Below are 144,179 nucleotides of genomic sequence, written 5' to 3' on the forward strand. Positions count from 1 at the left end.
ACCTTGCTATCAATCCCATCCACAAAGACATTAATAAAGAGATTAAAAAGAATTGTGCCTTTCACTGATCATTTTGGTACCCCGCTGCTGACTACAGCCCATTTTGAGTGTGAACTATTTATAACGACTCTTTGTTTTCTGTCCCTTAACCAATTATTTACCCACGTGAATATATTGTTTCCTAGTTCCTGCTTCTGTAGCTTCAGTACATAGCTGTTGTGTGGTACAGTATCAAAAGCTTTTGCAAAATCCAGATATATTACGTCAGACGGACGACCGTCATCCAGATTTGCACTTACCTCCTCATAAAAACCGAGCATTCTGGTTAGGCACAACTTGTTTTATGAATCCATGCTGGTTATCAGTTATTAGATTATTCCAGGGATGGGATATACAGGGAGGCACAGTGTGTGTGACACATACTACAGGGGGTAGAGTAGTGTATGTGTGCTTTGTTTTCAGTGGACATGGTATGTGGCACTATTTTGAGTGTATGGCGCTTTAGTTTCAGGGGGAACAATGTGTGACACAATTGTATTCAGGGCACAGTGTATGGCGCTATTATATTCAGTGGCGCAATGTGTGGCACTATGAGGATTTTTGTCTTAGTATAGGAGTTGCGGATGTGCTACAATAGTGAGGAGCCAAATAAATCTGGGCAACAGACTCTTTAGAGGCGAGATGTAGCTGGAAGAAGTCATCAGGTAGGGGCCGAATGGAGAAAAAAAAAAGGAATGAAAACTACTCCTGTCAGAGAAGAAGTTCATCACTGGTAACTAAGCAAAATATCAGGGCAGGCAGCAGGCACAGATGATCAAGGTACAGGCTGAGATAAAATATACAGGAAATTAAATAAACAAGATAGCTGAGACTCTAACAACACTGGGAACACTAGAAGAAGTAAATTTCTCTGGGAAAGAGCGATAAAAGAAGAGGAACTTAAATACCCAGGGAAGCTGGGTGAAAATAATTTTGGTGCACACTGGCCCTTTAAGAAAGCAAGGGTCAGCACGAACACTATGAGCCAGCATAGAGCGTCAGCAGCGAGAGCGGCTGCCAGATGCTGAGCAGGAAAGAGCAAAGTGGCGTGTACCAGGATGCGGGGGGACACAACAGCACGCCTATAGTACTGAATGTAAACATATAGGTCTATATGTAAAGGGTCAGTTTAATATAATAACTGTGGGTACTGTAGGTAGGTAGATGTGATAATGTCATTATACACATAGTGTGTCAAGCAAGTTAAACAATCTGGACGAGGAGCCACGCAAGTTTGGAAAGTTTACAGGATATTACTGATAAATACACAGAGATTTATTTATGATTTTACATTAATATACATTGTATTTGAAATATTAACCCTTTAACGACCGGGCCTGAAAAGACCTTAATGACCTGCTACATTTTTCTGTTTTTGCCTCTCAGCAGCCATAACTTTTTTATTTTTTCATTGACGTGGCTGTATGAGGCCTTGTTTTATGAGGGAGAAATAGTATTTTTTTTTCCCCATAGTTTCGGGTTAAAAAATATTATTTTTTCGGCGTGAATATAGGAAAAAACGATTCTTGGCATTGTTTTTTTTGTTTCGTTTTTATCCTGTTCACGTTTCACGCTAAATAACCCATTAGATTAATTCTTCAGGTTATTACGGTCATATAAATACCTAATCGGTGTAGGTTTTTTGTTTTTATTTAGTGTATAGGCAATAAAATATCTTTTATGTAAAATAATGTTTTTTTTTGGGACTTTAAAAAATAAATAAAAAAAAAAATATATATATTTTTTTTAATCCCATTAAGGGATAACTTTATTTTTTAATTAATAATGTATTAGCATACTACTGTATGCGAAAAATTACACTGTCACTATGAAACAGGCTTCTGATCGGGCAGCACATGGTGTGCTCGAACAGCAGGCAAACGGGGTCCTTATTGGGTCCCCTGGGGTCCTTATTGGGTCCCCAGGGCTGACTGCAGAGGGATTCCCCGGTGTTTGATCGCATCACCGGAACGCCGGTGATGCGATCAAAGAGGGGAATTCCCATTGTTCATGCCGTGGTCACGGCCCGTGGCAATCAAAGGGTTAAACAGCTGGGGTCGGAATGTTTTCCAACCCCAGCTGTGTTCAGGAGGCTTCTCTGAGATCAGGAGCCATTTGTTACAGCTCCTGCTTAGAGGATGAGCACTCATAGGAGCGCCCATCAGCTTGACCTACAGCGACGCCAAAAGACGTCGTTGTAGGCTGGGGACCTGCACCGTCTGCCGTCAAAAGACAGTGGGCGGTCAGGAAGGAGTTAAATAAGTCACACAAAAAATAAGCCCTCACACCGCTCAAACGATGAAAAAATATAAGTTATGGCTCTCAAAATGTGGTGAAACTGAACAAATTATTTTTTTTAACCAATAGTTTTTTCTTTGTAAAATAAGTAAAATCTGAATTTTTTTCCTATTTTCTGTTGTCTAAAACCTGGGTGCGTCTTATAGTCCGAAAAATACGGTACTTATGCAGTTCATCTCTTAGAAAACCACGGATGTCAAACTTACTGGACAGTAGTTACTCAGTTCCATCTTCATAAATATTGGTACAACATCAGCCAAGCTCCAATCCTGTGGCACTGATCCTGTTACAAGAGAGTGTAAGAAAATGAGATACAATGGTCTGACTATTAGGTTGGGTTCACATGTTGCAGTGAAAAAAAAAATTTTTAAGCGATTCACGGAACAAAAAAAACCCACCATTTTGCGGCGATTTTCTGAAAATGGCGGCAAAATGTCATAGTTTTGCCAAGGCACAGAGATGCATTTTGACCGCGACATATGAACCCAGCCTTACCAAGCCTAAATCCTTCAATATTCGTGGATGAATGTGGTCTGGCCAGGGCCTTTATCAATACGGAATTTCTCAGATGCAGTTGTACTTTTCTCTGTGTTACGCGGGTAATATTGGGTGAATATCTGGCACTTCATCAGTGAACACTGAGGAAAAGTACATGTTTAATATACAATTTTATTCCCATGGTGGTCTTTTAGAGGGCCAATTATATAGCTGTTTGAGGCCTTTTTTTAAAAAAAAATTATGGGGGGGGGGTGGGAGTTGTAGATATTTTAGACAAAATGTAAACCTTTGAAAGTAATTTTTATTTATTTTATTTTTTTTAAATGACAGTCAGTGTGATTGGTGCAACTTTCAAATTAGTTTTTATTTAAAATTATTTTAACCGTTTGCGATACAGCTGCTTTGTATCCTGTATACAGAGCAGCTGTGTCATGCGCTAAGACCTGAATCCATCAGTTCCGGGGGACTGACGGGTTCAGTGAAAGCTGGTGCTACGTGTCTCTGACACGCAGGATCCACCTGTGTGGGGGCATGTGCACTGGTGATCTTCCGGACACCGACTGACCACTCGGGCAAGTCACTCCCTCAGCACATACAGTCCTCAGGACCCAGGTAGATTGAACTATATTTTTGTTTCCACTTAGGACAGATGCAAACTATTTTGTTCTAATTATTATTCTAATTACTAAATGCTTAAATACACATGCCACTGCCCACTTGCTCACTCTACTTTCCCTTGAAGAAGCTGCACGGAGAGGCAGCGATACGCGTGGGGTAGACTATCACACCACAGCCTTCCCGGGTTATGTCATTCTAACTTATTTTCTAAACCTTTACGCTGAGTTCACATGTTATCTCGAGAACAGCAGGGACCGCGTCGTATACCCGGAAAAGAATTGAAGATCAACACAGCGGCCAGACAGTGACGTCACCCGTCAAGTACCCCACGGCAGCATCTGGAAACGGGCCAATTTTGAAAATTGTACATTAATAAATTACAAGCATTACCACAAAGTCATTTTAACTCGGAAACCCCCTTTAAGCGCAGTGGTATACTCTTTCATACCCGGGGTCTGGTTTCTGGTTCACATTGTATCAACATACATTGATTGATATACCGTGGCTGTCTCCTTGCCACCATGTATGATATACATGGGTTTGTCTGTATGGTTTTAATTGTTTTTAGCTGGTGTGCTATTTTCATTAACCCCTTCCTGACATTTGTCGTAAGTATACATCATGGAAAGCCATACTTATGACAAATGGATGGCACCGGCTCAGAAGCGGAGTCGGTGCCATCACCCCCTGGATGTCAGCTGTATCTTACAGCTGACACCCTGCTGTAATGGCGGAGACCGAAGTTAGCTTCGATCTCCGCCATTACCCCTTAAATCCAACTGTCAAAAGCGATCGCTGAATTTACAGTGTCTGCAGCTAATCGTCACCCTAGTAATTAAATTGACAGGGTGTCGGTGGCTGCAATGGCAACCGGTCTGCCTAGTACGGAAACCTTCCAGCCCCCGCACAGTGGCGGGGCCTAAAAGGCTTCCGTAGCCGTCAGCAAAATGGCACCGGCTCATGAGCTGAGCCGGCGTCATCAGTGGTGGATGTCAGCTGTATGTTACAGCTGACATCCTCCTGTAACGGCAGGAATCGGAGCTAGCTCCGATCCCTGTCATTAACCCCTTAGATGCAGCGATTGCTGCATCTTAGTGGTTTGCAGCATATCGGCCGGTCTACCCTGCAATCGCAGGGCTGCCGACTGGTGCTATGGCAACAGGAGGCCTAACAATGGCCTTTTGGTCTGCCATAGAGACGAAGCCTAATCGGCTTGCTGTCAGTGAATGACTGACAGATCTAATACATTGCACTGCATAGGTAGTGCAAAGTATTAGAAATTGGTTTTTTTACAGTTGGACCTTCAAGTCCCCTAGTCGGACTAAAAAAAGTGTGAAAAGAAACTTGTACAACATAATAAAATTTTCAAGTACTAAGATAAAACACAATTGCCCTTTTTCCCTTATCAAGTCCTTTATTATTGGAAAAAATAAATCATAAATTTTTGGTATCGCCACGACTGTAACGGCCTGAACTATAAAAATGTTATGTTATTTATTCCACGCAGTGAACGGCGTAAAAAAAAATGAATAAAACAATGCCAGAATTTCTGCCCTACAAAAATTGAAATAAAAAGTGATCAAAAAGTCGTATGTATCCAAAAATGGTACGTATAAAAACCACAGCTCGTCGCGCAAAAAACAAGCCCTCATACAGCTCCGTCGACAAATTTTTTTTAAAGTTATGGTGGCTCTTACAACTTGGCGATACAAAAAATACATTCTTTTTACAAAAGTAATTTTATTGTGCAAAAAGTTGTAAAACATTAAAAAGTGCTATAAAATTTGGTATCGCCGGAATCGTACTGACCGGCAGAATAAAGTTAACATGTTATTTATAACGCGTGGTGAATGCTGTATAAAAAAAACGAAAAAAACTATGCCAGAATTGCGGTTTTTTAGTCACCTTGCCTCCCGAAAAATAGAATAAAAAGTGATCAAAAGTCGCATGTACCCCAAAATGGTACCAATAAAACCTACAGCTCGTCCCACAAAACAACAGCCCTCATGCCACTTCGTCTATGAAGAAATAAAATTCGTTAAGGCTCCAATAAGTCAGGAAATAAAAAATAACATTTCTTCTGTTTCAAGAGGCGATTTATCAAGGCCCTAAAATTAGGGAACCAGGAAGGGGGGGCCAAACATATCTGCTGGAAGTGAGGGCGCCCATATAATACCAGGACAACACTTTCCAGCAAAATTCCCCAAACTGAAAAGGTGCGGAGCGTGGACCAAAAGGCGGATAAGAAAGGACACCATTTATCAGTGCAACACTGGTCTGTGCGGAAAGGATTGCTTCACAGCGTAACACACATGTATGGATTATTTTATTTCTTTTTTACCCCATTATTATACCACCTGACTATGGCCCTGATTACATGTACTCCCACATTATAAACTCATTTACCAGTAATACCCCAAGCAAAACTTCTACCAAGCAAAATCCACACTCTAAGGCCTCATTTACACGAGCGTAATATACGCGCGTGCGACGTGCGTGCTTTTCACGCGTGTCGTACGCACCTATATTACTCTATGGGGCAGTTTAGACGATGCGTGAATTTTGCGCAGCGTGAGTGCGTTGCGTAAAACTCACGACATGTTCCATAATCGTGCGTTTTTCACGCATCACGCACCCATTGAAGTCAATGGGTGCGTGAAAACCACGCATGCCGCACGGAAGCACTTCCGTGCGAACTGCGTGATTCGCGCAAGAGCTGTCAAAAGGATGAATGTAAACAGAAAAGCACCACGTGCTTTTCTGTTTACAAACATCCAAATGGAGTGTCAAATTAGAGATGAGCGCACCGAACTTCACCGGGTTCGGTCGAACTCGTTTTGACCGAACCCGGCAAAAAATGTTCGGGTACGCGACGGCAGGAGACAGTCACTGTCCACGGTGCTGAAAGACTTAAACTGGTTCAGGACCATGGACAGTGACTTCCGATCACAATATACATGAACGTGTAAAAAAAAAAAAGAAGTTCTGACTTACCGAGAACTCCCGGCTTCTTCCTCCAGTCTGACCTCCCGGGATGACAATTCTGTCCAAGTGACAGCTGCAGCCAATCACAGGCCAAGCACAGCCTGCAGCCAATCACAGGCTGCAGCGGTCTCATGGACTGCTGCGTCATCCTGGGAGGTTGGGCCGGATGACAAGAGAGGGACGCGTCACCAAGGCAACGGCCGGGAGACCGGACTGGAGGAAGCAGGAAGTTCATAGTAAGTATGAACGTCTTTTTTTGATTCACAGGTTGGTGTATATTGTGATCGGAACTCACTGTCGAGGGTGCTGAAAGAGTTACTGCCGATCAGTTAGCTCTTTCAGCACCTTGGACAGTGACGGGCGTCGACTAGCCTCATCTCTATGATGGAGGCTGCGCGAAAATCACGCAGCCGCGCATCATACACGGATGACACACGCAGCTGTCAAATGCCTTTTGCGCGCACAAAATGCACACGCTCGTGTAAATCAGGCCTAAAAGCCAAATGGCGCTCCCTCCCTTCTGAGCCCCACAGTGTGCCGAAACAGCTGTTTACTTCCACATATATGACATTGCAATACCCAGTAAAACCCTTTTAACAATTTTTGGGGGGTGTGTCCCCAGTGGCACAAGCTGGGTGCGACATATTTGCCACTGAAATGGCATATCTAGGGAAAAATGTTAATTTTTACTTTTCACCATCCGCAGCGCAATCTTTTATGGAAAAGGACTGTAGGGTGAAAATGCTCACTATACCCCTTAATAAATGTCTTGAGGGGTGTAGTTTCCAAAATGGGGTCACTTCTCATGGGTTTCTTTTATTATTTCACATCAGAGGTCTGCAAATGTGAACCAATACTTTATAAATCACCAAATTAGGCCTCAATTTTACATGGTGCTCTTTCACTCCTGAGCCCTGTCGATCGTCCAGGCAAAAGATTAGGGCCACATGTAGGGTATTTCTAAAAACGGGAAACCCAGCATAATAATTTGAGCGCTGCCTTTTCATGGTGGCACAAGCTGGGCACCACATATTTGCATATCTATGGAAAAATTCCCATTTTCACTCTGCAACATCGGGTGCACACTAATTTCTACAAAACACCTGCAGGATTAACATGCTCACTAACTACACCCCTAGGTGAATACCTTGAGTGGTGTAGTTTCCAAAATGGGGTCATTTCTGGGGGCCTTTTCACTGTTTTGGTTCCACAGGGGCTTTTATGCGACATAGCGACAAGAAAGCAATCTAGCAAAATCTGCACTCTAAAAGCAAATGGCGCTCCTTCCCTTCTGAGCCCTACTGTGTGCCCAAACAGCCGTTTATGACCACATATGGAGTATAATTTGTTAGCTAAAGCTACGTCTTATTGAAGAAAAAATTTTTTTTTTCCAATTTTCACTGCCCAATTCTAATAAAATCTATGAAACACCTATGGGGTCAAAACGCTCACTACAACCCTAGATGATACCTCAAGTGGTGTGTTTTCGTAAATTAAGTCACTTTTGAGGAGTTTCCACTGTACTGGTACCTCGGGGGCTTTGCAAAAACGACATGGTGCCAAATAAACCAATCCAGCAAAATCTGTACTCCAAAAGCAAAATGGCGCTCCTTCTCTTCTGAGCCTTGCCGTGTGCCCAAACAGAAGTTTATGCCCACATATGGGGTATTTCCGTATTTTGTATTAGTTTCTTTACAAATGTTAGGGGGATTTTTTTTCTTTATTCCTTGTGAACATTATTTTTTTAGCTTAAAGGGAATGTGTCACTAGAAATTTTTTTTTTTAGTTAAACGGTTAGTGTATAAATGATTAAACATTGTTCTTATTTTTTCACGAGTCAGGAAATATTATAAATTAGATTCTAATTTATAACATTTCCCTGTGCTGGTCACTAGAGGGAGCAATTCCAAAAATTGCAGCATTAGCATGTGGTAAAGCAACCACATTGCTTTATGCTGCAAAATTTGGGAAGACACACTCGCTCTAGCATCCTCAAAAAATCCCCCCTCCTTTATCCCGGCTAGTGCCAGGAGAAAGGAGGGGATTGAATGTTCAAACCTCCTACACTGTGTGTCGCCATTTTTTGAGCGAATACACAGTGTAGTAGGCTTACATACAGTGGTAATCACACAGTAAAACACGAACACACACAGACATAACTTAGCTGCTCCTACCGCCGCCGCTCCCTCTGGTCCGTCCGCTCCCTCCGCTCCTAGTGCTTGCTTCAGAACACATATCCGGAAGCCGCGACCGGAAGTAGTAATCTTACTGTCCGGCCGCGGCTTCCGGTCCACAAGAAAATGGCGCCGGATGTCGCTCGGCCGAAGACTTTCCATTTGGACAGTGTGGGAGCGGTGCATGCGCCGTTCCCACATTGACGGCGTACACCATAGTGAATGGAACGGCTCCCGTTCGCATTCTCTACGGGGATGTATGTGCCGTATTCCATGTCTGTATGTGTCGTTAATCGACACATACAGAGATGAAAAAAAAATGGCAGCCCCCATAGAGAAGAAAAAGTTAGAAAATAAAAAGAAGTAAAACACAAACACACAAATAAATAAAAATAAAAAATGTAATAAAACACTAAAAGCAAATTAAACTACATCTTATTGGAAAAATTAAAAAAAATTCACATCCAAATTCTAATAAAATCTATGAAACACTTGTGGGGTCAAAATGCTAACTACACCCCTAGATGAATTCCTTGTGGGGTGTAGTTTCCAAAATGGAGTCTTTTTTGGGGTGTTTCCTTTGTTTTGGCATCATAAGACCTCTTCAAACCTGACATGGTGCCCCAAAATCCTACAGGTGCTTCTTTGCTTCTGAGGCCTGTGCTTCAGTCCAGTGGCACAATGTATATGGCTATATCATATTAAGATGTAGGCCCCTGAATGAACTGAGCCAATAGTTTTGTGTATATATATATATATATATATATATATTTTATTATTATTTTTATGTTTGCTATATAGAATTGTATAAAAAAAATTTTGGGGATAAGGTCTTCTTTATACCCACTTTGTATATTCATGACACTTCCGAGCCTTGACACTGGAAGGGCCATCTATTTATATATTTCTCCTTTGTTTATATTGCACATGCACGTGTACATTCGCTCCGATCCGCGCCTTCTCCGTCCCTTGACGGAGCGTGCACCATTCTGACGCCGACTGATGAATCAGTCATTTGCTGTTGCTTGCAGGTTTCAACCGTCATCAGGGTGCTCCCTCTTGCGTGTGCTCCTGACTGATTGATGGGGCATGCGCACTGGTGATCTTCCGGATGCCGGCAGACCACTCGGGCAAGTCACTCCCTCAGCACATACAGTCCTCAGGACCCAGGTAGAATGAACTATTTGTACAAGGTACTGGTGATGGGAAGCATCAGGGCGTTATAGGCGATGCGGCACACAACGTTCTGATACTGGACGTATTGTGCTGCGTTGCATACACCATTTTGGCGCTACTCAGTCTTAAGAATGTTGTATGCGCTGAAGGGGCGGGGTTACTCGCTCCAAACCATGCGGCATATGGGCTAGCCAATACAACAGTGGGCGTGTTCACAGAGATTTCCTATAGTGAAACACTAGGAAGGTGTGGTTTGAATAATCCAAGTGAGCGAGGGCGTGGCTTATGCTCGCACCATGTAATTCGGTACGGTTACATCTAGAATGGAGTTGTTCCTGTATGGCGTTCTCTACAGAGGGGGACTCTGTATGGCGTTCTCTACAGAGGGGGCTGTATGGCGTTCTCTACAGAGGGGGGGCTCTATGGCGTTCCCTACAGGTGGGGAGCTGTAGGGCGTTCTCTACAGGGGGGGGCTGTATGGCGTTCTCTACAGGGGGGGCTGTATGGCGTTCTCTACAGGAGGGGGCTGTATGGCGTTCTCTACATGGGGGGGCTGTATGGCGTTCCCTACAGGGGGGCTGTATGGCGTTCCCTACAGGGGGGCTGTATGGCATTCCCTACAGGGGGGGCTGTATGGCGTTCCCTACGGGGGGCTGTATGGCGTTCCCTACGGGGGGGGGGGCTGTATGGCGTTCCCTACGGGGGGCTGTATGGCGTCCCCTACGGGGGGGGGCTGTATGGCGTCCCCTACGGGGGGGGCTGTATGGCGTCCCCTACAGGGGGAGGCTGTATGGCGTCCCCTACAGGGGGAGGCTGTATGGCGTCCCCTACAGGGGGGGGCTGTATGGCGTCCCCTACAGGGGGGGGCTGTATGGCGTCCCCTACAGGGGGGGGCTGTATGGCGTCCCCTACAGGGGGGGGCTGTATGGCTTCCCCTACAGGGGGGGCTATATGGCGTCCCCTACAGGGGGGGGCTGTATGGCGTCCCTTACAGGGGGGGCTGTATGGCGTCCCTTACAGGGGGGGCTGTATGGCGTTTCCTACAGGGGGGGCTGTATGGCGTTCTCTACAGGGGGGGCTGTATGGCGTTCTCTACAGGGGGGCTGTATGGCGTTCTCTACAGGGGGGGCTGTATGGCGTTCTCTACAGGGGGGGCTGTATGGCGTTCTCTACAGGGGGGGCTGTATGGCGTTCTCTACAGGGGGGGCTGTATGGCGTTCTCTACAGGGGGGGCTGTATGGCGTTCTCTACAGGGGGGCTGTATGGCGTTCTCTACAGGGGGGGCTGTATGGCGTTGTTATAGGGAGGTTCATGTTCTCAGTCAAGACTGTGGTTGTAATAGGGAGGTTCATGTTCTCAGTATAGACTGTAGTTATTATAGGGAGGTTCGTGATCTCTGTATAGACTGTGGTTGTTATAGGGAGGTTCATGTTCTCACTCAGTATAGACTGTAGTTGTTATAGGGAGGTTCATGATCTCAGTATAGACTGTTGTTGTTATAGGGAGGTTCATGATCTGTGTATAGACTGAGGTTGTTATAGGGAGGTTCATGATCTGTGTATAGACTGAGGTTGTTATAGGGTGGTTCATGATCTGTGTATAGACTGTGGTTGTTATAGGGAGGTTCTTGTTCTCAGTATAGACTGTTGTTGTTATAGGGAGGTTCATGATCTGTGTATAGACTGAGGTTGTTATAGGGAGGTTCATGATTTGTGTATAGACTGTGGTTGTTATAGGGAGGTTCATGATCTGTGTATAGACTGTGGTTGTTATAGTGAGGTTCATGATCTTAGTATAGACTGTGGTTGTTATAAGGAGGTTCATGATCTGTGTATAGACTGAGGTTGTTGTAGGGAGGTTCATGTTCTCAGTATAGACTGAGTTTGTTATAAGGAGGTTCATGATCTGTGTATAGACTGAGGTTGTTGTAGGGAGGTTCATGATCTGTGTATAGACTGAGGTTGTTGTAGGGAGGTTCATGATCTGTGTATAGACTGAGGTTGTTATAGGGAGGTTCATGTTCTCAGTATAGCCTATAAAAAAAAACAGTGGGCCTTCCAACCCAGCTAATGCTAGGCTGCGGCTGCTTTATTGTATCTGGCTTGTTATGAAAAATGGGGAGCCCACGTTGCTTTTTTTTTAAATTATTTATTTAAAAAACAAACAAAACAACGTGGGGTCCCCCCCATTTTTCATAACCAGCCAGATACAATAAAGCAGCCTAGCATTAGCTGGGTTGGAAGGCCCATTGTTTTGGGGCTTTTCCAGCCTAATATTAGCATGCAGCCACCCCAGTAGCTGACCATCACTACAGATGGTCGGGTACTGGATTGTACCCGGCTCTTCCCGGCACCCCTAGTGGCAATGGGTACCGGGGTAATAATGGGGGGGTTAGTGTTAGCTTCTTCACCGGCTAATATTAAGCCCCGCCTTAGCAAAAGACGCTGTCAATCAGCCAACCACCCTTACTAAGGCCTCATGTACACGACCGTATTTTTTTCCCTCCCGTAAATACGGGTCCGTTGTCACACGTTTTTACCCCGTATTTACAAACCCGTAAAAAAAGGGGGGGGGCTTGAAATGATGTCACATGATCGCTCAGACGCCATTTTCTCTGCTTCTCTTTATTCAAAAATTGAAATCCCCTGACGTCGCCTAGCAACGCTCCCGTAATTACGGGTGCACACACGTAGCCACTCATAAGTACAGGAGCCCCATAGACTTCTATGGGCTGCCAGTGCCCTAATTACCGCCTGAAAAAGGACATGTTCTATATTTTTCAATGGTCCGGACACCTTCCCGTACGCAAACGGTAAGGTACTCGTGGCCAATAGAAGTCTATGGGCCCGTAATTATAAAATAAACTAAAAACTGCTTCCTTTCACTTATTAATGTGAGGCACGAGGTATTCTGAATTATGTGCCTCCACGTGCCTCACATTAATAGTAATTTACCCCATCATGTACCTCACACATTAACCCAATGTTGTCCATTGTGATGGAGGAGAATGATCGTGTTAATTACTATTAATGTGTGGCACATGGAGGTTCAGAATTTATCACACCAGGCGTCTCACATCACGGAAGAACTTTTTATTTTTATTATTGTTGGCAAAAGTATCGAGAATTGCAACACTACAAGACGTATCGGTATCGAAGTCCAAATTGTGGTATCGTGACAACCTGGTGGGTAAAACACTGGATTAATGAAGTTAGTAAAAATAAAAGCCCCAAAAAAAAGTCACACGATCGCTGACAACTCTGTGAGCAGAACATCAGACCTACCAGGAGCAGCTCCATCCTATTCTGCAGACTATCACTCTCCTCAGCAGCCTCATCCTGCAGATCATCACCCCACTGCCTTACACCCCTTCCAACATGAAGTCCCACGTAAACATCACTCCCCTTCAACATATAGTCCCATGTAAACATCACTCCCCTTCAACATATAGTCCCATGTAAATACATTACGCTGCTCCAACACACAGTCCCATGTAAATACATAACGCTCCTCCAATAGAGTGGCATATAAATACAATACGCGCAGGCAGAGGTGTAGCTAACGGCTCATGGGCCCCAATGCAAAAATTCTTGTCATGGCCGACTGCCCGCAGCTTTCAGCTGCATCGCTGGGTCTACAAAGTGACCCAACAATGCAGCACTAGCAGCCAGGTCTTAAACCGTCAGCGGCAATAGCCCCAATACATATGCCCCCCCACCCAAAAAAAGGCGTATATGATATATATATATATAGGAGGCAGCATATCTATAGCACTCTGACCCTATAGCTATGGATAGGTTTAGATACAGTGGCTCAGCAAACAGTATCACACATGATCGGTTTAGGCCTAATTCACGCAAGCGTGTTCAGTCCGTGATATACGGTCTGTACGTCAGCCGCATTTCCCGGTCCGAACACACTGCAGGGAGCCGGGCTCCTAGCATCGTAGTTATCTATGACGCTAGGTGTCACTGCCTCATTAGCCATTTTATGGAAAAAAAAAAATGGCGTCATCGAAGTAGTTCAACAACCGAATCTGTCCAAAAAAGAAAAAAAAAAGCATTAGTAAAACATGTGGCAGGCTTAGATACAGAGACCAGCAGACAGTAAGGCCCACGTAAACGCATTGCACCCCTCCAACATACAGCCCCACGTAAACGCATTACACGCCCCCAACATTCAGGCCCACGTAAATGCACCTGTGCAACATAGTCTCTTGTAAAATACCTCACTCAGTGCAACATACAGTCCAATGTAAACAGCACACTCCCTCCAACAGACTGTCCCATGTGAATACTCCCCTGCCCTCCCTTGTAAATACCTCACTCCCTCCTTTCAGACTCCTAACATATATTGCTATAAAGAACTCCCTGACTCCCGCTCTTCACCTGCTCCACCCACGTCCAAAATGGAGGTTCCTGTTCACTGTAACGCGCAAAGTGGGCGGTCCTGGTCATTCTCCCGATAGACTCCGCCCCTTCCAGTGACATCACACCTACCAGGAGCAACTCCATTCTAGACACGAACCATTCGGTACCGGTGCTGTGTCCGGCGGAGTGTGGAAAGCAGCGGGGGAGCTGAGGACGTGGGAATAACGGTGAAGGGAAATCTGGAGAATATAAAGGTAAAGGGGAGGCAGAGGGTCATGGGTGGACACGTGTCATGGAGTTACATCAGACACGTCACTCCTATGTCAACTGTGATTTGCTTGTAGTCGTAATGTTGTCATTGACGTCACGTGCGGCAGGATTGCATCATGCTGAGTAGTAACGTTACTTCCCGGCCATGTATGATCTGACACTAGTGATGTGACAGTCAGTCCTAAACCGCATGTAGTACAGTGCACGGCGGCGGTCTGCAGCCCGCGGCTCTCCAGCTGCTGTGAAACTACAACTCTCAGCATGCCACGTCAGGTTTACGCTGCTAAGGCTGGATTCAAACTTTGCGAATTTGTTGTAGATTTTCATGCAGGTTTTTAAACCAAAGCCAGAAGTGGTTTGGACAGGAATGGGAAATATAAGGGTCAGTTCACACTGAGTTTTTTTTTGCGCTGATTTTGACCCTGCATCGCAATCCGTGCCAAAAAACAGCCAAAACTGTCCCTCATTGATTTCAATCAGAGGCAGAGACGTTTTTATTCCTGGGTGGCTTTAGGCCGCTCGCGGAAGAAAAAAGCAGCATGTTCTTTCTTTCCACGGTTTCCGCCTCTGACCTCCCATTGAAATCAATGGGAGGGAGAAAAAACCTGCGACGCTAGTTCCTGAGCTTTTTTTGCTGCGTTTTTTTGCCCGCAGTTATTGCATTAGCGTCAATGGCCACGGGCAAAAATCCCAGTGAAAAAGACGGAAAAAAAAACAAAACGCAGGCAGTTAAAAATCCTGAAGGAATTCTGAGGCAGATTTTTTTCTGCCTGCAAAAAACTCCCATGTGAACAGCGACTTAAAGAAAAATTTATACTTCCTCCTCATGGATCTACTTTTGAATTTGACTGAAAAATCTGCATCAAATACGCAAAGTGTGAATCCAGTTGTAGTTTCACATCAGCCAGAATGTTACAGGGTGCAGATCACATGTGGAGATCTAGGCAAATATGAGACTTGTGATTTATCTGTACAAATCTATTAAAAGGGAGACGTATCCACAGGATATGCCATAAGTGTAAGATAGATGTGGGACCCACCTCTGGGACCCGCACCTATCTCTAGAATGGGGACTCCTAAACCCCGTTCTACCGCTCTGTGTTGTGGCTGCAGCGTGTGATTCCCGACCATGAATTACGGAAGCAGCATAACTCGCTGCGCTGTTTCCGTAAGTCCCATAGTAGTGAATATCCGTTACGGAAGTAGAGTAGAATGCGAGCTGCGCTGTTTCCGTAACTACCACTCATTTCTATAGGACTTACGGAAACTGCTGGCAAGTAAAGTTGTTAACTCTCATCTAGAGCATGAGCCTCCGTTGCACTGGCCAGTGAATTGCTGTGTCTGCTGTTTCCATTGGAGATGGCTGCACGGTGCTTGGCGCGTACATGTCACGCTGCAGGACTGGAGTCAGATGTGCTGTGCCAGGCTGGCTACCTGGTGGTAAGACATGTCTGATTCGGGTACTGTTAGGGCCAGTTCACACTGAGGTTTTTTTTGGCGTGGAAACCACGTCGAAAAACGGCCGAAAATGCCTCCCATTGATTTCAATGGGAGGCGGACGCGTTATTTTACCGCGAGCGGGAAAAAACGCTCGCGGTAAAAAGAAGCGTCATGCCCTATCTTCGGGAGGTTACTCCTCTGACCTCCTATTGACATCAATGGCAGGCAGAGAAAGCTCATTTCACAGAGTTTTTTGCCCGTAGCACTCAATGGGCACAAGTGAAAAACATCGCGAAAATCGCGGCAAACGGCGTGCAGGAAGGTCAAAATCTGCCTCAAAATCCCAAATGGAATTTTGAGGCAGAATTTTCCTCCTGCAAAAAACTCAGTGTGAACACAGCCTCGGGCACCTTTTGGGCACAGTGTTTACCTTTGCTGGTGTTTGCTGTATAACTGTGTGCACTGATCACATATTACATGTCCACTTAACAGGTCCGTTTCAAGCTGTCTGATCTGTAGTCGCTGACTTTGTGACCGCTGTATTGATCGTACCAAAGACCATCATGAGTGTGGGCTTTATTGGCGCAGGACAGCTGACCTATGCCCTAGTCAGGGGCTTCACTGCAGCAGGTATAGAATTAATTTATTCATTTTGTACTCTGAGGCGGAGGTTTAACTTTATGGCACCCAGTATAGATTAGGAAAACTGCCTCCCCAGCTGCCCCTCCTCATCAACTAGGGGGCGCCACTGCTACGCTCTGTGGCTGACGCTGATCCATTACATTATGTGTTTCTCAGAGAGCATACAAAGCATAAGCTGCACCCGTTGTAGTCACTTTATTTGACCTTCAGCATAAAGCAGCGTGATCCTAAGGCCGAATTCAGACGACCGTAGTGTACGTCCGTGTGACGGCCGTTAAAACAACAGCCGTCACACGGGTGCATGTATTTCAATGGGGCCGTTGTTTCAACGGACCATGTGAAGGGTCTGTTGAAAAATAGAAGGTGTCCTATTTACTTCCATTTTCACGGATCCCTCGATAGACTCAAATCTATGAGGGATCTGTGAAAACCGGACCCGCACGGGTGCAACTCAAACGGTAAATTCGTCATTTTTTTTTTCCCCCAACATTTTGAAGAATACGAAGCACACACACATGCAGCAGCGGTTTTAAACCAAGCTTGAATTCTGAGTAAATAAAGAGGGTCCACAACAATGTCTTCTTGGTCGTAGTTCTGTATTTCTCCCCAGTTGTGATGGTCATGTCTCTTGTTACAGGGGTATTGGCAGCACACAAGATCACTGCAAGCTCCCCGGAAACTGATCTGCCCACTGTGGCCAGACTGAGGGTGAGTGAAATTGTCGTCATCATCATCTGCGGAGATGTGAATAATGACTGTGTCATGCCCTCTTCCCCCAACACCCAGAAGAGATGAGCAGGGGTGTGCGGGATCAGTCTGGATTATGATGTAAACCTAGCCCCAGCCATTCACTGCCTGGCTGTAATAAGCATTATTAAACTTGTATTCGGAGCATTGGCATATACGGCCACTATTCTGATGGCACTATCTTGCCGCGGCTTTATGTTGCCTGAATTTTTTTTTTACTTTTAACACTTTAGACATGGCAAGAAACAGATGGAGATTCAGGGATGGTATGAGACAAATAGAGCACCAAACCCTTTTTCGTTATATTAAATTAGTTATCTGGGTTTTGAAAATTTTGGGGTAATGGCTGCAAATGAGAAAAATAAGCAAAAAAAGCAGTACTTGCCTATCTCACACCCCGGCGATCCGGCGCTGATGCTCTGACGGCACTCCCGGTGATTGTTGGCATGCACGCATCGTGTGACCGCTGCAGCCAATCGGACGGCTCAGCGGTCATTAGTCACCACCGAGTCCTCTAAATGTTTTCTGCGGTCACATGCTACGTGCATATCAACAATCACCGAGAGTCTCGCCGGAGCGTCAGCGCTGGATCGCCGGGGGGGTGGGATAGGTAAGTACTGCTTTTTTTTTGCATATTTTTCTTGTTTGCAGCCATTACCCCCAACATTTTTAAAACCCGGATAGCCCTTGTAATAAAAACCTATTCCTTTCATGTATAGAATTAAAGTGTAGCTAAACGTTTGACAAACTTCTGACATGTCATAAGGTTGGATTGGTGGGGTCCGAGCACTGAGACCCCCACCAATCGCTAGAACGAAGCAGCTGAAGTGTTCGTGTGAGCGCTCAGCCGCTTCGTGTCTGTTCGGCTTTTTCCGGAAATAAATGTATCGGCATACGGACTCAATATAAAGTCTATGAGCCTGTACTCCGATACATCGGTTTTCCGGAAAAAGCCGAACAGACACGAAGCGGCTAAGCGCTCACACAGCGAGCACTTCATTCTAGCGATTGGTGGGGGTCTCAGTGCTCGGACCCCCACCAATCCAAACTCCGGACATGTCAGAAGTTTGTCAAACGTTTAGCTACACTTTAATTTCTAAAAACATTAATATAGCGATGGGTACTCTATAAGAACTCCATGTTGGTGGGCTGGGTGTATTTTTATGACCGCTGCACTATGATTGGCTGGGCTATACGTTCTTTAGGGCCACCTTGGCACTTTATCACATTGGCACTGCTCAGATAGTTGCCGGTCCTGCCACTTCAGAGAGTCCCGAGATCAACTTGAATTAAGAGGGCACCTTTTTATAATTGGGCAGATATAATTTTTTTTTATAAGGATATTAAAAATTCCTTTAACATTATGTTAGCTTAACTTTCACTAGTTACCGATAAGCTCCAGACTGGGATATTTCCAGGTTAATCAATGTTTATTGGGGCAGTAAACCGAATAGATAATACAGCAGTACAGAAGCCAACCCCGGTCAACCAACCATAAAGCGTCTTCTTCAGCGCTCTTTACCCTATAATAGCATTACAACTCCTCATGCATCAAGTTCATTCCAAACCAGATTTCACTCAATCCCAGAATTTGACTTGGTCTAGGCACAAATATTCTCTATGATCATGTCAAACCACAAATTACAAGGAAATTCCACCAAAATACATAATTCCATAATTCTCCTATCACATTGTTGTTTGATTCCTGGTTACCTGAGCAGCCAACTAAACGCTGATCAGATGTTCCCTAGAGGCACACACCTAATAATTATATATATATATATATATAAGCATCCCATCAAGAAATAGATCATAATCCCAGCTAATCAATTTTTTAAGTAAATCTAGGTCCCCACCGCCCCAAAGAACCCAAAACGATTGTAATGCCCAATCTACAGGAATAGACTAGTAATAGCTCTATGGCGGCAAGGGGTGGCAGACTGTGACAAACATAAGACCACTACATTAAAAATATCCAGATTTTCCATATTCTTCTTATCAAGTTTTTTCCCTGGTTTTTGAGAGGGGAGGGAGCACGTCCCTTGCATGTAAGTCCTAGCGTTCGTAGCCAGAACTGCCTAGACCTGGTGTTCGTAATGCGGATGAGAATATTACATTAAGACCTAAATAATGTAAGATATAATGTTCGTAAGTTGCAATGTTTATTAATTTAACTTTTTTGTATTCCCAGAAACTTGGTATAAATTTCACCACCAGTAATAAGGACACGGTGAAGAACAGTGATGTCATCTTCCTGGCTGTAAAACCTCCTATCATTCCCTTTGTGCTAGATGAGATTGGTTCTGATATTGAGGATCGTCACATGGTTGTGTCCTGTGCGGCTGGCGTCACTATTAGCACCATTGAGAAGGTGACGTCATTCTGAACAGCCGGTTTCCACGTTCTACTAAATCTAGATGCCCTTTGTATTAGTAAAGCCTGTGACGTGTATCTGAGGGGCAAACATAAATAGGGGTTTGCAAGTGCGTTGGTGCCCATAACGGAGACCGCAAAGTGCCCCTGATTCTACATAAGTGACATACACTTTTACATGGGTTGATTTTAGGCTTAGTGGTAGTATTCCTGCCATACTCCTGGTAGTCTAGAGTGGTAGTATTCCTGCCATACTCCTGGTAGTCTAGAGTGGTAGTATTCCTGCCATACTCCTGGTAATCTAGAGTGGTAGTATTCCTGCCATACTCCTGGTAGTCTAGAGTGGTAGTATTCCTGCCATACTCCTGGTAGTCTAGAGTGGTAGTATTCCTGCCATACTCCTGGTAGTCTAGAGTGGTAGTATTCCTGCCATACTCCTGGTAGTCTAGAGTGGTAGTATTCCTGCCATACTCCTGGTAGTCTAGAGTGGTAGTATTCCTGCCATACTCCTGGTAGTCTAGAGTGGTAGTATTCCTGCCATACTCGTGGTAGTCTAGAGTGGTAGTATTCTTGCCATACTCGTGGTAGTATTCCTGCCATACTCGTGGTAGTATTCCTGCCATACTCCTGGTAGTCTAGAGTGGATTATAAAATAATCCTGGACTTTAAAAAAATCTTTACTAGGGCAGGGGATACTATAAAATAGTAAACCCCTGAAATGCATCTCTCCCTGTACAAGTGCAGCGGCCCTGTTCTTCACCGTACCAGTCTAGGATGCAACTGCAGTGGATAAGTCACAAATGTCTAAGATGGGATGACCCCTTTAATTCAAAATTGAATTCATATGCGGTGAGTTCCCCCTAAAGTTGCAGTCACATGCGTCAGATTTTGTTTTAGACATTTTTGCAACTGAAAATCAGTAGCATTGATCTGAATGGGCTTGTTTCTGCAGCACGTCTATGGATTTCTGCAAGTTCCAGTTGGATGAAGAACTGTTTTTCAGTATCAGAAATTTCTGCAACAAAATCTGCCGCATTTGACTGCACTCTGAGGCCTAGCTTAGGCCCCATGCACACGACCGTATTTTTGCCGCCCGTTTCTTTATAAAAAATCTGCATCATATTACAGTAGCAGCAAGGTGGACAAAATGTCAACAAATCTCATGCACATGCTGCAAAAAAAAAAATCTGCTGAGAAAAGTTTCATAAATTGACCTATGGTGCGTTGTTTTTTTAATCTGCAGCATGTCAATTTATGCTGTGGAATCGCTGCACTTTTGTTGCAGTTTTCCCTATTTAGTCCAATAGAGAGGTAAAAGCCGCAACTAATAGCAAACGTTATTATTCTTGCAGCGGAAAAGCTGCGATACCGCCGCAAAAATCGCAAAGGCTTTAGCAGTCACATGGGCTGCAGCGTCATCACAGGAGGCCGGGCTGCAGGGAGAACAGAGGGATGCGTCACTTGCAACGTCAGTGATGTAAATTATTTTTTTTTTTTCATCTGTTTTCCGCAGTGGCGATTCCAGACAAATCTGCACCACAATTTGGTGGTTTTTGTTGTCCGGAATTCCCTGTGGGTTCTCTAGTTCTCGGTGTACTCTTACACTGCGTATGCGACCTGTGGGAGAAATAATTTCAGACTTCATGTGATTATTTTTCTTGAACTACTCAGAGGAAGGGGTCTCCAGGTACTAAGTGGATAGATATATATACACACTCACACCATATATAATGAGATGCTCCGTCAGTAATTTACGGACGTCTCCTACATCACAGTCTCCTATTCAGACACCCCAGCTGTATTCCCATTATCTGTAACATGAGGTTCTCAATTGCCCGTCTCATCCCTTGTTAATGCTCCTGTAACTTTACAGAAACTGACCGTCTTCCATCCAGCTCCAAAAGTGATTCGCTGTATGACCAATACTCCTGTGATCGTGCGAGAGGGGGCCACAGTGTACGCCACGGGGACCCACGCAGAGGTGGAAGATGGGAAGCTTCTAGAACAGTTGATGCAGAGTGTGGGCTTCTGTACTGAGGTGGAGGAAGACTTAATAGATGCCGTTACAGGACTGAGTGGAAGTGGGCCGGCTTATGTAAGTGAAACCCAAGGGTCAGAGTGGCCATTATTAATTCTGATCGACATTAGATTAGGGTTTCCTCACCTTGCAATGCTTTTTGTGGTCGCAGTGGCGGGCTAAGCTCTGTTGGAGCAAATGGCAGAGCTAGCAAAACAGGAGCTTTTCCTCGGGTCACTAGTTCACCAATGGTGACCTGTACTACAATAAGAAGCATGCGCTGGAGAGGAAAGCAACCAGTCGATGACCACCTCTTCTTCCTCCTGGCTGTGTCAGTTGCAGTTTCTGGGGGCTGTATTCACTTTGACCACAATTTTTGTTTTTATTGTTTACCCTGAGAGCTTCAACTAAAGGGGACGAAAAAAAAAAAAAAAAAGCGATGTGATAATAAAGTAGTAGTGCAAAACCTTAATGTTGTGCGACTTGAGGCTGGCTTCCCCTAAAATGGCTATGGGTAAATTACAAATTGGTACAAACTGATGAGTAATGGGAAATATTTAACATTATTAAATGTCGCATGTGGGAAAGCAAAATATTGCCTCACTTATTTTTCGGCAATGCCTCTCCGTAAAAAACAAATGTATGGTTACCCTTTATTATATTAACGTCTTCGCGCGCCCAGATGTGCTATTATTTTGGAGCTCACTCCATATGCTGCGGGTCTCGGCTGTATTTTACAGCGGGCACCCGGGACTAACAGCCAGGAGCAGCGATCGCACTGTTCCTGGCTGTTTAAGGGGGCGCCCCCCCAGCAACCGGATCGGGGGGTTGACGACTATTGTCATGGCAGCCCAGGGGCCTAATGAAGGGCTGCCTTCACTCTGCCTCTGTTAAGCCCTGCACGTGGCAAGGCTTAACAGAAGCCTGTAAAAATAACAATATACTGCAATACATTAGTATTGCAGTGTATTGTGTCAGTGATCTAACGATCGCTGGTTGAAGTCTTCTAGGGGGCCTAATAAAGTGTGTAAATAAAATAAAGTGGAAAGTTTTTAGTAGTGAAAAGAAATATTAAAAGTTCCCATTTTTCCCCTAAAGTAATGTAAAAAGTAAACAATTGCTATCGCTGCGTCCGTAAAAGTCGGAACTACTACAATATAGCGTTATTTAATGCGCACGGTGAACGTCGTAAAAATAAAAATGTAAAACGCCAAAATCGTTTTTTTTGTCAACTTAGCTTTAAAAAAAAAAACTGATCAAAGTTTTGTACCAATAAAAATTAGCTAGTCCCGCAAAAACTAAGCCCTCACACCGCTCAATCGGTGAAAAAATAAAACGTTATTTCTCTCAGAATGTGGCGACAACTATTTATTTTTATTTTTTTTAACAAAAAGCTTATCAATAAAAGTAGTAAGATATAAAAAAAAAAAAAACTAAACTACAAATTTGGTATCGCCGTAATCGTATTGTGCCACAGAATAAAGATAAGTTGTCGTTTTTACCGCATGTGAAAGCTGTAAAAACGAAACCCCAATAAACAATTGAGGAATCAGTTTTTTCCAACTTCAGCCTGCAAACAGTTTTTCCCAGTACATTATATGGAACTATAAATGGTACCAAAAGAAACTACAACTCCACCTGCAAAAAATAAGAGCTTACACCACTCTATTGACGGAAAAATAAAAAAAACTTATGGCTCTTGGAATGCAGAAAAATAAAAAAATTGCTCAGTCCCGAAAGGTTTAAGTTGTATGACTGAAATTGTGCCCCCCACCACTCCACATAGAACTGCACCCTTGCCAAGCGCCACCATTATGCCGTAAATGTGCAGCCATTTTTTGTACACTTTTTATTTTGTGGTCCTGACAACCCTTGTCTTCAGTTTCTGAGATAAGACGCAGTTGTCATGTTGGTTAATTTCTGTCACCTGGCCACCCATAGAGTTAAAGAGATGTAAGTCAGTGGTGGAATCAGTGCAGAAGGAAGTAGCTAGCTTCTCCTTCCGTTTGGGTTTGAAATACGTAGCTTCAGCCTGCGAGAAGCTCAATATGAAGAAAGTGGAAATATGGGATTGCTATCAAATAAATATATTTAGTTTGTCATTGATACAATTGCTTTTCTTCTTTTTTTTTTTTTCCCCTCAGGCCTTCACCGCCCTGGATGCACTTGCAGATGGAGGGGTAAAGATGGGCCTTCCCAGGCGACTTGCGGTTCGTCTTGGAGCTCAGGCCATGCTGGTTAGTATAGTCCTCTACATTTTCCTGTTCAGCCTCATATTTTTTTCGAAAAAAAAAAAGTTGATATAAAAGATACTTGTGCTTTATCAGGGAGCAGCAAAGATGCTTTTGGAATCCGAGCAGCATCCAGGGCAGTTAAAGGACAATGTGTGCTCACCAGGGGGCGCTACCATTCATGCTCTGCACTTTCTGGAGAGTGGAGGATTCCGTTCCCTTCTCATCAATGCCGTGGAGGCATCTTGCATCAGAACCAGGTAATAATGCTGTTCAGAAAGTTGCCTTCTATATTTCATGTCTCTTACGAGACAGTTATTAACCCCTTAGTGACCACTAATACGCCTTTTTACGTCGGTCACTAATGGGCTTTAGGCTAGGCTGACGCCTTTTCACGTCAGCCTAGTCTAAGTCCTGCACGGGTCTCCCGTGCAGGCAGGAGCCGGGGCTCTGCTGTCTGATGACAGCTGAGCTCCTGCTCCAACGCCCGCGATCGAAGTTTACTTCGATTGCGGCCGTTTAACCCGTTAAATGCCGCCGTCAATAGCGACCGCTGCATTTAACTTTGTTTACAGAGGGAGTGCGCTCCCTCTGTCACCCATCTGCGGCCCGCGAATGAAATCGCGGGTCTCCGTTGGGGTGTCATGGCAGCCGGGGGCCTGATAAAAGCCCCCAGGTCTGCCCTGGACATATTCCTGTTAGGACGCGCCGGAGGCACGTCCTAACAGATTGCCTGTCAGATTTACACTGACAGGCAATAATGCTCTGGTATACGAAGTATACCAGAGCATTATAGCAGCGATCGGAACATCGCACAGTAAAGTCCCCTAGTGGGACTAATAAAATAAGTCATCAAAGTGAAATAAATATTATTAATAAAAAGTACAGTAAAAAAATAAATTTTTTTCCATAAAAAGTGGTTTTATTTAGTAAAAGTGTAAAAAAAAAAAAGTACACATATGTGGTATCGCCGCGACCGTAATGACTCCATTAATAAAGTTAATATGTAATTTAAACCGCAAAGTGAACACCGTAAAAAAAAAACGCAAAAAACCATGGCGAAATTGCCATTTTTTTCCATTGCCCCCCAAAAAAGTCATAAAAATGAATCAATAAGTCCCACGCACCCCAAAACAGTACCATTCAAAACTACGTCTTGTCCCGCAGAAAACAAGCCCAAAAAATCACTACATTGATGGAAAAATAAAAAAATTACGGCTCTTGGAAAGCGACGATGCAAAAGCAAATAATTTTAGTTCAAAAGTGTTTTTATTGTGCAAAAGTCGTAAAACATAAAAAAACCTCTACACATGTGGTATCGCCGTAATCGTACCGACCCATAGAATAAAGGTAACATGTTAATTACGTCGCACAGTGAACGGCGTCAATTTAAAAACGCATAGAACAATGGCGGAATTTCAGGTTTTTTTTTATAATCCCCCCCCAAAAAGGTTAATAAAAGTTAATATAAAAATTATATGTACCCAAAAATGGTGCCATTAAAAAGCACAACTAATCCCGCAAAAAACAAGTCCTCATACAGCTATGTAGACGAAAAAATAAGAACGTTATAGCTCTTTGAATGCGACTATAGAAAAACGAATAAAATAGCTTGGTCATTAGGGCCTAAAATAGGCTGGTCACTAAGGGGTTAAAGTATATTGTACTTATTCCGAGAGTGTGGTATACATGGCCCGTGACACTCTCCGAACACTTCATGTTCACAAATAAGTGTTCTAAAAAATAGTGTTCTTTTTTGCTGACTTACATGAATTTTCGTTCACTGTCCTTCCCCCGTCTTCTGACTTGATGTGAGAAGCTAGGATGGTTTTCTTTTAATAGTCGAAAACATTAAAGTAGTAGACCACCCCTATCCATATGCCCAAATAGAGCCACTTGGCACGTATATTATATACAGTAGATTCTGTTTCAGCTGATCATAGAAAACAGCTTGTATTTACAAAGTCAGGCTCTATTCACACTGCCATTTGGCACTTTTGGCCGCAACAATAGCGCAGCATTTCCTGTTTACATGGTTTCGATTACTCATCCCATCCTATTATTGCTCACACTAAAGTCACTGGAACAATATTAATTTTGTTGATTTTTCAGTGTTTAAAAAAAAAATTTTGAAAACAGACGCTGTCCCATTGCCTTCAGGTCAACTGATGTAAGCGATGACAAATTTTGCATTGCATCAGTTTTAGTTATCCATTAAAGGGGTATTCCCACGTCCAGACTTTTTGGGCAAATGTACAAGATATTTCATAAGAGGCTGATAGGTGGGGGTCCCAGCTAATAGGACTACTGGGTTACATGACCAACATTTGTCTCTTCTATTCTGCTGAACGGGGGTCAGACCTATAAGACATTTATGGCATATCCTATGGCTTTGTTTTAAATGTCTGAAATACCTAAAGTCCGCTCACTTAAGCTCTTCTGTCTCGTGCATCACAGGGAGCTCCAGCTGTACGCAGACCAGGAAAAAATCCCCGCAGCTGCCATCAAGAAGACCACTCTCAGCAGAGTTCAGCAGGAGTCCCCATCAGTTTCCACTGCCTCTCCAGGAGTCAAAGTCAGTCTCTTCAACAAGACCCCAGGAGTAAAGAAGTTCTGAGATATTGTGGAAATCCCGACCGACCAGAGCCATAGACAACTGTACAGAGATGGGAGACTGGCATCGGAGATGTTTGCAGGGGAATGTGTGTCTGGCTGGGAGGAAGGATACTGGTCCATACAACTGGTCCCATAATTGTAACTTTAAAAAAAAAAAATAATAATTAAACCCAAGAAGGTGACTTTTAAAATATTGCAGCTCATTTTATCTTGGTAATCCATCAATTTCCAAAAATGTTGGTAACTCGTACGTTTTAGGGAAGACCATACAATCTATGTGCTATCATGGTGAATGCTATGAGACACCTTTATATCATTTCCCCTTAGATCTTCAAAGAAGACCTCAAAATCTGTACTTACTTTTTGTACGGCTGCCTTGTCTGTGCTTTAAAAAAGCCTCCATCTTGATTCTTAGATTTCTTCAGCTTTCTCTTCCTCTCTGCTTTGCTATCTATCCCATGATGCTTCAGCACAGCATCACATGACCAGCTAAAGACCATACCATTTCTGCATGCTGGGGGACACTGATGATCATCCTCTCTATAGTATCCTAAATAAGCTGAGAAACCATAAGTATACAGACAGGGAGGCTGCACTATATTCTTCTACATTATACCTGTGTGACAGGAACCTGTCTAAGTATCAGTGGTAGCTGATGATATAAGTTTCTGCCCCCCCTGTGTAATACTAGTGTGGTACAGGAACTGCTGAAGCCTGTGAGGGGTGACATATAGATCTCCATAGACTCAAGTAGAGAAAGTAGTCACCGAGCCTGAGTCCCACTGCTGCTAAGCAACCGCCCCAGTCTGATATATAGAGATAGAAGCAGCAAGAAAAATAATAGAAGACATAGAATACCAGAATGGTACACAGGGGAAAGTTTAGTTTTGTCCGGAGTGTCCCTTTAATGCATTAACTCATTTAATGCCAAATCTCTGCACTCCCTTTTACCCCTTAATAACCAGCCCACTTTGCATGACCAAGGATTATTTTTTGTTTTCTCACGGTTGCATTCCAAGAGTCGTAACTTTTTTGGGGGGGGACGAGTTGTATTTTGTAATTGTACTATTTTTAGATGCTTATAATATATAAATTAACTCTTATTAACTTTATTTTAGGAGAGAATTGAAAATAAGCAGCTATTCCAGCATTAATTTTCACGTTATACATTTACGCCGTTTACTATGCAGCGTAAATAACATGTTACCTTTATTCTATGGGTCGGCACGATTACGGGGATACCAATAAAATAAAGGTTTTTTATTTTCCTACGTTTGCACAATAAAAAAAACCTTTTAGAAAAAATTTACTTGTTTTTGCATCGCCGCGTTCCAAGAGACGTAACTTTTCTTTTTCCGTCAATGTTGCCGTATGTGGGCTTGATTTTTGCAGGCCAAGATGTAGTTTTCATTAGTACTATTTTGGGGAACATGGGACTTCTAGATTAACTTTTTTTTATTCTTTATGGGGAGAAAAGAGAATTTTGACGTTTTGTTTTTTTTGGGACGCTGTTCATCCGGCGGGTTTGTGTTCATTTTGTTCCAGTAGTTAATATTGCGGCGATACCATATGCGTATGTGTTATTTGTTTTGACACTTTTACTAAATAAAATCACTTTTGGGGAAAAAGTGGTTTTATTTTTACTGTAAGTTTTATTTTTTATATTAACTTTTTCGGGGGCGCCGATGGAGTGACAGAGGGAGCTTCCTCTCTTTGTCAAACACATTAGATATCGCTATTGACAGCGGCATCTAATGGGTTAAACTGCCAGAATCGGAGAGCTCTTCGATTACGGCAATTGGGGCAGGAGCCAGGCTGTGTATAACAGCCGTGCTCCTGCCGCTGATCGCGTGGGTACAGTGGCAGTACCCACGCGATCAGAGGACGGATATCCGGCCTTCGTCGGAAGGTGGTTAATACACGCAAATAGGAAAATCGGATGTATAGGATTCATTGCGCCATTTTTTTTATATTTACAGTGGTAATGTTATGCTAACCACTTCCTTCATCAAACGGTTTCTTAAGACAATAAAGCTCTTTCATTCTCCCGTGTAAGTAAAACGGACGTTTATTAAATTACACGTGGCATAAGAACAAGGAGACGCATAATATACACCATTCAGCCATAACATTAAAACCACTGACACGTGAAGTGAATAACATACATTTTCTCAGGTGCCTGTCATAGAGTGGGATATATTGGTCAGCAAGTGAACAGTCAGGTCTTGAAGTTAATGTTTAGTAGTCATCAGACCTGGACCACGGAGCAATGGAAGACTGTGGCCTGGGCTGATAAATCACATTTTCTTTTATATCATGTGGATGGCCGGGTGCGTGTATGTCGCTTACTTGGGGGAGAGATGGCACCAGGATGCATCATGGGAAAAAGACAAACCGGCGGAGGTAGTATAATGCTCTGCGGGGAAACATTGGGTCCTGGCGTTCAGAGGGATGTTACGTCATGTACCACCTAAACGCTGTTGCAGACCACTATATCCATATATTAAACACAGTGAATACGGAATAATTAGTATCATCTATGTACAGTAAAACAGGCTGGTTTATTACAGAGCTCCTGTGCAACATTTTTGGTGTGGAACTACAGGTCCCTGCATGGGGTGAGTGCAGTGATCAGGAAATAGTTGCGCTAGTTTTGAAGGTTTTATGTGGGGACTAAAAATGATTAGCGTTGTATTTACGGCAGTATGGGACTACACTCGCTATATACATTCCGGTCCCCCGTCGTGCTGATTCTGAGATTTTCATAGATTTATATAGCGCTGCTGTGGGATCGGCAGTCTAGTTGCACAGCCATCTTTGAGGACAATACGACGCTTCGTCGTGTGACCGGCCCCGCTGCTGTCAATTAGCAGCACGGCCCCTTTCGTCCCTATTATATCCTGGACAGAGGGTAATCTACAGATGTCACAGGGCAGTTCTTACAGTGAATTGTCTCCTAGGCCAATATGGCGGGATTAGGAATTTTAAAACGGGCTTTAGTGGTGGTGTTGATCACTGCAGCAGACCTGTGCCACTAGGCTGCCAGTTTTCACATTGTTGTGGCACAGAACCCGTGCCCTGGCATTTAATCCACTTTTCAAATTATTCCCCTGATGATGCATTTAGGAGGGAGTCTGAGTGCGGAAATGCATAGGGTGTGAATGTGTACTTATGGATAGGCAGAGAGAGAGAGAGAGAGAGAGAGCGCGCGCGCCATTCAATTGTGTATACTAGGCACTAGTTTGATAGGAAAGATTTAGGAGAAAAAATATTTTCCTATCGATCACCTCTACTCTTAGGGTTTGTTCACACGGCGGAACTTTTGCAGCGGAATCCGCCACAGAATTTAGTCTCCCGTTCATTTCAATGGGAGACGGACGCTTGTGTTTCCTGCTAGAGGGAAAAGGAAGCATCCTTCACGATCTTCGGGCGGATTGAAGTGAATGGGAGGAGGAATCTACCTGCCATTGATAGGACATGGTGGATTTTGCGGTGGCACCTGCAAAGTAAAACCTGCCGTGTGACCTGACCCTTAGGGTATGTTCACACAGTTTTTTGCAGGCAGAAAATTCTGCCTAGACAAAAAAAAACGGAGCGGATTTTAAGTGGTTTTGCACCACACGCGTTTTTAGCGCGATTTGACACGTTTTTTTTTTAGCTCTCCAACAGAAGGATGAAATAACCGTGAGCGTTATTTGCTGAAAACCGCGTTAAATGCATCAAATGGCTGCAAAAAAAAACGCATCAAAAACATGTTTATTTGTATCTCCCATTGATTTCAATGGGATTTTTGAGGCGGAAAACGCCTCAAGATAGGGCATGTCGCTTTTTACTGGGAGCGTCAATTTCGGCCATTTCTTGCCGCGGCAAAAAACTCAATGTGAACAGGGCCTTACTTGCCTATCCAAGCCTGTATAGGATTAGTTTCGACCGAATATATAAAACATTTTTTTTTTTAAATAAATCCCTATTACAGGAAACATTTTAATCAACCTTTCCAGGAATATTTTTGAAGTTAACCCCACAGATGCGGTTCAGCGACAGAATCTGATAAATTTATTGCGTCTGATGTGGAGATCAGGAAGAAAAGTCAAAAATATTACAGGGAACATGATAACGGTGTTATCATTCCAATACTCACCTGTAGAATTGTGGGGAATCTTGCAGTGCACCTTAAAAACGAACACAGCGTATCTGTAAAAATCTAAATTCTGGCTTAAAGAGGCTCTGTCACCAGATTTTGCAACCCCTATCTGCTATTGCAGCAGATCGGCGCTGCAATGTAGATTACAGTAACGTTTTTATTTTAAAAAAAACGAGCATTTTTGGCCAAGTTATGACCATTTTTGTAGTTATGCAAATGAGGCTTGCAAAAGTCCAAGTGGGCGTGTATTATGTGCGTACATCGGGGCGTTTTTAATACTTTCACTAGCTGGGCGCTCTGATGAGAAGTAACATCCTCTTCTCTTCAGAACGCCCAGCTTGTGACAGTGCAGATCTGTGACGTCACTCACAGGTCCTGCATCGTGACGGCCACATCGGCACCAGAGGCTACAGTTGATTCTGCAGCAGCATCAGCGTTTGCAGGTAAGTCGATCTTACCTGCAAACGCTGATGCTGCTGCAGAATCAACTGTAGCCTCTGCTGCCGATGTGGCCGTCACGATGCAGGACCTGTGAGTGACGTCACAGATCTGCACTGTCACAAGCTGGGCGTTCTGAAGAGAAGAGGATGTTACTTCTCATCAGAGCGCCCAGCTAGTGAAAGTATTAAAAACGCCCCGATGTACGCACATAATACACGCCCACTTGGACTTTTACTTTTAAACACACCCACTTGGACTTTTGCAAGCCTCATTTGCATAATGACAAAAATGGTCATAACTTGGCCAAAAATGCTCGTTTTTTAAAAATAAAAACGTTACTGTAATCTACATTGCAGCGCCTATCTGCTGCAATAGCAGATAGGGGTTGCAAAATCTGGTGACAGAGCCTCTTTAAGTGGTGCAAATCCACCCAAGAAATCAGTCCAGACAAACCGGTATCGGATGCTTTATTCAGGACATTACACTGGTCAGATGCAGAAAAAGTGATTTCCATATCAGAGCTTTATGTCGTATCCACGGGATATGCTCTATTTTAAGAGGGTCCCCAGTAAAGCGGCTGCCACATTCAGGCAAGGAATGAATGGAGAGGTGGGCATGCATGACTTTATGGCATTTGCGGAAATAGCTAAGCAAGAATGCTGTGGCCACATCTCCATTCATCCTCAGCCTGGATGCAGTAGTCGACGGCTGCCTTATCAGGCGTGACAGGGTTGGGGGAGCCGAGATCCGCATCTATCAATCATTTATGGTATATGCCGTGCAGGGCCGCCATCAGGAATTTCGGGGCCCCAAACAGCGATAGAGATTGGGCCCCTGCTCCATTATCGGGGGTGGGCAATGGAAAGTGTGGCGCTCACGTTTGTACGCGGTAACTGATTTTGTTACTGACGTCGAGTTACAGTGAATGAAACCATGGAGTAGTACGTGACCGGCTGATACCCTAGATTTTATTGAATTCAGCCAAAACGTTTCCCCCTGTATGGGATACGTCGCCTCGGGAATGGCCCTGGGGAAACTCCTGAAGGACCTGCAGGTGGACGGGCTCTCTCCACATGGAGCTTCTGCTTTCTTGCTGCTCATGCAGCATTTTCCGCTCCTGTAAGTCCTGTCAGTGTCTCAGCGTTGGTTACTTCGGAGGAAGGAACGGGCACTAGCTGAAGGGTCCTTTCCTTTCTCCAAGTGACTAACGCTGTGGCCCTGATAGAATTGTTTAAAGTTTAATGAGAAGAGGGTGGGCCCCTTTCTTTCTGCATTGTGGCCAGGCCCCTGACTGCGGTACCAGCTGTACTGCCCTGATGGCAGTCCTGCGTCCGTGTAGGGTCATTCTTTTTAGTTAATTGACAAATGGATAATACTAGATAGGGGTGTGTTCCTACATAGTTTGACAGTGTCCAATCAGTGCTAGACTGTGTAGGTCATACCCCTTCGACAAGGGGAATGATATCGCCCAGTTGTCAATTTATTCATAAACTTCTAGGAGGAATAACAGAGGAATGGCATTATGTAGTGTTCTAAGAAAAGATGTTCCAGAATTGTTATTTTATGAGGAATAGAAGTAATTACTAAAAGAGACATGTCAGGAGAGATGAGAGGTCCTCGTTTAAGTGACCCTTCCTCACTAGGGCTCATTTTCCTCAGTATACGTGCGACAATTACCTGATACACTTTTTCTTACAGGTGGTTTAGTAGTTTATACTTCATATCTGCCCTTGTACTGGAAATCAGCTCTCCATGCACCGACTTTAGAGTGAGCCTGTGATAGACATGAGATAATACATAGCAGCCAATCAGAAGAGGGATAGGGCAGCAGCCTGAACCAACGATGAGTGGAGGTGGATTTCAGACTACCTCAGACTCCCTGTAGTCACAGATCACAGCCTTGCCCAATGGAGCGGAGTTAAAAAGCAGCAAAAATGGAAGAAAACAAAACGGCAGGTAAGCACCACCTATAGATACTGATTTACATATCATTTTTGAGCACAAGAATGCACGTCTACTTTAATCCTTGAAAAATTATATTGTTTTCTAAAATAATTTGTAATAATTTGTGTACTAATGACTTGTTGCTGTTTTCTGATGAACCCACTAACCAGGGCCACAGAACTCTGGTTGGGAAATACTGAATTTCACATACACAGCTCTGCTGCCTGCACATATAGCGCTGCTGTACGCACAACATGAATATAGCTCTGCCACCTGTACATTCTACACACACAGCTCTGCCACCTGTACATTACACACACACATCTCTGCCGCCTGTACATTACACACACACACACACACACACACACAGCTCTGCCGCCTGTACATTATACACACACACACACAACTCTGCCGCCTGTACATTATACACACACACACACACACACAGCTCTGCCGCCTGTACATTATACACACACACAGCTCTGCCGCCTGTACATTACACACACACACACAGCTCTGCCGCCTGTACATTACACACACAGCTCTGCCGCCTGTACATTACACACACACACAGCTCTGCCGCCTGTACATTATACACACACATCTCTGCCGCCTGTACATTATACACACACATCTCTGCCGCCTGTACATTATACACACACACACAGCTCTGCCGCCTGTACATTATACACACACACAGCTCTGCCGCCTGTACATTATACACACACACACAGCTCTGCCGCCTGTACATTATACACACACACAGCTCTGCCGCCTGTACATTATACACACACACAGCTCTGCCGCCTGTACATTATACACACACACAGCTCTGCCGCCTGTACATTATACACACACACAGCTCTGCCGCCTGTACATTATACACACACACAGCTCTGCCGCCTGTACATTACACACACACAGCTCTGCCGCCTGTACATTATACACACACACAGCTCTGCCGCCTGTACATTATACACACACACAGCTCTGCCGCCTGTACATTATACACACACACAGCTCTGCCGCCTGTACATTATACACACACACAGCTCTGCCGCCTGTACATTACACACACACACACACACACACACACACACACAGCTCTGCCGCCTGTACATTATACACACACACAGCTCTGCCGCCTGTACATTATACACACACACAGCTCTGCCGCCTGTACATTACACACACACACACACACAGCTCTGCCGCCTGTACATTATACACACACACACCCACACACAGCTCTGCCGCCTGTACATTATACACACACAACAGCTCTGCCGCCTGTACATTATACACACACACACACACACACAACAGCTCTGCCGCCTGTACATTATACACACACAACAGCTCTGTCGCCTGTACATTATACACACACAACAGCTCTGCCGCCTGTACATTATACACACACACAGCTCTGCCGCCTGTACATTATACACACACAGCTCTGCCGCCTGTACATTATATACACACACACAGCTCTGCCGCCTGTACATTATACACACACAACAGCTCTGTCGCCTGTACATTATACACACACAACAGCTCTGCCGCCTGTACATTATACACACACACACAACAGCTCTGCCGCCTGTACATTACACACACACAGCTCTGCCGCCTGTACATTATACACACACACAGCTCTGCCTCCAGTACACTATATACACACACAGCTCTGCCGCCTGTACATTATATACACACACAGCTCTGCCGCCTGTACATTATACACACACAGCTCTGCCTCCAGTACACTATATACACACACAGCTCTGCCGCCTGTACACTATACACACACAGCTCTGCTGCCTGTACATTATACACACACACACACAGCTCTGCCGCCTGTACATTATACACACACACAGCTCTGCCGCCTGTACATTATACACACACACAGCTCTGCCGCCTGTACATTATACACACACACAGCTCTGCCGCCTGTACATTATACACACACACAGCTCTGCCGCCTGTACATTATACACACACACAGCTCTGCCGCCTGTACATTATACACACACACAGCTCTGCCGCCTGTACATTATACACACACACAGCTCTGCCGCCTGTACATTATACACACACAGCTCTGCCGCCTGTACATTATACACACACAGCTCTGCCGCCTGTACATTATACACACACAGCTCTGCCGCCTGTACATTATACACACACACAGCTCTGCCGCCTGTACATTATACACACACACAGCTCTGCCGCCTGTACATTATACACACACAGCTCTGCCGCCTGTACATTACACACACACAGCTCTGCCTCCAGTACACTATATACACACACACCGCTCTGCCGCCAGTACACTATATACACACACACAGCTCTGCCGCCTGTACATTATATATACACACAGCTCTGCCTCCAGTACACTATATACACACACCGCTCTGCCGCCAGTACACTATATACACACACCGCTCTGCCGCCAGTACACTATATACACACACCGCTCTGCCGCCAGTACACTATATACACACACCGCTCTGCCGCCAGTACATTATACACACACCGCTCTGCCGCCAGAACACTATATACACACACCGCTCTGCCGCCAGTACACTATATACACACACCGCTCTGCCGCCAGTACACTATATACACACACCGCTCTGCCGCCAGTACACTATATACACACACCGCTCTGCCGCCAGTACACTATATACACACACACCGCTCTGCCGCCAGTACACTATATACACACACCGCTCTGCCGCCAGTACACTATATACAGACACAGCTCTGCCGCCAGTACACTATATACACACACAGCTCTGCTGCCAGTACATTACAAGAACAGTCTGCTGCATGCATATTACACACACAGCTCTGCTGTTTGCATGTTAAACATAGCTCTGCTTCATGCAGTGTATACAAACTCAGCTCTGCTGCATGCACATTATACACACACACATATTTCTGCTGTATGCCCATATTTAACGCACAGCTTTAAACACGCACATTACAATACACACGTAGCTATACAGCCTGCACATTACACTCACACAGCTCTACACACGCAGTTCTGCTATTTGCACATTAGACGTACACATTGCTCTACAGCATGCACATTACACAATCACAGCTCTGCTACATGCACAGCACCTGACTCCTCCCATGCATGTGACTGATCACATGGTCATGACATCAACAAAGGTCCTTTAACCCACTAGGCTCTAGCATCTACCGAGGATTTAGCGTTGAGCACTGAAGCAACGGGGTCATCGACTTCCGGAGCTGTGCGTCACGTGAGCCCCACCGGCAGCACTCGGTGTGACGTGGGGTCACTGTGGGCTCCTCCCTTATATGATGTGTTACGTCACTGCAGCCGTGATGTCATGAGGAAGGCGAAGGGGCGGAGTTGTGATTGACAGGTGCTTGCCGGGTTCGGTTGGGGAAAATGGGGTTGGGGCAGGTGACTTGTCATGGTTATGCCGGGCCTATGTTGTGTCATGTGTCTCCTCACACCCACCACCTGCTGTGTTATAAGTAATAACCCGGTGTCATGTGCTCCATGTCTGTGCCTACCCATCACCAGCATGCACCTGTGCCACCCCTCGGCATTGTCCCGGTGCCCTCCACCTTCCATTAAACCTCATCTCTTATTCTGCTTGTTCAACCTCCTTTCTCCCTACTCGTCATCTGTAACACACACCTTCATTCTACTACCTGGCCAAAGAATTACCCTTACGTGCGCTCAGCTCTGCTACATCTGATCCATATTTGTACACTAGCATGCAAAAATTTGGAGTCACTAAGAAAATTTTGTTTGCGAAATCGATATTTTATCAAGGTGCCGTTAAACTTTAAAATATAGATACATTGTAGCAAACTATCAGGACAGCAGAGAGATTAGACTGGATACAATTATAGCAAACTATCAGCTGTGTGCAGGATCGGGACAGTATACATGTATAAGCTTTATATACATAAAACAGGAAAACCCTATAAGTGACTGGTTCCTAGATGCCATGTCATGATGCTAATTGCACAATGATGTCATCACCATAGATGGCGCTCTTTCGCCGATCAAGTTCATATTTTATTGTTTATAATTACTAAATAATAGTCCCTATAATAAAGTCTATATAGATTCTAGACAACATAGAATGATGAGCAGTGGGGTGACGCACCAGGGATTGTAAAGCGCATTGCATCTCTTTCCTGTACCTGCTTGTATTGGGGTCACTCCTGGGGTGCTGCTTAAAGGGGTTTTCCTCTACCGGGCAACTGATGACCTATCCACCGAATAGGTCATCAGTATATGATCGGTGCGTGTCCGATACCCGGTTCCCGCACCGATCAGCTGCTCCGGATGTCATTGCAACGGATGTCATTGCACACCTTTGCTTAGCGGCCGTACTGCAGAACTGCCGCTATTCCGTGACCGGAGCCATCTGCTTCCAGCATAGACGTCCGGTTTACGGACACAGCCGGAGCATCTGATTGGTGTGGCGTCCGGGTGTCGGACACGCACCGATCATATACCGATGACTTATCCGGTAGTGGAAAACCCCTTTAATACTGTATGTTATAAGAATGAATTATAGACTTGTGTCCACTTAGGAGTTGACTGTCATTTCTCAGGCCGGGGCTACACCTAGACTTTTTGTAGTGCTACTGATATCGATCAATCAATCTTGAGCGAATACATTCAGTTGCATGCAACCTTGTGGACTGCAGCTGTCACTCAAGAGTTAAAGACTTTGTACACCTTTTGAAAACTTTTTTTTTTTTAACAAAAATGTCTATCAGTGTGTCTGGTGCAACTTTGTAATTCCTTTTTATGAAAAATTATTTTTACTTTATAAGATGTAGCTGCTTTGTATCCTGTATACAGAGCGGCTGTATCGTTCGCTGAAACCTGTATCCAATGGGTCAGCGGGACTGACGGGTTCAGTGGCAGCGGGTCCTGCATGTCTCTGACACGCAGGATCCACCCGTTATCGTTTACAGTTGAACATGGATGTTATCAGTAACAGATCACTGAATCCGTCAGTCCCGCTGACCTGACGGATGCAAGATACCGCTGCTCTGTATAAAGGATACAAAGCAGCTGTATCTTAAAAAGTAAAAATAATTTTTAATAAAAAGTAATTAGAAAGTTGCACCAAACGCATGGATAGACATTTTAATAAAAAAAAAAAAAAAAAGATTTCAAAGGTGTACATAGCCTATAAAATCAATCAGCAGCACTACAACAAGTCTAGGTGTAGCCCTGGCCTTGTAGTTGTTGAAATATTCTGATATACATGGTACATCTCATACGTGGTGATTTTGGGCACACAATGACACGTGACTTGAAGTCAGACAATGGTTGGCACCGTAGGGGTTGTTTAAAGTATTTAACCCATGAGTATCAAAATACTTTTGAAGGACAGTAGAGATTAGTCAGGATCCTCAAGAACCTACAGTATACTACCACATTAATCTTTTTACATGCAACTTGGGTTACCCTGTGGCCACTAGCGCCATACAACTTAGCTTCAGCATTTTTTATATGCCTTATGTGTGTGTGTGTATATATATATATATATATATGTGTGTGTGTGTGTGTATATATATATATATGTGTGTGTGTGTGTGTGTGTGTGTGTGTGTGTGTTTGCACACACACAGGATACAGTGTGCGGCTCTGATAGAACGCTGTGCTGACTCAGCATGACTCGCCTGCTCTGCTGCTCTTTCCCTCCCAGCTTATTTTTAAAGTTAGGTTCACTGGGGATTGTTGGTTTGTCCCCTGTAAAAGGGAAAAGTCCTCATTTAATAGGGTCACAAATTTAGGACCTCAGGGCACATGGACAGCAATAGGTGAGAGGGCCAGACGATTTGACGTCGGACTAGACAAGGTTTTGGAGTTCACACTAACACATTGCTTTCTTTCAATCTCTCTAGTTTGCTGACACACGGTTCCCAGGGTATGACGACTCTCAGCAAGGGAAACAGCAAAGCTCTGAAGGTAAGGAGGTCCTAACCATCACATTGGAACTGCACACTCGTGTATTAAATGACCCTCTGGTTCTAACAATCTGATATGTTACAGAGATTGCATCAGTGGCGGTCCGAACAACGGGGCCCCCCGTGACCTCCCAAGAGAAATGCCCCTTCAGCTTCTAGCTTGGAGATCTTTGAGCTGATGTTGTCAGTTCTGTCATAGGTTTCAATGTGAATATAATGCATATGCCAGGGGCCCCTTTATTCTAGAAAACGGTCAGAGCCCCGGATCATCGATCCACACCAATACAATCCTCTGACATGTCATTATACTATTAAAACCAGAGGGCCACTTAGATGGCCATATATATATATATATATTTAGAGATGAGCAAATAGCGAAAGGTTTCTGAAGACGCATCCTATGATAGTGGAATCACTGGAAAGATAATTGTCGTAGGATAAGGAAGGTGATCCAGGGCTTTAAGGCCCTTTTACACTGGGCGATATTTGGCCGGTGCAGCCAAGTGCCGATCAACGAGACATTGTTGATCGGTTCTCGTTTGCTCCTGTCACACGGAGCTATGGATGGGGACGAGCAGTTGTTACTCCGATCACTCGTCCCCATACATTATCACAGGGAGATGTGCTGCCGGCAACGATAATATTTAACTTTTTTAAAACGATATAACCAGCAGATGATCAAGTTTGCTCGTTCACCTGCTGATCGCTGCCCTGTTTACACAGGGCAATTATCGGGAATGAGCGTTATATGAACGCTCCTCTGCCCGATAATCGCCCAGTGTAAAACCCCCGTTACCCGATCTGCCCCCCTTTTCAGAAGATGGCTCAATCCTTTCACCCCTACGTTCTGCATAGTTGATGCATAGTTGATGCAGACATTTTAGTTTTCCCAAACACTTTGCATATCCTTTTTTTCTTCACATCTTGTAACATTGTGATGAGTTTTAGAATTCTGCAGAAAATCCAAGGGGATCTTCGCTTTTTAAAAAACTTTTTTGTAAATAAAGGCTAAAAAAAAATGTCTGTCAGTGTGATTGGTGCAACTTTCTAAATACTTTTCATTAAAAGTTATTTTTACTTTTTGAGATAGAGCTGCTTTGTATCCTGTATACAGAGCAGCTGTATCTTGCGCTGAAACCTGAATTCGTCAGCTCAGTGGGACTGACGGGTTCAGTGACAGCGGGTCCTGCGTCTCTGACACGTAGGATCCACCTGTAATCGATCACATCTAAGTTATAAACTTAGATGTGATTGGTAACAGCTCGATCCTGCGTGTCAGAAACACACAGGACGCGCTGACACTGAACCCGTCAGTCCCACTGAGCTGACGGATTCAGGGTGTCAGCGCAAGATACAGCTGCTCTGTATACAGGATACAAAGCAGCTCTAGCTCAAAAAGTAAAAATAATTTTTAATAAATACTAATTAGAAAGTTGCACCAATCACACTGATAGACATTTTTATTAAAAAAAACACTTTTGAAGGTGTACATAGGCTTTAAATCAAATGGCCGATATAAACATTTTCAATATATCTTGGTCATTGATTTGGTTGCATTATCTTAATCCTTCCCTGGTGCTCGAGGGGCAATGGCACCACTGTTCACAGGCACTGTGTGCATCCAGGATCTTGGCCATCAGAATCATGGTCCCTCTTCCTTGGTGCTAAGATGCATCAGGTTATATCAACTCCTCACTGGTTTGCGCTTACACTATACACCGATCAGCCATAACCGTAAAACCACTGACAGATGAAGGGAATAACATTATCTTGTTACAACGGCGCCTGTCAAGGGGTGTTAGGCAGAAAGTGAACAGTCAGTTCTTGAAGTTGATGTGTAGGACTCAGGAAAAATGGGCAAGTGTAAGGATTTACGCGATTTTAACATGGGCCAAATTTTGATGGCTGGACGACTAGGTTAGAGCATCTCCATTAGCTCTTGTAGGGTGTTCTCGGTATGCAGTGGTTAGTACCTACCAGAAGTCATCCAAGGAAACACAACCGGTGAACTAGTGACCGTGTCATGGGCAGCCAACGCTCATTAGTACACGTGGGGTGAAGGCTATCCTGTCTTGTCCGATCCTACAGAAGAGCTACTGTAGCACAAATTGCTGAAAAAGTTACTGCTGGTTATGATAGAAATGTGTTAGAACATACTGCACAACACAGCTTGCTCATGCTGACCCCTGTCCACCTCTGAAAGTCCTATAATGGGCATGCGAGCATCAGAATTGGACCATAGAACAATGGGAGAACGTGGCCTGGTCTGATGAAGGAGGCAGTGCGAAGCTTTGGGCAATGTTCTGCCGGGAAATCTTGGGTCCTGGCATTCATGTGGATGTTACTTGATACGTATCACCTGCCTAAACATTGTTGTAGACCAAGTACACCTCTTCTTGCCAACAGTGTTCCCCAATGATAGTGGCCTCTGATAATACACCCTGCCAAACTGCAAAAATTGTTCATAAATGGGTTGAGAAACATGACAAAGAGTTCAAGGTGTTGACTTGACCTCCAAAGTCCCCAGATCTCAATCCGATCGATCATCTGTGGGATGTGCGGGAAAAACAAGTCCGATCCCTGGAGGCCACACCTTGTGACCCACAGGACTTGCTGCGAACGTCTTGGTGCCAGATACCACAGGACACCTTTAGGGGTCTTGTGGAATCCATGTCTTAATGTCAGAGCTGTTTTGGTGGCACTAGGGGGACCTACACAATATTAGGCAGGTGGTTTTAATGTTATGGCTGAACGGTGTATGTGTGTACTCTTCTGACATAAGTAGTTCACAGTAAAGTCGCCAGCACAGTGCATTAGTCTTACATACCCACCATATTCACAGATTGCAGTTCTAAAGATTAGGCTGGGAGAGTGGATGGCTGGGTTATGAAGAAAATTGAGTAAAGTCAGAGTCAATTCAATTTGTGAAATTGTGGACATAGCTTTTCATTCATGATTCAAAATGGGTATTCCATTCAAAAACTTCTATTATCTACCCACTCGATGAGGTGATAAATGGTAGGTTGGTGGGGGTCCAATCACGGCAAGAAGGAGTCTGAATGGAGTGCCGGTCAACCATCGGGGGAAAATGACATTATCCAGCTGATGGTGACCTATCCACACAGACGCAACGCTATACACGTAACGCTATATAGCGGAAATAAATCCACCGTGATTTACTTTTACACAATATAACATGTAAAACTTATAGGGTGGGGGGGTCAATATTTTTTTTTATAGAACATAAAGACTTTCAGTGTGAATTTTTCAATTACTTCTCTTCATATTTAGGTGAAGAGAGAGCCAGGGGAGAATGGCACTAGTCTTACGGATGACGAATTGGTCACCATGTCTGTGCGGGAGCTGAACCAGCATCTCCGTGGTTTGTCCAAGGAAGAAATCATCCAGTTAAAGCAACGACGACGTACACTTAAGAATCGAGGTTATGCAGCGAGCTGCCGAGTGAAGCGAGTAACACAGAAAGAAGAGTTGGAGAAGCAGAAGGCGGAATTACAGCTGGAGGTGGAGAAACTTGCCTCTGAGAATGCCAGCATGCGCCTGGAACTGGACTCTCTGAGGTCAAAGTATGAAGCTCTGCAGAACTTTGCCAGGACTGTAGCGAGGAGTCCCATCAACCCTCCAAGGGGGCCGTTTACACCTGGCATGAGGCCTCTTATACCAGGGAAAGTAGCCGCCACTAGCGTAATTACCATAGTGAAGTCTAAAACAGAGGCACGATCTTAGGGGTTCGACAAACCTGCTGCCCTCCCCTAACATTTCCCACAACACAAGTACCCAAAGATTTCCTTTTCTACCGAAGAGGTTTCTAGAGTTCCAGCAATGAAACAAGGAAGACTCCGTAGTATAATCTATAGAAGTTGGGATTTTGGGTACTGTGGCAAGGAACTTGACATTTTGGCATTTGTGTCTTTGCAGCAAGGGGGAAAGTGACATGGCATTTGTGTCTTTGCAGCAAGGGGGAAAGTGACAAATAGTGAGAGGTCTCTCGCTAAGCTTCATATGACCCAGTGTTTAAGCACTCAGCCCAACCTTTGGCCATCAGAATGGTGAGCGACAGAGATACAAAGTCATCCGTGTGTTCTCATATGCACCAGCTTTAGTTTCCACACTTAGGATTTGTTTGTGTTTGGAGTTTGCCGTCCTGTCAAGCCTTCAGTGTATAGTGTGACGTCAGGTTGTGTAACTCGTCTTGGGTCAGTATGTGCAGTTGATACTTGAAGTACGCGGTGTTGTGGCTCCGTCTGTACAGTGTGATGTCGGGTAGTTCTGCTTACTTGTGAACTTGTGACTGATACCCTCTTGTGTGTTTGTATGCAGTTCTTCTCCTGTGTGTTGTGTAGTTTGTGAGTTCAGACTATGCTGCTCCTTTTTGGGTTTTTTGGTTATTTAGTGGTGTGAGGTCGTGCAGCTTATGGGTCAGTTTGCTGTCCTGTGTTGTCGGAGTGCGTGCTCTGTTGTGGTCCGTGTGCAGTTTTGATTTGGATTAGTGAATGTTGTGATGGTTTGTTCTCTGTGGTGGAATATTGTTTGAAGTTGGTGCCGTTTCCGTGCCAAACATTATATATCAGGATCTGTTGGTGGCGGCTTTTTAAGTAGCTTTAAAAGGGACAACCATCTGTTCTCTGAGGGTATATGTACTAAACTTATCTATGAGAGGCGCAATTTATGTGAATGAAGTTGCCCAGGTATTCACCACACGTCACTATGTTAGGGTGTGTTGACATCAGGGTTCGTTTCCGTTGAGGGGTTCCGTCAGAGGTTCCGTCAGAGGTTCCGTCGGGTTAACCCCTCAGCGGAAAGGCAAATGTAAACCTCAGCTTCCGTTTCCCTCACCGTTGAACTCAATGGTTTTGTAAATCTAGCTAATGGTTTCCGTCTGTCACCGTTGCGACAGGGTTCCGTTGATTTGATGGAATCAATAGCGCAATTGACTGCACTATTGATTCCGTCCGAAATATCGGAACCCTGTCACAACGGTGACAGACGGAAACCATTAGCTAGGTTTCCGTCACCATTGAGTTCAATGGTGAGGGAAACGGAAGCTGAGGTTTCCGTTTGCCTTTCCGTTGAGGGGTTAACCTGACGGAAATTCTGACGGAACCTCTCAGCGGAAGGGCAACGGTGATGTGAACAGGCCCTTATCCAGTCCATAGTTCAAGTAACAGATCTTTGTATGATTCACTAACGGGATGTTCACAGCTGTACAAAAAACTACTGTGAAATACAGAGCTGTTTTCAAGGGAAAGCAGCCTCTGATTTTCTGCCGTTTATTATGCATCACACGTTTTTTGAGGCGTTTTTTTACGGATGTTTTTGGAGCTGTTTTTCTATTGCCATAATGAAACACGGCTCCAAAAACGGCTCAAGTGACATGCACTTCTTTTTACGCGCTGTTTTCCCATTGAAATCAAAAGGCAGATGTTTGGAGGCGTTCAGCTTCCGTATTTTCAGCCGTTTTTCAAGGCGTTTACACCCCGAAAAACGGCTGAAAATAAGCCGTGTGAACATACCCTAAATCTTAATCGATCCATCTTTACCGCTATAAAAGACAACATTGGGATTGAAAATTCTCCATGCAACTACAGCTTGTCTGTGGGATACAATGGTGGCGGGATTGTCTTGAGAGGAGATGTACTAACAATGCCATGGCCCAATCTTCTTTGGATCTTGATGGTCAACCATCACAACTCACAGCCTTTGACCACCAACATCTTTGTAGAAGCAGTAGCCCAGTGGAGGAAACAAGATTTTTAGGTCCTAAATCTCAATTCTGTAGGTTAATACAGGAACACACCGGTAAGTATATATATATATATATATATATATATATATATATATATATATATATATATACACACATACATACCCTGAGTTGAATACAAAACGGAAAAGTGTAATCTGCTTGTTCACTTTAGCGACATAAAAATTCCACTTGCTCAATCTGGTCTTCCACATCTCCGGTCCAACAGAACACAGATTCTGTCATTCAGCAATTCGGCTGAAGAATTGTTGACCATGTTGTGGCTGGTTGTGTTGTAGAAATGAGGTAGTGTGTAATTCATTTTTTTGTAAGGTTTTACATAAGGTGAACCTATTCTTAGTACTTGAAAAGCATATCCCCAGGTCGTCCAGGAATAGAAAAAAAGCAACTAGTAACCTCACTGGATAGCTTGGCGATGACATCATTCCTAATAATTTGCATAGTAAAATTATCTATCATGCCCTGCTCCTTCCCCCTCCACCCCTATAAGCCTCGCTATAAGTGCCGGTAGACAGAATCGGGATGAGGTGCTGGTTGGAAAGTTGTACACCATCCCATTGCTGCCTACAGAATTATTTTAAAGGGTGCAGTCACACGCAGCAGATTTTGTTGCAGAAATTTCTGTGATTGAATATCGCTTTCAGTCATCTGAAGGGGTTGTTTCTGCAAAAGGTTGATGGATTTGGGCAAGTTTTATTCAGATGAATGGAACTAATTTTCAGTCGCAGAAGTTTCTGCAACAAAAAATGCGAGCGTGAATCCACTCTAAGGACTAAGGCTCAGTGCTGGCTATAATTGACATGAATCATAGGATCATCATACTTGTGGAGCTTAAAGGGGTTATGTGGGGACCAAAAATTATAGTCACTGCAGTATGTGAGTACACTGCTAATATACATCCCGATCCCCCGTCGCACTCATTCTGAGATTTTCATAGATTATTATAGCGCTGCCAGGGGACCGGAAGTCTAGTTGCACAGTCTTCTTTGATGACGATACAACTCTTAGGGTATGTTCACACGCAGAGTCAAAAACGTCTCAAAATACGGAGCTGTTTTCAAGAGAAAACGGCTCCTGATTTTCAGACGTTTTTTTGTGCCACTCGCACTTTTTTTTCGTGGCCGTTTTTTTACGCGTTAAAAAACGCCTCGAAAAACGCTCTGTCGGAACAGAACGCCGTTTTCCCATTGAAATCAATGGGCAGATGTTTGGAGGCGTTCTGCTTCCGATTTTTGGGCGAAAACAGCCGCGTGAACATACCCTAAGTCATGTGACCGACCCCGCTGTACTCTATGAATTACTGCTCCTGCTTGTATATAGAGTACAGCAGGATAGGTCACGTGACGAAGAGTCGTATCGTCATCAAAGAAGGCTGTGCAACTAGATTTCCGGTCCCCCGAAAGCTCTATGAAAATCTCAGAATCAGCGGGACGGGGGACTGGAATGTATATTAGCGAGTGTATCACATACTGCCGTGACTACACTGCTGATACTTTTTGGTCCTCGCACAACCCCTTTAATTTTTCGGCCTTTGATCAAAGCAGAGTTAGCTGCCCACGCTAGCTGCCTCATGCCAAGATTTCCGTAACTGATATAGAGAAATACCAATCCGCTATTAAAATGTATTCATGGTCCATTGGAACAAGAAAAAAATTGACAGTCTATACTTTACAGAAATTTTAATCATTAATACGCTGAATAAGTATGCACAGAAGGTAGCTGTGCCCATATCTTGCCATGTCATCTATATAAAGGAATATACTCCATGCTAAATAGCACAGGATCTGGCGGTGGTACCATTGAGGGTATGTTCACACGGCCTATTTACGGACGTAATTTGGGCGTTTTTGCCCCGAATTACGTCTGAAAATAGCGCCTCAATAGCGCTGACAAACATCTGCCCATTGAAAGCAATGGGCAGACGTTTGTCTGTTCACACGAGGCGTATATTTACGCGCCGCTGTCAAATGACGGCGCGTAAATAGACGCCCGCGTAGAAGAAGTGACCTGTCACTTCTTTGGTCGTATTTGGAGCCGCTATTCATTGACTCCAATGAATAGCAGCGCTAATTACGGCCGTAATTAACGCGGCGTTCAAGCGCCTGCACATGCCGGTACGGCTGAATTTACGGGGATGTTTTCAGGCTGAAACATCCCCGTAATTTCAGCCGTTACGGACCCCCGCCGTGTGAACATACCCTTATAGGGTGTGGGAATGGTTTACAACAGACCTTTAGATGTCCTAAAATAATAGTAAGTGGGCCAACAGGTAAGTCCGATTTTGGAGATTCTGTTCTTCACTTTCTTTATGTATGTTGTAGATCTACTCATAGTCACCGCTGCCAGAGCTGGTTAACCGAAACCATTGATTTTAGTTATGCAGATGAGAAATGATGCAGATTCAGTTAGCTTTGGCTATTGTGGGTACAAGGAAGGTAATCCAGAGTCACCCTTTAAGCCTTCTAGTAGCCAGACCTGTAGCCATTGAGCATCACAAACCATAGATCTAATGCAAAATGCCTCAAGAGGATCTGTCATCTGGCGAGACTCCGAACAGCGGCATAAACCAAAAGCAACTGATCTGCAGATCATCAAGGTTTCTTTATCCGTGCAGTAAAATTCAGACCTTAGAAAAATAGCGCGTTGCTTACAGTATGTTACGCCAGGCGATGGTTTCACTGTGAACGTTTGGATTTCCGCAAATATGTGGTCGGCCCTGCTGAATCCGCCTTCCTGAAAATCTGTGTCTTCGAGTCACTGATGCAGGTTGTACAACGAACATATATACCGGTATTTATTGCTAAATTATTGTAGCATTTGCATCTGTAAATAACTTTAAAAGTGTATATGATGTTATTTATTCCTGTATATTTGGGATGTCCATTGCTGATCCATGGTCTCCAGCCCTCCAGGATATGGGAACAGGTCAGGGAACGCCTGTATGTGTATATATCCTGGCCTGTTGGGAGCTATGGATGATTTGGGTGTACCTCTGTTGTATATTATGTATGTTTGATATAAGGTCTATTTTATATTGTATATTGCCAATAAACATCTTATAATGAGCTTTATTTGAGAAAATAAATAGACACAATGGGATGTTGATCCATCTAGCTGAAAAGAAGGAAACCGCAAGGAAAGTCCACGGTATTATACAGTCATAGATTATAAGGTCATGGCCAATGCAAGGGAGGTCTATAAAACATGTTCACACAGGGCGGATACGCTGCGTAAAAGTACACAGCGTCCCCGCAGGGAATTTCGGCTGAGAAAGCGCACCAAATTCTGGTGCAGTTTTTTGGCCGGAGTGTCCGCTGTGGAAAACGGCAGGTTTTAAAAGAAAAAAAAAAAAAGCCTATACTTACCCATAGTAATGGCGACGCATCCTTGTGACGTCCTGCAGGCTGGCTTCCTGGGATGACGTTTAATCCCGTGTGACCACTACAGCCTGTGATTGGCTGCAGCAGTCACATGGGATGAAACGTCCCTGGAGGCCGGGCTGGATGCAGAAGCAGAGAGATCTGGGTAAGTATAAGGTTTTTTTTTTTGTTTTTTTTTTCCAAGTTGAGATTTTTGTGGCGGAATCGCAGTTTTTCCACCACAAAAATCGCAACATCTTCTATTTGTTGCAAGTTTTACCTCACTGTTGAATTTAATGGGGAAAACCTGCAACAGAAAAGTAGCATTTCCGAAGCATAAAATGACACGCTGCGGATTAAAGAAATGCACCGCAGGTCAATTTTATGAATAGTTTTTCAGCATATTTTTTACGTAGCGTGTGGATGAGACTTCAATTCTCATCCACTCTGCTACTACTGTATTAGGCCTCATGCACACGAGCTTGTCCGATTCACGCGTGAATGTCCGTGTGTGTGGCGTTATGCATCCGTGTGCTTTGCGAGGGGCATGCGTTATTCACGCACTTGCAAAGCACATTTTTTTTTTTTTTTAAACTATTTTCAACTGAATTGATGCGTAAATCGTGATAACGCACCAATATAGGACATGCAGTATGTTTCACGCAGCGGACTCTCGCGTGAAAAATCATGCATGTGTGAACGGCCCCATTGAAATCCATGGGTTCGTGTGCTGTGCGCTCGTGTGAACGGGGGCTTACGCTGCGGATTTTCTGCAGTGAAATATGTTGCAGAAAATCCGCAGTCTTTTCGCTACGTGTGGACATACCCATAAATGGTCTAAAAAAAAAGTGGTGTGTAGTCACAAACTATAAAAAGGGAATACATATATAGTGTCTGTCTGTCTCTGTGTCTGTCTGTCTCTGTGTCTGTCTGTCTCTGTGTCTTTGTCTGTCTGTCTGTGTCTGTCTGTCTGTCTCTGCGTCTGTGTCTGTCTGTCTGTCTCTCTGTCTGTGTCTGTCTGTCTCTGCGTCTGTCTCTGCCTGTCTGTCTCTGCGTCTGTCTGTCTGTGTCTGTCTGTCTCTGTGTCTTTGTCTGTCTGTCTGTGTCTGTGTGTCTGTCTGTCTCTGTGTCTTTGTCTGTCTGTGTCTGTCTGTGTCTGTCTCTGCGTCTGTCTGTCTCTGCCTGTCTGTCTCTGCGTCTGTCTGTCTCTGCGTCTGTGTCTGTCTGTCTCTGCGTCTGTGTCTGTCTGTCTCTGCCTGTCTGTCTCTGTGTGTGTCTGTCTGTCTGTCTCTGTGTCTGTCTGTCTGTCTCTGTGTCTGTCTGTATTTTATAGACTGTGGGTTGACAACCCTGATGAGCTGGTGAAGCCTTTCACACGTAGCACCAACCAGGCTCCTACCGGCCAGTTCTGGCAAACCTGCGTTAGGCTATGTTCACACCTGCAATGTGGCTTCTGTTCATAACTCTGCTGGGTCTGTCGCTCAACAAATAGTACTACCAGCGCCTGACGGACTCGATTGACTTAAAATGCGGCGCTATTTTTCCAGTCAAATTTGACAAAATCTGTGAAGGAGCCTCCGATGGAGATGTGAACAAAGCCTGGGTACAGTCACTCGGTATATGTCTGAGGCAGAAAAATACAAGGCTGATTTCAAGATATTTTCAAAGATTTTAATTTTATTTTTGCAAGCACTTTTCAAGCGTATTTTTAAAGCGTTTTTTGTCGTGTCAATGGAAAATCCGCATTCATTTAGGCATGTCTTTTCTTTTTTACAAGGCGTTTTTTCTTTTCGGCAGCGTAATAAGACGCCTCATATTAACAATACAGTGTATTTCCCTTTGAAATCAATGGGAAACTGTTTGCAGGTCTATTTCAAGTGTATATTGGAGCTTAATACAAGCGTTTTATGTTCCAAAATACGCCTAAAAAGAAGTCCTATCTAATATGAATTTAGCTAATGAATTGAATGGGAAAATTCGAATTCACATGTAAATCTACAGGCAAAACGGCTTTCAGATGCATAATATGGAAAATGTGCAGCTGTCAGGCTGAATTCTCCAGCAGACACCGCGGCGTTCTAATTCAATGTGAACGTACCCAACAAGTTAATCTGTTACTCAAAGTGACCAATCTGATTCTAGATCTCATTTGTTAACCCAAATTATAAAAATGAGAGCTGGACTCTGACTGGTTGCTAGGAGCAACGTCTCCACATTCTACCAGGGGCGGGGTCCTATACCTGAGGATGTTGTTGCATGTCATGTGACTGCTGCGCTGTGGAGCAGTAATTACATCACATCCGGTTCGTGCAGCTCACGGAAGCGGAAGGTGTTTCTGGCTTCTGAGCACGGTTGTTACCGGTAACATGGGCCGTGCAGAACGGAAAGCAGAAGCCCGAGAAGAAATTGTGCGGCGTGAACAGCACCGGGAGAGGCGGAGACAGGTATCGTGGACTGGGCTTGGGGTTGCTGCTAGTGGATGCGGTGATTTGTATATAATGACCGGCTGTTTCACTGCAGATCTCCAGAATTTTGCACAAGCCGGTGGAGGAGCGCAGTCCCGGGGAGCGGGAGCTGCTGGAGAGCTATGCGGAGCTGGTGCAAGAGCTGGAGAAGCAGCGACAGCGGAGAGAGCGGCTCCGGTGCCGGGAACAGGAGGTAGGTGTGTGGGTGACGGACGAGGGATCTAGTAATATTGTCCGGTGGCTGATGTGACATGTCAGACGGCGGCGGCAGCAGCGTGGGAACGCAAGTCTTGGCATGTGACACCGGTAGTCACCAGGTAGTGGTATTGATGATTGACGTTACCATGGAGACGTAACCTAGGCGACTACACTAAATGTGATATTTCGTACAGTACATGAATTCTTATCAACGTAAGAGAATGTTTTCATTCATTTACAGCAAGCAGATCTTGAAAGCTGTGAGTTTATTCAAAAAAGTATAACAGTAATTATGCCCACTTCAGTCTTTTTCTTCAGGGTGCTAGCAGTTTTTCGGACGGCTAGCACCCTGACCCATTCATTTCAATGGGGCCATGCACACTTCAGTTTTTTTGACGGTCCCGTTGCTCCGTTCCGACAAGAGCATGTCCTACTTTGGTCCGAGATTCCGTGACCGTGAGGCCCATGCAAGTCAATGGGGCCGTCAAAAAAACCTGTTGGCATCCGTGTGTGACGGAGCCATTGCCTAGCAACGGCCGGGCAGGCAGAGGTACACATACAGAGAGATACTGCACTAATCGGCAGCCCCTTCTCTCTGTCAGCACTGAGAGAAGAGGCTGCTGATCAGTGCTGCAACGCAGCGATATTAAGAAAAATAAGTTCATGCGTACCCCGGCCGTTGTCTTGGTGACGCATCCCTCTTCTGACATCCGGTCCGACCTCCCTGGATGACGCGGCAGTCCATGTGACCGCTGCAGCCTGTGATTGGCTGCAGTGGTCACATGGTCTGAAACGTCATCTCAGGAGGCCGGACTTGAGGAAGAAGCAGGCAAGCAGGGAGTTCTGGGTAAGTAGTAACTTTTTTTTTTTTTGTTGCAGGTTTTTTTTTTTAATGAAACTTTAATCTATATTGTGAGCGCCGCACATGGTACTCACTGTCCAGCGGTAGTCTCTGTCCAGGGTGCTGAAAGAGTTAAAGGGAATGTGTTGCCAGCAAAACATGTTTTTTTTTTTTTTAATTAAACATTTAGTGTGTAGGTGATTAAACATTGTTCAAATTTTTTTTATTTTTTCACGAGTCAGGAAATATTATAAATTAGATTCTAATTTATAATATTTCCCATTGCTGGTCACTAGATGGAGCTATTCCCAAAATTGCAGCATTGCATGTGGTAAAGCAACCACATTGCTTTTTGCTGCAAAATTGGGAAAAAAGCACTCGCTCTAGTGAGCTGTGAGAATCTCCCCCTCCTTTATCCTGGCTAGTGCCGGGATAAACGAGGGGATTGAACGGTCAAACCTCCTACACTGTGTGTCGCCATTTTTTGAGCTAACACACAGTGTAGTAGGTTTACATACAGTAGTAAACACACACAAACACGAACATACATAGAAATCTCTTACCTGCTCCTGCCGCCGCGGCTCCCTCCGGCCCGTCTGCTCCCGCTGGTCCAAGTGCACAAGTCCGGAAGCCGCGGCCGGAAGTAGTAATCTTAATGTCCGGCCGCGACTTCCGGTCCACAGGAAAATGGCGCCGGACGGCGCGCATTTCAAATTGGACTGTGTGGGAGCGGCGCATGCGCAGTTCCCACACAGACGGCGTACACAGAAGTGGATGGGACGGGACCCGTTCGCAGTCCCTATGGGACTGTGGCTGCCGTATTCCATGTCTGTATGTGTCGTTAATCGACACATACAGAAATGGAAAAAAAAATGGCAGCCCCCATAGAGAAGAAAAAGTGTAAAAATAAGAAAAAGTAACACACAAACACACACATTAATCCAAACGTTTTTAATAAAGCACTAACATCTTTAACATATTAAAAAAAAAAATTGTGATGACACTGTTCCTTTAAAGGGCTGCACTGATCGGCAGTAACTCTTTCAGCACCCTGGACAGTGAGTACCGCTGGACAGGGAATAGCATGTGCGGCACTCACAATATCGTATACATAGTGTGAATGGGTTTCAGTTTCCTCTCTGAAACACGGAGTCCACACGGGAAGCACACAGTTCCAATCATGGACAAACGGATCCGTGGAAAACGGCCGTGAAAACGGTGATGGAAGTGTGCATGAGGCCTAAAGAGGCTCTGTCACCAGATTATCAAATCTCTATCTCCTATTGAATGTGATCGGCGCTGCAATGTAGATAACAGCAAAGTTGTTGTTTTTGTTTTAAAAAAACGATCATTTTTGCCCAAGTTATGAGCAATTTTATATTTATGCAAATGAGCTTTTCAATGGACAACTGGGCGTGTTTTCTCGTATTTCCAACTGGGCGTGTATTGTGTTTTTACCAACTGGGCGTTGTGAATAGAAGTGTATGACGCTGACGAATCAGCGTCATGCACTTCTCATCGTTCCCACCCAGCTTCTTTCACAGCAGACACAGCGTGACGTCACCCACAGGTCCTTCAACCTTGTCGTCGGACAAGGAAGATACATCGGCTCCCTGTCCAAAAGGTTAATGTGCTCGTCTCTAAGGAGTTTACTATGCTTACCTGCACATGGTGATGCTGCTGCAAATTCAACTGTACGCCTGGAGCTGATCTGTCGTCTCTCTTCCGACGCCAAGGTTGAAGGACCTGTTGGTGACGTCATCATGAGTGCCCATCACATTCAATAGGAGATAGGGATTTGATAATCTGGTGACAGAGCCATGGTGACTGCCCCCCGCGCGGCCATGGTGACTGGCCCCCGCGCTCCCATGGTGACTGGCCCCCGCGCTCCCATGGTGACTGGCCCCCGCGCTCCCATGGTGACTGGCCCCCGCGCTCCCATGGTGACGGCTGTCATTGACGCTTTTCTGCTTTCGCTTCCAGCAAATAAAGGTTATTCATTCAATAATAAAATGTTTTGTGAGATACGATGTTCCAACATTCTGTGTCAATTCTTCTGGTTGATGTCTGTCATTCAGTGGAAGCCTTAAAGGGGTATCCCCCCCCCCCCTTAGACATTTATGGCATATCCTTGGGATAAACAAAATGTAGAACAATAGCGACCTCCAGCTCACCTTATATAGCAGATTTGTGTCATCTGGCACGGATCCTCGTGTCGGCACACGATTTGTAGACAATGGTAGGAACAGAAGAGTTTGGATCCAGCGTAGATTCTACGCTGGATCCATATCCTTGGGATATCCCATATCCACATACCTAAGTGTTTAATTTCTCTGCAGCGCCACCACAGGGGAAATTAGGCATTACATAGTGAGCATTCATATCAATGGGTTGCATGTGTAATGCAATAGAGGACAAGTCCTCCAAAGCGAGAGGTCATCCTTGTAACCGCTCCATTCTTGCCAAGAGATGAGGATCCTAAACATGGGACCTTTGTCTATTCATTTCTCAAATAGGGCACAGTATAAGAAAATGTTTTTTTTAAACTGCACAACCATGTTAAGTTAGAAAACAATGGCTTTGGGGGGATTTGCATAACAGAAATACCTTTACATGATCCCAACTTCTCATGAAGTGATGGTGTCACCGTGTCTGGGGTAAATTGCTTAGATGGTTAGAAGAATGGAGCTGCCATGATAGAACACAATAAATAGTAATGGAGGCCAGTGAACATGTTGCTGCCTATGTAATGAATATATATTTGTAATGTGAATTTTAGGTGGTTGATGGAGCTGAAATCCTCAAGGAGAAGGTTTTGGAGCTGGCGGAAGCTGTGCGTGGAGCAGAGCGTATGGTGATCTACACTGGAGCTGGGATCAGCACGGTAAGGGGGAGCCATACTTACGTCACAATGGGAATGGGTTAAAGAACACATCATGGATTAATCTGGTTTATTTGCCTCCAGTGTGTGTCTGCTCAGCACAGCCCCTGTTTGTGCCCTATTATGGTATGTGGGCGCTGTAGCAGACTGGTTTTATTTCCTAACAGGGCACAGATAAAAGTGGCTCTTGTTCGGGCTGACAGCACAGCCATGTATTACATGGTCGGCCATTCACTTGAAGCTTGGGATAGCTCATTGAAGAGCTGTACATTCACCCAACCTAAATTGACTGATAAGAGTGAAGAACAGATTGCATGCAGAAGCTCATGTAAATAAGAGATCATTTTTGGTTTCCTTTAACCCCTTAATGACGGAGCAATTTTTTAAGTTTTTCCATCGTCTCATTCAAAGAGCTGTAACTTTTTTTTATTTTTCCATCGACATAGCTGTATAAGGTCTTGTTTTTTGCGGGACAAGTTGTATTTTTTTAATAGCACCGTTTTGGGGTACATATAACTTATTAACTTTTTTTGGGGGGTGATAGAAAAAAACCCAGCAATTTCGCCACACTTTTTTGCATCCTAAGTTTACACTGTTTACCGTGTGGTATAAATAACATAACTTTATTCAGCGGATTGTTACGATTGCAACTATTCCAAATTTATATCGTTTTCTTATGTTTTACTGCTTTTACACAGTAAAAACAGTCTTTATTTTCAAAATTATTTGTTTTTGTCTCCATATTTGAAGAGCCATCATTTTTTTTATTTTTTTTAGCGGGACGACTTGTAGTTTTTATTGTTACCATTCTGGAGTACATGTGTCTTTATTGTTACCATTCTGGAGTACATGTGTCTTTATTGTTACCATTATGGAGTACATGTGTCTTTTATTGTTACCGTTATGGAGTACATGTGTCTTTATTGTTACCATTATGGAGTACATGTGTCTTTATTGTTACCATTATGGAGTACATGTGTCTTTATTGTTACCATTCTGGAGTACATGTGTCTTTATTGTTACCGTTATGGAGTACATGTGTCTTTTATTGTTACCGTTATGGAGTACATGTGTCTTTATTGTTACCGTTATGGAGTACATGTGTCTTTATTGTTACCGTTATGGAGTACATGTGTCTTTATTGTTACCGTTATGGAGTACATGTGTCTTTATTGTTACCATTCTGGAGTACATGTGTCTTTATTGTTACCATTCTGGAGTACATGTGTCTTTATTGTTACCATTATGGAGTACATGTGTCTTTATTGTTACCGTTATGGAGTACATGTGTCTTTATTGTTACCATTATGGAGTACATGTGTCTTTTATTGTTACCGTTATGGAGTACATGTGTCTTTATTGTTACCGTTATGGAGTACATGTGTCTTTTATTGTTACCGTTATGGAGTACATGTGTCTTTTATTGTTACTGTTATGGAGTACATGTGTCTTTATTGTTACCGTTATGGAGTACATGTGTCTTTATTGTTACCGTTATGGAGTACATGTGTCTTTTATTGTTACCGTTATGGAGTACATGTGTCTTTATTGTTACCGTTATGGAGTACATGTGTCTTTATTGTTACCGTTATGGAGTACATGTGTCTTTATTGTTACCATTATGGAGTACATGTGTCTTTTATTGTTACCGTTATGGAGTACATGTGTCTTTATTGTTACCGTTATGGAGTACATGTGTCTTTTATTGTTACCGTTATGGAGTACATGTGTCTTTATTGTTACCGTTATGGAGTACATGTGTCTTTATTGTTACCATTATGGAGTACATGTGTCTTTTATTGTTACCGTTATGGAGTACATGTGTCTTTTATTGTTACCGTTATGGAGTACATGTGTCTTTATTGTTACCGTTATGGAGTACATGTGTCTTTATTGTTACCATTATGGAGTACATGTGTCTTTTATTGTTACCGTTATGGAGTACATGTGTCTTTATTGTTACCGTTATGGAGTACATGTGTCTTTTATTGTTACCGTTATGGAGTACATGTGTCTTTATTGTTACCATTATGGAGTACATGTGTCTTTTATTGTTACCGTTATGGAGTACATGTGTCTTTATTGTTACCGTTATGGAGTACATGTGTCTTTATTGTTACCATTATGGAGTACATGTGTCTTTTATTGTTACCGTTATGGAGTACATGTGTCTTTTATTGTTACCGTTATGGAGTACATGTGTCTTTATTGTTACCATTATGGAGTACATGTGTTTTTATTGTTACCGTTATGGAGTACATGTGTCTTTATTGTTACCATTATGGAGTACATGTGTCTTTATTGTTACCATTATGGAGTACATGTGTCTTTATTGTTACCATTATGGAGTACATGTGTCTTTTTGATCATTTTTTATTTTTCACAGCGTTCGCCAAGCGGGTTAAATAATGTAATAGCTTTATAGTTGGGGTCATTACAGATGCGGCAATTCCAAATATGTGTAACGTTTTTTCATAATAAAGCAGTAAGGGGGAAAAGTGGGTTTTTAATTTTTTACTTTATTTTGGATTTTTATTTATTTATTCTAAACTTTATTAAACATTTTTTTAAACTTTCCACTAGGGGGTCTTCACTATGCCATCACCTGATCTATTTTATAATACACTGCAATACTTTTGTATTGCATCGTATTATTGCCTGTCAGTGTAAAACGGACAGACATCTGTTAGGCAGGCCATGCCTCTGGCATTATCTGGAGGCAGACCTGGGAGCCTTTATTAAGTCCCTGGCTGCCATAGAAGACACCGGCACCCTACGATGGTATCGGAGTGTGCCGGTGGGGTGATGGAGGGAGCCCCCTCCCTCCAAAACCACTCCAATGCGGCGCTCGCTATTGAGTGCCACATCTGAGGGATTTAAACAAGCCGGGTCGATACTGATTTCAATCTCGCTCGTTTAAGCAGGTCTGCTGAGAGCGAGGAGATTTATCTTCTCCCCGCTGTTTATTCCGATGCAGCGCCGTAAAAAGGCAATTGCATCTGAATAAAGGCCGTTATTGGCCGATGTAAAAACACCTATGGGTGGTCACTAACGGGTTAAGCCAGTTAAAACCTCTTTTTGCTGGCAGCTCAAGGCTGTGTAATCGATCGCCGATCAATGAGACATCTCGTTGATTGGTGCTTGTTTCTCCTGTCACAAGGAGCTATGATCTGGGGCGATCGATCGTTACTACGATTGCTCGTCCCCCATACATTTCTATCATGGCGGCAGAGGTGCTACTGATAACGATAATATTTCATGCTGCGTAAATGATACGATCAGCCGATGAATGAGCGTTTGCTTGTTCACCGGCTGATCGTTGCTGTGTCTGTGAACGCTCGTTTGCCTGATAATTGGCCTGTGTAAAAGCCTTAAGACTCCTTCCTTGTCCGATTGTTAAACTTGTTGTTCACCGATTTTGGTGGTAACAAGCTCTTTTGATCTATATGCCCCCCACAATGCCCAGTGGTCTACCAGATCATCAGGTTGGGCAGGCAGTGGCCATCCTTCTAGTTGTATACACTATGGCAGGCATACATGACTAATAAATGATGTCTGCTTGCTCTTAATAGGCAGCTGCTATTCCAGACTATCGTGGACCGAGTGGTGTGTGGACTCTGCTGAATAAGGGCAGGAGTGTGAGGTGAGGGGACGTGATGTGTGGAACGTCTCCTAGAAGACATTTTCTAGTAGTCGTTGGTTTTGTAAGTGTTTTGTGCTTTTTATTTATTTTTTACAGTACTGGTGATCTGAGTGAAGCGGAGCCGACCTTCACACACATGTGCATAGCCCGATTATACAGAGCTGGACTGGTAAGCGTCTAAACCTCCAATTACCCTATGGTGGCCCCTATATAATGTTGTATGTGCCCTAGTGCACCACAATTTCACAGAAAGACACCAGAATAGGGATATTAAAGCATAACTTTTACTTAAGTTTTATAATATGAGCTACAAATGATTTCACACTTACAAAACAAAACCTTTATATGTTGGAGAAATGGTATTTCAAACAGTATTTATGTACAGCGGGATACACGGTAGGATGATTCCTGGCATATTCCGTAGAGTGTTCAAATCTCATCCACTTTGCTGCTACTGTAATACGCTGCGGATTTCCGCAATAAAATCTGTTGTGGAAAATCTGCAGTTAATCCGCCCCTTGTGTACCATAGTATCACATACTTTTTTTTCAGCTCTCTATTTTGCTTCCTCAACAGGGTAAGTTCAAGGCCCTGATAGAGTAGACCGCGCGTCACACTGATAGAAAGGCTGCTCTGGACTATTGCTTGTGTACAGTCCCGTCCCCCCCCCCCCCCCCCCCAATCTCTCCAAAAAGAACTGCCCTACGTGTTTTTTCACATTTAAAGAGGCTCTGCCACCACATTATGAGTGGCCTATCTTGTGCATGATGTGATCGGCGCTGTAATGTAGATTACAGCAGTGTTTTTTATTTAGAAAAACGATCATTTTTGACGGAGTTATGACCTATATTAGATTTATGCTAATGAGTTTCTTAATGGACAACTGGGCGTGTTTTACTATATGACCAAGTGGGCGTTGTGGAGAGAAGTGTAGGACGCTGACCAATCAGTGACCAATCAACGTCATACACTTCTCTCCATTCGTTTACACAGCAGATAGCGATATAGCTATATCACTATGTGCAGCCTCATACACACTATAATGTTACTGCAGTGTCATGACAATGAATATACATTACCTCCAGCTAGGACGTGATGTCTATTCAGAATCCTGATACTTCTGTAGATGCAACATGTAGATGAGATTACTTGAAATCTCATTTACTTTTCTGGTACGGGAAAATTTGCATGGCCAATCCGCACGTAATACACAACGTGTGCAGGGGGCCTAAGGGTGCGGTCACACACGGCATATTTTGTGGCAGAAATGTATGCAGCTTTAAAATTAGTTCTATTCATCTGAATGGAACTTACAGAAAGCCATGTAAAGACCCCATTCAAATGAATTGAAATTCGTTATGAGTCGCAAAATTTGTGTAACAAATATTCCGCGTGTGAACTTACCCCTAACAAAGTGAAATAAATGAGCCGATGCTAATCTCGTGTCACTGTAATTAGGGCTGGGCAATTAATCGTATCTGCGTCTGGGTGACGTACCACCCAAAATGGCTCGTGTCAAAGCTAAACTGGTGCCGCCGCATCATGGCATCGCTATCTGCTCACTGGCCTATAGGTTGGAGTGACTATATATGTTGTTTAATATAACTATGAATGTGATCAGGCTTCTTCTGGCTTCTTCCCTGGTATACAAACCTCCTATGGATAAAGCCCTCTCTATCTTTTAACAGGTGCAGCATGTCGTTTCACAGAACTGTGATGGTCTTCATCTTCGTAGCGGATTACCACGGGAAGCCACCTCCGAGGTTCATGGAAACATGTATATAGAGGTAAGGAGATGTTGACGGCTTTATCTCTGAAGGGAGTTCTCCGGTTCTAACATGTTTTTGAAGGGTATTTTGCACCCATCATCAATATCTGATTGGTGGGTTGTAACTACTACCTATAACACGCACTTCCCCATATGCATAGAATAAAGGGGTCATGTAGCTCCGTAGAGTGCAGCAACCCCTTTTGGATTTTTTTCTTAGAGCGCTGCTCCTGATTGAGAGCTGCGTCTGATTCCGTATGCATGTCTCTTTTCATATAGGACAGAGGCACATTTGGGATGGAGGGGCTGGGATGCATACTTCAAGTGGTTGTCCAGTCATAAGAAAATGATGGCCTATCCTCAAAATAGGCCATGAATACCTGATAAGGCTGGGTTCACACGAGCACATTAACGTCCGTAATGGACGGACGTATTTCGGCCGGAAGTCCCGGACCGAACTCCGTGCAGGGAGCCGGGCTCCTAGCATCATAGTTATGTACGATGCTAGGAGTCCCTGCGCCTCTGCAGGACAACTGTCCCGTACTGTAATCATGTTTTCAGTACGGGACAGTAGTTCCACGGAGAGGCAGGGACTCCTAGCGTCGTACATAACTATGATGCTAGGAGCCCGGCTCCCTGCACTGAGTTCGGTCCGGGACTTCCGGCCGAAATACGTCCGTCCATTACGGACGTTAATGTTCTCGTGTGGACCCGAATCCCGGCAAAAGTGCCAATCAGCTGTTTTGAAGGGGCACTTGTCTCAGCAGTTCACAGTATTACAGCTTTCTTCCGTTCACTTAGATGTTGATCGGCGCTCGTTTGCTCCTTTCACAAGCACTATATATGGGGACGAGCGCTCGTTACTACGATCAGTCGTCCCCATATATTTCTATCATTTCGGCAGCACATTCTCTGACTACACAGGGAGATGTGCTGCCGACAACGATAGTTTTCTTTGCTGCATAGGTGATACAATCAGCCGATGAACGATCGTTTGCTCGATCATCGGCTGATAGTTGCCCAGGGCAATCGTTTACACAGGGCAATGATCGGGAACGAGTGTTATGTGGACCATCGCTTGCCCGTGGTATGGCCACGTTGAAAACAATGGATTTCTCCCAAAGGAAATCTGCTCTATCAGGCAGAACGCTTATGATTTGTGTATGGATTAAAGAGCAGATACATTTCAGAAAGCTTTGTCCCCTGTTTTGTGTGGCTGCGCCCTGAATAGTCCCCATTCTCTTGTAGGTCTGTACATCTTGTTCACCACACAGAGAGGTTGTGCGTCTGTTTGATGTGACCGAGCGGACAGCCCTTCATAAGCACGACACTGGACGTTCCTGCCACAAGTGTGGGGGTGAACTGAGAGACTCTATCGTGCACTTTGGAGAGCGGGGGAAGTTGACGCAGCCGCTCAACTGGGCAGGGGCAGTGAAAGCTGCAAAGAAGGCCGATGTTATTCTCTGCCTCGGCTCCAGTTTGAAGGTAAATGAAGCACTACAAATAAAGATTGCCCTTTTTTTTTTTTTTTTAGTAAATCTATTGCCTAATTTTTTACCATTTGTTGATATTAGAGCAGCGATCTGCAACCTGTCACTTTCACGTTGTAAAACGCATGCCTTGTAAGCTGCAGGCTTCTAATGCATGCCCGAAATTGAGGTTCCTCAACAGCTAGATAGCCACAGGTTGCAGACTCCTGCCATATATATAATCAGCTGCTTGTGATATTTAATTGAGACTTTATGGTTGACTCGTGTGAGATGTTCTTCTACCCTGATCGTAATTTCCTCCTTCAGGTCCTGAAGAAATACCACTGTCTATGGGGGATGAATAGGCCTAGCACACGTCGGCCGAAGCTTTACATTGTAAATTTGCAGGTAAGAGCCAATGGCGATTTTTGTTTGTACCCATCACCACCAAGGTTGCTTATGTTCCTGCCCTGTCCGTATAGCAGGAGGGATTTCGGGCGTTCTGTTTGCCTTGGCAGCAGTACCGCCTAATCTGTTGGCCATGTCTCTTGTTTTAAGATTTTGACTTCTGGTGGGAGATGAGAATGCCACCAACTTGGGTGGGGCAGCCTTTAAAAATGACCATAGCTTTCTTGTTCACTTAATATATTGAACATATAACATTTTCTGAAGTCGGTCCTTTTTATTTCTATCATCTGTTTTCGTCAGCATAGCCGTATGTTTTTAGAAAATGCCACAAGCTGCATGCCGGAGCACTGATGTGGTGTTATGCTGGATTCCTAACCGCCCGTTCAGAAGTAACATTCGCTGTAAAAGGAGATAAGGGGATGTTTAGGCAGGATAAGCAGCGGCATTGTCACCGTTCAGCACTGTATATTTCCTCAGTGGACACCTAAAGATGCACTAGCCACCCTGAAAGTCCATGGGAAATGTGATGAGGTCATGCGGCTCCTGATGGACGAGCTGCAGTTGGATGTTCCAGAATACAACAGGTGATTTTTTTTTTTTTTTCAAAAAATTAATTTATGTGGGGGAGGTTCTGTGAGCTGTAGCCCCCACCAACGGTACTATGCACCCAAACCTTATCTCATTGCTGCCTTTTTATATTCCTCTTTCTTTCCATCCCTTGTCTGGCCATCATCTTAGGCCTAGTTCACACGAGCGTGTTCGGGCCGTGATATACGTTCCCCATGTCGGCTGCATTTCCCGGACCAAACAGTGCAGGGAGCCGGGCTCCTAGCATCATAGTTATGTATGACCCTAAGTGTCCCTGCCTCCCGCGGGAGTGTTGTCCCGTACTGAAAACATGACTACTGTACGAGACCGTTTGCCCACAGCGAGGCAGGGACTCCTGGCATCGTACATAACTATGATGTTAGTAGCGTTCCTCCTTGCACTGTGTTTGGTCTGGGAAATACTGCAGACATGGGGACCGTATGTCACGGACCGAACACGCTCGTGTGTGGGAGGCCTTCGTTTTAGGGCTTATTCAGAGGAACGTATAAATAGTCCTAGTGACGTCTGTTTTTTTTAATGGCCATCACAAGGCTGCATGTACTTCTATAGGGCTAGTCACAGGGCAATGTTTTAACGGACCGTGTGGAGGGCCGTGAAAAAAACAGGACGTCCTATTTTTGTTTTGTTTTTGCAATTCCCTCAATAGACAAGTCTGTTAGGGATCCGTTTTTCACGTCCGATTTCACACACGTCCATCTGAATATAGCCTTAGAGTAAGCGCTCATTGCCTGGTGCCCAGCTGCACTACATGCCCCTGAACCCTTGCCAAAGCTTTCCAATTGAAGGGATGGCACAATGTTATAGCCAGCAGGCAGTGGCATCTGTGACCAATTAGATCATATTTCTCATGCTGTTTCTCTTTCAACCCAGATTCCTAAACTCACTCACTCACTCACTCACTCACTCACTCACTCTCTCTCTCTGCTGGATTCTAGAAATCACTTCATGTATTTTATGGAACCGGCATTGCACAGAGCAATTCCTTGTTTTTCTTTCTAGACCGAAACTTTTTTTGTGATTTCTTAAATTGAGTCCGGCTCTGGCTACACAGCAATGGACAGTTACAGTCACAATGTACTTTTAATTATTTTCCATGGGAATTTTGCAGCCTTTGACTATTGCAAAATTTCCAATAATTTGGGATAATTATAAGGTCGCATGTGGCTTCTTACACCATAAAAAAGAATTGAAGTTGCATTAGACTGCGATTTCTCTGCAACGTTTACCGCTAGGATACGCCATCATTTTCTTTTTAATGGGGGTCTGACTGTCGGGACCCCCACCAATACTGAGATTGGAGGGGCCGCAGCATGGGTTTAGATCTGCTTCCCCTTCAGTTTCTTTAATGCACAGCAGTACTTCTTGCCACTGGCTGTGCAGGGAATGGGGTTGGGGCATGTTACAGAATACAATAGTCCCTTTGTTGGGGGTCCAGCTCACAAAGCCTCGTGTCCGACGTGTTCTAGGCGCCTTGTATTTGTGCAGTAATCTCACTACAGCCTCTTTCCTAGATCTCTAGACCCAATTTTCCCTATGGCCGTACCACTGTGTCCCAGAGAAGAAGATAGTCACACTCGTAAGCACATCAAGGCAGCGGAGACACCCAATGTCACCCCTGATCCGCCTCCGCTGATCTCCCCGCAGGCTCTTAGTGGTGGCTGGTTTGGTAAAGGATGCACCAAAGGAAGAAGGAAAACAAAGCTATAATATCACTGCTTGTAATGCTGGGAGGACAGTCGCCATTTGCACATTTGTTCTTTTTTACATTTGATGTTTTTAAATAAAATATTACAGTAGAAACCTGTGTCCTTTGTGCAGGGCCGCCATCAGGGGGGTATTAGGGGTAGTGGTGTGAGGGGCCCGGCCAAACCTAATTGAAAGGGGGGCCCGGCAACTGCCTCGACATTCTTTTGGTAGGAAAAAACGGGCCCCTGCAATGGGGCCCGTTTTTTTCACCAAAAGAATGTCGTGAGCTGCTGCGGGCCCCCTCCCCTCGTCATGGGGGGCCGTCAAACCGTCCGCCCGCGCGCGCGCACCCGATCGCGCGCACAATGAAACTCCCGCGCGTGCGCACTCGCGAGCGCGCATCCACGAACGCCCGCACTGGAGACCGCCCGCGCGCGCACCCGCGATCGACCGCGCGCGCACCCGCGACCGGCCGCCCGCGCACCCGCGAACGGCCGCCCGCGCACAAGCGAACGAAGCGCGCGCAGCCGCGGACCCACATGGACAAAACTTACCTGGAGCCTGGCTGGAGGTGAAGGACTGGACGTCTGGACCGAAGACCTCCCCTGGAAGACATCGCCGGAAGAGGACTGGAGTGGGAGCAGCTCTTCTGACAGTGAGTAAATTATCTCAAAGTGTTGTTTATGTATGGCCCTGTTCACACAGTATTTTGCAGGCAAAAAAAAATCTGCCTCAAAATTCCTTAAAGAATTTTGAGGCAGATTTTGCCCTGCCCACACTATCTTGCCGCGTTTTTTTGCTGCGTTTTTTGCTCGCGGCGATTGAGGACAGCAGACAAAAAACGCAGCGAAAAATGCATTTTCTGCCTCCCATTTATTTAGATGGGAGGTCAGAGACGGAACCGCGGCAAGAAAGGACGCGCTGCTTTTTCTTTTTTCCGCGACTGGCTCCCATTGATTTCAGATTAAATCAATGGGAGGCGGTTTTGGAAGTTCTTTGGTGCTGATTCTGACGCAGTGTCCGAGTCAATATCAAGGCCCAAAAACTCTGTGAACTGGGCCTTATTGTTAGGGCTTATTCAGACGAACGTGTAATACGTCCGTGCAACGCGCGTGATTTTCACGCGCCTCGCACGGACCTATGTTACTCTATGGTGCCGTGCGGACTGTCAGTGATTTTCACGCAGCGTGTGTCCGCTGCGTAAAACTCACGACATGTCCTATATTGGTGCATTGTTCGCGCATCACGCACCCATTAAAGTCAATGGGTGCGTGAAAATCACGCCCAGCACTTCCGCAGCCGTATAAACTATGAATGAAATTAGAAAAGCACCACGAGCTACAAACATACAAACAGAGTGTCATAATGATGGCGGCTGCGCGGAAATCACGCAGCCACGCATCATACGCTGCTGCCACACGGAGCGGTTATGGACCTTTTGCATGCGCAAAACGCCACGTTTTTTGCGCGTGCAAAAAGCACACGCTTGTGTAAATCCGGCCTTAGGGTAGGAACACACTAGGCATGAACGCTGCGGATTTTATGCAACACATTTTATTGTGGAAAATCCGCAGCGTATTACAGTCGCAGCCGAGTGGATGAGATTAGAACAAATCTCATTCACACGCTGCAAAAAAAATGGACCTGCCGTGTGGCTTTGGCTTTTTAAGTCGCATGTCAATTTATTCTGTGGAATCGCCGCTCCTCTGTTGCGGAAATGCTGCGGTTCTGCCGCAAAAATCACACAAGAGAAGAAAAAAAAGGTACTTTTTTAAATTGATAAAGTTTAGACTTCCCCCGGCCGTAGTCCTGGTGACGCGATCCTCTATTCTTAGCGCAGCCCGGCCTCCTGTCATGACGTTTCATCCCATGTGACTGATGCAGCGGTCACATGGTCTACAGCGTCATCCCAGGAGGCGGGGCTACGTTCAGAAGAGAGAGATGCGTCACCAGGACTACGGCCCTGGCAAGTCTAAACTTTTTTTTCCCTGCAGAATTCCCGCAGCGGACACGCCTCACGAAACCTGCGCCGCTATTTGGTGCAGTTTTGCTGGCAGAATTCCCTGCGGCTCCCGGGATAAGCTGTGTAGTTTTACTCAGCATATCCGCCTAGTGTGTCCCTTATGATGTCGCTCCTGGAGCTGCTGCCGGTCTCTAAATAGGCAATTGGTCCAGTAGAATTTGGAATTATTTTTTTTTGTGAACCAGCTTAAAAAAATACAAAACTTTTGTGTTAGGGCCTGTTCACATCACTGTTCGCTTCCGCTCCGGGGTTCCGTCTGAGGTTTCTGTCGGGTGAACCCCGCAATGGAAAGTGAAAGTGATAGCACAGCTTCCGTTTCCATCACCATTAGCGCAGTCGACTGCGCTATTAATTCCGTCCGAAAACCAGCCGGAATGGTGACGAACCACCGCTCCGGGGTTCCGTCTGAGGTTTCTGTCTGGTGAACCCCGCAACGGAAAGTGAAAGTGACAGCACAGCTTCCGTTTCAGTCACCATTGATCTCAATGGTGACGGAAACATCGCTAATGGTTTCCGTTCTTCACCATTCCGGCTGGTTTTCGGACGGAATTAATAGCGCAGTCGACTGCGCTAATGGTGATGGAAACGGAAGCTGTGCTATCACTTTCACTTTCCGTTGCGGGGTTCACCCGACAGAAACCTCAGAAGGAACCCCGGAGCGGAAGCGAACAGTGATGTGAACAGGCCCTAACACAAAAGTTTTGTATTTTTTTAAGCTGGTTCACAAAAAAAAATAATTCCAAATTCTACTGGACCAACTGCCTATTTAGAGAGCGGCAGCAGCTCCAGGAGCGACATCATAAGGGACACACTAGGCGGATATGCTGAGTAAAACGACACAGCTTATCCCGGGAGCCGCAGGGAATTCCGCCAGCAAAACCGCACCAAATAGTGGCGCAGGTTTCGTGAGGCGTGTCCGCTGCGGGAATCCTGCAGGGAAAAAAAAGTTTAGACTTACCCCGGCCTTAGTTTAAGTGACGCATCTCTCTCTTCTGAACGTAGCCCCGCCTCCTGGGATGACGCTGTAGACCATGTGACCGCTGCAGCAGTCACATGGGAAGAAACGTCATGACAGGAGGCGGGGCTACGCTAAGAATAGAGGATCGCGTCACCAGGACTACGGCCGGGGTATGTCTAAACTTTTTTATAAATTTAAAAAAGTGCCTTTTTTTTTTTTTCTCATTTGTGATTTTTGCGGCAGAACCGCAGCATTTCTGCAACAGAGGAGCGGCGATTCCACAGAATACATTGACATGCTGCGGCTTAAAAAGCCAAAAGCTACACTGCAGGTCCATTATTTTTGCAGCGTGTGGATGAGATTTGTTCAAATCTCATCCACTCTGCTGCGACTGTAATACGCTGCGGATTTTCCACAATAAAATGTGTTGCATAAAATCCACAGTGTTCATGCCTAGTGTGTTCCTACCCTAAGGCCGGATTTACACGAGCGTGTGCTTTTTGCGCGCGCAAAAACGTGGCGTTTTGCGCTTGCAAAAGGTCCATAACAGCTCCGTGTGTCAGCAGCGTATGATGCGCGGCTGCGTGATTTTCGCGCAGCCGCCATCATTATGACACTCTGTTTGTATGTTTGTAGCACGTGGTGCTTTTCTGTTTTCATTCATAGTTTTATACGGCTGCGGAAGCGCTGGGCGTGATTTTCACGCACCCATTGACTTCAATGGGTGCGTGATGCGCGAACAATGCACAAATATCGGACATGTCGTGAGTTTTACGCAGCGGACTCGAGCTGCGTGAAAATCACTGACAGTCTGCACGGCACCATAGAGTAACATAGGTCCGTGCAAGGCGCGTGAAAATCACACACGTTTCACGGACGTATTACACGTTCGTCTGAATAAGCCCTAACAATAAGGCCCAGTTCAGAGTTTTTGGGCCTTGATATTGACTCGGACACTGCGTCAGAATCAGCACCAAAAAACTTCCAAAACCGCCTCCCATTGATTTAATCTGAAATCAATGGGAGCCAGTCGCGGAAAAAAGAAAAAGCAGCACGTCCTTTCTTGCCGCGGTTCTGCCTCTGACCTCCCATCTAAATCAATGGGAGGTAGAAAATGCATTTTTCGCTGCGTTTTCTGTCTGCTGTCCTCAATCGCCGCAGGCAAAAAACGCGGCAAGATAGTGTGGGCAGGTCAAAATCTGCCTCAAAATTCGCTGCGCGGTTCCAGGCGGTCGCCGGTGCGCATGCGCGGGAGTTTGCGGGTGCGCGTGATCGGTCGCACGGGCGGCGGTGTTTGACGGCCCCCATGCTACCCAGGGCCGCCATCAGGGGGGTATTAGGGGTACTGATGTGAGAGGCCCGGCCAAACCTAATTGAAAGGGGGGCCCGCAGCTCATGACATTCTTTTGGTGAAAAAAACGGGCCCCATTGCAGGGGCCTGTTTTTTTTCTACCAAAGGCAAGTCGCGGCAGTTTGCCGGGCCCCCCTTTCAATTAGGTTTGGCCGGGCCTCTCACATCAGTACCCATAATACCCCCCCTGATGGCGGCCCTGGGTACCATGATATAGTACTGGACGGAGTACCGTTAACAGGCGGTGCCACGGTAGGGGGGCCCAGAAAATGTAGCTGTAGGGGGCCCTGAAATTCCTGATGGCGGCCCTGCCTTTGTGTGATCACTTACTGTACGGGCAGCTTTAGAAAGATGCCCGGAATAAAAATGGCCGCCTCATCAAGCGCGTTGGATGTTGCCATGGGAGCGCTCACTCATGCGTCACTTCCTGGGGAGGTGCCGTCGGCTTGTGGTACGTTTCCGGTTGGTTGTCATCTCATTAAAGTCCTAAGATGATTCGGAACGGACACGGCGAACCCGCCCAGGAGCAGACTCTATCCCGCAGGGCCGTACGGGTGTGGTGCGATGGCTGGTGAGAGATGGCGCCGTGCTCACGTTATCGACAATGTATCTGCGTATATACGGCTGTGGCGTCCGTGCTGCCTGCAGTGTGTGTAATCCATGCGTAGGATGTATGGTATAGTGTCATTTGTGAAAACCCTCTCTGCGGCTGACTGTCCAGTGATCAGGGGTGGCCATATATTATGTAAGGTCAATGTGTGCAGCGCCCCCTCTGGCGGACAGGGCGGTTTGGTCATATTCCCTGTGACAGCCTCATGTGGAGGGATCACCGGCCTGCCCTCACCTCTGCAAATATAATAATGACGTGTCTGTCCTGCTATATGTGTGCTGAGAACATAGTGTTCTGCAACTTTCTGGTGTACTCAACATTTTCAAGATGTCTGCTTGCTGTCAGTGAATTAGAACATTGTTTACATCAAGAGTGTGAAAACATGTATAGAGCAAATACTTCACATGTGACTGATTGCTTTAACTGTATCCAGTTTAGACAATCGTCTGTGATTTTATTAGCCTATGTAGCCCAGTAACTGACTGATGCGTTTAAGTAGGCGGTCATGACGGGGGAGATGTGTGTAGGTGATGTATTTAGCTCACAACGGACTGTCTAGACTGACTACAACTGTAGCAAAGCCTCAGCTGTGACCAGTATTAGACCTGTAGGTGGTTTAAGGCTCTGGATGCAAGCAGAGATCTTTGAAATTGTTGAATTCAAACAGACGTTTTCAATATACAACAATCAAATGTAAATAAATCCCTCCCCCAAAAAATCTTAAAAGGACCTGTCATCTCTCCTGATATGTCTGTTTTATCAAATACTTGTATTCTTCAGAAAATAATTGTAGCATCTTTTCTTAGAACTCTGCGTTGTACCGTTCCTCTGTTATTCCTCTTGGAAATGTGACTAGATTAACTGCCCAACTTTACCAGTCCCCTTGTTGATAGGGCGTGTCCCTGCACAATCTGACACTGCCAGCACTGATTGGATAGTGTCAGGACACGCCCCCTGCTGTCAATCTAATTATAAGTTTCCAAGAGGAATAACAAATGGCACAACACCGGTCTAAAAAAAAAATATCTCCCTCCCTTTTATAGAATATGTTTTGTGTGTGGCCATGGCAACACGCTGGCAGTAAAAATAATTCTATGAATAATTACCATGGGAAATGGTTTTTATTGAAGCTTTGTATAAATATACTGGTGTCCGCAGGGACAGGGCGGCCAGTTGTATAAATCTTACCCATCCTTCCATAGGAAATAAGGGCAGTGTGACCCCAGTTGGGTAATATTTGTGACCGGCACCACCCCTACCTAATTGGTCCAATAGTTGCTGGCTCTGTCCGTGTCAGGAGTGCCCTATGCCATGTTATCACGGATGCCCCTGTTTCCTGGCAGAATTCTGATTTATTTACAGTTTGTGAATGTGAGTTGTGTGAGACTTTGACCTTGCTCTGGATACACGGCGCCAGCCTGGACCTTGTACCATGTAATGACCGTTTTATTAACTGGTTATCTTGTGAACCCCCGGTACAGTAACGGCACAGTCCTGTCATGGTGAACTTTGTGCCCCTCGCTGTATTATCTATGTGCAGATAAGGCGCTTGTTAAGGTCCTATTACACGGCCCGATATGGGACTTGAAAACGAGCGCCGATCAACGAGACCGCTCATTGATCGGCGTTTGTTTGCTTCTTTCACAAGGAGCTATGATCAGTAATGTACGGGGACGAGCGGTCGTTACTACGAGCGGTCGTCCCCATACATTTGCATGATGTCGGCAGCACATTCTCTGTTTACACAGGGAGATACGCTGCCGACAACGATAATATTTATTGCTTCAGAAACGATACGATCAACCGATGAGCAAGTGTTTGCCCGATTATTTACCCGTGTAAAGCGGCCCCAAGGTTCACCTGTAATAGTGATAAGATCTAGTTTATTTTTTGCAATCCCTTAGATTTCATCACGATGCCTCCCGAAAAAAAAATTTTTTTGCTTGTGCCACTTGCCGAAGGCTGCGTGCGTAGCTATTTCTATTCACTTACAGTAAGCAGAGATCTTGAAAATAGGTCCGGATTTAAACCGTATATTAGAAAGTTACATAATTCTTTCCTACAGTAAATAAGCTTTATTGACATAAAAGAATGAGACCTTTTTGTTTCTCATTAGACACTGCAGAATACTATTAACTGTTTTGTCTTGTGCCCACCCTCTCGCTACGACCTTGCAATCAGGTTCGGTGCTGTGCCCCATGGGTCGAGGGTCTATTTATTTATGTTTTAGATGCTTTGCAGGTCTGGATACCGTCTTTCTAGTGTAACCCGTCAGTCCTGAGCACGTCCCATTGTATTACACAAGCTTGTTGCTGTCCACTATGTGGAGCGGTATGTCCGGTTGTAATGACGGCAGCGCGGTCATGTGATCAGTGTCAGCAGGTAGAACGCTGGCGGGCTTCTTGGATACCTGCAGCAGGTGATAGAACACAAGCTGTAGAGGAACGCTGACCACATTCCTCAGGACCGGTCGATAGGAATGTGATTTTCCGCCTCCTGTAAACTGACTTTAGACGCATGGGATTTTATGATTGAATGTGAAAAATCTCTGTACAGCGCTGCGGAATATGTTGGTGCTATATAGGCGACCGAGATAAATGAATGATCTGAAGCCATATTACTCCATTATCTCTGCTATCATATAATTTATCGACTACGCGATTTGATTCTGTCAAAAAGACGGAACGCTTGCACAACTGAGACAAACGGAAACCCTTGGCACCGGATCAGTCACCATTGAAATCAATGGCGATGGAAACGGAATCCTATGGTTTGTTCAGTTTGCGTCTGTCAGGGCTCAGTTCCGACGGAAAGCTCTGGCTGAACCCTAGCACAGATGTGAACGAAGCCTAAGCAGATGCATCAGTCTTTTTTTTCTTTAGAACGTTCCTTCCTTTTGAAACCACTTTTGACTTTGGCTCAAAAAATGTATCCAAAAACCTGTGTGTGATCCTGTCCTGAGGCCGGGTTCCCACATAGTGTAAATGCTGTGGAATTTCCGCAACGGAATTCTGTGTGGAAATTCCACAGCATTTACAGTAGCGGCAAAGTGGATGAGATCTAGAAAAAATGCAGCGTAAACGTTAATAAATTGACCTGCGGTGCGGAATTTAAAATCCCCAGCACGTCAATTTTATGCTGCGTTTTTCATTGCTTTTCCGTTGCAGGTTTTCCCCAATGAACTCAATGGGGATGCAAAACCCGCAACAGAAAGCCAAGTCTTGCGGCATATTTGCAAAAATCGCAACTCCGGATAAGAAAAAATATAATTCTTACCCAGAACGCTCTCCTTCTTCCTGCAGGCCGGCCTACTGGAATGACGCTTCATCCCATGTGACTGCTGCAGCCAATCGCAGGCTGCAGTGTCACATGGCCTGCAATGTTATCGTAGGGGGCCGGACTACACGCAGAGAAGACGAAGGGGATAAGTGAGCGCTTTCTTCCGCAGCGGAAATACCGTTCTAAAAACCTCCCCACAATGTGTGATGCGATCAGCCGACAAACCAGCATTTGCCCTGTTTACAAAGGATCGGGAACGAGCGGTCGTGCGATCACCTTTTCTTTGTACTATGAACCTAGTGGTAGATTTTTAGAAACTGCGCCACAAGGTGTTGTCAGTACAAATATCCCCTGCGCTATAATTTTGGGTGTATAAATAACCCTGAATATGTTTTTGACCGTCCATGGCTGTACTGGTGGATCCTTCAGGGTGGCAGAGCAGCCTGGCAGCTGTTCATACAACGAAGGGCGTCGCTGACTCCAGACGGAAACAGCCTCATCCTGCAACAGCAGTCTGTATGTGGTGGAGGCGGGGGGCACCTTTAACTGCTGTGCATTGGGCTGGGTTCACACTGCGTTTTTGTTGCATTTTTAACACGTCTCCAAATCGGCGTTCAACGACCAAAACAAAAAAAAATGCATGTTAAAAACGCACAGTGTGAACCCGGCCTTGTAGTACCGTTTAAATAAGAGTGCCTTCCTAGAGCCTCTTTTTCGCGCACAATTTATTTTTTCAGGCCATGCGTTTTTTATGTAGTTTTTTTATTTAGCGTCATTTCGTACGTTCATTTTAATGCACCTAATGGAAATCAGAAGGGGACTTGTCACTAGTATCTCTCAGTAGTACAGCCTCTGGTTTTGAACCTGTAATTTCAAGCGATCGCAACGTTTTAATTTACGATAAGGGGACTTGGCTATAGCCCTGTTCACATTATACTTGAGCCTTCCGTCTGAGGGATGTCTGGAGTATTTCCCGATCCAGGGTATGCCACTGTGTAGACAGACATATGTTGCCCACGTAACCCTTTTGTAAAAAAAAAAAATGTGTAGAAATTATGCTGGGTCAATGGGAACCTATGGATATGTTCAGCTCATGCGCTGGGAGCTCTCCAGGTGCCTATGGTGGATGTAGTGGTAAAACGCAATGTGAACACACCCCAACTATGAACTGTATTGTGTATCTATTGTGTACCTATATTTTCAGTCGATGACTCTGTTCCCTGCGCTTTTCATGTGATGGTGTCAGAGGATTAGCTGGAGTTTTATGAGGGTAAATGAATGAGATTCTCTGTTTTGTTGTATAGCTATGACATGGTACATTATGGACATTCCAACCAGCTGCGCCAGGCACGGGCCATGGGGGATTACCTGATTGTCGGAGTACACACAGATGGTAAGTGACAGGGCTCCGGGCTGATAAAAATAAAAAAAATTTAGGAGCCAAATTAATATTTTTTTGGTTGCAAAATCAGAAATGAACATGTAAATTAACTAAAGCGTTCGCACTAGACTGCGGACTGACCGGCGACAGTAGCGGCGTTTGCACTAGACTGCGGACTGACCGGCGACAGTAGCGGCGTTTGCACTAGACTGCGGACTGACCGGCGACAGTAGCGGCGTTTGCACTAGACTGCGGACTGACCGGCGACAGTAGCGGCCTTTGCACTAGATTGCAGACTGACTGGCGGCAGCAGAGTTTGCAGAAAATAATGCGGCAGATTTACTAAAACGGTCTTAAATTTAGTCAGCTTAGAATTGGACTAAATGTGCTAAATTAATCTCACAGGCTCATATTTTGGCGCGTCTTTAGACACTTTCGTCTATACCAGCTCTTGGTTGGCTTACTTTTGATAACTGGATTGTAAAGTGTCTAAATCACTTCATGAACGGCATGTGCGCCAGAATTCTGCCACATTTTGCTGCAACAATCTGCCCCAATGGGCTCCACGTTCTGTCTACCAGCAGCCACCACTAGAGGGGGCATAAATGATTTAGCTGCTTTTGGCTCCTATATAGAGAATTGGAGACCAGCTAATTTCCCCCCCACTACTTCTCACACACCTCAGACCTGCCTCTGGCTAGAGCAGTACCCCCCACTTCTCACACCACAGTACCCCACTCCCCCTTTCAGTTGTCGTCAAGCCTAAAATGGAATGGATCAGGAGAACATTAAAGGGGTTGTATAATCGACAATTATCACCTATCCCCAGGACTATTCGTAATTATCTGATCACTGGCACTCCCACCAATCGCAATAACGGGGGTCTCGAACACCCCGTTCCACCTCACTGCACCACCCGCAGAAAGGAGGAGCTTAAATGCGACAGCGGTCTAGCATGCGCCCTCCGCTCTGTTCATTGTCTATGGGACTAACGGAAACAGCTGAGTGCTCCGTCATTCCCATAGACTGTATGGAGCAGCAGCGCGCACGCTCGACTGACTCTCTATTCACGGTCGTCCTCGCTGTGGTCGAGCGGTGAGAAGGAATAGGGGATTCGGGAAACCTTTCATGGGATCGTTGGGGGTGCCAGAGATGGGGCTCACAGCGATCAGACAATTATCACCTATTCACGGGATAGGTGATCATTGTCAGTTCTGGGAAGGTTCTCTGTAAGGTTTCTACAGGATCGTTTCTGGAACATAGATACAATTTTTTTTCCCCTGGTTTTTTTTATTTTTATCATTTTTTGTAATTTTTTTTTCCCTAGGTTTATTGTTCTTTCTGGCCATTTTCATTGTCTTTGTAACGCATTATTTGTACCTTGCATGAGAATAATCTAAAGCCAATGTATAGGGCTCATAAGGGAGCTCAAGACCCGATTTTCTGTATTTTTGGTACAGCTCTTGTCACGGTTAGGATTAGTCGCCAAATATCTCATGTGTATGTGTAAGGGTCCATCCAAGCGGTGCGGTTTATTGCCATGATTACCTTAATTGCCGTAAAATGCTGCATTTTTTTTGAGAAACCACAGCATTTTTGCAGCAATTGGGACATTTAACTGCGATTTAACCACATCCTTCGAATATAGCTGCAAATTCCAACAAAATCCCCCCCCCCAATCTAATGTGTATGGGAATAGACTGACCCTCAATGTCTCCTGTTGTAGATAATTGAGGTTCAGCGTTAAAATTTTTAAATTGCATTTTGTTTTCCATAAATCCGACTAATCCTTTTTTATTTTTTTTTATTTTTTTATATTATTGGAACTAAAATTGTATAACTTTATGCCATAGCACACGTATATAAAGTTTTGCCGCAATCCCAGTATCTTTACACTTTTTATCCTCTCCAGTAGAATTTTATAATTTCTTGCATTGGATAATAGCCAATTATCTATCAAGATCACCTTTTCTTAACCTAATACTCCCTGTTCTGGGACCTGTGGTCACGTTCTCCTGCAGAAGTATCGTGCAGTGATATTTAATGGGGTTGTCCAGAATTCGAAAAGCATGGCTTTCTTCCAAAACAGCGACATACCGCTCCATAGGTGATGTGTGTTTATTGCAGCTCAGCCCTATTCGCTTTGATGGATCTGAGCTGCAATACCAGAAACAAACTATGGACCGGTGTGGCGCTGTTGCTATTAAAAAGCAGCCATTTTTTGTAAAAAATTTTTTTGCTGAACAACCTCTTTTGTGGCTAAACGCTGAGCCTGGACTGAAGAGTTTGTAACGTAGCAATTGAAGCATAGTCACGGTCGTGGTGACTTCCATATCTTAATTCTTCATATCACTCCCCCCTGGCAGTTTCCTCTTCCATCTGATCATTGTGCTCATTCTCACTGGGTGACATGTGTTTCACGATAAAGGACCCCATAAATGTTTGATCTGCTCTGGCTTAGAGATATCGTATTCTAGATGAGCGTGTATTTCCTTATAATGTCCTCTGGCCAGTTCCACATCAATGGTTGGGAAGTAAAGTGAACTAGACTGAAGGGATATCTCTCTGACATTGAGGACGGATCACTAATCATGCTTTTTTATATTTAGAAGAAATATCCCGTCACAAGGGCCCACCGGTCTTCACACAGGAAGAACGCTACAAGATGGTGCGAGCCATTAAGTGGGTGGATGAGATTGTGCCCGGAGCTCCGTACGTTACCACCTTGGAAACTCTGGACAAGTATAACTGTGACTTCTGCGTCCATGGAAGTGAGTAGATTGGAATAAAGTGAACATACACCGTAAAGAGATCGTTACTAGCAACAGTCATTGGAGTCAACACTTGGGACTAATGCACCGTGGTTGTGTAACGGTCCTCATACACGGCCCGACATGGGCCATGTAAAGGAGCGCAGATCAACGAGACAAAGGAGCTAGTAATGGGGATTCCGATCCCTCGTCCCCATACGTTTCTGTCATGTCGGCAGCTCGTCTTGACACAAGATTTGCTGCCGACCACCATATTTCTTGCTGATAAAATAAGCCGATGTACAAGCGTTTGCTCTTTCATCGGACGATCATTGCGCTGTTTACACATGGAACGAGTATTCTGTGAACGCTCCTTTGCCCAATAATTGGCCCGTGTTAAAGAACCTTTAAGACGTCCTCGTATTTTTCCGCTAGATCAGCGTTGGGGAATCTTATCCAGCCAGTTAACCCTGGAATTACTAATGACACCGGGACAATTCTCATACCAATTCCAACGCAAGAGGAATTCTGATACATGAGGGGTTAATGAATGCAAACAGGAGGGGCTATTTTTTCCCGTTTTATTTGTAGACTCTGGTTTGGAGTTACACCGGCTCATACATTACACATAATCTGGCGGCGCAGTCTTCAGCAAGACCCATGGCGTTAAATGGAAAATGGTTTCTTTGCAGCAGCCCCTTGAGCTTGTCAATAAGCCGCAGACCTCCGGCTGTTACACAGAAGTCATAAGGAGAATTATTTTTTATTTATTTTTCTCCTCTCCGTCCTGTCTATGATGTAAATGAAGGTTGTTCCTGCTTAAAACAAGTTGAATATAATGCAGTTTTTTAATATATAAGCTTGTGTACCTCAAAGCCAGACCCCCCTGTAACATTCCCACCCTCATCTACTGTATACAGTTACCTTTTACACTCTTCTAACTATTATCACTGGTTTAGACCATTAACCCTTTCCCGTCGCTGATCTGCAGATTTACGGTGGGAAAGGGTCTTTAAATATGGCGCCCGCTCAGAAGCAGAGCGGCTTGCACAGCAGAGACCCAATGGCAATGCATGCGATCAGAAAAATTTCTGATCGTACATTTAACCCTCAGATGCCGGTGTCCGATATGATCAGGGTTTTTACTGCCCCTTTTGCTTCCGGTCACTGATTCCCACGCGGGAAGATTGCCGTAGTCGGTGTACTCCTATAGCAGGTTGGAGTCAGTCGGTGTACCCCTATAGCAGGTGGGAGTCAGTCGGTGTACCCCTATAGCAGGTGGGAGTCAGTCGGTGTACTCCTATAGCAGGTGGGAGTCAGTCGGTGTACTCCTATAGCAGGTGGGAGTCAGTCGGTGTACTCCTATAGCAGGTGGGAGTCAGTCGGTGTACCCCTATAGCAGGTGGGAGTCAGTCGGTGTACCCCTATAGCAGGTGGGAGTCAGTCGGTGTACTCCTATAGCAGGTGGGAGTCAGTCGGTGTACTCCTATAGCAGGTGGGAGTCAGTCGGTGTACTCCTATAGCAGGTGGGAGTCAGTCGGTGTACTCCTATAGCAGGTGGGAGTCAGTCGGTGTACTCCTATAGCAGGTGGGAGTCAGTCGGTGTACTCCTATAGCAGGTGGGAGTCAGTCGGTGTACTCCTATAGCAGGTGGGAGTCAGTCGGTGTACTCCTATAGCAGGTGGGAGTCAGTCGGTGTACTCCTATAGCAGGTGGGAGTCAGTCGGTGTACTCCTATAGCAGGTGGGAGTCAGTCGGTGTACTCCTATAGCAGGTGGGAGTCAGTCGGTGTACTCCGATAGCAGGTGGGAGTCAGTCGGTGTACTCCTATAGCAGGTGGGAGTCAGTCGGTGTACTCCGATAGCAGGTGGGAGTCAGTCGGTGTACTCCGATAGCAGGTGGGAGTCAGTCGGTGTACTCCGATAGCAGGTGGGAGTCAGTCGGTGTACTCCGATAGCAGGTGGGAGTCAGTCGGTGTACTCCGATAGCAGGTGGGAGTCAGTCGGTGTACTCCGATAGCAGGTGGGAGTCAGTCGGTGTACTCCGATAGCAGGTGGGAGTCAGTCGGTGTACTCCGATAGCAGGTGGGAGTCAGTCGGTGTACTCCGATAGCAGGTGGGAGTCAGTCGGTGTACTCCTATAGCAGGTGGGAGTCAGTCGGTGTACCCCTATAGCAGGTGGGAGTCAGTCGGTGTACTCCGATAGCAGGTGGGAGTCAGTCGGTGTACTCCGATAGCAGGTGGGAGTCAGTCGGTGTACCCCTATAGCAGGTGGGAGTCAGTCGGTGTACTCCTATAGCAGGTGGGAGTCTTGTGAATGCTCCCAGCCCTGCTACAGGAAGACTGTGGCAGGTCTCAATAGCAATGGACTGGTTTTGCTGTAGATTGCAATAGTGTGATATTGCAGTCTATGGCATAAGCGATCTAATCGCAGGTACACCCTAGGGGGGCTAAATAAAAGTAAGAAAAAAAAAATGTAAAGTTCTTTTTATAAAAATATAAATCATCCCCCTTTATAATAAACGTAAACACATTCCCTGCGTCCGAAAATGCCCGAACTATAAAAATATGTATCCATTACGGTGAACGTAATTTTTTTTTTTACTAAAACCTAACAAACTATATAAATTTGGTATCACCGTGGTCGTTCCGACCTACAGAATAAAGAGAACCTGTCATTTTCACCATACATTGAACACCGTAAAAAAGAAACTCATAAGGAAATGGCGGAACTGCTTTTTTTTTTTTTTTTTATTATTATTATTTATTTTTTTATCCAATTTCACCCCATTCTGATTTTTTTCCCAGCTTTCCAGCACATCACACATAATAATAAATAGTACCATTAGAAAGTACAGCTCGTCCGGTAAAAATGAAGCCCTCGTATGGCTCTGTCAACGAAAAAGTAAAAGCGTTTTGTTTTTTCCTCCACGTCTTCAAAAAAATCATAAGCATAAAAACGAAAATTAGACTGGTCCTGAAAGGGTTAAAGGGATTGTCTCATCACAGACAACCCTTTAACTTAATCCCTGCAGCGATCAGCTGATCACCTGGTTGCTGAGTCCCCTGGCAAACAGCTGGTTTTCCCAGGATAGTTGCTGTTGGCTTCTCGTTTCCCTGGCAGCGGCCACTACAGAGGGAAAATAATGTAATATTGCGCCATGCACAAAAAAAAAATTCACGTTTGTCAGAGTGGCTTTTCATCCTGGTTAATATATAAGGGTCCCGAGTTAGGAACCCACCAGCATTCAATCTGTCTGCTCTAATAAGGCATAATGGACAGTCATCATTAACCCCTTTTTTAAAGGGAATCTGTCAGCCGTTTTGAGGCCTCAAGAACTGCTGACAGTGATATTAGGGGAGGATAAGGCCATCGTAAATATACCGTTTTATTCCCCTGAAGTGGCGGTCGCAAGCCTACTCTCTGCTCTGAGAGATGGATCTAGTAGCCAATCAGGAGACCCGCTAGAGCTGTCACTCAGAGGGGCAGGGCTAGCAGCGTGCAGTGCAGGAACCCGTGCACATCAAGTGCCCCCTGTGGCGCCCGGGGAAATTGAACATAGTTTTTTTGGTCATGTGCCATAGGTGTGTTTTATAAAGCCCTCCCTGATATCCCTATGAGGCCTCAAAACTGTTGATGGATTCCCTTTAAACTGTATTATGGGTATTTGAACATAACGAGATAAGAAATTAACATTTGCCGGTTTTGTTTTTTTCATTCTATTTTGGCTCTCTATTCCTTTTTTATTTTATTTGACAATTTGATGTTTGATCAGTTCTGCCATTTTTATGTCTGATACTCCATGCACAACCATCTTTCCACCTACTCTACAGATGACATCACTCTGACGGTAGATGGTAAGGATACGTATGAAGAGGTGAAGAACGCTGGAAGATACAGGTCGGTGGCGGTCAATGGCGGTCAGTGCTGTGACTAAATAATGGCGGTGTTTCATGGATTACGTTTGGACCTCGTTTTACTTTCAGGGAATGCCAGCGCACACAGGGAGTGTCCACCACTGACCTGGTGGGACGTATGCTGCTCATGACGAAAGCCCACCACAGTGTAGTGAGCAATGTAAGGATTTAATGGGTAGAACGGTGGCAGTTTTTCCGATCCATCTTCAGTTCATGTAACTGTCCACTTTCTCTTTTACAGGAAGCTACTCAAGATTATAAGCGCCACCAAGACAACTTTGGTAAGGTGGGTAATGCTTGAAATCCATCTAGATATGTTATTCAGATGACGAGTCTTTACGTACCTGAGTCGTATCCGCAGCACAGTCCGGTGTCTGAAGTCTAAAGAAGAAATTCATCAGAAAGATATTAAAGCGTCAGTCTAGTTATACTCTCCCTCCCGAAATTACATCAGGATCGGGGAGACGCTACTGCATGCCGGAGAGGCTCGGAGAGTATTGTGCACGATACCGATGTTAGTTTGGGCAGGAGAGTATAATTGGACTTTTAAATCCCTTTTAGAGAGGATCTGTCTGCTCTCCTGACATGTCTGTTGTAGTAAATACTTGCACTGCCCATAAAATGACAATTCTAGAGTATCTTTTCTCTTCATTTTGTTGTTCCTCTGTTATACCTCCTGGAAAATATAAGTTGACACCTGGTTGTTACCATTCACTTTGCCTATAGGGCGTGTCCCTACCCTCTCTTCGTAGCACTGACTGGACTGTGTCTGTGTTGGACTGTACGGACGCACTCCCTGTTGACCAGGGGAAAGGTAACACCCGGCTGTAAATTTATTCATACATTTCCAGGAGGAATAACGGAGGAAATGCACAACACAGAGTTAAAAAAATAAAGATACTCCTGCATTGTTTTATGATGAATGCAAATATTCAGGAGAGCTGACAGATCCTTTTAATAAGAGCATTTTATAAATTTTCTATAGGAAAAGCATCATTTAAAATCTTAATTTGTGAGGTTAACTACTTGCTGACCACTAATAGACTATACATGTCTTGGCGGTCTGCATTTAACTCTGCAAGGATGTTTTAGAAACGTCCTGTAGCGTTCGCTGCTGCACAAGTAAATGTGCAGCCGCAGAAAGGGAGAGAGAGCGGTCACTGACTTCGAGGGGCCCTGTATATAACCACCCGCCGCCATCCCTGTATATAACCACCCGCCGCCATCCCTGTATATAACCACCCGCCGCCATCCCTGTATATAACCACCCGCCATCATCCCTGTATATAACCACCCGCCGCCATCCCTGTATATAACCACCCGCCATCATCCCTGTATATAACCACCCGCCATCATCCCTGTATATAACCACCCGCCATCATCCCTGTATATAACCACCCGCCATCATCCCTGTATATAACCACCCGCCATCATCCCTGTATATAACCACCCGCCATCATCCCTGTAGATAACCACCCGCCATCATCCCTGTAGATAACCACCCGCCATCATCCCTGTAGATAACCACCCGCCATCATCCCTGTAGATAACCACCCGCCATCATCCCTGTAGATAACCACCCGCCATCATCCCTGTAGATAACCACCCGCCATCATCCCTGTAGATAACCACCCGCCATCATCCCTGTAGATAACCACCCGCCACCATCCCTGTAGATAACCACCCGCCACCATCCCTGTAGATAACCACCCGCCACCATCCCTGTAGATAACCACCCGCCACCATCCCTGTAGATAACCACCCGCCACCATCCCTGTAGATAACCACCCGCCACCATCCCTGTAGATAACCACCCGCCACCATCCCTGTAGATAACCACCCGCCATCATCCCTGTAGATAACCACCCGCCATCATCTCGCTAACTGATCGTTCCCTGCACTACCATAGGATTCAACTGTATCTGTGTCTTGATGATGCAAATACAGTTGAAACTGGGGGGAAAAAACGAAATGCGCAAGATGACATTAGTTATTTGCGCTCAGTTTAGGTTCGGTAAATTGCCCAGCCCTAGGAGTTAGGATTTAGTTGTAGTGTGGGTATAGTACATTACGAGAAGTTGTCTCATAGTCCTGAGGTGACAAATCCGAGAAACTCTTAAAGGGGCTGTCCAGTCTTGGATAAAGCTAAATCATTATTTAATGAATAGTTCTACAGCTATCGATCTGCTATGCTTTGTTTCAATCAGTCACCAGCTTCAAGAACTCTTCTTGCTGTCATTAAATATAAACATTGGGGCAGATGGACCTGAACTGTCCAATCATATTGCAGCTTTCATTTTTCCAGAGCAATTTAAGAAATAAAAGCTGCACTGTGATTGGTTGCTATGGGCAACAAGGCCGTTTTTCTGTCACAGTTTTGATATGAGGCCCAATGTCCTTATTCAGATGCTGTGAATCTGTTCTACGTAGTCCTGCACACACTGCTGAGGTTTTGTTGCATTGTAATAGTATAGGCAGTCTTCTGTGAGCTAAACACAACAGGTGATACGTCTTTTGTTGGAAAAAGTGTATGGTTATGTATTGCTGGACACCATTTCCAGTCTATATTTACCAATGTTGATGGTTGTGCCATGCAGGATGCCAGGGGTCGCAGTCCATGGACAGGAGTTTCCCAGTTCCTTCAGACGTCACAAAAGATCATGCAGTTTGCCTCCGGGAAGGAGCCAGAACCAGGAGACTGTATTATATATGTGGCCGGAGCCTTCGATCTCTTCCGTATCCTTTTATTTCTCGCAGACTAGATTCTTGTTCTTTCCATACTCAGACCCACGTTCTATATATCGCGCTCCTCCTGTTCTGTAACATCTGAGTTTTATTTCTGCGTCAGTCTTATAAATTGACTACTATGAGGCTGGAAACACACCGTGATCTTGTTTTGCAGGTTTTGATGCAGTTTTTTTGAGCCAAAGCCAGAAGTTGGTATAATAGGAATGGGAGATATAAAGGCAGTACTTCTACTTCTTCCTTCTGGACCCACTTCTGACTTTGGCTTGAAAACTGCAACGAAAAATCTTAAGTGTGTTTCCAGCCCTACTCATATATTCACCTACAGAGATGTGTAAATGCGGCATGAGGCTGCTTCTACACACAGCAATGATTCCCTGTTGCACCTGCTAGAATTTGTCAAGATTTTGGTGGAGGCATACGAAAATTGTGAGTAAATAATAACCGTATCATCCGATAGTAATACCAGTAGAGTCAAGCCTCTACTGCTTTCTTACAAGGCCAATGTATCACGTGGGCTTAGGGGGTCAGCCCTCAAGTGTTCATGTATAGAGAAGACTGCATCACCATGGTTGACTGTTTACTAACCTGGATGCTTGATCGCTGGATGTGCACCGGCACGATGGACTTGTAGTCACACTGTGTATATGCATAGCCCACACCGGAGGTCTGGAACCCGTATCTCTGCAGCCTTTGTGACTATTGCTCCTTGAAAAGCCCCCAATGTCACTATCCATATATGGACCGTGACGTCAGGGGCTCCTCCAAGAGAGGAATCCCCAGCCAGAGTGTCGGCAACGGTTTGGCCACTGCTGGGGGAGTCCAAATGGGACTATCTACAGACTCGTGCTCCTCTCCTAGCTGAAACTGGAGAGCCATAGGCTATGAGGCATAACGAAAAACCTTTAAAATAAATTGGCAATTTATTCGATCATTTTTATTCATAGCTGTATTTTGGTTAAAAATAAATAAAGAAATTCATCCACATACGTTACTATTGTAGAAGACACTAATACTATAGGGGTAAAGCATTAGTTCAGGTTATAAGCATGTCAGAAGTAAGATGTGGAGGGGTGGTTGGCGATGTCGACTTTCTTTACAAATTCTAAATCTATCTTTGAGGGCGGATTTACACGAACGTGATTTACGTCCGTGCAACCCGCGTGATTTTCACGCGGGTCGCACGGACCTATACAAGTCTATGGGGCAGTGCAGACTGTCCGTGAGTTTTGCGCAGCGTGAGTCCGCTGCGTAAAACTCACGACATGTTCTATATTTTGGCATTTTTTGGGCATCACGCACCCATTGAAGTCAATGGGTGCGTGAAAATCACGTGCACCACACGAAGCACTGCACTGCAGTAGTACACGAAGCAGTAAAAGAATGCATGTAAACAGAAAAGCACCACGTGCTTTTCTGTTTACAAACATCCAAACGGAGTGTCAAAGTGATGGCAGCTGCGCGAAAATCAAACATTACACATGGAGCTGTTAAGTGCCTTTTGCGCACGCAAAACGCTACCGTTTTTGCATGCGAAAAACGCACACGCTCGTGTAAATCCGCCCTTCGTGTCCACCCTGTTTATGGTTTTGGATCCTTTATAACTTTGTGCAGATATTGGTCATATAGATTTCCTGGAGAAGGTCCACAGCTTCGCTAAGAAGCCGTACGTCATTGTGGGATTGCATTTTGACCAGGTGACTTGGATCATAGATTGTTTCTGTTTTTTACTATGAGGTTTGGTTGCTTTGTACTGACTGTCTGCATTTGCAGGAAGTCAATCACTACAAGAGGAAGAATTACCCCATAATGAACATCCATGAAAGGACTCTCAGCGTCTTGGCCTGCAGGGTGAGCACAATAAAGAACAAAACTAGACTAAAAATAAATAGAGAATCTTTATCATAGCGGGCTATTGTGTTTGAGCAAGTCCACGCTGCTGGCTATTGTCTTTGAGCAAGTCCTACGGCTATAACCTGGGGCCTATTGGCTTTAATATAATTTCATGTAGTATTCTTTTCAAATGGCAACAGAATTTCTTTGTTGTTGTAGCCCCTTATGGTTATTTCTTTCACCATCCTCTTTATTCTTTTCCATGCAGTATGTTTCGGAAGTTGTAATTGGTGCACCATATTCTGTCACTTCTGATCTTCTGGATCATTTCAAGGTAAGTTATGGTCAGCAAAAAGTGCAGAAAGTTTACAGGTGGAGTAGAACTCACTTAAAGGGGTGTTCCTACCAGAGACATTTATAACATATCACTATTCCCATCGAGCGGATGGGGGGGTCCCCTGACCCTCGTTTTGGACTAGAAGTCAAATGGAGACTACAAAAAAAGACAAGTGTAGAGTAAAATGGAGAGTGTCCTGGAACTTTCTTGCCTACTCGCCATTAATGTCTGATCGGTGGTTGCCCCACCTAGGGGTCTCTAACCAATGTGGCTGGCCCGTTAGCATTTTTTATGCACCGTGCCGCTGCCATCTGGCATGATCAAGGAATTGCAACATGGACACTTTAACTTGAATGGGGCTGATTTGAAATGCCATCTTGCCTGAGTTGCTGTTAACTGCATTTAGAGAGCGGCTTTACAGCAGCCACAGGAACCTGTAGACTGGAGATCATTGACTATTATGGAAGAGGTTTTGTCTTTTTTAGGCGTGACCTGTGTAGGGGTCATTGTGCATGAAGGGGGATGAGGGGAGGTGTCCATCATCTATTGTGAATGGTGGATCCTGTGTTATCTATATAGGGGTTACCTGTCAGTGTAATCCTGCCTGTGATGATAATGAGATGACTGCTGAGAAGTGATCTCTACAGAACAGGAAGGGTCGGTCTATTGTGAGGCTCAGTGGTCAGTGTGAAAACTGTAAGATTTTAGAATTATTTTTTAATATAGATAATGACATAGAACATTGATAAACAAAATCACCAAAAGTTCTTAAATGTTTAACATAAAAATAGGATCTGTCACTAGTTTAGTAATGCCCAATCTCCTAGCTAATCTAATAGGCGCTGTCACACTGATAATTCCAGTGAAAATTGTGTCCCAAAAAGTTTATTTTAGAAGTTGTGAGCTTTTTTTTTTTCTCTAAACATGCAAATAAGGCCATACCAGCCAAGTGGGTGTCAACACCAGTGATTCTCCTGAGGTGGGGCTACCTCAAAGCGCCTGACGCCGTCCTATCCGCATGAAGCTGCTTCACACAGTGTGAGAGACTGAGGTTGGAGGGAAGGGGGATCACTTCAAATAGCCGTATCTCGGGCTGTGGACCACCTAGAACAGCGGTTCTGGCGACATGAAAGATTAGATTTTAATCTTTCAAAGATAAAACTGCCATCCTGGTAGCATATGAAAGATTAGACTCTCCTCCTTTTTCACCAGCATTATCAATGTGACAGCACCTATTCGATTAGGATTAGGAAAATTTGACTTTTGTCTTCTTCTGGATTAACAGCGCAGAATATTAGGCTGAACTGGATGGGCTAATGTGATGGTTTGTTTTTTTAGCCTTACAAACTGTGTTACAGCTCCATACAACAGAGCACCATAATATGGAGCTGCGGGCACTTCATGTACCTCTGCACATGGCTCTGCTTTGTGTGTGAAGCTTAAAAATCTTTGCTCGCATTCTGTCCTCTCCAGTGAACACTATGTCGAAGGGACAGAACCAGATCAACTCTCCTTCAGATTTTGTGGAGTACGAATGGCATGTGACCAACCAATGATCCATGTTATTACCAGGAACAGCCCAGGTGTAGGCTAGAATAGTGGGAGGACTAACCTCGGAAAACCAGGCTGTATTCTTACCGGATGAGGGAGCAGAAGAATCTAATATCATATTCCGTGTTGCAGGTTGACCTGGTTTGCCATGGCAAGACAGAAGTTTTACCCGATAAGGATGGATCGGACCCGTACGGAGTGAGTATCTGGGGCGGATCCTCCATCGGGGTTTCGTTCAGGCAGACAAATAATGGCGCAGTTATTGTTTTGTTTAATAACCGTACATCATCGGTTTCTCTCACTTCGCCCCCTCTCCTCTCACTACTTTTATATTTGTAGCCCAGAGGCTTATGCAGTAATTTAGATTTCACTTTTTATTTTTTTTATTTTATCCGTTTATAAAGAGTCACTTCATTTTCTGCTTCCCTCGGGCTCGCTGCTGGTTTGTGTGTTACTTTCCTCATCACTGTCGCCGCTCGCTATATTACTGTCCTTTATATGGATCTATATTTCAGGAGCCAAAACGCAGAGGTATATTCCGGACAGTAGACAGCGGGAACAACCTCACGACAGATGATATTGTGCAGAGGATTATTAAAAACAGGTCCGTGTGAATTAAACTGTGTAGCCTTTATACATATACTATTAATGTATGTGCGATAATGCCCATAGAGCTGGGCACTGATGATGCCCTTTTACAAAATACAACTTTATTACAGCTATGAGGGATTATCAGAGAAAATAATTGAATGTTTAAAGGTGATATTATTTCGCAGGGTGGGACTTCACAATATGTAGCGGTGTATTCATGTTGTGTTGTAGCCAAAGCAGTCCAAATTGGAAACACACATTAGTGGCCACATAGAATGGCATCTGCCCACCTGAGGTTGTACAAAGGGCACAAGCAAGTGTCATTCATTCATCCAGTCTGTGGCAGCAGTGATTCATCATTTAGGGCTCCGTAGTTGCCCTTTTATATACCTCTAATATATTGACAAGGGGTGTCACCATTGTACAATGCTACAGCCGGGCTCCGTCATCAGGCAGATGGTAAAAGGTATGTTCACACACAGAGTTTTTAGCTGTATTTCAGGGTGTAAACGCCTCGTAATACGGCTGAAAAAACGGTAGCTGTGACGCCTACAAACATCTGCCCTTTAAAATCAATGGGAAACAGCGTTATGTTCAGACGGGGCGTTTTTTTTTTTACGCTGCCGTTTTAAACAAAAAACAAAATGCAGCGTAAAAAGGAGAATGTCACTTCTTGAGACGTTTTTGTAGCTGGTTTTCGTAGTATTAATAGAAAAAACACCTTGAAAAAAAAAAACAGTTTTCAGCTTCAAAAACGGCTGAAAATCAGAGGCTGTTTTTTCTGCATGTGAACATACCCCAAGACTGTCAGGAGAACGACGTTCTCTGAGCCTGTGTATACTACTGATTATAGTAGAGCCAGCAGTAAAGGCCCTATTACATCGGCCGATTGCAGCAAGCACCGATCAACGAGACGTCCTTGATCGGCGATCGTCTTCTCCTTTCAGACGGAGCCATGGAGGGGGCCGAGCGGTTGTTACTCCGATCGCTCGTCCCCATACATTATTACCATGTCGGCAGCGCGTCTCCCTGCTTACACGGAGAGATGTGCTGGCGACAACAATAATACTTTACTTTTTTGAAACAATACGACCAGCAGATGATCGAGCGTTTGCTCCCTCATCTGATCACTGATCTGTTTGCACAGGGAAATTATCGGCAACGAGCGTTCTATGTACATTTGTCTGCCCGATAATTCGCTCAGTGTAAAACCCCCTTAATCTGAATTCTCAGATCTCCGCTGATGTGGCCATATAAATACTTGGCCAAACTGAACACTCCGATCACTGAGCGATTAGATCCTGGAGCTTTAGGTGAAGGGGTTTCCTTATGAAGGCAACACCTGTTTATCTGCCCTATTATGGCATATGGATGCCATAGTGAGGGTCCCGCCTCATGAGCCAGACTAGAGCTTAAAGGGGTTGCTGTGGCAGACCAGACTGTCCATATATCCTGCAGGGCAATTGTATAATCGGACATGGTTTTACCTAGCAGTAACTGCTTATTGCCAGGGCTTAGAGTAGCCTGATCCATGGCAATAAGATGACCACCGTGTCAAAAGGGGTTGTCTTAATGAGACCTCCATGTTAAATACTTATCAGTAATGCTCACTGGTACAGCACAAACATTATTTCTATTATATGCTTGCAATAAATTCCTTTTAAAATCGCCCTCTAGGTTGGAATATGAGGCTCGGAATCAGAAGAAAGAAGCAAAGGAGCTGGCAGTCTTCGAAGCACAGCAGAGGCGAGAGAGAATCGTAGAGGGGCAAGAAAACTGAGACTCCTCTGCCCCGCACTGGCACTACTATCCCCCTCCCTATTCAGTTACCATACTACAATCTCCCCTCATCTGCATTATACAAGTAATGTTCAGTAGATGGCGTACTACCATAACCATTGTAGAATAGGGCATTAGTATCTGTCAGGTCTCCCACACTATACGATGTAATGGGCCTGGCGCTGCCGCTTTTAACTAAATTAAAACAAGATTTCTCTAGGTAATTTATTAAAACTATCAGTAACTTTCCTTTATCTAAAGCTACAGTGGCAGGAAGAAGCAGCCGCTTAGCTTTTATTAGCGTACAGTGCCTTTGGCATTTCACAGGGACAGTCACCAAAAGAGAATAGATAGCAATTACATGTTTCTTAACGGCATGGCTCTGCTCATATGTAAATACTTAGACAAATTCAGTGTGACGAGTCCCTTGTAATGTCAAAATTTGCAAAAAAAATTCTATATTTCTGTGATGTAGCCCTAAAATGGTTCTTTATTGCACTGTTAGTTCATATAATATTAAAGGACCTGTACACTATACCTCCGCTCCCATGATTCCTGTTTCGGGGAGAGGCGCGGCACCATACAGACCTTGTGTTCTGTGTCCCTGAATCTGACCATAGACATTAGGTCATTCTCAACCAATACAAAGCGACATCTGGGGGTATAGCGGTGGTGAGTGCTTGGTGTACATTTTGATGATCCTTTAAAGGGTTATTCCCATCTTAAACCATCTAAAACATATCCATGGGCTATGCCATAAATGTCTGATAGATGCGGGTCCCAGCTAAGCAACACGCAGCTATCTCCAGAATTTGGATAGGTGCTCTGGATTGGTTGAGACATCGCTGTCCTGTCTCCTGGACTGTAGCAGGTGAATGCTTGTATAGCTATCGGGCTAATCTGCACTTGTATGGGCAAATAGTCGTACATCTGACAGCAGATTTTGATCGGTCTATGCTCAGCTTTATGGGGACCCACGGTTTTGTTTCTATTGAGTGGACACAACATACAGGATCCATACGCACTATGTTACCTCTTGTAATGTATCCTGCTGTCCATACAGCTGATGGTTCTGATAAAGGGGAAAAAAAAAAAGTGTTCCGCTGCCCTTTTAATCTATTTAAAACAAATTTATTTTCTTCAGTAATTATTTTATATATATATATATAATTTTTTTTATTTTTTTTTAAAGCCACCACAATTTAAGGCACCTCCTGCGTTGCACTGAAGCCCACTACCCCTGTCTATCATTTAGATCCCTTTAGTTGCACTACTCCTAGGACTCCCAGCATGCTATGATAGCTGCAGACTGCCAAGGTTCTTGAAGTTTTACAATAGCCTATGGGTGCAGACCAGGATCTCCGTAAGGCGCACAGTTCTACTTAACATCGTTCAATATATTGCTTCGAACCTCCAGAGCCCCCCCAATATTCTTACCATTTATCATCTGTCAAATCTGATCTGTACCATATGAAGATCGGTCACACTCCTGTCTGCTGTACTCTCATACACTAAGATCTCTATTATAAATCTGTATTTCATGTACATGCATGCTCCCCTCCCCCCCCCATACACACCAGGCTCCACCTATATCATAATACCCCTAAAAATATTGAACAGCCCCCTTAAATTCCTGTGTATCCTTGCACCAAACTACTACTTGAGGTGGTGGTCAGAGATTTGTGTTTTAAATTAAATGATTTTACTTGTTACATTTTATGTCTGATTCAATAGGGAGGTGTTTGTGTGCCGTGATATGGGTGATGGACTGTATATGGATTGTGTTTCTATAATGAGAATATGGTTCATCCGCATTGGTGTGTTGACAGGTCTGGTTCAGTTTGGTAATACTGATATCTTCTCGCACGGCAGAGGTGGCGAGGTCCTATAAGTTCCAATGGGCTGTGGCTTTCTGTAGGATTTGGTTGACCGATGTCGACTGACACCTCAGATGTTGTCTATGTGACCTGACAGACTGTCCCCCGCCATCACGAAAATGAGGATTGCTTTTCAACCTGTCTGATCTATTTTCCCCTGCAGAGATGTCTGGCTTTCTCGTCGCCATCTGCTCTTAAAATACAATACAATTTGGAGCGAGCCAAGATTTTGAGGGCAATTAATCAATTTAGCTGATGGCTATTAAATGTCTAAGGCCACATGCACACGACCGTGAAAAATCTCCGCGATACGGTCCTCAATTACTGTCCCGCCCGGTTCTATTGGCCGAGGACACCTTTCCGTATCGCTGTAGATAGGTGTCCGTGCCGTAGAACCGTGCCGGGAATTATGGAGCATGTCCTACTTTTTGTTTTTTTACTGGCCGTGCTTCCCTACTATGTACGGGAGCACGGCACGAAAATGCGGTCCGCGGCCGTCAGTGCCCGCAATCGCTTGCCGTGATTACGGGAACGGCCGTGTGCATGAGGCCTAAACGACTGTATTGCTGCTCGGTTCCTCTACAGTAACATCGATGTGCATGACCATATACAATAGACCTGACTCGGCACTCAGTCTGTAAACTATGAAACGCTTTATCAAATCTACTGCCAATATAAAGATCTAGATCCCCCGTCTCAGTTTAGTGCTATATTTGCTGTTGTAATGCATTGTGGTAAATGCAGAGACTTTTTGCTTTGTATAACCTGCAGAATTTTATACGCAGCTCTGAATGTGGTGAAGAGGACATCATGTAACTCCGCGTCAGATAAGTAAAGCCAAGTATTGATCATTTATACATTTCTATAGTATCTCTCTAGGAGCTGTTATATAATGTCTACAATCTACAGCTTCTTGTCAAGTAGAACCTGTTAGAGCATATTTAGGTTATAGAGGGGCACCCGTTCTTGTGACCCCCCCCCCCCCTCTTTGTAGAGCCTGGAGCCACATCCAGCACACCTATTGCCACTGGATAACCTCCAAATCAATGGATGGACCACTATTGCTTTCAGACTATGCTCTAGCAAGTGCCCTATCATTGCATTCTGAGAGGGGCTGCAATCCACTTATCTGTAATATAAGACGGGGTCGTCTACCCTAGACTACAACTAATTGTGGAACGTGACCGGTCATAGACGGGAAGGGATATATTTCTAGACATTTACCCTAAGGTGGCGGTGGTAAGTTCTTGGTGTAAATTTTGATCCATTAAAGGGTTATTTGCATCTAAAGCATATCCATAGTATATTCCATAAATGTCTAATAGGTGCGTTTCCCAGAGCTGGGGCCTGAATCTATCTCCAGAATGGGGTCACTCGAGACCTATCCCATCTGGTGAGGTGGCCACCACGTCCAGGCGGAAAGTGATTGTAGAGGAGACCTTGTATGTGCTTGGTGGTCATCTCTCCATTCATTCTTTGCCTGGATGCAGCGTTCTGGAGATGGGTCCCAGGACCTACAAGACATTCATGGTATATCCTGTTGCTATGTCTTAGGCTTTGTTCACATCTGCGTCCGCTTAATCGACTGCGCAATTCATTCAGTCAAAACGACAGAACCCTTGCACAACGGTGACAAACAGAAACCATTTGCACCGGATCAGTCACCATTGAAATCAATGGTGATGCAAATGGAAACCTATGATTTCCGTTTGTCTCAGTCAGGGTCCCGTTCTGACGGGAAGTTCCGACCGAACGTCAGAACGGGACCATGACGCAGATGTGAACAAAGCTTCAATCATCTCATGGGAATTGTTTTACAACGGATTCAAAGATTGCGCAAATAAGTCCACACGATCGCTAAGTGAATAGAAATAGTTTACTTAAAGAGGCTCTGTCACCAGATTTTGCAACCCCTATCTGCTATTGCAGCAGATAGGCGCTGCAATGTAGATTACAGTAACGTTTTTATTTTAAAAAAACGAGCATTTTTGGCCAAGTTATGACCATTTTTGTAGTTATGCAAATGAGGCTTGCAAAAGTCCAAGTGGGTGTGTTTAAAAGTAAAAGTCCAAGTGGGTGTGTATTATGTGCGTACATCGGGGCGTTTTTAATACTTTCACTAGCTGGGCGCTCTGATGAGAAGTAACATCCTCTTCTCTTCACAACGCCCAGCTTGTGACAGTGCAGATCTGTGACGTCACTCACAGGTCCTGCATCGTGACGGCCACATCAGCAACAGAGGCTACAGTTGATTCTGCAGCAGCATCAGCGTTTGCAGGTAAGTCGATCTTACCTGCAAACGCTGATGCTGCTGCAGAATCAACTGTAGCCTCTGGTGCCGATGTGGCCGTCACGATGCAGGACCTGTGAGTGACGTCACAGATCTGCACTGTCACAAGCTGGGCGTTCTGAAGAGAAGAGGATGTTACTTCTCTTCACAGCGCCCAGCTAGAAAAAGTATTAAAAACGCCCCGATGTACGCACCTAATACACGCCCACTTGGACTTTTACTTTTAAACACACCCACTTGGACTTTTGCAAGCCTCATTTGCATAATTACAAAAATGGCCATAACTTGGCCAAAAATGCTCGTTTTTTAAAAATAAAAACGTTACTGTAATCTACATTGCAGCGCCTATCTGCTGCAATAGCAGATAGGGGTTGCAAAATCTGGTGACAGAGCCTCTTTAAGTGCAAAAGATACTGTACATTCTAAAAGATACAAAGTGTAATGTCCTTGTGCTATGGAATTCCCACTACATTTTTGCAATAGCTCGACGTGGTAGAACCAACAAAAAATTAGCTTGTTGCTTACGGAATACCCCTTTAAAGCCGATAATTTTCAAACTGAGTCATTGCCCAGTGTCAAGTGTGAAAATCTGTCATTTAAAGAGGATGTGTCACCGGTTTATTAGTTCCCTATCTCCTAACTAATAGGTGCTTTGCTGTTGAGAACTACAGTGTGATTATTATTTTTTTCAAAACCGTTTTATCATTTGCAAAGTTATGAGCATTTTTCTAAATTTGTTATTTTTTTGCTATATTTGCCAAATAGCAGGTGACTCTTTTCATTCTGGGCGGTGTAATATTTTCTGTATGACACTGTCCAATCGGCATACAGCTTCTCCCCTTCCCTGCCCAGCAACACAGTGTAATCCTATAGTATACAGATTCCATTCCTGACGGTTTTCAACTGGTGATACCTCGGGTTGTTTCACAGCTAGAACTGCGATCCGGGTGGCATATGAAAGATTAGAATCTCATCTTTCATATGAGCTGCTTTTCCTGTTCTTCTTGGTGTTAGAGCCTGACATATGGCTGTTTAAAGTGATCCCCCTTCCCTCCATCCTCAGTCTCTCACACGGTGTGAAGCAGCTTCATGCTGATAGGACGGCGTCAGAGGCTGTGAGGAGGCTCCACCTCCGGAGAATTGCTGGCGTTACCGCACACTTGTCTAGTATAGCCTCATTTGCATATTTAGAAAAAATGCTCATAACTTTTGAAATAATACAATTTTTGGGAGACAATTTTCACTAGCATTATCAGTGTGACAGCGCCGATTAGATTAGCTAGGAGATAGGGCATTACAAAACTAGTGACAAGCCTCCTTTAAACTAAATACTCTCATTTTTGTCTATATTGGAGCCTAATGTGACTCCCACTGCAAAATAATCCGATGAGGGACTAAAATAATATAATAAAAATCGATAGCTGCATAATGTGTTTACTGGTTTTCACCCTTGGTCATAGTTCAAAATTGTATATATCTCAAAATAACATTTACATATCGGATAATCCGAAATATTTGATAATCTGGCATATAGTAGGTCTATTAATGTGGTGTTACAGGGATTCTGGTGTAACCATATTTCTAAAACTTTTTAGTTTTGTCACATTGTAACTTGATATTCAAGAATAAATATGATGTCGTAGAAATCAGGGCCCCGTTCACCAACTATATAGTCTGCCGCTGGATTTACAAGGTAAAAGGTATTGTAAGTACATTGATTACAATTAATAACTACAGAATATTTACATTTTTTTTACTGAACATGATTTTTATTGAGGTTTGCAATAAAACATACAGAAAATAAAAACGAAAAGCCATACAAAATCGGCACAAAACGGGTGATAAAGTGACTGACTATTATATATATAATTTCAAGCGGAAAGCCACGTGCACACAACCTGGTTAGACCTGACGTAAGTGTGTCCATGAGTCACAAATATTCACCCCCTTCACGTCCGTTTTCAACACTTGCCTATGCCAGTATTTGTAGCCTTGAGTCGTTCCGGATAGGCTTATTTCTCGCTTTCCACTTGTGCACACTGCAGATCTCTCCCATTACTGCAGCATGTGCATGGATAAATGGGACCATTGCAGAAATTTCATATTCCAGTCTATAATTAAAAAAAAAAAAGAAAGATCGCTGAAGTTAGATGCGCCTCTTATTAAATTAGGCGCATCTCTGGCTGCCTATGTGGCAGAAAGTCAAATCTACTTCAGCTCCGAGTTGTGGATTTGCATTATAACTTATGCCGGTTTCTGGTGTAAATTTGCAGGGCTCTGATGACCCCGTCCCTCTAAGCTCCGCCCACTCTTCATAAAAGTGCTGTGAGCAGGTGAAAACGGCACAAAAGTCAGAACTTTTCCCTGCTAATTACGACTTTTGTGCCATTCGATGACTTATCTACTGTGGAAAACAGGTGTAGAAAAGTTATTAAATTCACCCAGTGTTCTTCTCGAGCCCTCCATTTCCTTGTGGTGTTGAGGTCTGATGACCTCCCAGACCTTACTGATATTTGTAGCCGGAACTTTGTGTACAGAAGGTGACGTCCCACCGGGTCTATTCTTTGGTGTCTGCAGGTTCTGCAAGAATCAACATTTCATTATAACTGCAATTACTGATCAGCAGATCCTCCCATGTTTTAATCCGAGCTCGAGGTAGTGGTGATCTAGAGACCTTCTCTGCCAGGCTCATTAACACTGGCGCCTAGAAAAGAAAAGTGGGCAGCTGAGGGCTTGGAGCGCCAAGCGTCGTCCTTTTTATGTTTTACATCAAGCAAAGTAGGAGAGGAAGACAAAATGTCTAATCCACCACCTTGTCAGTGTATACACGGACCTATGTGAGTATAAAGCTACAGATGGCAGACGCACTGTATAAAGGGGCTATATAACGCGGTGTCTTGGTCATGTATGGCGAGATGATGAATGATTCTATAGACCAAGTTATCGATCAAGTCTGGATTCACATAGTTAAAGCCATTTTATTTTTCCCAAAAATTTGTGGTCCCCCCCCCCTCCCCTTCCCCCTGAAAATAGGAGAAGGCAGGCTAACTGAAATGACACAGAGCTAGTAACGTAAAGGGGTATCCCCACGGTTAAAATTTTAGATTGGATCTGGTCTATATAATAATAAAAGGCTAGCCCACTGTAATAGACTCCGATTACTGCAGACAAGGAGCCTCCCAGAGTCCAGGCCTCTGGATAATTTGGACTATAGCTGTAAGACTGAAAGCCCATTTACACGGGCCAATGATCGGGCAAAGGATCGCTCATATGAACGCTCTTTCTGGATCATTGCCCTGTAACGATCAACTGATGAACGATCAAACGCTCGTTCATCGACTGATCGTATCTTTTATGCAGCAAGAAATATCGCGGTCGGCAGCACATCTCCCTGTGTAAACAGATGTGCTGCCGACATGATAGAAATGTATGGGGACGAGTGATCATGTTTACGATCGCTCATCCCCCATACTGCGCTCCTTACAAAGGAGCAGACGCGTGCCGATCAACGAGCTGTAAAAGTACCCTAAGTTTGCACGTAATCGAAAATACACTGGAACTAGCCTGAACATGTACATCAAAATTCTGTCGCAAATTTCGCCGGTAGTCTCTATCCTTTGCATTGCAATAGGTGAAATCCATGGCAAAAATTTTGAACACATCATACAGTATGGTGTGGTTATGAAAATCTGCTTCAAGTCTGCTGTTTGTGAATAGGGTTTTTTTTGTTTTTTTTTTAAACCACGTTTACTTGCATTGTACTGTAATTTACTGCAGATTTTCGGTGCAGATTTGTTACAAGTTCACTGTGTGTGAGCTCAGCCTAAACAAATTCCTGGCGAATGTCTTCTCGATAAGCCTTCTTTAGGCTATGTTCACACAGACCAGTAATGGTGCAGAAGACTTGTCACAGTTTCATTAAAGAAACCGTTCTAAGAAAATGCTTTAGTAAATTACTAGCAAGCCTCTAAGAAAGCATGTGAACTTATCGATAGAAATCCACAGTAACTGTAACGCCTCTATTCATTTTATTCTATGAAGTTGTAAAAAAGTACATTCATTTCTTGGATGTCAAGCAATATGTTCACAATTCCATCTTCTCGGGGGTTGTCGCACAGTTTTCCCTGACTCCTGCATGGCAAATCTGTCGCATTATGATGTTGGAATTGGACCACTGCATAGAAACCAGCACAAAATGTCTGTATTGTAGCCCACTAAAAAATATTCAACGCTGATGCATTTTGCACTTAAACGGGCACTGTCCTTTCAACAAACAAACTTTGCATAAATGAACTGTACAGGCGATTATAAGAAACTTTGTAATATATCTTATCATAGTAACGAGCCTCTTTCTACTCTTATCTGGCTGTTTCCCCCTCCCTCTGTTAAACTGACATTCACTCTGAAAATTCAGCTCTATCTGTCTGGAGTCGGACTGCAGCTCATATGTATCAGATTACAGATGTCTATGGAGAGGGGAGTGAGCAGGAGTTCAGAGTAGAACAACAGGCATGGGAACTTTCTATCACAACCAAAGCACTTTAGTCACATCAGTACAGGTCAGTACTTCATATATATATATATATATATCTCCTACATGATCCTCGGGCTGTTTCTGAGTGAGAGAGGTGGTTATGGAGCAGATTCTCCTCTTCTTACTGTGTGTAGTGGATGGCTGCTCATCCCCACCCACAGATCAAAGAGAAAAGCAAACTACAGATATAGCATGCAAAAGGGAAACCGCTAAATAATGCAAAATCAAAGTCATATAATGTCTGGAAATAGTTCTACTCCTCATGTACACACATATGGCAGCTTATCCTGAACACTCAAATGATACGACAGGTACCCTTTAAATACCTTAATCTTAGCTGATCTATCACTTGTAAGATTTGCCATTTAGGGGTCTAGGAAAGCTAGGTGACCAGCCCTGTCCGTGGATTTATTGGGTGATCAGTTTCACCCCTTCCTCAAAAATAAAACATAAGAATTGGTTAAGCAAAATTTTAAATCCCCTTCCCCTAAAGCAGAGCAGATAAGAAAGCGGCAGGATCAGGGATATAACCCCATTCCACTGACCGGAAGTTGCAGGTGTCAATAGAGAATTGTGTGGGTGATACTTTATCAGAGCTGCAGTAGAATGACAGATTAACCCCGAACTGTATATGATTAAAAATAAATTACCCTGAGAAATAACTGATCCGTGAATTAATCTACGTGACCGAGCCGGTAATTATCGGCAGCCTGGGCTCCTATAATGGAGAAGATGCAAAAGTCTCTGTGTGGTAACTAGTGTGACAAGTTTATACTATGAGTCTAGTCACATTCTGTTACCAGAGGGTCGGTGGGGGGTCAGCCTTCCGAGACCCCCACCAATCCTGACATTGAAGTAGATGCAGTGCTGCACCAGTTTCTTTTTTTTCTTTCTGCGCCCCGGTGCTTCCGACCACTGGCTGTACACTGAACTGCAGCACGGCCCCATTCACTTGTATGAAAGCCAGCAGCGCCACTGTGCAGGGAAAAATACTAAAAGGGCCAGAGAGCTTAATAATAGCCCCTTTATTCACAGGATCAGTAGGCATTTCGACAGTCAGACATCCACCAAAAGTTAAGGCATATCCTAGTGATGGTCACTACTTTCTGTGATGGAATAATCCCTTTAGTTTGTCTTCAGTTAGCGCCCCCTAGTGGTGGCTGCAGGCAGCCATTGTTTTATCATTTTAAAGCGGAAACACATCTTTCCATCATTGTATCCCCACCTGATCGTCTATCCAGCTCTGGACTATTAAGTATATTGTACTTCCTTCCCTGCGGTCCGGCCTCCTGTCTGCTTCTGATCAGACGCCATCTTAGAATTTTATATTTCACCTGCTTTCTCTTCCCATCCCATGATGCTTCAGCATAATCTGACATGAGCAGCTAGAACTAATACCATCTGTGCTTGCTGGGAGGACAGGGTGATTATCCTTCCCTCCTATAGTCGCCTAAATAAGATAAGAGATGACCAGTATAATAGAAAGGGAGACTGAACTGTGACCTTCATTATTAAAACTGTGACAGGGGACGGTCTTATCATCTGCACTGACTGTAATCTGAGTTCCTTTCCCCCCTGTGGACAGCCTGTGTGGCATAGTCCATGCAATTTTCATCATACAGGAAGTTCTGGTGTCAGTATGAGTGACTCAAAGATCCACATAGACTCAAATAGAGAAAGTGTTACCAAAGCCTGATTCTGACTGTTGCTACGCAACGGCCTCCGTGTGAGATATATATATATATATATATTACACCTGAAATTCCTTAATGGAACACATGGAGAACTTATTTTTGGTCTGAGTTTAATAGAAAAATCTAACTCTGAGGATATAAAATGAATCTGCACAGAATTGTGTACTAGTTAAAGAAAAAAATCTCATGAAATATCTTTCATTATTTTTTATTTTTTTTGTCCTAAAATAGTCTGCATGTAATTTTTATGTGCTATAGGATCCTCTTCTGGGATAGTCCAAGTGATTGCATACTGGACATTGCACTTATTCTCACCCCCCCCAGCCCAAAATGGATGACAACCGAGAACAATAGATTGTATTTTACTTTAAGCCCCCTTTTACATGGGCCAATGATCGGGCAAACGACCGTTTATATTAACGCTCGGGCACGATCATTGCCCTGTGTAAACAGGGCAACGATGAGCACAAACGCTTGTTCATTGGCTCATCACATTTTTTATGCAGCAGAAAATATTGTTGTTGGCAGCACATCTCGCTATGTAAACAGGGAGATGCTCTGCCGACATGATAGAAATTTATGTGGACAAGCGATCTGAGTAACAAGCGCTCGTCCCCATACTAGCTCTATGTGAAAGAAGTAAATAAGCGCCGATCATCTGTTCCGTAATTTTTACGGTATCAATAGCGCAGTCGACTGCTATTGATTCCGTAAAAAAAAACGGAAACCTTATGGAACGAAGACAAACGGAAACAATTAGCAACGGAAGCGTTACCATTAAAATCAACAGTAATGCAAACTAAAGCTATGGTTTCCGTTTGCCTTTTTGTTGATGGGAAAGCTCAAACAGAACCCATCGGCAGACCGCGAACACTGATGCGAACGAGCCCTTATTTTAGGTTTATTTCTTACGTTCTCTATGACTGTCTAACATGCCCAAATGTACGTGTAGTAGACTGCGCTATACATTCCGTCAAAACAACGGAGACAAACGGAAACCATTTGCATCGTATCCGTCCCATTGAAATCAATGGTGATTAAACGGAAACCTTTTGGCTTCCATTTGTCTCAGTCAGCGTTCCGTTGTGATGGAAAGCTCCGACGGAATGCCTGAACAGAACCTTCGCGCAGATATGAATGAAGCTATAACCAGCATCACATGACCCGAAATTTGTAACTTTTTTTTCTCTCTTGCGGTAAACAATAAAGGTTTCTATTGAATTACCACAAACTGACATCTTAAAACATAATTTATATTACAAAGTTGTGGTACTTTTTATTATACAATTATTAAGCCTTATTTGCATAAAACAGGAATATTTCTTTAAGCAATACTTTCCATCCTCCCCCAAATGTAAGACTGAAGAACATGCCTGCGGAAGTCTGGGCACTTTCATCCTCCCCCGTCCCCACCTCTGTCAAGGTGACAGCCGTGCGTATGGATGAAGTCACTTTTTTTTCTTCGTTATCCCAATCAGAAAGTGGAAAATTGCTTCTGAATTGATGTGATGATCAGAGCTGCCCGTTAGATTCACCGTGACCTGATGATCTGCTTGTTAATCGCTCTGCCAGGGACTAGCGGATAATGTCATCAACAGTCCGCGATGGCACTTTTATATTTTCTACTAAGTATTAAAGCTCTGATCATCGCTCCTGGGTGCCCATACATTGCCGGATGCCTGATCATTTACTGGAATACGTGACTGTGATTCTCGCCCCTGGAGGATGGTTGGCATAGAGTCCCTGGCAGGTGTCTTATGAGGAGATCTTCATCAGTAGGAAACGGCTGGGGACAGGACAATATGTATGCGTTCTTTGGATTGAGGAGCTTAAAAGCACAATTAGATTGGCGCAGACATAAATCAGATCGCGGCAAATTATATGAAATGCAAATAAACCGCACAAGAGGAAATTATTACTTGTATTTGAAGACCGGGGGGGATTTACTAACAGACTAGACCTGTCACATCCACTTTCTAATGCTGGGATTCCGCATAACCCAATATATCAGTGTATGCTATGAGATAATGGATTGGTGAATTTTCCTTCATATTCATCAGGCTCCTAATATACGCCTATTGCAGGTGTTTGCTCTTGAGTCAGATACACATATATATATGCGCCAATTTCTGGGATTATCATGGATCTTTGGTTTGAAGAACTATGATTGAATAATACAGATGATCACATTGCATTGTAAGTACCCTGTGCCCCCATTTTTGATATTATATGATATACTGATCCATATGTATTTCTATCCACATACACTGACACACACACCAGAAGGCAAGTCATCCGTTTATTTAGTTTATTATATCATATGTTCTAATGCAGCAGATACAGAATCAAGTACAAATCTACACAAATGTCTGGCCCCTAATCTAAAGGTCAGGGGCCCTGCTGAATTAGGAAGGGTACATGGCAGTCTCTGGGGTGGGGGTATCAGGGATTGAGACAGTCGGAGCTGTCCAGTGACAGGTAAATCTGAGCTTTGCACTGGAAGGTGCTGGAGGTGTCCGGGAGCAGCTCGCAGCTGTGAAGGTTCGGAGATACATCTTTTACACACAGAGCCTGAGAACGAGAGAAAAGAGAATGAAAAAATGATTGGTAAAGTTGTATGATTTCTGTTACTGTATTGTTCATTTATATGGTGCTGACCTATTGTATTGAGAATGCGCCCCATCAGTTGTTGCACCCGGTGGGAAGATGAATAGTTAACTATCTACTTGCCAGGTTTATGGAGTTCCAATCCTATAATACACTGCTTGTGTATCCTGTGCATATATGACTGCCGAGAAGATCAGGAATTCCTCTCCATCTGTTGTGAAACTACAACTCCCAGTGTGCGGCTGTCAGGGCATGCTGGGAGTTGTAGTTTTGCTACAGCTGGGGAGCCACAGGTCTGATTTGCAGCATCTTTCACTTCAATGTGGCCTCCTAAGGGGTTCTCTGGGATGTATAGGACTCATTGAGCACTGCTACTCCAAGATATGCGCTGGATGAGAACATGGAGGGATACTGACCCATTGGGGAAGATCTATGACCCATCAGTGTGCCAGTATCTCTCTCGCATGCTGATCATTGTGCTGTAGGCTTTAAACCATGCCAGCAGTCTCCAACTAGAAAAGTGGCAGAAAATATTGATATTTGAGGTAAAAATTGATGACAATCTCTGTACAGTTCTGCGGAATATGTTGGCACTATATAAAGAAATTAAATAAGTCTGAAACTCCGTCTACTTTTTCTCGACACATTTGTATGTGTCAGAAAAAGCGGCACCAAAAACTGGCATAAATACATTGATAAATCCCACTTATTGTGTCCATGATGCTCAGGAAAACCTAGGAATGGTAACGCTGGCTGCAGACGTAGATTTCTCCTGAACCTATAAAAATTTAAGATCATTTTTTTTTTTCCCCTATAAGGAAGCTTGTCAAATAAAGATTTTTTTTTCCCATGGAAAGCTCTTTGTATAATGGTAAATAACATATTCTTACTCTTATATTTGGACGATAGTCAAGCAAACATTTCAATTGTAGTTTTACTTCCACATCTATAACTATTTATAATAGGGACCATCTGATCGATCACCTTTACAATGGGGGTGATTTATCAAGCTAGTGCGAGGGAAAAGTGGAGACGTTACCCATGGAAACCAATCTGGTTGCTGCTTTTATGTTCCAAAGAACCTCCAAGTTGCCATTTGGCAACTTCTTCACTTTATATTTCCCTATGATTTGCCTGGAAAAACATTCTGGGTTGTCTTTGTAGTCACACTTACCAGGGACCCTCAGGGGACCAGATTTTCTAGACATACACTTTGTATATTTGTAGGCTAAGTCAAGAAAGATAAATTGTTGACACCCAACGGTAGTTTGGGGTCATAAGGTAGACATGACCTTAGAATAAAATGGATACTCACCATACTTTTGAGCAGCGCTCCTTGCCGTTGGCTACCAAAGTTATTCAAGAAGTTGTCTTCCATATTCTCAGCGCTCTCCCCTGCATTTTCGGGCTCTGATCGGCGAATATCTGGAGATCTGCGGATGCCGGACAGCAGTCCTGATGCTCTTCCCACAGAATAATAGCTGGGGCCGGTTGACTGCTTGTACCAGGCGTTGGTGCGTTGGCAGGAGAGCAGTAAAGCTAGGGCACTGCATATCAAGGGCAGTCGTAGTGAAGAGCGAGAGCCAAGAGACAGCATAATGAGGATGTGGAGCTTGGGGCTGTCGTGAAGAACCGTTCTAAAGGAGGAAAGAGTGGCAGACTTTTATAGACGAGGGGGGTGTGCATGCCAGCTCCGACCAGGAGGGGAGGGTGGCAAAGTGGGAGATGCCTGGGGGTGGAGGGATGTTGTTGTTCTCATATTAAGCCCATGACAGCTCTCTGATCAGTCAGTAAATCTTCTCCAAGCCCAGGGCGAAGGATATGGAGATGTTCTGCCAAGTGACAAATCTAATTTGACTTGTTAGTAATAGATAAAGAATCAGTAGTTCGGATTACAGTGTGACAATTGACTAAAAAACCAGATGAAGATAGTAACAGATTCTGCATGTACAGGACTCTGCACCCCAGCTAAATAGAAGTGATAGGCAAGAGTCCTCATAACCGATTCTGTCAAATGAAAACATATTGTTTCCCTGGGTGCTCAGTTTTCATTAACCAGTCCTATAGAAAGTTCTCTGTGCACCACATCAGCTGTCACGGACCACCGCAATCTCTCAGAATATTACCCCTATTATCATCTCCAATATCTGCTGCCCATGATCTGACACTTGCGGTTAATCTGACATTTGATGAATCGATTGCTTCTTATCTCGGTCAATATGCTGCGATTGACTTGCCGGTGACTCACAAGTTGTCTTTATATGATGGGGGAGGCTTAGGCTATCTGTGGGGTTTTCTAAGACATACATGAAAATGGGCGACTTTTGAGCGCCAGAAGTGTAATTTCCTTACTTAAATCTTTTTTTTTTTTTTTTTTTTTTTTTACAAAATAAACTGAAAACAAACCCCTCCGTAGTTAAATTACAGTAAAAGGTCTTTAATCTGGCATCAATGCTACCTAAAACAGTAGGGGCTGGATTATCAGACAGTCATAGACAAGTCTATAGAAGTTCACACGTAGCGTAAATACTGCAGAACGGATTTCATTGCGGAAAATCCGCAGCATAATACGGTAGCAGCAAAGGGGATGAGATTTGAACAAACCTCATCCACATGCTGCATAAAGGATGAGCGGGAAAAAACTCCGAAATTTACTTGTGGTGCGTTTCTTTAAATCCGCAGCATGTCAATTGTATTTGAGTAATCGATGCTTTTTTTGTTGCAGGTGTTCCCTATTGAATTCAATGGGGGGGGGGGGATCTTACGCCTCGTGCACACGATCGTGTGCGCCGGCCGAGTCCCGTCAGTGATCCCAGAACATGTCCTATCTTTCCTCGGATTGGAGACTTGGATAATTTTTCACGGACCCGATTCACCCGCTAAGGTGAATGGGTCCGTGAAGACTGTCGGGTGCCTGATGCCGTCAAAAACAGCCCGAGTGGCATAACGGTCGTGTGCATGAGGCGTTACCCATAATTCTATACTTCATCGACCAGGCCGGCCTCCTGAGATGACGTTTCATCCCATGTGACCGATGCAGTTAATCACAAGCTGCAGCGGTCACATGGGATGAAACGCGCAGCGCCCAGGGTGGATACGCTGTGTACTTTTAACATCCTGTGTGAACATACCCTTATGGACAGGGCTGGCATTAGGTTAGATGGTGCCCCTTGCAAAAACAATTTTGGGCGCCCCACCCATCATAAAAAAAATGCCCCATAAAAAAGTATAATGCCCCCCCCACAGAATAATACCCTTTTTAGTGCCCCCACACAGTATTATTTCCCGCCCCCCACCTCCCCCTTGTAGACTACGCCATACAGCTGCCCACTTGTAGACAGTCCCATACAGCCCCCCACCACCCCCTTATAGATGGTGCCCCCCTTAACAAATAAAACAAAAACTTTATACTCCCCTACGGAGCTGCTTTACATCGCTGACGGATACCTCCCTGCTCTGCCATAGTTTTCAATAGTAACTGCGTCCTAAGGACGCATATACTATTGAATGTGGCGTCGCTACCGCTGTAGTAGCCATAGCGGCTGCTAGCTTCACTGCCGGGCATGGGGGGACGGCACGGGCCCCATCATGCCGTGGGTCCCGTAGCAGCCGCTATGGCTACTACAGCGGTAGTTACGCAGAGGCAGAGAAGGAGCGCCCGGGTGAAATCGCAGCTGCATAGTTGCTGGGCCTGGGCGCTTCAGAAACACAAGCAAGGGGAAGGTAGCCAGCGCAGCGCCCCCTTCCACCTGCTGGAGTAATGCACCCTGTGCAATGGCACAGGTCCCACGCCCCCAAAGGCCGGCCCTGCTTATGAATAAAGACAAGGGAAAATAAAATGCTAAATAAAATCTGCTGCTATCACTTAAAACAGAAATAACTGATGGTGAGACTATGATAAAAAAAATCTCAGACATATATTCTAAAGATGCTGAGTAGATGGCAACCTCAGTACAAGTAACGTCTCCCTCTCGGACCTTGTGCATCGGTGTATTGTACGGATACTCATTGACCGTATAATAGTTAATTTTGAATAGTAAGGCTTTGTTCACACATGCGTTATTTCCTTTCCATCACATGCTATGGAATTCTGTACAGAAAAATAAACAAAGATATTGGACAGATCAGTCATGGATCCTGTTAAAACAGAAGCCATCATGCCAGTGTATGGCCTTGTTCACATCTGCATTGAAGGCTACGCAGACCTGGCTAAGAATACCGGAAATAATAGCGCAGCATGCTGCACTATTTTGTCTGGTGAAACCATGGACACTCCGATGGAGACCATTAAAGTCAATGGGTTCCATCAGCCGCCGGGGGTGTCGTCCATCATACAACGGAACTACGCTGCCATTTCTTCCGTTGTTCTCCTCAAACGGAGCAGAACAACAGAAAGCCAAATGCTGGTGTGAACCGAGGCTAAACAAAGTGTTGGCTTTCTTCAGTGACCACATCTACAGCAGTGGGACTTCCACGATCAGCTCTTTGGGTAAGTGGCTGCTGTACAGAGGGCTATATACAGGGGTAAATCCTTTTCAATCTGTGGGAAATTGCGGTTCAGTTTGCTGCAATGTGTTGTCAGAAGTAACAGTCCCACTTTCCAGTACACCAGAAGACGCATATTCATGTTCTACTACAAATATTAGAGAATTACTCTCCTCCACCCGACATGTTTGCAGCTACCCTGCTCCATGTCTAAAATATTTATCCAACACTCTGCAGTGCAGGACCGCACAGCTGGCACCACTAGTCCCCCCTGAAGGATAATAGGAAACACAGCTGTTAGTTACAAGCAGTTAACGGGATAATTTGCCTCCGTTATTTACGTTGCCTGGAAATCATATTTCTTTATGGTTCCATGAGGTTTCCAAACCGTGTGCGCTCATTATAATACCAGGAATCCCGATAAGTCACTAGGAAACACATGGGACAAACACGGACCGGTGTGTGATCAGTCGTGGTCTTCTAGAGAAAGCTTATTTGCCACCCGCTCAACGACCAGAAGCCAGTAGGAGCTGGGTATGAATACTTTTTCATTCAAGACCTGGAATAAAACTGGATTTGGCCAGCCTACCCCTATGAGATGGCTGATAATAACGGAGAGGGTGGTCTAAGCTCCGCAGGTTCTCCATAATGGAGGTCTCATTTCAATAAAAATGTACATAGTGAAGCCTGTGGTCACCTACGGAAAAACTTGACATACCTACAGTTGGTCATAAACCCACATTGAGCCACAATGATCACACAACAAATTCCAGGCTTTATCTGATCTGCTTTCCTAAAGCTGGCCATACACATTAGGCTCTGTTCATATCAGGAGACATGATGAGTCCTGACAGCATCAAATGGGCCACATTGATGGCAAGAAAAGCGCAGTATACAGAACTGCCGACTGAGGCTCCAAATGGAGCCGCCAATTACACTTTAAACCTAGCTAAGTCAACCGAACCTGCCGTTTTCAGTGGGGTCGATCCGGTGTATGGGGGCATCCAAGGCTTGTCGAGCTGAGTTAGGGCCTGTTCACATCACCGTTCGATTTCCGTTCTGTCTGAGGTTTCCGTCGGGTGAAACCTGCAACGGAAAGTGAAACCACAGCTTCCGTTTCAGTCACCATTGATATCAATGGTAACGGAAACATCGCTAATGGTTTCCGTTCGTCACCATTCCGGCAGGTTTTCTTTTTTCCGACGGAATCAATAGCGGTCGACTCCGCTATTTATTCCGTCTTTAAACCTGCCGGAATGGTGACGAACGGAAACCATTAGCGATGTTTCCGTCACCATTAATAGTGGAAGCTGTGGTTTCAGTTTCACTTTCCGTTGCGGGGTTCACCTGACGGAAACCTTCGACAGAACCCCGGAACGGGAAGAGAACAGTGATGTGAACAGGCCCTTAGCATGTTTATGGTTTAGTCGGGAGAGAGATCTCTCATATGTACAGTAATGTTTCAAAAAAATAAGTTTAAAAAAGAAAATAAAACGCAATATCATAACTTTTATTTGCCTAAATGCAAATGCACTGGAAATATTACACATTCAAACTGAAAAAATGTTTCACTTACTGACTAATATTTCCTGGCATAACGGTAGTTTCTGAGAACTGTTTGACATCTGTGTTGCATGGAGTCGACCAAATTCTGGCACCTCTGATCAATTATCCAGTCCAGGAAGATTGGACGACATTCCAGTTCTTCTAAATTTTTGGGTTTTGCCTCATAAACGGCAATTTTGATGTCACCCCACAAGTTCTCTATGGGATTAAGGTCAGGGGATTGGGCTGGCACTCCATTACCTCAATCCTGTTTGTCTGTAACCAAGATGTTGGTCACTTACTGGTGTGTTTTGGGTCATTGTGTTGAAACACCCATTTCCAGGGCATTTCTTCTTCGGCATAGGGCGACGTGATCTCCTCAAGTATTTTGATATATTCAAACTGATCCATGATCCCTTGTATGTGATAAATAGGCCCAACACCAGGTATGAGAAACATCCCCATATTGTGATTTTTGCAGCACCATGCTTTACTGTCTTCAGTGTACTGTGGCTAGAATTCAGTGCTCTGGGGTCGTCTGACATACTGTCTGCGGCCACTCCACCCAAAAAGAAAATTTTTTCTTTCAACAGTCCACAAAATGTTGCGCCATTTCTCTTTGGGCCAGTCAATGTGTCCCTTGACAAATTTTAACCTATTCAAGACGTCTTTTTTCAACAACAGGACTTTACCAGCAAGAACTCCCCGCAAAGTGGCTTCACTTAGGCCCCATGCACACGACCATAGATTTAGTCCGTAATTATGGACCCATTAATTTATATGGCCGACGGACACCTTCCTATATATTTACGGGAAGGTGTCCAAGAGGAAATTCCGGCCTTCTTTTTTCGGATGGAATGTGCTGCGGTTTCTAGATCAGAAATGCTGCACAGTTTTACGCAGCGTATCCGACCCTTGTGAACCCGGCCCTAGGTGCTTACGGCGATGTAATAACTAAGCTCCGTCCAGGGTGGGAACGAGAAATGCCATTGGTAATAATTCACCATGACACCCAATAATAACATACAAATAATTTAGGGATATGTTTTCCTTAGACCACTTCTAAACCTTACCATCCTATTCTACTAAGGCGTTATCGAGATAGAATAGGGAATAGGGACCGTGTGATCCGAGTATAAATGGTTCCGTCTTATTTCCACGCGTTTAGAATCCAGTCTTAGGGGGGATTCACACGAGCGTGATTTGGCAGCGTGTAGGGCGCGTGGTTTTCGCGCGGCACGCAATGCCCTATAGAAGTCTATGGGGCAGTACACACAGTCCGTGTATTTTGCGCAGCGTTTGTTCGCTGCGCAAAATACGCGACAGGTTCAATAACTATGCGTATTTCACGCATCACGCACCCATTGAAGTCAATGGGTGCGTGAAAACCACGCATGTCGCACGGAAGCACTTCCGTGCGAACTGCGTGTTTGAGCAACAGCTGTCAAAAGGATGAATGGAAACAGAAAAGCACCACGTGCTTTTCTGTTTCCAAGCATCCAAACGGAGTGTCTTTGCGAGGAGCGAACCCCGACAACCGAAGCTAACTTCACCGGGTTCGGCCAAACTCGTTTTGGCCGAACCCGGCCAAAAAATTTCCGGTCCGCGACGTCGGGAGACATTCACTGTGCATGGTGCTGAAAGAGTTAAACTGTTTCAGCACCATGGACAGTGACTTGTGATCCCAAAATACATGAACCTGTAAAAAAAACCGAAGTTCTAACTTACCGATTACTCCTGTCTCCTTCCTGCAGTCCGACCTCCCGGGATGACACTTCAGTTCAAGTGACAGCTCCAGCCAATCACAGGCCAAGCACAGGCTGCAGCCAATCACAGGCTGCAGCGGTCACTTGGACTGCTGCGTCATCCAGGGAGGTGGGGCCCGATGTCAAGAGAGGCGCGTCACCAAGGACGCGTCACCAAGGACGCGTCACCAAGGCAACGGCCGGGAAGTTCTCGGTAAGTAGGAACTTTATCTTTTTTTTTACGTTTTTCGCTGTTGTGTTCGGCATTCACTGTCGAGGGTGCTGAAAGATTTAGCTCTTTCAGCACCTTGGACAGTGACGGGCATCGACAAGCCTCATCTCTATGATGCCGGCTGCGCGAAAATCACGCAGCCGCGCATCAGACACGCATGACACACGCAGCTGTCAAATGGTTTTTGCGCTCGCAAAACGCCGCGTTGTTTGCGTGCGCAAAAACGCAACGTTCGTGTGAATCTGCCCTTACGTCACATTAATTTGCTTTTATCGCTGTTCTCTAGAGTTTGCTAATTAGTCATCCTGAATAGACTTGGCAGCAACCGATGAGCCCCCCCCTACCCTTCCCCCCACCTATAACATGTTTAACATCAAACCATTTAGGATAATTAAGAACATTATCTTAGTCATGTAGTGTCACTATAACATTACTTTTTTAGTGCGGTGGTGAGTCAGGTATCATTGTTAGCCTCTCACTTCTCCCCTCCCCACATATTTATTTGCATATTGTACTTTATTGAGGAATATTAATACCTTGTCCTTTAAGGCCTTATTCAGATGACCGTATTTTACGTCCATGTGCGGACAGCACACTGACCCATGCAAAACAATGGGCTATTCACACGTGTTTTTTCACACAGCGTGTTTCCACTGCGTGTCCTGTTCTGGTCCGTTTTTGTGGACCATTTCACCCATTGACTTCTAGGGGGGTGTGAAAAACACGGACAGACGTGTGTGGTCCGTGTTCCACACATCAGTTACTAAAAAAATGCTTAGAAAAGAAAAATAAATAAATCAGGAAGTGCAGAAACACGGACGTGAAAAACGGATGCCACACGGAAAGCGCGCAGAAGCGAAGTGCATGAAATCCGGTCCATTTTTTGTGGCTGCAGATTGGACACGCGCGTCTGAATAAGGATCTACACATTTTTACCTCGGTTGGGATTATACATATAAAGGAATCCGAGTACAGCAAAGAAGCCTGGAACATAGACCCTCTTCGACAAGGAGAATTGCAAGACCAGACAAAGCCCATGGGCAAGAGTGGCACAGTGTCTGTAATAAAAAACAAACAAAACAAACCTGCAGCTCCTTTTTTCCTAGCAGTCAGACCCCCACCACATGTTGTAAGCATCTGTTAGGAATGTGCCGTTATTGCTGTTAAAATATGGAGAACCCCCTCAGAATTAATATGGACTTTTCTGTAAGGGAAGGTGGCATCAGTACTGGTGTGTGTCGAGTGACCTCTACTGTAACCCAATTTGGCCGGGTTCCTACGTAGCGTAAACGCTGCGAAGTTTCCGCAACAGAATTTTGTGTGGAAATTCCGCACATTTACAGTAGCAGCAAAGTGAATGAGATTTTAAAAATCTCATGCCCACAGTGTGGAAAAAAAAGTTTTCCCCATTGAATTCAATGGGGATGTAAGACCCGCAACAAATAGCCAAGTGTTTACTTTTGCGGCGCAATTGCAGTGATTTTGACACAAAAAAACAACAAATTTGTAATTACAACCCGGGCGTTGTCATAACGATGCAACCTTCTATTCTTCTTTCAGGCCGGCCTCCTGGGATGACATTTCAGCCCATGTGACTGCTGCAGCGTCATCCTGGGGGGCCGGACTGCATGTCAACGGAGGGACGTGTCGCCATGGCTACGGCAGGGGTAAGTATGAAAGTTTTTGTGTATTTTAGCGCTGCTTTCTTTACATTTCTGCTGCGGGTTCTAGGTCGGATATGCTGCATAGTTTTTCACAGCATATCTGACCCGTGGAAACCCAGTCTAAACAGTAAACTTATGAGGTAGGACCAGGACATTTTCCAGGAAGAGTAAAGGAGGACAAAACTACAAGTTGAAGCAGGATCAGCAGTACTAAAGAGGTCAATGGAAAATCGGCTTATTAATGGTGGCACCAGGCAGCATAGCATTGTTATTTGTGAGAGAACAAGGGAACCGAGCCCTGTAAAGCTGTATTCACATGGCGCAGTCAAGTTGCCTTTTTTTGGCCGCGATTTATGGAAAATTACGGCAAAAAACAAACTTGACCAATGACGTGTGAATACAGCTTACTAAGATCTCTTTTTAATGATTACAATGGATATTAGCTCAATTATTAACCCCCTTCCTTTACGCGGATCGATTTCCACCATATAAAATGTCATTTCTCAGAACAATAAACGATTCCCAGGAGTTTCACCTTTTGGCAGGAACGCGTTAATGCGCTTTATTCAATTTCCTACAAGAAATGACCAATCTCAGTTGTCACAAACAGAACAAGTAATTTAATAGCAAAATACGAAGCGACTGCAATCTATATGCAGAATAGTATAGAGAGCGGCGGAGGAGCTGGCACCTGGACTGGCACGAGCGTACGGGGGAGGGCGATGTAACAGTCTCTCTCCTTATACATTGTCCTCCTGGAGACATTAGCCAGCAGTGGTTCTGTATACATTATAAACAGTGTCGACCATTAAATGAATTTACATCCTGGCAGTCACTGTAACATGAGACTCTATGGACGCTGGAACTACAATTACCAGCATGCCCCGGAGACTCGTGACTCCACAGCTGCCAAGTACTGGCCCCGCAGCGTGATTTACTCCTTGAATTTCCATTCCTGCCGGCACATGGGGCAATGCTGCTGCACTTGCTGGGAGTTGAGCCACTTCAGAATGCAATGCATATGGAAGCAGTGTGAACAGTGCCCCCATACTAAGGGGCAGTCATCGCCAGGAACCTTACCTGCGGGGGGAAAAACATAAACAATGTCATAGGGATATGCAACAATCAGAAGAGAAGCTGTATGGATCATATCAACCGCTGCGGGCATAAGCTGCGGACTTTAGGTTTAGTGGGCGCTTAGACCGCGGGTTACGCGGCAAGAAGGACTGTGGTTTCTTTGCTGTAGACATCAGCGGGGGGGGGGGGGTTTCCGGAGTTGGAGGCTCAACGACCCCCACATTGATGCCTTATTTATTGTCAAAATACTAAGCAACAATTAATTGATGCTGCACACGAGACCACGCCGCAGCTCCACATACTCCAAAGAAACAAAAAGCGAAAATCCCCTTCCCCGATCCTGGGGAGCGCAGCTAAAGGGGGAGGTGGTGGTATGTTTATAGATTATTTATGTATGAATTATATCCTTTATGGACAAGTATAAGTATAGGCACCCAAACTGTGACAGGTCACATGACCCCATTGCCACGGCACACAAGAACTAAGGCTGAAATATTTGTATGGAAAGGGGCACATTTGTAGTCACTGTGGAGGGGAGGGGGCTGACTAGGTAGATGATGGTGCTGAGCTGCCACAGCACACACAACCCAGTGTGCCCAGTAATAATGACGCTCAGTTGTGGCGCAGGAAGCACGTACTTACATTCCGGGCAGCAGCCGTTGAACGCCATGCGACATATCCCGCAATTCTCGTCATTTGCTACCCACATCCACGAAGCGACGCCATGCCAGGACTTAATGTTAACCTTCATCCTGCCGCTCGTATCTCTATAATATCACGTAGACCGTCAGTCTCATCCCCCGCGTCTCCTTTATGTATTTAGTTATTGTCATCGACCTCCGGCTTACGATCATACATCAACTATTCATGTCTGCGGCTCACACTGGCGTCCCGCGTCCTCGATTGGTTACGCCTGACAGGATGGATTCAGAGCATTTGCTTCACAGGCGGACATGTTATGTGTTTTGTGAGGATTCAGTCGCAGAGAACTTTGTTATGGTCGTGATAACCGTGATACAGGGAACATGAAGCGGGAAAACGGCACTGGACGTAATGTAGATTAGAAAGTTTACGTGTTGTGTGATGTTATAGCGCCCCCACCCGGCCACGTGGCTCACTGTTAGTTGATGACAAGGCGTAGGTGATGCTGAGGAGGTTATAATAGGAAAATACAAGGTCGGTGCTCTGCCATACCCTGCAGAAGACCCCCGAAGTGCCAGCCCAAGAGACCCTCATAAAAAGTGTGTCAACCATACCTGTAAAAGAGGGACACTTATAGGGGGATGTGACGACATTTCTACAGCAGCTTTCTGGCATAGAAATGTCGCAAACGGACCAACAATTGCAACTTTTAGGTAGTTTCCCCGCTCTCGCAGCTTTTAGGGGGAAATAGGCGGGGCTTAGGAAAAGGGGCGTGGTCGATCTACGCCAGACGGTCCAAGATGCGACAAAATTAAAAGGAGGCATGCGTCCCTTAATACATTTGTTGCATCTTACTGCAGTTTGATTTTTATTGAAAAGCGTGAGATTATAGAGCAGTTGGGGTCTTACATGCAGCTAGGAACCAGACAGGTGCTTTCTGGAGCAATACAGTAAATGTAATAACACAAATCTACTTATCAGGTCTAAAAGGGGGACAAAAGTAGGGATTGACCCTCTCTGGAAGTTTGTCCACAGTCGTATGCACGCATAACACCGCCAGTCACAGGTACTTCATAACAACGTGCCAGCCACAGGTGCCTCAACAATGTGCCAGTCACAGGTACCTCATAACAACGTGCCAGCCACAGGTACCTCATAACAATGTGCCAGCCACAGGTACCTCATAACAATGTGCCAGCCACAGGTACCTCATAACAATGTGCCAGTCACAGGTACTTCGTAACAATGTGCCAGTCACAGGTACCTCATAACAATGTGCCAGTCACAGGTGCCTCAACAATGTGCCAGTCACAGGTACCTCATAACAATGTGCCAGCCACAGGTGCCTCATAACAATGTGCCAGCCACAGGTACCTCATAACTATGTGCCAGTCACGGGTACCTCATAACAATGTGCCAGTCACAGGTACCGCATAACAATGTGCCAGCCACAGATACCTCCACAACACTGCCAGTCAAAGTTGCCTCATAACAACGTGCCAGTCACATGTGCCTCATAACAATGTGCCAGTCACATGTGCCTCATAACAATGTGCCAGTCACAGGTACCGCATAACAATGTGCCAGCCACAGATGCCTCATAACAATGTGCCAGCCACAGGTGCCTCATAACAATGTGCCAGTCACAGGTGCCTCATAACATGTGCCAGCCACAGGTACCTCCACAACACTGCCAGTCACAGGTGCCTCATAACATGTGCCAGCCACAGGTGCCTTATAACAATGTGCCAGCCACAGGTGCCTCATAACAATGTGCCAGTCACAGGTGCCTCATAACATGTGCCAGCCACAGGTACCTCATAACAATGTGCCAGTCACAGGTGCCTCAACAATGTGCCAGTCACAGGTACCTCATAACAATGTGCCAGCCACAGGTGCCTCATAACAATTTGCCAGCCACAGGTACCTCATAACAATTTGCCAGTCACAGGTACTTCATAACAATGTGCCAGCCACAGGTACCTCATAACAATGTGCCAGTCACAGGTGCCTCAACAATGTGCCAGTCACAGGTACCTCTTAACAATGTGCCAGCCACAGGTGCCTCATAACAATGTGCCAGTCACGGGTACCTCATAACAATGTGCCAGTCACTGGTACCGCATAACAATGTGCCAGCCACAGATACCTCCACAACACTGCCAGTCACAGTTGCCTCATAACAACGTGCCAGTCACATGTGCCTCATAACAATGTGCCAGTCACAGGTACCTCATAACAATGTGCCAGTCACAGGTGCCTCATAACAATGTGCCAGCCACAGGTGCCTCATAACATGTGCCAGCCACAGGTGCCTCATAACAATGTGCCAGTCACAGGTGCCAGCCACAGGTGCCTGATAACAATGTGCCAGCCACAGACACCTCCACAACACTGCCAGTCACAGATGCCTCATAACAATGTGCCAGCCACAGGTACCTCATAACAATGTGCCAGCCACAGGTGCCTCATAACAATGTGCCAGTCACAGGTACCTCATAACTATGTGCCAGCCACAGATACCTCCATAACACTGCCAGTTACAGTTGCCTCATAACAACGTGCCAGTCACAGGTGCCTCATAACAACGTGCCAGTCACAGGTGCCTCATAACATGTGCCAGCCACAGGTCCCTCATAACAATGTGCCAGCCACAGATAACTCCACAACACTGCCGGTCACAGGTCCCTCATAACAATGTGCCAGCCACAGATACCTCCACAACACTGCCAGCCACAGATACCTCCATAACACTGCCAGTCACAGGTGCCTCATAACGTGTGCCAGCCACAGATATCTCCACAACACTGCCAGTCACAGGTGTCTCAAAACGTGCCAGCCACAGAAGCTTATATAACAATTCCAGTCAAAGCTGCCTCCAGTGCCAGTCACAAAAGAATATAACCTTTTTTCCGTTTAATGGGACTGAAAAGCTATGTTAATAAAGGATTTGAACTTGGCTGGCACTTGCGACAGAGTGGCATGGAGTGGTAATGCCATCTCTTCATGCTCCATAAACACCACTACAGTTGAATCTGTCCTGTATATGAAGCCCTTATGTGCTGGTACATGGTGTCTTCACACATCACTCATGCCGTGCTGTCCACAGCTATCCAGCGCATTGATTTCCTGGCTGTGCCTCTTAGGCCTCAAGCACACGGCCAAGCACTGCCCGTAAAATGCAAAAGATAGCACATGTCCTGTCTTTTGCGGTACACTCCTCGGCACGGACACCTATCCATAGCGATACGGAAAGGTGTCCACGGGCAATAGAAGTGGATGGGTCTGTAATTGCGGACCGCATTACGGTTCACAATTACGGAGAATTTTTATGGTCGTGTGCAAGGGGCCTCAGGGTATGTTCACACGGCTTATTTTCAGACGTTTGTCAGGGCATTATGAAAATACAGGAGCTCAACGCCTCCAAACATCTGCCCATTGATTTTAATGGGAAAATGGCGTTTCGTTCCCATGGGGCGTCTTTTTACGTGGCCGTTTTTTAAAAACAGCGCGTAAAAAAATGCTTTGTATAAAAGTGAATGTCACTTTCTGAGACGTTTTTGGAGCTGTTTTTCATTGTCTCAATAGGAAAACAGCTCCAAAAACGGCCGTAAAAAACGCTTGATGCATAAAAAAACGGCTGAAAATCAGTGGCTGTTTTCCCTTCAAAACAGCTCCATATTTTACGGCCATTTTTCCTTTGCCGTGTGAACAGACCCTAAAGCTGACATAATGCATATCTGGCGGACCAGTCCAGGTGTGTTGAGCTTCTGGACACATGTGAAGGGCCTTGTCTGCTTTCTCTTCCATATTTCCATTCATAGAGACTCGTGGGAGGCCCTACTTCACACAAGGGGTTGTATCAGATTACAAAAAAAGGTCTGCATCTTTCCAGATACAGCGCCACTATTGACCACAGGCTTTGTCTGATATTGCAGCTCAGCTCTATTTACTTGAATGGGCCTGAGCTGCAATACCAGACACAACTGATTAACAGGAGTGGCGCTGTTTCTGTTCTCAGAGTTGCCGACTCACCTAGATCATTTTATGATTAAAGAGGTTTTCCAACGTCGGACAAACATGACATATCCACAGGATATGTCATAAATGTTAGCTAGATGCGGGTCCCACCTCTGGGATTTGCACCTATCTCTAGAACGGGGCCCCCTAAACCCCGCTCTAGCTTCTTGTGCTCACGATGCCTCCCGGCAACTTCCTGGTTACATGGTCGAGAGTTACGGAAGCAGCATAACTCGCTGAGCTGCGCTGTTTTCGTAACTCCCATAGTAATGAATGGCAGTTATGGAAGCAGCGTAGCATGCGAGTTGCGCTGTTTCCGTAAGTACCATTCCGTTCTATGGTAGTTACGGAAACAGCGTAGCTCAGCGAGCTACGCTGTTTTCTCCTTCATGGAAATCAGCCGGAACACAAAAAGCTAAAACGGGGTTTAGGGTCCCCGTTCTAGAGATAGGTGCGGGTCCCAGAAGTGGGACCCGCATCTATCTGACATTTATGACATATCCTGTGGAACCGTTAAAACCCCTTTAATGGACAACTTACAAGTATTCTCTCTGACTTTCTGGCAAAGTATTTTGAGATCTGGGGCCTGGGGATCTCTTATGCCCATCCTCATATGTCATCTTATAGCTTAAAGTGTAACTAAACTTGTAAAAAACTTTTGATATGTCAGAAGTTTTGATCGGTGGGTGCCTGAGCACTAAGACCCCCGTTGATCGCTAAAATGAAGCGACATAAGCACTCAGGTGAGCCCTGTGCCGCTTTGGTACGGGATCAATAGAAAGTTTTTGAGTCTGTACACCGCTCGCTGTTCTTTCCGAGGAAAGCTGATCAGAAATGAAGTGCCACTATGACATGTCAAACTTTTTTTAAAAGTTTGGTTAACCTTTGATGCTAGGCTGATTCTCACCACCTACCGGTGAATGGGCAGTCATAGAGGTCACAGAAGGCATAACAGGCCTAGTGAGAACCTCATTCACGGGTACAGGCTGCCATAAACAGTGCTTTTCAGGCCAGAGGCAGCAAATTTGATTTTAAATTGCTCCCTCTTGTAAAGGACGTGATTCTAATATTATTGTATTAGAGAAATGCAATTCCCATCTACAATAGGTAAAGTAGCTACAAGCTGGAGCCTCACCCACTGACGCCAAAGGTCACTGTAGGGGGTGTGTTTACACAGGGCGCATACGTTGCGTAAAAGCACACAGCGTATCCGCCCTGTGCACCGCAGGGAATTCCGGACGAAAAACCGGAAACAAAAGTGCAGTCTGCAGAACTTTTAATTCCATTCAAGAAAATGGAAAGCAACTGAAACAAAAGAATTACCATTGAAATTAATGATGATTCTAACGGAACCGTTGCTTTCAGTTTAATGTTTCGATCCTCTCTTCCTCTGACGGAAGAGAGGTAAACGTATACTAACGCTAGTGTGAAAGAAGCCTAAGAAAAAAAGATGTATACTTACGTAGCCATGGCGACATGTCCCTCCGCCGTCCTGCAGCCCGGCCTCCTGGGATGACATTGGCTCAAGAAAGTATTCGATTTGTTTTTGTGGCAGAATAGCTGCTTCTCCGCCCCAAAAAAAACGCAATATCTGCGCTACCTCACCATTGAATTAAATGCGGGAAAACCCAAAACAAATAAGAAGTGATTACATAAATGAGACATGGAGCGGAATTAAAAAACCGCACCGCAGGTCAATTTTTGAGAGTTTTTTCCGCTCATTATTTGTTCAAATCTCATACACTCTGCTGCTATTGTATTATGCTGCGATTTCCGCGACAAAATCCGTTGCGGAAAATCCGCAGTATTTACGCTACGTGTGAACTGACCCTAGTAGTTAAAAAACCTCATGTGGTGCTGCTGCTTCTGTGGTGCTGTACACAGCTCTGTATTTCAGCAGCAGTCTTGTGTTGTTCCATCCATCGTCCTTTGGATGTTGATGTAACTGAACAGCCGATGCGCGGGTGACAGGAAGAGAACGGTCAGTAACAGTTGTTGCCTCCTTTCTGAGGAGTGGGAAAGATAAACTATTAGTTCCCATCATTGAGGCTATTTGTGCCTTTGGAGATAAGGGAGACCCCCCTCACCTGCTCCAGAAACATTAGTGATGTCATCATAGGTTTTGTGTGAAGCTGCATTTAGGCCTCATGCGCACGACTGTACAATTCTCAGTTGTATGGAGCCGTAACCAGTTATCTTATGGAGGTTTCTGTATCAGAACTCTGATGTAAGGGCTTATTCACACGGACGCATGTATTTCAATGGGGCCGTTCTTTTAACAAACCGTGTGAAGGGTCCGTTGAAAAATAGAACATGTCCTGTTTTCTTCAGTTTTCAGGGATCCCTCGATAGATTCAAGTCTATGGGGATCTGTGAAAACTGGTCCCACGCGGGTGCAACTCGGACGTGAAAAACTGCCTTTTTTACATCCAAGTTTGCACTCGTTTGTGTGAATAACCCCTTACAGTCCGAGGCTTCCCTCACACACTTTATGTGTCACCTTTTTTTTTGGGCCAAAAAAAAGCTAAAATGGTTGATAAAATGATATCTATCTATCTATCTATCTATCTATCTATCTCATATCTATCTATCTATCTATCTATCTATCTATCTATCTATCTATCTATCTATCTATCTATCTATCTCATATCTATCTATCTATCTATCTATCTATCTATCTATCTATCTATCTATCTATCTATCTATCTATCTCATATCTATCTATCTATCTATCTATCTCATATCTATCTATCTATCTATCTATCTATCTATCTATCTATCTATCTATCTATCTATCTATCTATCTATCTATCTATCTATCTATCTATCTATCTATCTATCATCCCTCTCTCTCTCTCTCCAATAGATCTTGTTTGTGTGTGTATATATATATATATATATATATATATATATAATATAAATATATAAAAAAAATATTATGCTATATGATTATTATATCCCTGTATGGCTGCTATAGCATCTTCCTATAGACCGCCCTCCCAGGTTCTCATCCATGTCCTGGAGCATCTTGGTAGTAATTGGAACCCTGCCCACAGTTTTATTGACATAACAACTGAACCATTGACATGACACAATAACTCTCACCCTTGTTTGTAATTCTCAGCGGGGGGCACTTTTACATGTATATGCATTTACTGGCCTATCTCTTCCCCACCCTTGCCTAGCTCTCCATGAGGGTGATTATATGTATTTCTGATCAACCCTGTTATTTTATCTAAAGCCATAGATGTAAAGATATTCCCCCCAATCTAAAAAGCAGTCAGATATTTTTTTAATATGGGGACCCTGGTGGGGTAAGTACATCACATTTATTGCACTAAGTTTGAGGTATATGCTGGGAAAAGCTACTTACGTATAGTTTATATGTAGCCTATGACGGATGCCCTGAATAGACTGTAATGGCATCCGTTAAACGCATACGTCATGCACTGGGCTCATAAGAGTTCTATGGGTGACAGATGCCTCTCTTAGCCATCCATCACAGGCATCAGTCACACATGTACTAATATGGGATCCATTTAACGTATACATCATGAAAAGCCATTAAACGCCCCATGACGTATACAGTAAACATATCCCTGTGACGTATATCATACACTTCTGTTAAAAAAACATATACCGCACAGTACCGTATATGTTTTTTTGCTAGATGCGATAGGATAGTCTACCACACTATTCCATACCTAAAAAAAAAAGTATACTAACGTATACCATCCCGATGCCTTGGTAGCCCTAAAACCACGTTTAGCGTAGGGAATGAACGTGGTGGGACGGGGCCTATGCTATCTACAGTGACCGCCGATTCATTCTCTTTCTGACTTCACTTTCATAAATTACAATGGACAGGGCCTCTCCGTTCACTTTGATGGGGAAAGTGTCTGGCGTGCATAGCGAAGTGGGACCCTCATTCCCCTGATAGGTGATGATCCCGCACCTATCAGTCATTTATGGTATATACTGTGGACTACTAACACCTGAATGTGTAATGACCTTTTTTCCGTAGTGATTACACGTTACATGACGGTGATGCACCAGGAACAACACCTCATAATACACAAAGGACAAAAATGAGTGCCAGAATTACTCAGATCGGCCCTGATTGTGACATTTCGGATTTCATAGGGGGGTCCTTTTTTTTTGGTCCCCCCTTCTAGGGAGCCAAAATCATGACTTTCACTGTGGACTTTGCGCAACCACTTGTCTGGCGGACTGGCGATGTGTAACGCTACATTCCCATGCAGTTGAGACACGCAATGGCAATTGTCCTGGTTGGACTCCTTTTTAAGCAGAAAAATCTCAATTTCAGTTTTTTCATGCTGTATTCATAACCTGGAGACGTAGCTGTGCATTACTTATCACATGTGGGTTAAAAGTATGAATGTAATGATTATTAATGTTATGATATATTGCATAATGTATTACATTTTATAATGTAATCTATATGTGACGTAAGCAAACCATCAGACGCTGGTAGTGCTCATAATGCTGTCACGTGAGCCACACACTATTGGCCACTTACTCAGCGGACTGGCTGTGGGGTTCCAATGAACGCGAGGCATGGAACGCAGAACTCAGGAAGTGACATCAGCAGTGGCGGGGTTATAAGGGGCGGAGCTTTATAAGCGCGGCTCACAGCAGCCGTTGTATTGTTAGAGCGGAAACCGCACCCGGACACGTGATCCCACAACACCGGACCTCCGCTACCGCCATGGGGGACAAGATGGACATGTCCCTCGACGATATTATTAAGATGAACCGAAGCCAGAGACCGCCAGGCAGAGGCCGGGGAGGTCGAGGGGCCCGCGGTGGCGTGTCCCGTGGTGGAGCAGGAGGCCGCATTGGAGGACCTGGCGTTATTCGGGGAGGTGGGGGGCCTCTTCGGACAAGGCCGATGCTGAGCCGAGGGGCCAGGAACCGACCCACACCTTACAGCAGGGTATGAGTGACGCGTACAGGGGGTCGGCGGGGAGGGCCTGCGGCCTAGCAATGGTACAGGAGGAGGAAGCCGCCTGGAGGCCGGTGATACTTGTAGCAGCCGGAGTGCACTGGCCGAGGACGGGGTGCCCAGTCTGATGAAGTTTGAGCAACGGGTTTCGGAGCCTAGGGCGCCTGTATACTCGCCGGCTCCGGTGGGGGAGGGTGTTGGGTCAGGGGCGGCTTTCTCCGGCTGGCTGGCACCTATGTCGGGGGTTTCGTCTACTGTGACCCGTCTGGACTTATCACCTCAATTGTCTTACAGCCCAAGCAGCTCCCGGACAAGTGGCAGCATGATCTGTATGACAGCGGATTCGGGGCCGGGGCTGGAGTGGAGACCGGGGGGAAACTGCTGGTGTCCAACCTGGATTTTGGGGTTTCCGACGCCGATATTCAGGTAAGCGACGTGGGGGGGGGCTTATTTTCACTGTATGCCGACTTAAAGGGGTATTCCTATAAGAATTTATCAGGATATGTGATCGGTGGTGGTCAGGCTGCTCGGACTTCCACAGATCACAAGAACGGGCTTACCTTGCCGTTCCTGGAGCCCCATAGGAGTGGAGCGGTACTGCGCATGTTTGGCCATTGCTCTATTAATTTCTATGGGGCTGATTAAGAGTGCTCGGGATTCCCATAGAAATGAATGGAGCGGTGGTGAAGCATTCAAGCCGCCGCTCCATTCCCATGGGGCTCCCAGGAACGACCGGGTGAAGTCCCTATTACATGGGCCAATGATCAGGCCAACAAGTGTTCATATCCGCGCTTGTTCCTGATCATCGCCTTGTGTAATAAGGGAAGCGATTGGCTGATCTGCGTTTTTTTTTTATGTAGATCTAAAAATAATTGTCTGCAGCACATCCCCGTGTGTAACCAGGGAGACTCGCTGCCGACGTGAAGGAAATGTATAGGGACGAGCGATCATATATAAACAATCACTGCTACCTACGATGGGAGCAAATGAGTGCCGATCAGTGAGCTGTTTCGTTGATCAGTGCTCATTTACACCGACCGTGTAATGTAAATGATTATGGGGAAACACCTTTAAAGGGGAGTTCCTCTGTTAACAGACGGAGACCAGATTATTAGACTGTATTCTGTCCTGACATCTGCTATAATATGTGGTATTCTGTAGCGTATGTATAATGTCCTGGCAGTCATCCGTGTACTCAATATTATGTTAGAGGCTCTGTCACCACATTATAATTGCTCTATCTCCTACCTAATCTGATCGGCGCTGGCATGTAGAGAACAGTGGCTTTTATTTGGAAAAACTATTTGAGCAAGTTATGAACAATTTTAGATTTATGATACTTTCTTAATGCCCAATTGGGCATTAACTTTTGACTAAGTGTGTGTTGTAAAGTGAAGTGTGTGACACTGACCAATCAGTGACCTACACTTCTCTCCTCCATTCATGTACTCAGCACATAGTGATCTTGCGAGATCATGCTGCGCTGTCACATACACCCACATTATTCACTCAAGAATCTTCATTAATGTTAGACATCGATTGCAGCCAGGATGTGATGTCTATTCACGCTCCCGACACTTCGGTAAAGTTTCTATGGGACTTGCTCACACTGCGCAGCGTGATCTCACGAGATCACGCTGGGCTGTTACGATAGGTGTGACGCTGATTGGTCACTGATTGGTCATCCTCATACACTCTGTACAATGCCCAGTTGGTAAAAAGTAAAAACACGCCCAGTTGTCTAAAACTCATTAGCATAAATCTAAAATTGCTCGTAACTTGCTCAAAAATGATCGTTTTTCAAAATAAAAACCACTGCTGTTTTCTACATTCCAGCGCCAATCAGATTATGTAGGAGATAGGGAATTTATAATCTGGTGACAGAGCCTCTTTAATCTGACTCATGCCGATCCTACTCTGGATGTAATGCTACAATCCATAATTTTGTCCCCCTCAATTACTGCCCCTGTGGTGGTCCTACACTATGTATCCCTGTGCCTCTCTTGTATCCGGTTAATAATGGCCATGTTTGTTGTATCAGGAGTTGTTTGCCGAGTTCGGGACCCTGAAGAAGGCAGCGGTTCACTACGACAGATCTGGGAGGAGTTTAGGTACAGCGGATGTGCACTTTGAAAGGAAAGCTGATGCATTGAAGGCGATGAAACAATATAACGGTGTACCGCTAGATGGTAAGGACACAGCCCTGCCGCCCACAGCTGGCATCTTGTGGTTGATGAGTGTTTGGCTAATCTGTTACCGTCATGTCCTGCAGGTCGCCCTATGAACATTCAGTTGGTAACGTCTCAGATAGAAGCACAGAGAAGACCTGTACAGAGGTAAGTAGGTCACTGGCTGGTGGCAGGCTGTTGGTACCACTGGTAGAAGGCTCTGGATACTATGTTTTGTTTTTTTTTAATTTGTAGTCCGACTAGAGGAGGTATGACAAGACCACGAGGGGGGCCGATGGGGTTTGGTGCTGGTGGAGGAAACAGAAGAGGTGGCAGAGGAGGAAATAGGGGCCGTGGACGGGGAGCCAACAGAAACACAAAGCAACAGCTATCAGCAGAAGAGCTGGATGCCCAGCTGGACGCTTACAATGCCCGGGTGAGTAATGGGTAGGACTTCTGCGGCAGGATCTGACCTACCAAGTGACCTAATGTATAAGATTGAATGACCCATCAGCACATCCAATGTCAATGCTTTTACAGGAAAAAACCCTTTTTTCTATGCTCATGGTGAACATAACTTTGCTGTTGATGTAGTAGTGGCTGCTCCTTGTTGTTGGACTACAGCAACCCGTGCGCCCCCCCCCCCCCATATAAATATCTGCTCAGTTCGCTCTATTAGTAGTAATTGTTGTGGCCTCTGTTCACCTTTCTGAATTTTTTTCACTTGTTTGTCGTGTGAAATCATCAGTTTGGATAATGTTCTGTGGCTGTCGCTGCCGTATACCCTGTCCTGGGCAGCTGTTGTATATAGTTCCCCCCCACCAGCTGACTCTCTGCCAGCTGTTCATTCCTTTAATTCTCTCTCTCTCCTCCACAGATGGACACCAGCTAATCCCTCGCCTTGTGTTCCTGCCTCGCAGCTCTGGAAGTCTTTCTACACGTTTTTGTTTTTTTCTTGCTTTTATTTGATAGATTTTAAACTCATGTAAAGTTGCATTTTTTTTTTTATTTTTTTTTATTTGTGCAGACCAATTATTATTTTTTTTTGTATGAAACTATTTTCTTGGACAAATTTTATTGGTTGGTTATCATGAGCAGGGTGATCTTTAACTTCTAATAAAATACAAGTGTTTGGTATATTTGTTCCTGTTCTTGGTCGGACACTAGACATCGTGGGCACTCAAGGCTGGACTTTTGGGGTTTTCTCCTGTTCCTTTATGAAATTGTAATATGCTCCTTTTTAACAAAGTATCTGCCAAGTGGGCATACAAGCATTGTAACCATTAAATCCTGTTGGGTCTGCATCACCGGGTTTGTCTTTCATTTGTTAGACTTGGGTTTTCCGCACTGGGATTACTTCTCTATTGTGGGTTTTCTCGTGTAAAGTCTCGTATGTTCCATCTCATACAGCTCGACCTTCCCTTGTCCTTCACCCATCAAAGTTTAGGGCTAGACAAATCTCCATAGGTAACTAAGGCACCTAGAAACTTGCTACGGGTGCATAACTTTTTAGGTTTTCTACCCTCTGCGGGTTTGTCAGTCTACAATTTATCCACTGCTGACCAGCAGGTTAATAAATGAAAGTGGTGTTATGATGTGGTTGCTATGGTAACAAGGTAACTGTTTACACACCTTTTTATACATTTTTGCTAAATTAGATTACCTGCTTGGCTGAAGTCTGTTCTAGAGTTTTGAATGTTTATAAAGCGCACAGATTGAAATGTGAACTTTTTTTTTTCTAGCGTAATTTGAGTCATTTCATTTTCAATATCTCTGCTTTTTTTTAATCATTAACCCTTGGTGTCATCCAACGTACTATTACTGCGATGTTGCTAAAGGGAAAGTATGGAGCGTGCTGTTGCATCAATCGGCCAGTGACTATTATCATGGCAACCTGGGGGCTTAAGGCCCCCCCCCCAGGCCTGCCATCTTTGTACTCCGACAGGGATTCAAAGAAGGCTCAGTATCGTGATATCTTCAATATGTTAGTATTGCAGTATATCATGCAAGCGATTGCTGGTTCAAGTCCCCTAGGGGACTAATAACTAACTTTTTTATTTTATTTTTTCTCCCCTAAATCAGTGTTAAGTTAAAATAACTGGTATCGCCGTGTCCGTAAAAGTCCGAACTATCACAATATAGCGTTGTTTAACCCGCTCTGTGAACGACGTAAAAATATATATAAAAGATGCAATTTGCTGTTTTTTGATCACCATAGCTCTCCAAAAAGTTGCATTTTCCAAAATGGTATCCTGGAAAACTAAGTCGCTCTGCAAAAATTAAGCTTTCATGTCGCTAAATTGAGAGAGAAATAAAAGTTATGGCTCTTAGAACATGGTGACACAATGTGAATTTTTTTTTTAAGCAATTTTTTTTTCTTAAAGTGGTGGAACATAAATCTGGTATCGCCGTAATCTATATCAACCTGTAGAATAAGGTTCACATGTAGTTTTTGCCACCTGATGGGTGCAGTAAAACAAAGCACAGAAAAAGGTGTAATTTCTGTTTTGCCCCATCTCACCCCACCAACTTTATTTGTTTTTCAGCTTCCCATTACAATAAATGGGGCCATGAAAAGTGACAACTTCTCCGGCAAAAAATAAGCCCTCATACGGCTATGTCGACAAAAAAAGAGGTTATGGGTATTGGAAGGCAGGGAGGAAGAAACTAAAATGAAAGAACTCCAATTGGCCGTGTCTCCATGGGGTTAAATTGAAGACTGTTCACACTGAGTAACCAGTGCGCTGAAATTTGATGAGTTGTGGACATGATGTAAACCATTCCTAGTCAATGACAGTAAGCAGAGATTTTTGAAGTGAATTGAGTGTGTTCGAATCGACTTGTTCAGGCCAGCACTGATGCTGCTTGGGATTCTGGGTAAGGTCACAATGCATTTTAAAGGGTTGCATAAAAAGAGAGCGTGTCAAATAGGACATTTCTCTGACCACTTTACCAAATGGGACTATTAGCCTGACATAAGGTTACATCAATAGTTGCAAAAGGCCGATCCAAGTGTTCTGGTCAAGGATTTTGGATGCTATGCAAGATGTCCCACCAGCCACTATAACTACGTGGCCAAAGTATGGCACAAAGTATTGCTTGATTTTGTGGGTACTGTGCTGCACTGGGCATAGTAATTCTACAATCTGTTCACCTTATCTAGAAAACTGCTTCATAGCGCTGAAGTCCAGTGTATATAGAGTGGAAATACATAATAACGGTTTGGAGAACATGGCTATCAACACCTTCAGGACGCAGATCTCTAAGGGTATGTTGACATGCCCTATTTACGGACGTAGTTCAGGCGGTTTACGCCTCGAGTTATGCCCGAAAAAATGGCTCCAAACCATCTGCAAACATCTGCCCATTGAATTCAATGGGTCTTACGGTGTTCTGTGCAGAAAGGCTTGTTAATTTACGCGCCGCTGTCAAGACCACGTGTAAAAAGACGCCCGCCTCGAAGTGCGTGTCACTTCTTGGGATGTAATTGTAGCGTTTTTTCATTGACTCCAATGAAAACCAGCTCCAATTACGTCTGTCAAAGACACCACGAAAAACGCCTGCACTTGTCAAAACGTCTGAAATTCAGGAGCGGTTTTCATCTGAAAATAGCTCCGTAATTTTAGACTTATTTGGCGTTGCCGTGTGAACATACCCTTAGGCTATGTTCGGTCTCAACAAAAACCGGCTGTAAAATATGGAGCTGTTTTCATGGCAGAACAGCTGATCAACAGCAGTTTTTTATTTATCAAGCGGGTTTTGAGCTGTTTTTCTATTGGCCCAAGAAGTGACATGCACTTTTTTCTGGGTTTAAAGTCATTTATGTGGTTCATTCTAACTTTTCTTACTAAAGGTTGTTACAATTGCAGCAATACTATGTATTTTTTTAATGCTTTTTCTAAGTAAAAAAACACTTTATGGGGAAAAGTTTTATTTGCAATGCATATTTCCGCCACTAAGTTTCAGTAAACTTAAAGGCGTTTCCCCACATACACATGTATTTCCTATCCACAGGATACATGTGTGATCGCTGGTGGTCCGACCACTGTGACCCCCCCCTCCCCCCCCAGTGATGACAATGGGGGACCGAAAGTCCCCCGAAGTGCTCCATGAGAATGGAACGCGTGATCGGCCAGTGCGCCCATTCATTTCTATGGAACTTCCGGGGCCAATATCTCCAGCAGCTCCATAGAAAAGCGTGGAGCGCTTCGCGGGCCTTCTGGTCCCTCCTTATCACTAGGGATCCCGGCAGTCTGATCCCCAGCGATCGCACTATCCTGTGGTTAGGGGATACATGTGTTTAACGCCATAGTTAAACGCCTATGATGTCACTGTACATATATGAATGGTGACGTCAGGGGCTTCCCCAGAGCCATCTGGCAACTCAAAGCCCCTAATATCACTGTTCATATATGGACAGTGATGTCAAGAGCTTGGTAAATACACGGCTAGAGCGCTTGCCATGCTGTGGCCGGGGACTCCATAGCATCACTCCATATATGGATAGAGACATCAGGGGGATACCTCGGGCTCCGTGCTTAAGTAGCGCTGTGCCCAGGGAGTTAGGACGACATATTTTCCCGCATGCCTATACCTCAGAAGGAAGGAAAAAAATGTGTTGTGAACAGGCCCTCACATTGTCAGTTAGGCCTTATTTACACGAGCGTAGTTCACGTCCGTGAAAATCACGCGCGGCACACGGACCTATGTAACTCAATGGGGCCGTTCAGACAGTCCGTTATTTTCACGCAGCGTGTGTCCGCTGTGTAAAACTCACGACATGTCCTATACTTGGGCTTTTTTCGCGCATCACGCACCCATTGAAGTCAATGTGTGTGTGTGAAAATCACGCGCGGCACACGGATGCACTTCCGCATGATTTGCGCAAGTTAAAGAAATGATGGGACAAATAAAACCACTTCCTTCATTTCTGTTTATTGACATAAAAACAGCGTCATAACGATGCCATATGCGTGAAAATCACGCAGCCACGCACCAACTACTGATGACACACGGCACTACAACGTACAAAAAACGCATTTTTTTCGCGTGCAAACGGCACACATTTGTGTGAATAAGGCCTAAAAAGGACCTTACTTTTCTCCTTGAGTCATTTTCGAGATATTGCTGAAATGTATACTTGTATGCATGAGACAAAATAAAATATATGGCTCCAGTACGGAGTGTTATTACAACCATCTTAAGTCGGATCCAATTGGGTGTAAGACGACCGCTGGATCTTCTACATTTTAACGGCAGGATTCATGGTGAGCGAAGTTTGGTTCAAAATAGTTCTGGGTCTGATATTTGCTTTTAAACAAATCCCCCTGGATTACCGGCTAGCTACCAGTAGGTGGCACTGTAGACTTTTTGGAGACAAACTATCTGCAATGCACTTCTGCAAAAAATGTAATATCCCATCTCTTTGTTTAACCCCTTCCCGCCGCAGCCCTTTTTCAGATTTTCATTTTCGTTTTTTCCTCTCCACCTTCCAAAAGCCATAACTTCTTTATTTTTCCGTCGATATAGTCCTATGAGGGCTTGATTTTTGCGGGACGAGTTGGAGTTTTTCGTAGCACCATTTATTTTGCTGTATAATGTACTAGGAAACTGAAAAAAAATTATTTGTTGGGTAGAAAATGAAAAAAACAGCGATTCCTCCATGGTTTTCTGCACGCCGTTTTTACGGAATTCACTGTGCAATTAAAACAACATGTTAACTTTATTCTGTGGGTCAATACGATTATGCCGATACCAAATATATAGAGATTTTTCTATATTTAAGTGTTAGGGTATGTTCACACGGCCTATTTACGGACGTAATTCAGGCGCTTTACGCCTCAAATTATGCCTGATAAGACGGCTCCAATACGTCGGCAAACATCTGCCCATTGCTTGCAATGGGTTTTACGATGTTCCGTTCAGACAAGGTGTCATTTTACGCGTCGCTGTCAAAAGACGGCGCATAAAAAGACGCCCGCGTCAAAGAAGTGCAGGACACTTCTCGGGACATAATTGGAGCCGTTTTTCATTGACTCCGTAGTGGACGTCGCGAAAAACGTGTGCACTTGCAAAAATGTCTGAAATTCAGGAGCTGTTTTCGCCTGAAAACAGCTCCGTAATTTCAGACGTATTTGGTGTTGCCGTGTGATCATACCCTAAAAAAGAAAATGTATTTTGTTTTGCCAAATTCCAAGAGTCATAAGTTTTTTATTTTTCCGTTGATTAAGTGGTATGAGGGCTTATTTTTTGCGTGATAAGCTGTCATTTTTAATAACACCATTTTGCCGTACATGCAACGTTTTGATCACTTTTTATTTCATTTTTTGGGGGAGATTAGGTGACCAAAACATAGACATTCTGGCGTTTACATTTTTTTTTTTACGGCGTTCACCGTGCGGGTTAAATAGATATATTGTAATAGTTCAGACTTTTACAGACGCGGCGATACCAATTATGTTTATTTATTATTTTACTATGCTCTAGGGGGGAAATGGGAAAAGGGGGGTTCAACCAGCGATCGTTTTCACGATATACTGCAATACTAATGTATTGCAGTATATCGTGATTCTGACAGGTACCTATTAAGCCCTGCCGGAGGCAGCGCTTAATAGGAGCACAAAGATGGCGGACCTGGGGGTCTTCATTAAACCCACAGGCAGCCATAGCAACCATCGCCAACCCGCGATTGCGTTGCGGGGGTGCGATGAGCTGTTAGAAGGGGTCGCCTTCCTCTTTGTGACGATTTAAATGCTGCGGTCGGTATTGACTGCAGCATTTATTGAGTTAAACGACCGGGATCGCGCTCGAGCGCAATGCCGCTCGTTACTCTGAAGTGTCGACTGTAGCAAACAGCCGACACCGTCATCGTATAGAGCGGGTTCACTCTGTGAGCCCGCTCCATACTTCCCCTACCCGACTTTGGCGTATGGATACGTCAAATGTCCGGAACGGCTTACGTTTGTCTTTTTGGACTTATTAAATAATGTTGTGTACACAGCTGCCTCCGTCGCAGATCCAATAAAAAATTATTTTTTTCTTGGGGGTAAAACGAGTTTTTTTTGACTCGGAAAATGCCTCCCATTGATTTCAATGGGAGGCGGAGATGATTTTTCCCTGCTCGCAGGAAAAGGAGCGACATGCCCTATCTTCGGGCGTTTACGTCTCTGACCTCAAGGAGGTTGGGAAAGCGTTTTTCCCTTCTTTTTTGCCTGCAAAAAGGGAAACCAGCTCCCGATTTTCAGCCGTTTTTTAATTAACTAGTGTTTTTTGCAGCATTTTTTACGGGTGGTTTTGGAGCTGTTTCTCTATTGCATCAATGAAAAACGGCTCAAGAAGTGACACACACTTCTTTTTACGGGACGTCTTTTTACGCGCCGTTATTTGAAAATGAGGCGTAAAAGAACGCCCCGTCGGAACAGAACGTCATATTTCCCATTGAAATCAATGGGTAGATGTTTGTAGGCGTTCTGCTTCCGATTTTTCAGCCGTTTTTTGGGACATTTCCGTTTTTTTTTGCGGAAACAATAGCATAGCCGACTACGCTATTGTTTCTGCTAAAAAAAACCTGAAATCTTACAGAACGGAGACAAACGGAAAACCATTTGCAACAGAAGCATTACCATTGAAATCAATGGTAATGCAAACAGAAGCTATGCTTTCCGTTTGTCTTTCCGTTCATGAAAGGTCTAACGGAACCCGGCGCTGATGTGAACGAGGGCTTAGCCCAGCCAAATCACAGCCCCTCATGAAAACTAGTGGTAACAAATGTGGCACCATTGTCCAAAGTAACCAATCAAATCACTGCTTCTATATTCAAACTATCACAAAACAAAATGAAAGGCTATATCTGATTGGTTGCCATGGACAATGGTCCGGGTTTTTTTTTTTTCTTCACTAGTTTTCATTGAGGAAGGCGCCATTTTGATAAAAGAAATTCACAAGCCTCCTCCACCTGCATCCCTCTAGTGCTTTTCCGGCGATAGACTGAGAATTCCGCGCCATCCCTAACCGGATATTACGCACATCCCGGAAAGGAAGAGCGGGGCGTGTCCGGCCATCATTCGCCATTCCTGAGGGTGGGAGCCGTAAGAGCGGGGAACCGAACCGGCAGCGGTAAGTGTTGTATGTTCAGGCTGCTCGGTGTTTATGCGGCTGAGAAGCGGCTCCGTGCTGCAGCGGGTGGAGTCGAGCCGCGGCCGCTGACTGGCAGTTCCTTGAGCCGGGATGAAGGTTTGACAGCGCCGGACCCTCCTTGCCCTCACAGACGGGTCTTGGCATATTTGAGCAGGGGCTCCTGGTGCAGCCTCGGCTTATTATATATATTTGGGTGAGATCTGATCGTGCTGGTATTTGCCTCTTCGGTTTAGAAATAAGTAGGAAGAATTCGGACCGATCAATTTCCTCCTACGACATATCCAAATATTTTTTGTACCGATTTCCCCTTGTAAAATCGTTCCCCAGTTGAAGTCATTTTCGACACCTGGGAAAATGACCTCCGTAAAGGGCCAGGAGAAGATGGCATCCTGACAATGTGATAAGACTAACAACCTGCGTTATACTCCAGAGCTGTATTCACAATTCTGCTGGTTGTCAGTGATAGACAGACACATCAATAACGATTAAGCTGAGCTCCTATAATGCAGGTCTTTTCCACATCAGATTACTGTACAGTGTCTGCCGTAAAGACTACAACTCCCAGAATGCAAATCATTTAACATTGAGCCAGCAAGAATTTCTGGAAGAACTCTGCTCTGATGCTGCTGAATTTTAAATGACTATAACACCGGCTGTAACCCAGGATCAGTACATTAGAAATGCAGTGGAATTGATTCAACTTTTTATGTCGATTAATCCTTTAAAGCGTCTCTGTCACCACATTATAAGTTCCCTATCTTGTACACAATGTGATCGGCGCTGTAATGTAGATTACACCAGTGTTTTTTATTTAGAAAAACAATCATTTTTGACGGAGTTATGACCTATTTTAGCTTTATGCTAATGAGTTTCTCAATGGACAACTGGGCGTGTTTTACTATATGGCCAAGTGGGCGTTATACAGGGGAGTGTATGACGCTGACCAATCAGCATCATACACTTCTCTCCATTCATTTACACTGCAGATAGCGATATATCTATATCACTATGTGCAGCCTCAAACACACTATAACATTACTGCAGTGTCCTGACAATGAATAGACATTACCTCCAGCCAGGACGTGATGTTTATTCACAATCCTGACACTTCTCTGTGATGCACAGCGAGATTTCGCTGTAAATGACAGTTTACAGCGTGATCTCACGAAACTACACCTGCTATGCTGTAAATCACACAGACGCTACAGAAGTGGTCAGGATTGTGAATACACATCACGTCCTGGCTGGAGGGAATGTATATTCATTATCAGGACACTGTAGTAATGTTAGGGTTTGTGTATGAGGCTGGACATAGCGATATAGATATATTGCTATCTGCAGTGTAAATGAATGGAGAGAAGTGGATGACGCTGATTGGTCACTGATTGGTCAGCGTCATACACTCCTCTGTACAACGCCCACTTGGTCATATAGTAAAACACGCCCAGTTGTCCATTGAGAAACTCATTAGCATAAAGCTAATATGTCATAACTCCGTCACAAATGATCGTTTTTCTAAATAAAAACCACAGTGTAATCTACATTACAGCGCCGATCATATCATGTACAATATAGGCCACTTATAATGTGGTGACAGAGCCTCTAAGTGGGGCCCCATGAACATCAAGCTTTTTTGCATTTAAGGGTCAGTTCACACAGAGTTTTTTGATGGAAAAACCGGCTTGCGGGAAAAAGAAGCAACATGCCATATCTTCGGCCGTTGACATCAATGGGAGGCAGAGAAAGCGTATTTCGCTGCGTTTTTGGCCGTGGCACTCAATGGCCGCGGGTGTGAAAAACGGCGTGCAGGCAGAGCGATGCCTGCCTCAAAATTCCAAACTGATGCAAAAAACTCGGTGTGAACCCAGCCTAACAGTGGCATCTGTCACTATAGAATTAATGGTATCAGTTAAATGGATACATCGTGAATCCGGGTCTTAATAGTTGTGTATCCATTAAACGGACACTGTTGGGTCTCATGCACACGACCGTAGCCATGTGCATAGCCGTGAGTGTCACCCGTGAGCCGCCCGCAAATCGCGGGCCATGCACATGGCTGCGTCCATTATTTGCTATGAGCATGGACCGCAGAACACGGCCGTAATAACATTCCCGCTCTTTCTGCGGTCCGGGCTCCTCTTCCATGCACGGACCGTGGAAACCACAGTCGTGTGCATAGGCCCATAGAAATGAATGGGGCCGAAATTCTCCCGTGGATTTTCGGGGGAGTTGCGGCTGCAAAAGGACGTTTGTGTGCATGTGGCCTAAACTCTACAGGTGACGTTTGCAATCGTTAGGCAGCTGTATAACGAATACGTCATGAAAGGCTATTGACACCCATGGCATCCGTTAAATGAATGCCTGTGACATGAAATACAGTGACGTGTCACCCATAGACTTCCATATAAAAAAAAAAGAATATATATATATATATATATATATATATATATATATATACACATATATATATATACACACACACACACCGTGCGGTATACATTTTTTTTTTTTGCAGGCTGAATTACGCTAATCCATATGGTATACTGAGGTATACCAACCCGCTGGGGGCCAGAAGGACGCTCCTTTGGCCTCTATGGGGCTATTGGAGCCCTATGTGCATCGGTAGCTTTCCCAATGTACATGCTAAACGTATGGCCAAAATGTGCTGTGTTTGGGGCCTAAACTGAAATGGTGCTGACTGGCGGGCATAGACCTTAAAGAGAACCTTTCACCTGCCCATACATGTGCAGCATGTAATAGGCAGGGCAGTACAAACCTTGTCTCACTATAGATTTTTTTTTTTCCTATCTTTCTCCGTTCTTTAGATATCGGTGCCGTTATATTTGGCGCCCAATATTTAAATAACCCCCTGAACTGTCGCTGTGACTGTCCAATCGGCTACGAACAGTGCCCCAGCTGGAGAGGAGAGCGTGTGCACGTGCAGTGCCGCCACCGCCACGAAACAGAAGAGAAGGTGAATTCTCCTTCTGTTCCTAGTCGACGGGAGTATCTTCGGCAGCTGCATCGGAGCTGTGTGCGTGCGCACACTCACTGTTCAACTCTCGGCAGATAAGAAATACAAGACTGTGTGATCTCTCGCGAGAGATCACACAGTCTTGTTCAGCTTGTCTGCTGAAGAGTGAGTGAGAGCGTGCGTGCACAGCTCCGACGCCGCTGACGAAGATACTCCCGTCGACTAGAAACAGAAGAATTCACTTTCTGTTCCGTGGTGGCGGCGAGCTGCGCGCATACACGTTCTTGCTGTCCTCTCTCCATCTCTTGCTGTGGCACCGTCTGTAGCTGATTGGCCAGTGCCACAGCAATGTTACACGCCCCATTGACAGTTCAAGGGGTTATTTAAATATCGGGCGCCAAATATAACGGCACCAATATCTAAATATAGGAAACCTTTTTATAGTGCCTCAGGGTTTTTACAGCCCTGCCTAAAACTATTTCTGCACTCAGCTCCACATGTTTGGGCAAGAGAAAGGTTCTCTATAAACTGTCTCCTCTTATTATGGCACGTGGACATTATAGAGGGTTTCGCAGACCGAGCTTGTTCAGTTGACTGGTCGCCAGTAGCTGTTGCAAGGGAAATGAGCTGCTCACGGCAACTTCCCCGACAAAGTAAGCTGTTTGCCAGGTGTTTCGTGAGCATAGTTCTCTGCTTCAGAATTAGTGGCTACTCCTTGAGCGCAAACCCAGTTGCCAATGATCTGGCTGGGGATTCCGCTCCTAGAGGGAGTCCCAATGGCGCTGTCTACAGGGCGGGGGTAGCGCTAGCTGCAGGAGGGGGTGGCACTATCTACATGGGCACTGGCACTTTATATAGGGCAGCTTTGGGGGTATTATACTGTATAAGGGCAGCTAGGGGGGCATTATACTGTATGGGGCAGCATGCTGTAAGGGGGCTTTAAGCTTTATGGGGGCAGCTATGGGGCTTTATATTGTATGGGGCAGCTATGGGGGCATTATACTGTATCTGCATTTTACTGTATGGGGGCATTATGCTGCAAGTGGCAGCTGTGGGGCATTATACTGCATTGGGGCATTATACTGCATGTGGGCATCTGTGGGCATTATACAGCATAGGAGAATCTGTGGGCATTATACTTTATAATGCCCACATAGTTTCTCCTATGCTGTATAATGCCCGCATGCAGTATAATGCCCCCATGCAGTATAAGGCCAACACAAATGCCCCCATACTGTATGGTGCCAGCAAGAGGGCAATATACTGTTGCACTAACTACATGGGCACTGTCAATATCTACAAGGGCGCTGGAACTAGGGGCAGCTATAGGGGTATTATGCTGTATGGGGGCAGCTCTAGTGGCATTATGCTAAATGGGGGAATTTGGGCATTATACTGCATTGGGGCATCTGTGTTTGCTTTCTACTGTATGGGTGCATCTATGGGGCATTATACTGTGTGGGAGGCACTATGGGAGCATGATACTGCAAGGACTGAATTGGGTGGGATTAGGGGCGTGGCTTAAAATAAAAAAATTGGCGCTGCTTGTGCCGCATCAGTTGTCCCTCTTTGTGATACTTGAAAGTTGGGAGATATGCATGTGTATGGCCTGGTGGGCACCTAGGATTTTGTTGTCCTTCCTGTCGGTAGTGCTGTCCCATACCATCTAGTGCCCTTACTCTCCTTTTTTAACTGATTGTTCACTCTGTATACACATTCGATGTAAACATTTTATTATATTTTTGGATATTCTGTTTTGGGCATTCTTTCCCTCTGTTTTTTTGTTTTGGTCTGTTAGCAAAGGGGGTTTGCTATAGGAGAGGATACATGTCTGTCTTGGGACTTTATCGCCGAAGCAGTAATTAGAGACTGGCAGGGACCCAGAAACTGTTGAATCGGTGAGGTGTGCGTGACTTCTTTTTTTTTTTTTTTATAACATGCTCACCTGTTTTCTAAATATTTGTTTCTGGTTGGAAAACCCTTCAAGAACAACTATAAGATGTCCTTCCAAGGTGAAGTCTGTGGGTATATTTTACTCAGACAGAAGTCATCGTGGGGTGAACCCTCTCTACATATCTATTTAAACAGCCTACTGATTGGAGGACCAGTTGGTCCTTTTAGTATGTGGCTACATCTCATAGATGACTTAACCCCTTGCGTACCTTCGACGTAATAGCACGTCGCTGGCCGCTTATTCCAGCGTACCTTCGACGTACTATTACGGCGCAGGAATAAACTGTCATTATGTGAAATCACATAGTGACAGAACAGCGGCGGCAGCTGTCATTGACAGCTAACCGTCTCTGCTACCGGCCTGGGGACCAATTAGCAGTCCCCAATGCCGGCGATTGCTGTGATTGGTCAGTCTCTGAAGACTGACCAATCACAGCCGTCTGTGACGTTTTCTGCAGGAGAAAGCTCCTGTCACTTTCTCTGATCTCCTCACTTCTGTGAGATACGTGAGGAGATCAGAGAAAGCTGTGTAAAAAAACAAAACACTATTTTTATTAACCCCTTCCCGAAAATGGGCGTATAGTAACGCCCTGAGGATGAAGCGGGCACAGGAGCTGTGCTCGCTCCATCTTCATCGGATGTCGGCTGTAATATACAGCCGATATCCCACTGCAACTACAGCGATCACTGTCCTCTCCGATCGCTGTAGTTTAACCCCTTAAATGCCGCTGTCAATAGCGACAGCGGCATTTAAGTGATTGATACAGAGGGAGGGGCTCCCTCTGCACCCCATTGCCCCCCCCCCCCCCGCGAAAAATCGCGGGGTTCTGATGGTTGCAATGGCAACCAGGAAGCCTAGCAACGGCTTCCTGGTTGCCAGGTACGGGAGCCTATTAGGTCCTGCCCAAGGCAGGACATAATAGGCTCAACTGTCAGTTGTAAAGTGACAGTTACAATACACTGCACTACATCAGTACATACAGAAGTAGTGCAGTGTATTGTACAGGGGATCAGAAGATCAGATCTTCCAGTCCCCTAGTATGTGTAAAATAAAAAGTGAAAAAAAAGTTTTAGATAAATAAATAAATACAAGTTTTACGTAATAAAAACAATAATCGCCTTGTTTCCCTGATCAAGCCCTTTATAATTAGAAAAAAAAGACAAAAACTAGACATAATAGGTATCGCCGCGTTCGTATCGGCCTGACCTAAAAAAATATCATATTATTTATCCCGCACGGTGAACACCGTAAAAAAAATACCATAAAAAACAATGGCAGAATTTCCTTTTTTGGTCACGTTGTTTCCAAAAAAATGGAATAAAAAGTGATCAAAAAGTCGCGCGTAGCCAAACATGGTACCAATAAAAACGACAGTGTGTCACGCAAAAAATGTATGTACTCCGCACAGATTACATATGCCCCCACATTATAAACTGAAACACCAGTAAAACACTAAACAAAACTACTACCAAGCAAAATCTGCGCTCCAAAAGCCAAATGGCGGTTCTTCTGGGCCTGGCAATGTGCCCAAACAGCGGTTTATGACCACATATGGGGTATTACCGTACTCTGGAGAACCGCTTAACAATTTATGGGGCGTATGTCTCCAGTGGTACAAGCTGGGCCCAACGCATTGGGCACTGAAATAGCATATATGTGGAAAATGTCAATTTTATATCTGCAACATCCACTGTGCACTAATTTCTGAAAAACCTTTGGGGGTCAAAATGCTCACTACACTTCTAGATGAATTCCTTGAGGGGTGTAGTTTCCTAAATGGGGTCACTTCTCGGGAGTTTTCACTGTACTGGTACCTCAGCGCAATGCAACATGGCACCAAAAACCAATTTTGTAAAATCTCCACTCCAAAAACGAAATTGCACTTTTTCTGTTTAGACCCTTGACGTCTGTCCAAATAGCCGTTTACAACCACATATGGGGTATTTCCGTAATCAGGAGAAATTGTGTAACACATATTGGGGTGTCTTTTCTCCTGTATTCCTTGTGGAAATGAAAAATTCTGAGCTAAAGGTTATTGGAAAAAAAAAATGTTTTCATTTTCACGGACCAATTCTAATAAAATCTATAAAACACCTGAGGGCTCAAAATGCTCACTACACCTCTAATTTAATTCTTTCAGGGGTATAGTCTCCAAATTGGGATCACATCTGGGGAATTTCTACTGTACTGGTACTGGTACTTCAGGGACTCTGCAAATGTGACATGGCCCCCAGAAACCAATTCAGCAAAATCTGAGCTGCAAAATCCAAATGGTGCTCCGTCCCTTCTGAGCCCTGCCATGGGTCCAAACAGCAGTTTATTACCACATAATGGGGTATTTCCGTAATCAGGAGAAATTGCTTTACAAATGTTGAGGTGCTTTTTCTCCTTTATTCCTTATAAAAATTAGAAAATTCTGTGTTTTTTCCAAAAAAAAGTCTCTCTTCATTTTCACAGACTAATTCCAATAAATTCAGCAAAAAACCTGTGGGGTCAAAATGATAACTATACCACTAGAAAAATTCCTTGAGGGGTATAGTTTCCAAAATGGGGTCACTTTTGGGGGGATTCCACTGTTTAGGTCCCTCCAGGGCGTTGCAAACGTGACACGGCACTGAAAACCATTCCAGTAAAATCAGAGCTCCAAAATCCAAATGGGGGTCCTTCCCTTCTGAGCCCTGCTGTGGGTCCAAACAGCAGTTTATTACCACATATGGGGTATTTCCGTAATCGCGAGAAATTGCTTTACAAATGTTGGGGTGCTTTCTCTCCTTTATTTCTTGCAAAAATTAGAAATTTTTACGTTTTTCCAGAAAAAAAGTAGATTTTCATTTTCACAGACTAACTCCAGAAAATATAGCAAAATACCTGTGGGGTCAAAATGCTAACTATACCCCTAGATAAATTCCCTGAGGGGTGTAGTTTAAAAAATGGGGGTCACTTTTGGGGGGTTTCCACTGTTTTGGCACCACAAGACCTCTTCAAACCTGACATGGTGCCTAAAATATAGTCTGAAAAAAGGAGGCCCCAAAATCCAAGAGGTGCTCCTTTGCTTCTGAGGCCTGTGTTTCATTCCATTAGCGCACTAGGGCCATGTGTGGGATATTTCTAAAAACTGCAGAATCTGGGCAATAAATATTGAGTTGCGTTTCTCAGGTAAAACCTTCTGTGGTACAGAAGAAAATGTATTACATATGAATTTTGTAAAAAAAAATGAAATTTGTAAATTTCAGCTCTACTTTCCTTCAATTCCTGTAAAACGCCTAAAGGGTTGAAACACTTTCTGAATGCTGTTTTGGATACTTTGAGGGGTGCAGTTTTCAAAATGGGGTGTTTTATGGGGGTTTCTAATATATAGGGCCCTCAAAACCACTTCAGAACTGAACTGGTCCCTGAAAAAATCGCTTTTTGAAATTTTCTTAAAAATATGAGAAATTGCTGCTAAAGTTCTAAGCCTTGTGAGGTCATAGAAAAATAAAAGGATGTTCAAAAAACGATGCAAACATAAAGTAGACATATGGGAGATGTTAATTGGTAACTATTTTGTGTGGTATTACCATCTGTTTTACAAGCAGATGCATTTAAAATTGGAAAAATCATAATTTCTTCATATTTTCGCTAAATGTTGGTGTTTTTCACAAATAAGCAATGAATTTATCGACCAAATTTTTGCACTAAAGTACAATATGTCACGAGAAAACAATCTCAGAATCAATTGGATAGGTAAAAGCATTCCGGAGTTATTACCACATAAAGTGATACATGTCAGATTTGAAAAAATGGGTCTGGTCCTCAAGGCCAAAATGAGCTGGGTACTCAAGGGGTTAAAGAGGCTCTGTCATCAGATTTTCAAACCCCTATCTCCTATTGCAGGGGATCAGCGCTGCAATGTAGATAAGAGTAACGTTTTTATTTTTCAAAAACGAGCATTTTTGGCCAAGTTATGAGCATTTTTATATTTATGCAAATGAGCCTTATTTCCAACTGGGCGTGTATTGTGTTTGTAACATCTGGGCGTGTTTACTTGTTTTACTAGCTGGGCGTTGTGAATAGAAGTGTATAATGCTGACGAATCAGCATCATCCACTTCTCCGTTACCACCCAGCTTCTGGCAGTGCACAGACAACACGGCGTGTCCTCGCGAGATCACGCTGTGACGTCACTCACTTTCTCCTACAGGAACTTCATCGCGTTGGACGAGCGAGAACACGCTGTGTCTGTGCACTGCCAGAAGCTGGGTGGTAACGAAGAGAAGTGGATGATGCTGATTCGTCAGCATTATACACTTCTATTCACAACGCCCAGTTAGTAAAACAAGTAAACACACCCAGTTGTTACGAACACGATACACGCCCAGTTGTTACGAACACGATACACGCCCAGTTGTTACGAACACGATACACGCCCAGTTGTTACGAACACGATACACGCCCAGTTGTTACGAACACGATACACGCCCAGTTGTTACGAACACGATACACGCCCAGTTGTTACGAACACGATACACGCCCAGTTGTTACGAACACGATACACGCCCAGTTGTTACGAACACGATACACGCCCAGTTGTTACGAACACGATACACGCCCAGTTGTTACGAACACGATACACGCCCAGTTGTTACGAACACGATACACGCCCAGTTGTTACGAACACGATACACGCCCAGTTGTTACGAACACGATACACGCCCAGTTGTTACGAACACGATACACGCCCAGTTGTTACGAACACGATACACGCCCAGTTGTTACGAACACGATACACGCCCAGTTGTTACGAACACGATACACGCCCAGTTGTTACGAACACGATACACGCCCAGTTGTTACGAACACGATACACGCCCAGTTGTTACGAACACGATACACGCCCAGTTGTTACGAACACGATACACGCCCAGTTGTTACGAACACGATACACGCCCAGTTGTTACGAACACGATACACGCCCAGTTGTTACGAACACGATACACGCCCAGTTGTTACGAACACGATACACGCCCAGTTGTTACGAACACGATACACGCCCAGTTGTTACGAACACGATACACGCCCAGTTGTTACGAACACGATACACGCCCAGTTGTTACAAACACGATACACGCCCAGTTGTTACAAAAGGATTAAACACGCCCAGTTGTACGTAAGAAAGGCTAATTTGCATAAATATAAAAATGGTCGTAACTTGGCCAATAATGCTCGTTTTTGAAAAAGAAACACGTTACTGTAATCTACATTGCAGCGCCGATCTGCTGCAATAGGAGATAGGGGTTTGAAAATCTGGTGACAGAGCCTCTTTAACAAGGGCTTTCTCTGGTGACAGATGCCCTTTAATAATGTTATAGTTGCAAGATGCTAAAAGAAGTCTTCCAGGGAATTACACTGAGCACTATACTAAGAATTTGCCATCCGTGTGTGGTTGGTGGGGGTCCCGCAGCCCGTTTACTGCAGTACCCAATACAGCAACACGTTAATATGGCTCCAGGTTATCCTCATTCAGTTAAATGGGGCTAGGCTGCAGTACCATATACATCTCCTCCCTCATGCATGCCGCTGTCTCTATTTCTTGTGTTCTTCTGATTGGTCGAGGCCCTAGAGGATGGATTCCCACTGATCACACATTGATGATATACCTATAGATCATCGGTTAGGGTATATTCACACATTGGTGGCCATGTCAGGCGATATCACCGCACAGTGTGTATACAAGCTTTTAGCTCAAAAACCCCCTTTTAAAATAATGTTAAATAGACCTATTGTGCATATTGTGGTGTGTGTGCATATACACTATATAGACTAAAGTATTGGCCCAGCTACAGGAGCTTCTATGACATCCCGTTCTAAATTCATAGGCATTAATATGGAGTTGGTCCGATCTTTGCAGCTAAAATACCAAGCCCCTGCCACTTTTCTGCCCTCATTTCAGTGCTCATGTGGCCTTGAGCTGATATGAGTAATGAGACCGACTGGTTGCTAGGCACTGAAGACTATGGTTGTTAGACAGTGTTTCCCTAGCAACCAGACTGGCAAATATGACCTATCATGTGAACATCTCAGAAGCTGGATTGGCACTACGCCGACAGCAGACAAGGGGGAAAGTCTCCTGGCAGCAGTCTTACCCTGTCAGTCTGTTGAGATTTTTCTAAAAATACATTTAGATAAATAACATAACAGGTGCACTTCTAATGCTTCTGCATGATGGTCCTAAATAGTAAATGTGGCCTTCTTAGGGTGCCCTATGCTGCTTCCAGTGCCCAGACGAGCTGAAAGGCAGGGGTGGTGCAGCACGATGAGGGCTCTGTACGTCAGCAGCTTTCCTCCATTCATCTTGAGAAGAACTGGTGA

General features: G+C 44.6%; 8 protein-coding genes across 13 annotated transcripts in view; 6 read left to right on the top strand and 2 right to left on the bottom strand.

The window, feature by feature from the left end:
• Positions 1 to 14,254: 14,254 nt before the first annotated feature.
• PYCR1 (pyrroline-5-carboxylate reductase 1) lies at positions 14,255 to 26,685 on the top strand. Its single transcript, XM_075846209.1, has 8 exons — positions 14,255 to 14,412; positions 16,361 to 16,498; positions 17,148 to 17,218; positions 19,449 to 19,628; positions 21,504 to 21,725; positions 23,792 to 23,884; positions 23,975 to 24,138; positions 26,336 to 26,685. The coding sequence occupies exons 2-8, from the start codon at positions 16,432 to 16,434 to the stop codon at positions 26,493 to 26,495; spliced, it is 957 nt and encodes a 318-aa protein (XP_075702324.1). The 5' UTR covers positions 14,255 to 14,412; positions 16,361 to 16,431; the 3' UTR covers positions 26,496 to 26,685.
• A 5,955-nt stretch (positions 26,686 to 32,640) lies between these two features.
• On the top strand, positions 32,641 to 43,855 carry MAFG (MAF bZIP transcription factor G). Of its 3 annotated transcripts, none has more exons than XM_075846416.1 (3): positions 32,641 to 33,035; positions 38,946 to 39,009; positions 42,300 to 43,855. In XM_075846416.1, the coding sequence occupies exons 2-3, from the start codon at positions 38,971 to 38,973 to the stop codon at positions 42,750 to 42,752; spliced, it is 492 nt and encodes a 163-aa protein (XP_075702531.1). In that variant the 5' UTR covers positions 32,641 to 33,035; positions 38,946 to 38,970; the 3' UTR covers positions 42,753 to 43,855. The 3 variants fall into 3 exon arrangements, with proteins under 3 accessions (XP_075702531.1, XP_075702530.1, XP_075702532.1); XM_075846415.1 differs by lacking the exon at positions 32,641 to 33,035 and adding an exon at positions 36,180 to 36,424; XM_075846417.1 differs by lacking the exon at positions 32,641 to 33,035 and adding an exon at positions 36,438 to 36,843.
• Positions 43,856 to 50,431: 6,576 nt separating this feature from the next.
• Positions 50,432 to 64,229, top strand: SIRT7 (sirtuin 7). The gene is made up of 10 exons (XM_075846129.1): positions 50,432 to 50,593; positions 50,670 to 50,807; positions 54,433 to 54,537; positions 58,107 to 58,177; positions 58,274 to 58,346; positions 59,866 to 59,964; positions 61,194 to 61,430; positions 61,742 to 61,822; positions 62,300 to 62,406; positions 63,943 to 64,229. Exons 1-10 carry the CDS (start codon positions 50,516 to 50,518, stop codon positions 64,136 to 64,138), a joined length of 1,185 nt encoding a protein of 394 aa, XP_075702244.1. The 5' UTR covers positions 50,432 to 50,515; the 3' UTR covers positions 64,139 to 64,229.
• Positions 61,762 to 90,934, top strand: PCYT2 (phosphate cytidylyltransferase 2, ethanolamine). 3 transcript variants are annotated; one of them, XM_075846131.1, is made up of 13 exons: positions 61,762 to 61,822; positions 73,643 to 73,731; positions 76,329 to 76,490; positions 80,303 to 80,369; positions 80,456 to 80,546; positions 80,628 to 80,672; positions 82,984 to 83,122; positions 84,746 to 84,828; positions 84,905 to 84,982; positions 85,233 to 85,298; positions 86,985 to 87,050; positions 87,368 to 87,456; positions 89,121 to 90,934. In XM_075846131.1, the coding sequence occupies exons 2-13, from the start codon at positions 73,650 to 73,652 to the stop codon at positions 89,221 to 89,223; spliced, it is 1,071 nt and encodes a 356-aa protein (XP_075702246.1). In that variant the 5' UTR covers positions 61,762 to 61,822; positions 73,643 to 73,649; the 3' UTR covers positions 89,224 to 90,934. The 3 variants fall into 3 exon arrangements, with proteins under 3 accessions (XP_075702246.1, XP_075702245.1, XP_075702247.1); XM_075846130.1 differs by lacking the exon at positions 61,762 to 61,822 and adding an exon at positions 68,873 to 69,020; XM_075846132.1 differs by lacking the exons at positions 61,762 to 61,822; positions 73,643 to 73,731 and adding an exon at positions 68,935 to 69,020.
• A 10,969-nt stretch (positions 90,935 to 101,903) lies between these two features.
• Positions 101,904 to 103,910, bottom strand: NPB (neuropeptide B). Its single transcript, XM_075845368.1, is given in 3 exon segments — positions 101,904 to 102,188; positions 103,540 to 103,847; positions 103,850 to 103,910. Coding segments are annotated over 3 exon segments (498 nt in total). The 3' UTR covers positions 101,904 to 102,059.
• An 8,818-nt stretch (positions 103,911 to 112,728) lies between these two features.
• Positions 112,729 to 114,205, bottom strand: ANAPC11 (anaphase promoting complex subunit 11). Its single transcript, XM_075846813.1, has 2 exons — positions 113,615 to 114,205; positions 112,729 to 112,975 (listed from the first exon to the last, which is right to left on the bottom strand). Exons 1-2 carry the CDS (start codon positions 113,721 to 113,723, stop codon positions 112,830 to 112,832), a joined length of 255 nt encoding a protein of 84 aa, XP_075702928.1. The 5' UTR covers positions 113,724 to 114,205; the 3' UTR covers positions 112,729 to 112,829.
• Positions 114,206 to 122,254: 8,049 nt separating this feature from the next.
• Positions 122,255 to 126,072, top strand: ALYREF (Aly/REF export factor). Its single transcript, XM_075845371.1, has 6 exons — positions 122,255 to 122,591; positions 122,895 to 123,026; positions 124,642 to 124,789; positions 124,873 to 124,936; positions 125,024 to 125,204; positions 125,646 to 126,072. Exons 1-6 carry the CDS (start codon positions 122,364 to 122,366, stop codon positions 125,658 to 125,660), a joined length of 768 nt encoding a protein of 255 aa, XP_075701486.1. The 5' UTR covers positions 122,255 to 122,363; the 3' UTR covers positions 125,661 to 126,072.
• A 6,628-nt stretch (positions 126,073 to 132,700) lies between these two features.
• Positions 132,701 to 144,179, top strand: part of ARHGDIA (Rho GDP dissociation inhibitor alpha) — a 15,912-nt gene continuing 4,433 nt past the window's right edge. The window contains exon 1 of one of the 2 annotated variants that reach the window (XM_075846826.1): positions 132,701 to 132,883. The gene's annotated coding sequence lies outside the window, so the exon portion shown is untranslated. Of the gene's footprint in view, positions 132,884 to 132,969; positions 133,098 to 144,179 lie in introns of those variants that run through there. The other variant, XM_075846827.1, reaches the window with a different exon arrangement.

This window comes from Rhinoderma darwinii, chromosome 13 (genome assembly GCF_050947455.1).
Source record: "Rhinoderma darwinii isolate aRhiDar2 chromosome 13, aRhiDar2.hap1, whole genome shotgun sequence".
NCBI classification, from domain to species: Eukaryota; Metazoa; Chordata; class Amphibia; order Anura; family Rhinodermatidae; genus Rhinoderma; species Rhinoderma darwinii.

Coding starts and splice junctions, on each gene's coding strand:
- ALYREF (XM_075845371.1), top strand. CDS start 122,364: ATGGGGGACAAGATGGACATGTCCCTCGACGATATTATTAAGATGAAC. Junction 122,592..122,894: donor GACCCACACCTTACAGCAGG/GTATGAGTGACG, acceptor ATTGTCTTACAG/CCCAAGCAGCTCCCGGACAA. Junction 124,937..125,023: donor CAGAGAAGACCTGTACAGAG/GTAAGTAGGTCA, acceptor TTTAATTTGTAG/TCCGACTAGAGGAGGTATGA.
- ANAPC11 (XM_075846813.1), bottom strand. CDS start 113,723: ATGAAGGTTAACATTAAGTCCTGGCATGGCGTCGCTTCGTGGATGTGG. Junction 112,976..113,614: donor CAACGGCTGCTGCCCGGAAT/GTAAGTACGTGC, acceptor TTCCCCCCGCAG/GTAAGGTTCCTGGCGATGAC.
- MAFG (XM_075846416.1), top strand. CDS start 38,971: ATGACGACTCTCAGCAAGGGAAACAGCAAAGCTCTGAAG. Junction 39,010..42,299: donor GAAACAGCAAAGCTCTGAAG/GTAAGGAGGTCC, acceptor CTTCATATTTAG/GTGAAGAGAGAGCCAGGGGA.
- SIRT7 (XM_075846129.1), top strand. CDS start 50,516: ATGGGCCGTGCAGAACGGAAAGCAGAAGCCCGAGAAGAAATTGTGCGG. Junction 59,965..61,193: donor ATGGAAACATGTATATAGAG/GTAAGGAGATGT, acceptor ATTCTCTTGTAG/GTCTGTACATCTTGTTCACC. Junction 62,407..63,942: donor GATGTTCCAGAATACAACAG/GTGATTTTTTTT, acceptor CCTCTTTCCTAG/ATCTCTAGACCCAATTTTCC.
- PCYT2 (XM_075846130.1), top strand. CDS start 68,941: ATGATTCGGAACGGACACGGCGAACCCGCCCAGGAGCAGACTCTATCC. Junction 84,983..85,232: donor TCAGCGTCTTGGCCTGCAGG/GTGAGCACAATA, acceptor TTTTCCATGCAG/TATGTTTCGGAAGTTGTAAT. Junction 87,051..87,367: donor ATGGATCGGACCCGTACGGA/GTGAGTATCTGG, acceptor TCTATATTTCAG/GAGCCAAAACGCAGAGGTAT.
- PYCR1 (XM_075846209.1), top strand. CDS start 16,432: ATGAGTGTGGGCTTTATTGGCGCAGGACAGCTGACCTATGCCCTAGTC. Junction 21,726..23,791: donor GTGGAAGTGGGCCGGCTTAT/GTAAGTGAAACC, acceptor TTTTCCCCTCAG/GCCTTCACCGCCCTGGATGC. Junction 24,139..26,335: donor GCATCTTGCATCAGAACCAG/GTAATAATGCTG, acceptor CGTGCATCACAG/GGAGCTCCAGCTGTACGCAG.